At 40.3% G+C, this 120,008-nt stretch overlaps 9 protein-coding genes across 13 annotated transcripts; 6 read left to right on the top strand and 3 right to left on the bottom strand.

The window, feature by feature from the left end:
- The first annotated feature begins 2,326 nt into the window (after positions 1-2,326).
- Positions 2,327-2,701, top strand: LOC138412349 (histone H2B). The gene has a single exon (XM_069536064.1). It carries the CDS (start codon positions 2,327-2,329, stop codon positions 2,699-2,701), a length of 375 nt encoding a protein of 124 aa, XP_069392165.1.
- Positions 2,702-6,734: 4,033 nt separating this feature from the next.
- Positions 6,735-7,591, bottom strand: LOC138412427 (histone H1-like). Its single transcript, XM_069536275.1, has one exon. It carries the CDS (start codon positions 7,412-7,414, stop codon positions 6,791-6,793), a length of 624 nt encoding a protein of 207 aa, XP_069392376.1. The 5' UTR covers positions 7,415-7,591; the 3' UTR covers positions 6,735-6,790.
- A 4,073-nt stretch (positions 7,592-11,664) lies between these two features.
- LOC138412346 (histone H2B) lies at positions 11,665-12,112 on the top strand. The gene has a single exon (XM_069536059.1). The coding sequence runs from the start codon at positions 11,687-11,689 to the stop codon at positions 12,059-12,061; it is 375 nt and encodes a 124-aa protein (XP_069392160.1). The 5' UTR covers positions 11,665-11,686; the 3' UTR covers positions 12,062-12,112.
- Positions 12,113-15,902: 3,790 nt separating this feature from the next.
- On the bottom strand, positions 15,903-16,323 carry LOC138412282 (histone H3). The gene has a single exon (XM_069535818.1). It carries the CDS (start codon positions 16,315-16,317, stop codon positions 15,907-15,909), a length of 411 nt encoding a protein of 136 aa, XP_069391919.1. The 5' UTR covers positions 16,318-16,323; the 3' UTR covers positions 15,903-15,906.
- A 288-nt stretch (positions 16,324-16,611) lies between these two features.
- LOC138412467 (histone H2A) lies at positions 16,612-17,058 on the top strand. Its single transcript, XM_069536406.1, has one exon. The coding sequence runs from the start codon at positions 16,644-16,646 to the stop codon at positions 17,028-17,030; it is 387 nt and encodes a 128-aa protein (XP_069392507.1). The 5' UTR covers positions 16,612-16,643; the 3' UTR covers positions 17,031-17,058.
- Positions 17,059-19,723: 2,665 nt separating this feature from the next.
- On the top strand, positions 19,724-21,472 carry LOC109629331 (tripartite motif-containing protein 16-like). Its single transcript, XM_020087027.2, has one exon. The coding sequence runs from the start codon at positions 19,770-19,772 to the stop codon at positions 21,441-21,443; it is 1,674 nt and encodes a 557-aa protein (XP_019942586.2). The 5' UTR covers positions 19,724-19,769; the 3' UTR covers positions 21,444-21,472.
- A 10,112-nt stretch (positions 21,473-31,584) lies between these two features.
- ccdc88c (coiled-coil domain containing 88C) lies at positions 31,585-75,615 on the top strand. 4 transcript variants are annotated; one of them, XM_020085053.2, is made up of 31 exons: positions 31,585-32,267; positions 34,437-34,549; positions 37,313-37,421; positions 50,086-50,155; positions 50,746-50,804; positions 51,797-51,880; positions 53,658-53,801; positions 54,114-54,331; positions 54,773-54,854; positions 55,525-55,683; positions 55,856-56,002; positions 56,572-56,722; positions 56,834-57,015; positions 57,201-57,338; positions 57,428-57,712; positions 57,820-58,617; positions 59,756-59,883; positions 60,032-60,173; positions 60,521-60,670; positions 60,784-60,945; positions 61,026-61,303; positions 61,497-61,640; positions 62,391-62,577; positions 62,712-62,857; positions 63,286-63,375; positions 64,005-64,315; positions 69,299-69,388; positions 70,821-70,931; positions 71,016-71,147; positions 71,491-71,729; positions 72,821-75,615. In XM_020085053.2, the coding sequence occupies exons 1-31, from the start codon at positions 32,208-32,210 to the stop codon at positions 73,601-73,603; spliced, it is 5,892 nt and encodes a 1,963-aa protein (XP_019940612.2). In that variant the 5' UTR covers positions 31,585-32,207; the 3' UTR covers positions 73,604-75,615. The 4 variants fall into 4 exon arrangements, with proteins under 4 accessions (XP_019940612.2, XP_069392500.1, XP_069392501.1 ...); XM_069536399.1 differs by lacking the exon at positions 72,821-75,615 and adding an exon at positions 71,769-71,894 and having other exon boundaries at positions 71,491-71,738; XM_069536398.1 differs by lacking the exon at positions 37,313-37,421 and having other exon boundaries at positions 31,625-32,267.
- A 3,332-nt stretch (positions 75,616-78,947) lies between these two features.
- LOC109627983 (ovarian cancer G-protein coupled receptor 1) lies at positions 78,948-98,699 on the top strand. Its single transcript, XM_020084825.2, has 7 exons — positions 78,948-79,069; positions 92,573-92,881; positions 93,244-93,393; positions 94,142-94,275; positions 94,572-94,794; positions 94,913-95,093; positions 95,179-98,699. The coding sequence occupies exons 2-7, from the start codon at positions 92,795-92,797 to the stop codon at positions 95,541-95,543; spliced, it is 1,140 nt and encodes a 379-aa protein (XP_019940384.2). The 5' UTR covers positions 78,948-79,069; positions 92,573-92,794; the 3' UTR covers positions 95,544-98,699.
- Positions 98,700-102,029: 3,330 nt separating this feature from the next.
- Positions 102,030-118,665, bottom strand: dglucy (D-glutamate cyclase). 2 transcript variants are annotated; one of them, XM_020085252.2, is made up of 15 exons: positions 118,496-118,665; positions 114,684-114,772; positions 112,187-112,340; positions 111,703-111,786; positions 110,158-110,314; positions 109,186-109,336; positions 108,737-108,859; positions 108,318-108,557; positions 106,513-106,630; positions 106,172-106,314; positions 105,919-106,018; positions 105,110-105,258; positions 104,075-104,194; positions 103,752-103,912; positions 102,030-103,395 (listed from the first exon to the last, which is right to left on the bottom strand). In XM_020085252.2, the coding sequence occupies exons 2-15, from the start codon at positions 114,763-114,765 to the stop codon at positions 103,234-103,236; spliced, it is 1,944 nt and encodes a 647-aa protein (XP_019940811.2). In that variant the 5' UTR covers positions 114,766-114,772; positions 118,496-118,665; the 3' UTR covers positions 102,030-103,233. The 2 variants fall into 2 exon arrangements, with proteins under 2 accessions (XP_019940811.2, XP_019940810.2); XM_020085251.2 differs by lacking the exons at positions 114,684-114,772; positions 118,496-118,665 and adding an exon at positions 113,223-113,490.
- Between the last annotated feature and the right edge of the window lie 1,343 nt (positions 118,666-120,008).

Genomic DNA, 120,008 nt, shown 5'->3' with positions numbered 1-120,008 from the left:
GTCTGATCTACGAGGAGACCCGCGGCGTGTTGAAGGTTTTCCTGGAGAATGTCATCCGCGATGCTGTCACCTACACCGAGCACGCCAAGAGGAAGACCGTGACCGCCATGGACGTGGTGTATGCTCTGAAGAGACAGGGCCGCACTCTGTACGGCTTCGGTGGATAAACTCACTTTCAACAGCTCAACAACACAACGGCTCTTTTAAGAGCCACACACTGAGTCAATGAGAGCTCACATCCTCTGCTCAACACTCATCACTAGTTCTTCCAGAGAACCACAATCAATCAGGGTCTGATCACTGATGGAAACAAAGGGAGAGTGTGTTTAATGTGGAGATTGGAGTAATCAACAGTGTGTAAACAATGAATGTGTAATAACTAACTGTGTAAGCATACCATTGCTCTCAACAAACAGACAGATAAACAACAAAGCAGGACAAGGATCTCTTCTGTCAACATTTATCAAACAGGATAGACAGGATATTGGATATATTGCAAAAGAAAACATATTTAGGTTGACTACATTCTTCTTTTATTTACATGTGCCAGAGCCAGCTGTTTGGCATCTGTTCTAGACTGCCAGTTCATTAATGTTTGGAGTTAGATTATTTGCTGTGGAAACCCTCAAGATGGAGTGAAGGTGTGCATCACGGAGACGACTCCTGTGTGGGTTTTATTTATCTTCATCACAGAGAAAAGCGTGTGGGGGAACTTGACTGTGTACAGACAGCAGCACACAGGCTCTGGCTGTGCACTCCTCCTGGCTCTCTGGCCAGAGTGAGATGGAGAGAGAAAGACAGAAGGAAAAAGAGAGAGAGAGAGTTTCCTGAGAGACACACTGAACTTGATTGGGCAGGCACTGGGATCTCTGCAATGCTGGAAAAATAATATTAGATTAGATTAGATTAGATTTCCTTTATTGTCCCTCAGTGGGGAAATTCACATGTTACAGCAGTAGCACAAGATTTAACTCCAAAGAGAGGACAAGCAAACAAACAAACAAACAAGCAAACAGAAACACACAATATCAGGTAGTATATAATATCACCCAATACGCTGCGAGTGAGTGGAGAGGAGCACTCGCTCTGTGTGCGTCTAGCCTGACATTGTGCACCGACGGGCCAAGATAAGATAGACATATAATATGCCTGAGTTTGACATCTCTGGTGTAGAGGGGGAATAAAAGTGGGAAGAGCACACTGATGCTGATGGTCCAGGTGCTGGATGTGATGTTCACCAGCCTCACCTGCTGCCACCTGCGACGCCATCTTAACAACATCTGAAAATGTACAGAAATATGATCTCAGTGTAACGTGAGTGTTCAATGTAGGATAGTTGAATCTCTTGATGTGAAGGAACAACAGGATGTGTAAACATACACATGTAAACAACGAAACTAGAAATATTGATGTTAATTACCACAGACACATGAATGAGCCTGACTTACATTATTAATCATTGGTATATAAACCCAGCAACTGCATGAAACATATGTTTCCCTTTTAATTTGGTTTGATTAGATTTTTTTCACCAAACATGCACAAACATAACAACTTAATTTGTATAGCATGTATCTAAACAAGGTTACACAATTAAATTATAAAAAAAAACGTCAGGGCAAAAAATAAACTAAAATAACATGTATTCAATTTTGTTCAAACTATTGAATAAAAAGATCAAGACTTTAACAATTAGATAGAAATTCAGCAGATCCCACAATGAGTAGCACTTAGGTGAATGTAGAGAAAACACTCCCTCATTAACCTCTTGCAGGAAAATGGGGGAGAGAGGAGAGGTGGGGGAGAAAGAGAGAGTGATTAGAGACATTAGGGAGACCAGGAATACTTGTGTAACCATCACATTTAAGCTCCGTCAGACTGGTTGTTATAATGAAGACAATAATTATATTCAGTTCAAGCTAAATGAACAGATTAATAAACCTGAAGTTTAACTGACTTGGTGTTTTACTGTGACGATCAAGTGTTCCCTTAATATTTAGAGCAGTGTGTTTATCAGGTCGCTTTAGTTCAGATAGTTTGAAATGATACTAATGTGATACTAACATCAATAATAAGAACATATATAGTTTCAGACATCATGCATTTCTTAACCCCCCAAATGTTCCAGTTCATCTCTACAGTTCAACCTCTGTCAGCAGCAGAATAATGGACTCTGGACATGGAGACACACACACTGCTGTTACACTGACGATCAACATTCAGCCAATCACAGAGAGGGAACAGCCCAGCATCTTTACATGTGTTGTGTTCAAATACAGCCTGTTCACTGACGGCTTCATTCATTTGATCGAGTATTATCGTGACGATGCCTGAACCAGCGAAGTCCGCGCCCAAGAAGGGCTCCAAGAAAGCGGTGACGAAGGCCCCCGGTAAGGGCGGAAAGAAGAGGAGAAAGAGCAGGAAGGAGAGCTACGCCATCTACGTGTACAAGGTGCTGAAGCAGGTCCACCCCGACACTGGGATCTCCTCCAAGGCCATGGGCATCATGAACTCCTTCGTGAGCGACATCTTCGAGCGCATCGCCGGTGAGGCCTCTCGTCTGGCTCATTACAACAAGCGCTCCACCATCACCTCCAGGGAGATTCAGACCGCCGTCCGCCTGCTGCTGCCCGGTGAGCTGGCTAAACACGCCGTGTCTGAGGGCACCAAGGCCGTGACCAAGTACACCAGCTCCAAGTAAACCACTCTGGAGACATCACATCAAACCAACGGCTCTTTTAAGAGCCACACACTTTCTCTATGGAGACAAACTGTCCTGACTCGAACAACATGTGCACCAACACTCAAATAGCCACTTGACACTAATACTGGAACTGTGGTGAATTCAATCATGGTGGAATTTAATACTAATGGTTCATATACAACTGTTTGTGTTGTCCAGTGTTCACATGCTCTGAGTGGTTTAAGTGACAATATGTTACTCACATGATAAATGAGGAAATAAACATCGATCATTTCTTAACAAACTGATGTTATAGCACAAGTTGACCACAAGGCAGCAGTGCATGCAAATGATACAGTATTATGACAGGCTATACAGAAAATTAACATTTGACTAAACAAACAGGCACTAACATAGATGACAAGGTGTAGCATATGAGCTGGGGTACACAACTGCACATTCACTCAGCTCAGGACCTCCTGGGCAAAGCTAATAGCATGCTAATTACCACTGGCTCTCGATAAAGGCCTGCATTACCTATAAACTCCTCCACCTTCCGTGAACTGTGGTGAATTCAATCATGGTTGAATTTAATACTTATGGTTCATTTTGAATTAGTTGTATTGTCCAGTTCTGAATCATTTAAAGGTACACTGTGCAGAATCTAGTGATGACTTTGTATGTTGCAGCTGACCATCCCTCACCCTCTCCTTCCAAACATGAAAGGGAACCTGTGGTAGCTTCATTTGTCATACAAATGCAAAGGTGTTTAATTTGTCGCTCTGAATTATTTAAGATACAAAATGTTCCACACATGAAGGACTAATGTATTTGTACAGTAATACACTGGTGTCATTAACTGTTCTTCAAATCATGAAAAGATTCAGATCAGAAGAATATAAATCACTTTGATATTTGAACATTTACTATTTGTCTTAATGGAACATAACATAAACGTTTCCATTTTGCAGTAATTTCTAACAAACAAGTGCATGCAAATGATACAGCATTATCATAATGTTATAATAGTTTTTAGGTTTTATATCAAAAGTTAACAGGCACTAACATAAATGACAAGGTGTAGCATATGAGCTGGGGTACACACCTGCACATTCACTCAGCTCAGGACCTCCTGGGTGAAGCTAATAGCATGCTAATTATCACACAAGCTTCTAAACAAAGTAGAATATTGACAACCAGTGTCATAATGAAACACAACATCATGTATAAGTGATGATAACTCACAATGTCACTGACACAAACTGTTCAAACAAGGATGTTTTGCAACTTTGCTGAACAGACCTGCCAGAGGAGGAAGTGAACTACTCTCTAGGTAAGTTTGCTACTAAACACGAGCTGTGTGCATGTGCACAAGGTCTCTACAGCAGAACACAAGTGGTGTGCTGTGAGGTCGACCGTGCTCCAGCAGGGAATTTCATACATGAACCATATATGATCACTGCTACGCTGTTTACTTATTTACTGTTTCGAGACCCCCCCCCCTTCATTACAGTAATCATTGAATCAACAGTGTGAGTGAACTTTGATAACGTTCCTGTATTGTACTGACACACAGCTGTGAATGAAATGTCAGAGGAGTTGATTGTTGAAATATGTTTATAGTGTTATCTGATCAACAAAGACAATAATGGAATGTCTGGTCTCTAATTGTAGATTAAATGGTCTGACAGATCTAGAGTCTGATTGAAACAGTGAGTTTATTCACAATATTTGTCAAGTAATGAATTTAATGTTGAACTGTGAGTCATTAGCAACATCAGTTATATTGTTTGATTATTTGGTGATGAAAGCTTCTAGAGCTATGATCAGTCAGTAACTAGTGAGAGCAGCGGAGGAGTTTTGTCTTGAGTGCAGTGAAGTGGCTCTTAAAAGAGCCGTTGTTATCGTGAGTGGAGCAGCAGCAGTAGCAGTTTAAGCTCTCTCTCCGCGGATGCGGCGGGCCAGCTGGATGTCCTTGGGCATGATGGTCACCCTCTTGGCGTGGATGGCGCACAGGTTGGTGTCCTCGAACAGGCCGACCAGGTAAGCCTCGCTGGCCTCCTGCAGAGCCATGACAGTTGGTACTTTGACACACATTATTTCAAGGTGGGGGTTAAAGGATCATAGTGATTGAGTCCTCTATGGGTAAATGATGCAACATTAATAACTGATACAACAATTACACAGAATCTATGTCATCAATTTAAAAAAGGCCAGAACTTACAAAGTAAAATCATGTTTGTTTACTGTTGTTCAACATGTTACCTAAACATTTTGGGGAAGGATTAAACTCTGACCTTTGTGTGTCAGCTACACAAAGAATGTATGTGTACCTGTACTTTTGTGTATGTACGACATGTTTGTGTGACTTCAACTTAACATTGGCTAACAAGGTATCCATTAAATTAGCATTGTGACAAGGTGATCAAACATCAACATGAACATGTGACAGTGACACAGAAAGAGTTTGTGTACGTGTGCATGTCTGTGTGTGTTTGTAACTGCAGTGAGCAATGACTGTCCATTGGATTAATTAACCCCCTCATCACTGGCTCATATCACTCCACAACCACCATTTGGACAAAACTGTTTCACAAAGTAACTCACATCAACATGATCAGTTAAAGTTAAATGACTTGTTTTGTAGCTTACACTGACTTCAATAATCATGTTATCATTTCTAAAACATCTATTTGAATTAAGATACTTGTTGAAAGTGAAATGATGAATTCACCTAGCATGACAATCATCACTTTGTTTTCTCTCTGGTTAGCTTACCACTCTCTCCATGTGCTTGAATCAAAGATGGAATGAGTAATGTTGACTACACATCCTTATTTTGTGGTCACATGATGACTTGTTATGGTTATCTAGCTACAGGGGCTGGCTCATCTTACTCTGTTCTTTCATACGTGTGTTTTTAAATGTGTAGCCTGTTTCCACATAGACTTGAAGTGTAAAGCGGCTGCGCTCTGCTCCACAACATCCATTCAGAGAAACAAACTGTTGAAGTGCAGCACCTAAACACAACTAACTGCTCTGTCCATGGTCCTGAAACAATGTGTCTAATTTAGTAGTTTAAAATTTTATTCTGAAAGTTGTGAACACACCTACACAGGGCTGTTGTCAAGGTGGAGAGAACAAGTCAGGATAGGGTTCGAGAGGTTTAGATACAAAGGTAAAGAGATTATGATTTGAAAGAAACTCTTTTAAATCTGAAAAACTAAATTGCTATTGAGCAATTACATGTGAGCACTGGGTGTAAATGACTATATGTGGACACACCCAAGCAGAGTCATAGTCAAGATTTGAAAAACAATCTTCAGGTGGGAGTTACTTAGATTTACTTCCACACAAGATCTGTTGATATTTACATGAAACAAATTAACTTAGTGTTTGAATCATTAGATGAGAATAAAACAGGAGCAGCTGACCTACTGGAAAACAAAGCTTCTGACAGGACATGTAGGAGACTTCATCATGGTAGTGGACGGTGTTCTGGTTCACATATTGTAGTGCAGCGCCATCTCTTGGAATCCGGATGTTACTACATATTCTCATGCAAAGTGGACATCGACAATTCTAAGCAGCTCAAAGTCAATAACTGACTCATTCTTATGCGTTTAAAAATATAAATATACAGTAAGACAATAAATATGTTTCTACACAACCAAATATGACTAATGAATACTTGTTAAGAAGAAAATCTAAAGTATAAATATATGATGTAAAGCTGAAATCGATGTACATGATGTTGCACAGTGTGTGTGTGTGTGTGTGTGTGTGTGTGTGTGTGTGTGTGTGTGTGTGTGTGTGTGTGTGTGTGTGTGTGTGTCAGTAGTAGTGTGCTTCTCCTTCAGTGTCTAAAGATATTTTAAATGTATTTGATGTATTTGACATTAAATAACTTGACATTGTAACAAATAAATATTGAACATGTTTCTATCTAACTCGACTCTCTTTAGTTAAGAAGTCAGTCTCTACATCTGTGTTGCCAGTGAGTGACAGTGGTGATGTTTGATGAGGAAGCAGCTCTTTGTGGATCGACGTGTGTGGCTCTTAAAAGAGCCTTTTAGCAGGATGAACATGTTTCACAGTGAGGACAGCTCACTTCTTCTTGGCTGCTGTCTTCTTCACTTTGGGTTTGGCAGCCTTCTTCGCGGGGGCTTTCTTGGCTGCAGGAGCCTTTTTCGCCACCTTCTTGGGGCTCTTGACTGCCACCTTCTTAGGGCTCTTCGCCACCTTCTTGGGGCTCTTGGCTGCTTTCTTGGCCGCTGCTGGTTTCGTCACCTTCTTCGGGGACTTTTTAGCGGCTGCTGGCTTCTTGGCTGCCGCTGCTTTGGCCTTTTTAGCCGCTAGGGGTTTCTTGGCGACGGGCTTCTTTACTTTGAGAGCAGCCTTCTTGACCGGCTTCTTCACCTTGGGCTCCACCTTCTTGTTGATCTTGAACGAGCCGGAGGCCCCGGTTCCCTTGGTCTGGACCAGAGTCCCCTTGATCACCAGGCCCTTGATGGCGGTGTTGACGCGGGACTTGTTCTTCTCCACATCGTAGCCTCCGGCAGCCAGAGCCTTCTTGAGGGCGGCCGCTGACACGCCGCTCCGCTCCTTGGACGCGGACACGGCTTCGATGATGATCTCCCTGACGCTGGGGCCGACCTTCTTCGGTTTCACAACCTTCTTCTTGGCCGCTTTGGCCGGGGCGGCGGCTGGAGCTGGAGGGACTTCTGCCATCTTTGTCTCTGAGTTTAAATCAACGAGGAACTATCGGAGTGAGTGACCGAACTGATGAAGAGTCCCGATCGGGAGGCGGTACTTGAACACACCATGAGAACCGTGGAGACTCAATCCAGCCGTGGCTCCTGTGTGCAGTGTGAACGCCGAGACACTTGTGTTTTCTCTTCACTGATAAACGAGTGAAACATCAGTGGGTGAGCGGTGCTGGAGGCTGACAGTGAGGAAGCAGGTAGCGGACTTGTGTGTCTTCATATTGAAGTCATGAAGAGCTCTGATGCTCTCTGCATTTTGTCGGTGGAGCCTCCAAACCTCACCCGTTCACCGCGGTGAGCAGCGCTGCTCGGCGGCTTTTCCCACTCGTTTCTCTCCTAAAATGACTTGAAAAGCACCACAGCTCCACCAACATCCGTCTCCCAGCTGCTCCACATGTTTGTTCAGAGAGACCGAGTCAAAACAAGCACCTGCTGATGATCCTTTGGAAGAAAGTCCGGTTATTGTGTAGGCAGCAAACACACCGCTGATGGCCGAGGCTCATGGTGAAGTGGAGCCAGACTTTCTATCAGAGCCGTGAACGTTTCATGCTGAGGATGCTGGAGAGTCATTCTATCATTAGAGCTACATTTCATGTCCATGGGTTGGATTTGTCAATTTGACAAAATATTAATTTCAAACAATGATCTCATTAATATTGGGCCACATTTCTCTTTCATTTAATACAAACACTCAACAGGTTCCATCATTTATTAGAAAATGTGTATGATATACTGGAATTTGCATTTTTTTTCTGCTGTCCAATTTAATAAAAACCTAATCTTCATTTAAATACTATGTTGCAAGTGTTTGTATAGTATGTTCATCATTATATATGCAAAATAACCATTAAACAATGACAAAGGTTTATCAAAAACGATTTGTCTCATGCATTAAATTATTCCCTTTGTTTGTTTCAGATAAGTTTATGTCAAGCTGTCAATTTGTTACCTATTGATCTATAGATCAAGTTGTCTCAGACTTTTATAGCCAGTAACATATTCATATTACAAATGAAGACCTCAGTCTCAACAAACACTCTGTGTATCCAGAATATACACCCTCAGGGACAATCATGTTGGATGCTCTCACCATTCTTTTTTATTAATTCTGGGAATTGATAGTCATCAACTATATCAGGAATTAGTTGAGGTCTTGTTTAGACATTTAGCTGCTCCAGATTCATGGTCCTGATGTTGTGCATGCTGGATCACTGTCATATTTACTGGAGCACTTTAATACAATACAGGACTTTGTCAATGTTTTTTATTAAAATCTGTGTGACTATTTTGAATCATGTCTATAATCACACATGTGACCGGACACACACAGCACTGCTCTTTTAAAACCTGATTTTAAAAGCATAATGAAAAGTACCTTCAGAGTTATTGTATATGACTACAGTACTTCTACTTTTCTACTCATTGTGTGTATTTCTAACCTGTCATTACTCCTTCCACTGTATTTGTTTCATGACACTATAATCTTATAAATGTGACTCTTGTACTTTACTCTTCCATTAGCAGGAGCCTCAGATGTTAACATTAAAATCAAGTGTAGTGTGCAGTCTGGGTTAAAGTCAAGTTTTGACCAAGGTGTTTACATCATAGTGAGCAACAACTCAAACCTATGACTAACTGGAAGACACAGGAAGAGACTTATGTATCATTTTTGTTGTATATTATTTCCAACCTTAGCAATGGCCCTGCATCGATGTGTTCACACACTTGGAGATACAATCAAAACCACATTTCACAAAGGCTACACATTTTCAGAGTATGATTTTAAACTACTAAATTGGACACATTGTTTCAGGGACATGGAAAAAGACAAACAGTTACATTGTCAATTGGTCCTATTCATTGTGAGATTGTTATGTATTTGTTCTCATTTTAACCCTCCTATTGTCCTTGGGGTCATTTTGACACCATTAAATATTTAACATATCTAAATTATAAAAACAAAATAGTTAACTTAATTTTTTGGCTTCACATTTGATTCATGATTTATGTTCAATGACCTGGATGCATAGTGTACACCCAGGACCCAGGCTGTTTTAGATGTGTAGAAAAAAACATATTTGAAGTATCAATGTTTTACACATATTTATATTGGTTGTTTAGATGATATCGAGGTCACCATAACATCTACTTTTCTAATCATTAAAACTCTTCCCTCTGCTTTGGAGCCTAATCTACCGACCATAACTGTAGTGTGAGAACCACTGATGGTTCATCAGACATGGGGAGACATGCACAGCAGCTTTCTGAACCATTTCCCTCGGTGCTCTATGTGCTTTGTGTTATACTTCTCTAATCAGTCCTAATGTAACTCTGATCTTTAACCAAGCTTGTTACAGACTCTATTCCTACTTGACGGGAACGTGCTACAGTTCTACTGTTCCACAAAACTGGTCAAGTGTCAGACCTTAATATCTACAGTCCTACATCCAACCTCTGCTCCTGTGGGGGCGCTAGTGCACCATAGAGTTTATTATCAGCGGATCCACAGATGAGGAATACGTCCACCTCTGTCTTCTAGCACGTCCTCATGCAGGCTATGAATAGCTGTGATTCCCGCGGATCACACTATTGACTCAATCTCATCTGACTGAAGAGAAATGTCTGGACGAGGAAAGGGAGGAAAAGGTCTCGGTAAAGGAGGCGCAAAGCGTCACCGCAAAGTTCTCCGTGATAACATCCAGGGAATCACCAAGCCCGCCATCCGCCGCCTGGCTCGCCGTGGCGGAGTGAAGCGTATCTCCGGTCTGATCTACGAGGAGACCCGCGGCGTGTTGAAGGTTTTCCTGGAGAATGTCATCCGCGATGCTGTCACCTACACCGAGCACGCCAAGAGGAAGACCGTGACCGCCATGGACGTGGTGTATGCTCTGAAGAGACAGGGCCGCACTCTGTACGGCTTCGGTGGATAAACTCACTTTCAACAGCTCAACAACACAACGGCTCTTTTAAGAGCCACACACTGAGTCAATGAGAGCTCACATCCTCTGCTCAACCCTCATCACTAGTTCTTCCAGAGAACAACAATCAATCAGGGTCTGATCACTGATGGAATTGTGATCTTAGTAATTAACCATATATAAACCATGTTACCACGTGAATGAAACTCATTTTGTTTCAGTTTTTCTCTGTAGTGAGTTTCCACCCAACATGAATAAAAACACTACATTCATATCCACATTTACATCTTAACTCTAATATGGATATTGAACCTTCACTATCTCAGACTGGTAAAGTATCATGTTCTTATGTGACTGTCCAGAAAGAGGATGCAGACTGGACCACAGTCATACAATGGGTGGTGGAGTGGAACTTGATTGTTTTGTTAAAACCCACAGATCCTGCTGTACTACATTAAATAATATATGTTTGTTTTTCTGAATAGAAAATGTTTTATTTTACACCTGTAATCCTCCTTGACTTTTCATGGCTCCTTCCCAGCAGTACTTTTCTATAAGAACACTCTGCACTCAGAGGGCTGTGTTGTTCCTCCCCAACAACAATAGCATGTCTTTCTAACCCAGTTTGAAGTAACAATACTTGAGATATCAATGTCCTGGCATCAACACATTGTTACTGTTCTAAAGAAGCTAAATAGTTACTTGTGGAAACGTACACTAGTAAATAACTCAACAGTCAACATTGTAAACATTTATGTAAATTAGAATAAATACATGAATCAACTTAACTAAGGTGTTGGGGACACAAAGAGAGAGACAGTAGGGAGACCAGGAATACTTGTGTAACCATCACATTTAAGCTCCGTCAGACTGGTTGTTATAATGAAGACAATAATTATATTCAGTTCAATCTAAATGAACAGATTAATAAACCTGGAGTTTAACTGACTTGGTGTTTTACTGTGACGATCAAGTGTTCCCTTAATATTTAGAGCAGTGTGTTTATCAGGTCGCTTTAGTTCAGATAGTTTGAAATGATACTAATGTGATACTAACATCAATAATAAGAACATATATAGTTTCAGACATCATGCTTTTCTTAACCCCCCAAATGTTCCAGTTCATCTCTACAGTTCAACCTCTGTCAGCAGCAGAATAATGGACTCTGGACATGGAGACACGCCCACTGCTGTTACACTGACGATCAACATTTAGCCAATCACAGAGAGGGAACAGCACAGAAACTTTTGAATGTGTTGTGTTCAAATACAGCCTGTTCACTGACGACTTCATTCATTTGATCGAGTAATATCGTGACGATGCCTGAACCAGCGAAGTCCGCGCCCAAGAAGGGCTCCAAGAAAGCGGTGACGAAGGCCCCCGGTAAGGGCGGAAAGAAGAGGAGAAAGAGCAGGAAGGAGAGCTACGCCATCTACGTGTACAAGGTGCTGAAGCAGGTCCACCCCGACACTGGGATCTCCTCCAAGGCCATGGGCATCATGAACTCCTTCGTGAGCGACATCTTCGAGCGCATCGCCGGTGAGGCCTCTCGTCTGGCTCATTACAACAAGCGCTCCACCATCACCTCCAGGGAGATTCAGACCGCCGTCCGCCTGCTGCTGCCCGGTGAGCTGGCTAAACACGCCGTGTCTGAGGGCACCAAGGCCGTGACCAAGTACACCAGCTCCAAGTAAACCACTCTGGAGACATGACATCAAACCAACGGCTCTTTTAAGAGCCACACACTTTCTCTATGGAGACAAACTGTCCTGACTCGAACTACATGTGCACCAACACTCAAATAGACACTTTACAGGAATGTGTTCTTGTTGCAGTATTTTTCCACAAATCACATCACAAGGAGTGAATTCAGTGATTAACTCAGTGTTAATGGACATGACAATAAATATATGATTAGAGACATGAATTTGAAATTGATTATATTTTCCCACTGCTGGAAGTTTGTGTCAAGAAAACGTATTTTGTGATGAGTCTGCTAATGATAATGGATTTATTGGTTCTGTTGATCAGATCATTTGTTGACTTATTTAGATGATTCAATCATTTAAAACTTAAAATGAGTGAAGAAAAACATTAGATATTTCAAACATTGAAAGTCAGGACATCGATATCTCCAGTATTGTGAGCACAGAGTGTTCTTATAGAAAAGTTAATGCTGGGGAGAAGCCATGTAGTCAACGAGGAATACAGGTGTAAAATAAAACATATTTTCTATTAAGAAAAACAAACATATTTTCTTTCACGTAGTACAGCAGGATCTGTGGGTTTTAACAAATGAACCAAGTTCCACTCCACCACCCATCGTATGACTGTAGTCCAGTCTGCATCCTCTTTCTGGACAGTCACATATGAACATGATACTTTACCAATCTGAGATAGTGAAGGTTCAATATCCATATTAGAGTTAAGGTGTAAATGTAGATATGAATGTTGTGTTTTTATACATGTTGGGTGAAGACTCACTACAGAGAGAAACTGAATCTAATTGCTTTCATTCTTGTGCTAACCTGGTTTATATATGGTTGATTATTCATGGTTGATCATGTTTTCATCAATGATCAGACCCTGATTGATTGTTGTTCTCTGGAAGAACTAGTGATGAGTGTTGAGCAGAGGATGTGAGCTCTCATTGACTCAGTGTGTGGCTCTTAAAAGAGCCGTTGTGTTGTTGAGCTGTTGAAAGTGAGTTTATCCACCGAAGCCGTACAGAGTGCGGCCCTGTCTCTTCAGAGCATACACCACGTCCATGGCGGTCACGGTCTTCCTCTTGGCGTGCTCGGTGTAGGTGACAGCATCGCGGATGACATTCTCCAGGAAAACTTTCAACACGCCGCGGGTCTCCTCGTAGATCAGACCGGAGATACGCTTCACTCCGCCACGGCGAGCCAGGCGGCGGATGGCGGGCTTGGTGATTCCCTGGATGTTATCACGGAGAACTTTGCGGTGACGCTTTGCGCCTCCTTTACCGAGACCTTTTCCTCCCTTTCCTCGTCCAGACATTTCTCTTCAGTCAGATGAGATCTAGTCAATAGTGTGATCCGCGGGAATCACAGCTATTCATAGCCTGCATGAGGACGTGCTAGAAGACAGAGGAGTACTAGTTCCGCCTCCATCTTCGCTGATAATAAACTCTTTGGTGCGCTAGCGCCCCCACAGGACTTTGGATGTAGGACGGTAGATATTAAGGTTTCATTTAAACAGTAACAATACGAGAATCAACTGTAGGTTCTGAAGTCATATCAGATGAAAGACCAGAGGAGAGGAAGTGTTGATGACAAGCTTCAACTATTGAGAATCTGTCTGTAATTTCACCAGTTGCTTGTCTGACTTGTGGTGGGGGTGTGATTGGTATGAGTTTTTAAAGAAAGCCATGGTGTTCCAAACGTTAATGTTTGCAGGTACACAATGTTGACTGGTCACCTGTTCCTGAACAATGCAAGATACATGCAACTCCCCCAGAGCCTCAGATCAACACATTCAAGAGCAGCCACATCTGCCCCTGGACACAAGCAACAACCAGCTCCCAGAACAATCACAACCAGTCTGTGTCGAATGCAACAAGCATTATACTGCTACAGAATGATTAGAGAGAGAACTGATAAAACAGAATATGTGAATAACTAGAAATCAAATTGTTTACCATTCACTCAGCTCAGGACCTCCTGGGTGAAGCTAATAGCATGCTAATTATCACACAAGTTTCTAAACAAAGTAGAATATTGACAACCAGTGTCATAATGAAACACAACATCAGGTATAACTGATGATAACTCACATTGTCACTGACGCACACTGTTCAAACAAGGATGTTTTACAACTGTGCTGAACAGACCTGCCAGAGGAGGAAGTGAACTACTCTCTAGGTAAGTTTGCTACTAAACACGAGCTGTGTGCATGTGCACAAGGTCTCTACAGCAGAACACAAGTGGTGTGCTGTGAGGTCGACCGTGCTCCAGCAGGGAATTTTATACATGAACCATATATGATCACTGCTACGCTGTTTACTTATTTACTGTTTCGAGATTCCCCACCCCGCCCCTTCATAAAATTAATTGTAACCATTTTATGCACATGAATGATTGAACCCTTCTCTGTGGACCTGCTGTTTTAGATGCACTGGGAAGTGAGTTAGTGTCATAGATTTGATATAATGATTAAGTTAAATTGAAGCTCATAACCGTGACAATTAAATTGCATGATTAATCATTCATAACAGCTACAATTGAAAATATTTTAAAACCCAATAGCAGTTTGAACTGCTGGACGTCTTTTGTCCCATGTCTCAAGAATCAGTGATGTGTGTTATTCATGGGGAGGAGGTGGTGGATGTTTTCTCTTATGGTTATAATTGTATTTGTAAAGAAGCTCATGAAATTGTTGCTCCTCAGAGTTAGAGTAATAGATGGATCAGTAGAGCTATGACTGTGTGTTCAGTAAACTATGGGAGTAAAGTTTTGATAACTTTCTTGTATTGTACTGGCAGATGGGAGCGAATTTAATGTCTGGGGATTTACTTTGTTTACAGTATTATTAGATGAACATGACTATAATAGAATGTCTGTCCAGGATCAGTGTTGTCAATAGTTTATTTTAATTATAATGGTCGGACAGAAGAGGACTAGTAGGAAATATTGTTTCATTTTTATTGTCATATGTCAGAAGATATAAATGTCGTCATCAGAACGGCTGTAATCGTAGTATTCCTCCATGTTGTCTTCCTGCTCTGACACATCCTCCTTCAAATCACTATCTGCTTCCTCATCTTGGAAGATCAGATCAAGGGCGTCTTGCACAGTTTGTCTTGCTGTTGTAACCTCACTCACTGAAATGGCAGCTCACTTACATTAATAATCTCATTATTAAGACCCCCAACCCCTATTTTTAACTCTGTTAGTTCAGAAACATGGATTTCAATTTATATATTTATTGGATTATTTTGTTCGATAGCTCATGCTTTCAGGTGCAGATCTCTTATCTGTGTCAAGTCACCTTCTGACCTCTGTCCCTTATGTAAACAATATATAATCACTCTTATGCTGTTTTACTCTTTCGCTGTTTCGAGACGCCCCCACCCTTCATTACAGTAATCATGTAATCATTGAATCAACAGTGTGAGTGAGCTTTTGATAATGTTCCTGTATTGTACTGACACATGGCTGTGAATGAAATGTCAGAGGAGCTGATTCTTGACAGTATTATCTGATCAACACAGACAAAAATAGAATGTATGTCCAGAATCAGTGTGGTCTGTAATTGTTAATTTAAAAGCTTGACTGACAGATCTAGACTGATTGAAAGTGAATGGTTTATTCACATATGTAGTCTTTCAATTAATTAAATGTTGAACTGTGACTGTCATTAGCAACATCACGTATATTGGTGATTAATTGGTGATGAAAGCTTCTAGAGCTATGATCAGTCAGTAACTAGTGAGAGCAGCGGAGGAGTTTTGTCTTGAGTGCAGTGAAGTGGCTCTTAAAAGAGCCGTTGTTATCGTGAGTGGAGCAGCAGCAGCTGTTTAAGCTCTCTCTCCGCGGATGCGGCGGGCCAGCTGGATGTCCTTGGGCATGATGGTCACCCTCTTGGCGTGGATGGCGCACAGGTTAGTGTCCTCGAACAGGCCGACCAGGTAAGCCTCGCTGGCCTCCTGCAGAGCCATGACAGCGGAGCTCTGGAAGCGCAGGTCGGTCTTGAAATCCTGAGCGATTTCTCTGACCAGGCGCTGGAAGGGCAGCTTGCGGATCAGCAGCTCCGTAGATTTCTGGTAGCGACGGATCTCTCTCAGAGCCACGGTACCGGGCCTGTAACGGTGAGGCTTCTTCACGCCGCCGGTGGCCGGGGCGCTCTTACGCGCAGCCTTGGTGGCCAGCTGCTTCCTGGGGGCTTTGCCTCCGGTGGATTTACGAGCGGTCTGCTTGGTTCTTGCCATTTTGTCTCTTCTATCTCTGATCGGGAGAAAAAGTGAAGTAGAGCAGCGACACTCTGCTTTTAAACGACGGAGCAAGTCGGAAATGGTGACGCGGCTTCAGATTCGCGGGTCCTGATTGGTGAAAGGCTCCTCCTGGAGCTCAGCTCCGCCCTATAGTGCGACCCACCGCCTGAGTGCCCGCTGCTTATTGGAGAAAAGTGCATAACGACCTCCCCTGCTCCGCTGGAGGCGTCTTGTCTGGTCCCGCGCGATCCGCTGATATATAAGCGAGGGTTCGAGCTACTTGCTGCAGTTTCTCTTGACGTGTTTCAGGAAACGATTTGAAAATGTCCGGAAGAGGCAAAACAGGCGGAAAGGCCAGAGCGAAGGCAAAGACCCGCTCGTCCCGCGCTGGGCTCCAGTTCCCCGTCGGTCGTGTTCACAGGCTGCTGCGTAAAGGCAACTATGCTCAGCGCGTCGGTGCCGGCGCCCCCGTCTACCTGGCGGCTGTGCTGGAGTACCTGACCGCTGAGATCCTGGAGCTGGCTGGAAACGCCGCCCGCGACAACAAGAAGACCCGTATCATCCCCCGCCACCTGCAGCTGGCCGTCCGCAACGACGAGGAGCTCAACAAACTCCTGGGCGGAGTGACCATCGCTCAGGGCGGCGTGCTGCCCAACATCCAGGCTGTTCTGTTGCCCAAGAAGACCGAGAAGGCCGCCAAGTCCAAGTAAAGCGAAGCTGCTGGAAACCACCAACACAAAGGCTCTTTTAAGAGCCACACACTCACCTCTGGTAAAGAGCAAATCTCCTCATGTCCTCCACCAACTTGGAAAATACACATATTATTTTTTCAGAACAATTATACATTAAATAAAATAGTCACAGACACACCCAAGCAGAGCAATAGCCAAGATTTGAGTCTTCCTCAACATTCTCCTTTATCTCAGACATATTCTGTCTAACAACACCTTACTGGTAGAACCTCTTTCTTTGTTGTTACTTTCAAATTGAGAACAAGCAAGAACAGAAAGCACATGGAGCACTCAGGGAATGGCTTAGAAAGCTGCTGTGCATGAGTTTTAATGATTAGAAAAGTAGATGTTATAGTGACCTTGATATCATCTAAACAACCAATATAAATATGTGTAAAACATTGATACTTCAAATATGTTTTTTTTTTCTACAAATTTAAAACAGCCCTGGTCCAACTGACCCCAAAGAACACTGATGCCTTCACTATGCGTCCAGTTCATTGAAAATAAATAATCATGAAAATCTTATTTTTACCCACGTGTCCACATCAAATTAAGTTTTTTATTTTTTTTTATTTACAAATGTTTAACATTTAATGGGGTAGAATTGACCCCAAGGACAATAGACACAGACACAAACAGCCATTTGGTGAATATCTAAATTCACACTAAGCCACTAGATTTGTTGCTGTGAAGAACACACACACAGAAACATGTTTCCTTTACACAAAATCGAAAATACAGAATTAAATTATGCCACCTTTAAAAACCCTTGAAAGTTTATTGGAGATTGACATGACATTCTTCATACAGCATTTAACTTTTAAAACCAGATTTTTTAAAATATCAGAGTTATTGTATATGACTATTACTTTTACTTTTATATTCATTAAATGTATTACTAACTTACCTTTTCACATTAATACTTCCTCCCTAAATATTTGTTTCATTTCTTATCTTGTAATGTATATTGTATTTTGCCAGATTGAGATTCATTTTTGACTTGAAGTAGACCATTAGCAGGAGCTGCAGATGTTTTAACACTTTAATATTTTTTTCAACCATGAGTAATATGTGCAGTCTGGCTTAAAGTCAAATTTTGACAAAGGTGTTTACCTCAGATTGAGCAACAGTTTTATAGGCTGTGTTGTATAGGCAGGCATGAATAGGCTCTGTGTTCTCAGTTCTTCCCTACGTGTGTATTTAAATGTGTAGCCTGTTTCCACAGAGACCTGAATTCTAAAGCGGCTGCGCTCTGCTCCACAACATCCATTCAGAGAAACAAACTGTTGAAGTGCAGCACCTAAACACAAACAAGATTGATTGTTCTCTGCTGTGGTAGGGACGGCCGACACGCCCTTGCGGTTGCCGCGGTGCATGGTCACAGTGATGTACTTCCACTTCTGGTGCAGCGAGGAGCTGATGTGGACCAGCAGTCGGGACAGTAAGATGACACAAGTCATTCATGTTCACATATCATGTCTCCCTGCAGGGGGCGCAGCTTCCCTTGTCAGCTGACACTGAATGAAGATGGCAGATTTGAGATATTTGTTTTTTTATTTCTTATTTCTGGAGGAAGTGAGGGTCTTGTTTAAAGTCTATGATTCACTCTGCTCAGGCATTAAACGCTATTGTTGCTCCTCCTCCTCAGCTGCAGGGCCAGTGTGAGGAGGAGGAACGCCAGTGGTCAGACGCCGTACGACGCAGCGGTGAGCTCCGGCTGCAACAACATGGCGTCTCTGCTGGCTGCTCAGACTGGCCTGGATTTACTGGACAAACTGAGGAAACACAAACTGAACCTGGACGAGAGTTTCTGACTGAAAAAAATAACTGTTTGTTGAGACAAACTCTCTCACGACTTCATGACATGAATATGTTCGGATGGAAATGTAACAGTTGTGAACCCGGATGTTGAGAAAAGATCAGCCGACATTTAACAAATTAAAGGTTCAAATGTTTCAATTTCATAATAAAAGCACGTGATGTATTCGGGTGAACAATCAGTGCAACAGTGTTTTGATGTGTGTGTAGAGAAATGTGTGGAACTTCAGACAGAACAGAACTCTGCTGCCAGGACTTGAACCACAGCAAACAGGTTATTATATATATAACTATATATTATATATTTTAATATTTGAACAAAGGACTAATGGATTCTTAGAGCTGTCTTTCTGTATTTATGTTTGTGCTGATGTGTACGGGTCGTGTGTGACTACTGTCACTGTCCTCGGGGACAGAAAAGACGACCTTAACCTCACTTAACCTTTATTCTCCTGTTGTAGTTTTTTATTCTTCTATCACTGAGTTTTTCTTTATTGGTTGTGAGATGTGCTTTATAAGTAAAGATGTGATGTATTATTATCAAAGCATCTATTTGATTTGACTTTAATTGTTACTACATGTTGTGAATGAAGGATCGACTCCTCTGCCTCTCACTGACAGCTCCTCTTAACACGGGTATGAACGGGCCTCTGTGAAATACAGTCAATCCTGAAGAACCAACAACTTCTTCCTGCTCTCAAACACAACCAGCATCCTCCCAGTCAGGAGGTTTCTCTGTCTCCTCCCGTCACAGACGTGTCAGTGTAAGAATCAGTGAACAAGGCGTGAACTGTGGGAGCTGAGTCACTGCAGGAATGAACAAGAGGGGGAGGAGCAGAGACTCTATTTGTGTTCAGAGAAAGTGAAACTATTCTACAGTCACTGGCACCGGGTGAAATGGCGCAGCAAGAAAATCAACTGGACAGAGAAAGAATCTCTTGTTCGATCTGTCTGGATCTACTGAAGGATCCAGTGACTATTGGCTGTGGACACAGCTACTGTATGAGCTGTATTAAAACCCACTGGGACAATGAGGATCAGAGAGGAATCTACAGCTGTCCTCAGTGTAGAGAGACCATCACACTGAGGCCTGTCCTGGTGAAAAGCACCATGTTAGCTGATTTAGTGGAGGAGCTGAAGAAGACTGGACTCCAAGCTGCTCCTGCTGATCACTGCTATGCTGGACCTGAAGATGTGGCCTGTGACGTCTGCACTGGGAGAAAACTGAAAGCTCTCAAGTCCTGTTTGGTTTGTTTGGCCTCTTATTGTGAAAAACACATCCAGCCTCATTTTCAGTCACCTCCGTTAAAGAAGCACAAGCTGGTGGAGCCCTCCGACAAGCTCCAGGAGAACATCTGCTCTCGTCACGATGAGGTGAAGAAGATGTTCTGCCGCACTGATCAGCAGTGTATCTGTTATCTCTGCTCTGTGGATGAACATAAAGACCACGACACAGTCACAGCTGCAGCAGAAAGGACTGAGAGGCAGAGAGAGCTCGGGCCGAGGAGACAAACGATCCAGCAGAGACTCCAGGACAGAGAGAATGATGTGAAGCTGCTTCAACAGGGGGAGGAGGCCGTCAACCGCTCTGCTGATAAAGCAGTGAAGGACAGTGAGAAGATCTTCACTGAGCTGATCCGTCTGCTGGAGAAAAGAAGCTCTGATGTGAAGCAGCAGATCAGATCCCAGCAGGAAACTGAAGTGAGTCGAGTCAAAGAGCTTCAGGAGAAACTGGAGCAGGAGATCACTGAGCTGAAGAGGAGAGACGATGAACTGAAGCAGCTCTCACACACAGAGGATCACATCCAGTTTCTACTCAACTACCCCCCCTCACTGTCACTCAGTGAATCTACACACTCATCCAGCATCAGGATCCGTCCTCTGAGGTACTTTGAGGACGTGACAGCAGCTGTGTCACAGGTCAGAGGTCGACTACAGGACATTCTGAGTGAGACAGAGACAAAGATTTTACAGATTGTGTCTCAAGTGGATGTTTTACTGCCACAACCAGAGCCCCAGACCAGAGCTGACGTCTTAAAATATCCACAGGAAATCACACTGGATCCAAACACAGCAAACAAATATCTGTTATTATCTGAGGGAAACAGAAAAGTGACAAGAACGAGTGAAGAACAGTTTTATTCTGATCATCCAGACAGATTCACTGATTGGCCTCAGGTCCTGAGTAGAGAGAGTCTGACTGGACGTTGTTACTGGGAGGTGGAGGAGAGAGGAGGAGGAGTTATTGTAGCAGTCACATACAAGAATATCAACAGAGCAGGGGGGTCACATGACTGTAGATTTGGATTCAATGATAAATCTTGGAGGTTATATTGTGATGGAAACAGTTATATCTTTCATCACAACAAGATCAAGACTCGAGTGTCAGGTCCTCTGTCCTCCAGAGTAGGAGTGTACCTGGATCACAGTGCAGGTGTTCTGTCCTTCTACAGCGTCTCTGACATCATGACTCTCCTCCACAGAGTCCAGACCACATTCACTCAGCCTCTCTATGCTGGAGTTGGGGTTTATAATTCTGGATCCTCAGCTGAGTTGTGTAAACTCAAATAGACTGGAGTCATTAAAAGCAGTGATTTATATTCTGTGTTACCTTCTTTTGTCTCCATGTTTGTTGCTCAAAGTTCGTCGTGGTGACGTTTCTGCTCCGCACAGAGATCAGCTGTCAATCAAACACTGGCCCTCCTTCAACACAGATGTTCAGTCTCACTTTGTAAAGACAGAATCTATAATGACACTGACATGAATGTGTTTGAAAGAACTAATGTTGCTGTTGTTTTCTGAATCAATGTAGAAATAAGCTTCCGGGATGTTTTATAACCTGTATTCATCCTGATCATAATCAATGAGCTGATTAGTTGTTGGGTCACATTTGAAATGTGGAACCTGGACAGTTGAAGAAGCTGTTGAAGGGACAATTTGGAAAGAGGGAGGTCCAACATCTACATATTTGCTTATAGGTTTGCAAGGAAAACTAGAAAATATCTCCTGCCGAGACATTTTGAATGGGTGCCTTGTGCTTGTTGACGACGCTCGCACACAGAGACATTTCCTTTAAGAAGAAGGACAGAGACCCTGAGAGAGAAAGACATGTATAAAAGCTGCATTTTGATGGCAACATGGGGACTGTACCAATTTCAGAGAGAGAGAAATCATGTTATAAGGTCTGATCACCATCCATGGGATTTCATTTTAATAATTCAGCCTCCTTATGATTGTTGTTCTCTGGAAGAACTAGTGATGAGTGTTGAGCAGAGGATGTGAGCTCTCATTGACTCAGTGTGTGGCTCTTAAAAGAGCCGTTGTGTTGTTGAGCTGTTGAAAGTGAGTTTATCCACCGAAGCCGTACAGAGTGCGGCCCTGTCTCTTCAGAGCATACACCACGTCCATGGCGGTCACGGTCTTCCTCTTGGCGTGCTCGGTGTAGGTGACAGCATCGCGGATGACATTCTCCAGGAAAACCTTCAACACGCCGCGGGTCTCCTCGTAGATCAGACCGGAGATACGCTTCACTCCGCCACGGCGAGCCAGGCGGCGGATGGCGGGCTTGGTGATTCCCTGGATGTTATCACGGAGAACTTTGCGGTGACGCTTTGCGCCTCCTTTACCGAGACCTTTTCCTCCCTTTCCTCGTCCAGACATTTCTCTTCAGTCAGATGAGATCTAGTCAATAGTGTGATCCGCGAGAATCACAGCTATTCATAGCTAGCATGAGGACGTGCTAGAAGACAGAGGCGGCCGTATTCCTCCTCTGTGGATCCGCTGATAATAAACTCTTTGGTACGCTAGCGCCCCCTCAGGACTTTGGATGTAGGACGGTAGATATTAAGGTTTCATTTAAACAGTAACAATACGAGAATCAACTGTAGGTTCTGAAGTCATATCAGATGAAAGACCAGAGGAGAGGAAGTGTTGATGACAAGCTTCCACTATTGAGAATCTGTCTGTAATTTCACCAGGTGCTTGTCTGACTTGTGGTGGGGGTGTGATTGGTATGAGTTTTTAAAGAAAGCCATGGTGTTCCAAACGTTAATGTTTGCAGGTACACAATGTTGACTGGTCACCTGTTCCTGAACAATGCAAGATACATGCAACTCCCCCAGAGCCTCAGATCAACACATTCAAGAGCGGCCACATCTGCCCCTGGACACAAGCAACAACCAGCTCCCAGAACAATCACAACCAGTCTGTGTCGAATGCAACAATCATTATACTGCTACAGAATGATTACAGAGAAAACAGTTTCAGAATATGTGAATAACTAGTTTTATAAATGACGCCCCTGGTGGTTCACTGTGTCAAATGCAGCAGAAGGGTCTTGAAGGATGAGGACAGAGGAGAGAGAGGGAGCAGTGTGAAGTTGCTCAGAGACAGCAAGGAGGGCAGTCTCAGTTGAGTGGTCTGCCTTGAAGCCACACTGTTGAAGATCAAGAAGGTTGTTCTGGTGAAGATAGGAGGAGAGTTGATGAAAGATAGCAGGCTCAAGTGCTCTGGAAAGAAAAGGAAGAAGAGAGTCAGGTCTGTAGTTGTTTACTCCACATGGGTTGAGGGTGGGTTTCTTCAGGAGAGAGGTTTACTCTAGAGAGTTAGGGAAACAGCCAGTTAGCAGGGAAGTGTTCATGAGATGGGTGAGAAAAGGAAGAAGTAGGGGAGCAATAGACTGGAGAAAGTGAGAGGTTATGGGGTCAAGGGGGCAGGTGGTTGGATGGGCTGAGGTTACCAGGGTAAGAACCTGATTGGGAGACAGGGGGGTGAAAGAGTTAAGAGAAGGGGATGAAGATGAAGATGACGTTTATGGAAATGTTTCAGAGGGTGACTTTAAAAATGAGGACGATGTCTTCTGTCTTTTTCGTGAAGTAGTTGACAAAGTGGCTTGGTAGAAGGGTGGAAGGAGGAGGGGGCAGGGGGCAGTTTTTTGGGGTTGGAAAATGAGGATTGAATTATGTCTGATAAAAAAAGCTTGTAGAAATAGTGGCAGAGAAGAAAGAGAGAAGACAAGAGATTGATAACTGAAAAACTTGCGTGCTACATATTCTATTTTAGAAATAAGATATTCTAGCTGAGTTTATGAGTATACTTATAAAACATACAGACAATGCAGAAATTAATTTGTTTTCTTAGAATTTATCAATTGTTATAATTCTCAAATCAATCTACTAGCCCAACAGCTTTTGATTATTTGAAAAAACTGAATGTCCCATCTATAGATCTGGTAATAATGGTTGTCCTGGAAGGGCCATTAAAAGGTTTGAGAGATAGTGTCTGCAATTAGCAGTATAAGAGCAGAAAATCGAGCCTAGACAGACGGATTTTTAAAAATAATTTCCACTCAAGCTCTCCCCATTAATTCTAGTGGGTCAGATCAAATCTCTTAAAGCACATACAGCTCACATATTGAGATCCATTAATGGTTTGGTCTGAGGTAGACCGACAGAGCTCTGTGAATATAATATGGTTTCACCACAAGAGGGCAGTGAAGACTTTATAATGGTCTCTTCCTCAACAGCTGCGAAGCCAAACTGATGAAAGTGCAGTTTTTACCTGCAACCAATTTAGTCAAAACCTTTTTCATGTCTGTATTTGAATCTATTAAATAACCCTGTTGTTTCAATGACATGTACAAAAATTCAAAGACTGAAATTACCATGAAGTAGTTGTTTGTTTGTCCTTTTTATTGAGTGCTACATGTTGTTACATGAAGTAATTGCTTTTACAACCCTGTTCCTCGCTGTTTCTCTTAGAGACTTGGTTTATTGACCATCACTGATAGGGAACATGCGGATTACTTTGTAAACATACTTTGACACACCTTTCCATTATGTTACAAACTGTTTCTTCTAATCATGTTGTAAAAACTCTTATTTTGCTGATGTTCTCAGTTACACATAGCATCTATTGCACTCCTGTCCATCTTGGGAGAGGGATTCGTCACATGTGGCTCTCTCTAAAGTATCTACATTTTGTTCACCTGTTTATTTAGTTCGTTAATGTAGTTTTTTGGTAGTTGTCCTTAGGCTGAGGGTTAAGGACAGAAGGTTTGTCACACCTTGTTAAGCCCTATGAGAAATAATTCTGATCTGTGAATATGGGCTATACATATGACATTTGATTCATTGATTCATTGGTCACTTTCCTTTGCAGTTTGGTGCATTGGCTGTATATACATTTGGACACTTTTGGAATATTCTGCTATTGTGTTGCAATGAAGTCAAGTGTTGATTTGTGGAGGAATGCTAACAGATGTTGACATTGCTGATGGCAAACCTAACAAAGTTCATCCACCTTTTAAATAATGCTTCAAATAGGTTGCAATATTTATATTATGGCAAAACTATACATGCATCCTTGATGGCAACTGGATAATATTGCCAGTTGTTTTGGTGTCATTCAACAATGGTCCTTTCAATGCACAATATTTACTGACATGTGATGTTCAGTTAGTAACCTGAGCATAAAATCATCAAGGAAAGGAAAACATTCATCAGGCTTCATAGATATGTACAGCTGGGTGTTGTCTGCATAACAATGGAAGTGTATGTGGTGCTTTCTGATGATGTTGCCTAAGGGGAGCATATATAAGATGAAGAATATCGGTCCAAGGACAGAACCTTGTGGAACTCCATGACTAACTTGCATGTGCATGGAGGGGTCATTGTTGACGTTAACAAATTGAAATCTATCTGATAAATATGATTTAAACCAGTCTAGTGCAGTTCCTCTGATCCCTACATGTTCTAGTCTCTGTAACAGGATCTTATGATCTATGGTGTCAAATGCTGCACTAAGATCCAACAGGAAGAGTACAGAGACAAGTCCATCATCTGAGGCCTTAAAAAGGTCATTTGTGACTCAATAGTGCTGTTTCTGTGCTGTGATGGATTCTAAATCCTGACTGAAAGTTTTCCAATAAACCGTTACTATCTAAGTAACCACACAACTGGTTAGAAACGGCTTTTCCGAGGATTTTTGAAATGAAGGGCAGGTTTGATATGGGTCTATAATTAGCTAAAACCTCTGGATCAAGAGAGGGTTTTTTAAGCAGAGGTTTAATAACAGCTTCCTTAAAAGCTTGTGGTACGTGGCCTGTTAACAAAGACTGATTTAATCTGATTTAATATGGAACTGTCAATTAGGGGGGAAACTTCCTTAAAAAGTCAAGATGGGACAGAGTCTAATTGACAAGTTGTTGGTTTGGATGATGAAACTAATGAGGTCAGTTCAGGAGGATCAATGGAAGAAAAGTGGTCCAAATAAAAATCTGGTGCTACAGGTGGTTCTATGATTTCTGTACTAGACAATGTATATGTGCTATTCATGGGGTCTTCCCCATGGTGGATTTGTTCCCTGATGGTTATAATTTATTTTTGAAGAAGTTAATGAAATCATTGCTCCTCGGAGACAAGGAATAGACGGATCAGTAGAGCTGTGACTCTCTGTCAGCCTGGCTACAGTGCTGAAGAGGAACCTTCAGAATCAGCTTTATTGGCCACATATGCGTATACATACAAAGAATTTGACTCCAGTTTTTCCATTGCTCTCAACGTGCAAATAGACAAATAAACAAAGAAAAAACAAGGACAACAAAGTAGAGTAAAGTTTAGCATAAGCATTTAACGGCTATGTACAGATATGGATATTAATATATATACAAAGCATGGACATAAAAAACATAACAATGACAGTGAAATTGAGAAATAGTGCAATGATGCAGAGTGCAAAGATGTTTGAGTAAATATGGAAAGATTGTCAAAAGATACTTATATATATATAGGTGGAATATATATATGTATAACAGATTATTGCACACAGATTGTTCCTGACACTGTAAGACTGATAAAGTGCACACCAGAGTGACAGCCATAGGAAAGAAGCTGTTCTGGTGTCTGGTAGTTTTGGCTTTCAATGCTCTGTAGCGCCTACCAGAGGGGGGGAGTTGGAACTGGTTGTGTCCAGGGTGTGATGGGTCTGCAGTGATGTGCCCTGTCCATTTCCTGACTCTGGATATGTACGAGTCCTGGATGGAGGGCAGGCTGGCACCAATGTTTTTTTTCTGCAGACCTCACTGTCCGTTATAGTCTGATCCTGTCCTGTTTGGTGGCCGATCCAAACAGTGATGGATGAACAGAGAACAGACTGGATTATGGTAGTGTAGAACTGGATCAGCAGCACCTGAAGCCCTGTTCTCTTTGCAGGCAGATGGTGCCACTATGACTTTATCAGCAGTTACAGATACAGTATACAGGAAGACAGAGTTAAGACGAATTAACAAATGTTTTACATATGTCTGCATCTTTGAATTAGGTTTAACTTTACATTTTACAGCAGGAGTCACATTGGTTAAAATTACGTAAGTAGGCCTGTATTTTCATAATCATCTTAATCAGCTACTCTTTAACAAGTTTGTCTGTCCCAGGAAGTCAGTTCAATATATAAAAGGTATCATCTAGTCCTCTGTACAGAGACCAAAAAACGAAAAATTTAATTGAAGTTGGAGATACAGATATTGGAGAGAGATGTATTATAAATTAAAATAAATCCAAAGGGTAATCTTAATCATGGTAATGTTCTCATTTCTTTTTTTTTCATGGCTTGGAACTAATCACCGATAAACATTTCAAAAACACATTTACATGCTAACAGATTGTGACAGAAACTTTATTCTTTGATGTGTTAAACTTTTTTCTCCAATCTTTTTATTGAGTTTTGCAAATGATCACATAATACAGAGAAATTAAATATTGTTTTGTTCTTTTTTTTTTTCAAACAAACTGAAGCCAGACTCAACAAAAATAACACACAACGTGCCAATCCTGTAGCCTGCATCGAGCTGCTGAGCAATGCTAAGCCTGCCACAAAGATGGGCCTCATTCACAAAATCATACGTACGTACATTTGATGCACAAATCTGGGATTAATCAATATGTTCTTAACTAAATATTTTTGCAGAGTACGAACAAATTTAGAACTTCCTCAGACCATGCATATTCGCTTAAATGAAGGCCCAGCTGTCCTAGAAAATGTAAACACACATAGTATGCATAGTATTGGAAAACTCTATTTATAAAGATAAAAAAGGCTTTAATTGACAACAATAATTTATAGAGTATATCAGAATGCTCATATTAAGAAGTAACAGTTTTGGCTTTCATTAAATTGTTTATTGGCCTATAATTAATCGGCCACTCCAAATAATTTCTAGTGCCATGAAATTATGCATCTGTAGTTGATTTTTAACTGATTAATTGGTAGCAAAAGAAAATCAGATATGAGAGCTTCTTAAATAATATGTATATATATTTAGTACATAGTTCTGCTGGTGCGCTACAATGACATCCAAGCTCGCACACGTGTACATTTCAGCTATGCTAAACTCAACTGGGGAAGTTCTGTGGTGACATATTTTAGTTATTTTTTATCCTGTTCACCTGCAGTGCCAATTGGCCAATGTATTGAAATGTGTGCATTTTAATTAGTTAAAGCCTGATTTGCATATCAAGGTGGCGATTTTTATGACATCATTAGATACAAATCTGACTGTTCACCTGTAGTGTCTCCCCTAAGTACAGTGCATTAGCCTATATGCCCTAACTTATTACATTAGCCAGTACCTCATCACCTGCAATTTATCTTTATCTGCTCAGTCTCCCCATTGTTCTGAGGGAAATGAGGACTGGATGTCACATGACCGAAGGCTAATCCTGTGAAAACTTCCTGAATGGCTCAGATGCAAACTGTGGTCCATTGTCCCAGTGTACCACTTCTTGTATTCCATGACGTGCAAAGATGGACTTAAAGTGTTCAACCACTGCTTCTGATGTTGTGGATGTTCGTTTGGTCACTTCAAAGTATCTGGAAAAATAGTCGACAAGGACCAAGTAATGGTTGTTTTTTTTCTGTCTGAAACAGATCTGCTCCCACAGTGGGCCATGGTCTCCATGCGAACTCTGTAGGCATTAATGTTTCTCTGAAGTTTGTCCTCACGTGATTACATGTATCACAGCTCTCTATCATTTTTGTTAGCTCTTTGCTTTCCAAGCCATCACACTTACCTTTTTGCTCTTTCTGTGCATTTGGCTATTCCCAGCTGGCCCTTGTGCAGCTTGGTCAGTACATCTGCTTTGAGTGATGCTGGGATTACCATTCTGCTACCATAAAGCAGCAGAACATTCTGAACCGTGAGCCCACCTGAGAGTGGCAAATAGGGTTGAAGCATTCTTTCAACCGAGAACTTGTCTTGCCATCCCTCCTCACAGTACTTCTTCAACTGCTGCAGTATAGTGTCATTGTCATGATACATCTGGATTTCTTCAAGCCTCTTCTCTGTAGCTGGCAGGCTTGCTATGATGGCGTCCACATAAAGGTTGATCTCATCCTCAAGCAGCCCTTAAGTTGTGTTGCTGACAGGAGTTCTGGAGAGCACATCAGCGGTTGCAATTTTTTTGCGTGCCACATGTGATAAGGTGTAAGCTAACTTATTAGCCCCATATGGACCACATCTAAGTTCTTAGAGCCCAGCAGAGGAACCAAAGGCTTGTGATCCATCTCAATGTGGAAACTTTTTCCCAATGAGGAACTCTGCAAATCTCTCAGAGGCCGAAGTTGAGGCCAGCGCCTCCTACTCAATTTGCGTGTATCTCTGTTCAGTGCTGCTGAGAGCTCTCGAAGCGTATGCCACCGATTTTCCACTCCGTATGAATGGAAACTGGTGGGATCAGCAGAGATGAGTGTTTCAGCATTTGATCATACAGTCCACGTTGGAGTTGTGATGCATCTAAGAAATGAGAAATGTCCACAACTCTAGAGCTAACCACTGTGCAGGGAACAGTATTCACCATCTCAGTTATTGCAGCCCAGGCTTCTTAACATGTATGTGCCTTTTGTGGCTTCCACCTCCGACACAATTGTTTAAATTTCTGCTGTTGTGAATTTCTTCTGTTTTTTTACCTCCTTCTCTCATAACTTCAACTTCTCTGTACAGCACACCACTCTCTTTGTGACAAACGGAGGTCCTTGTATGGATAAATAGAGGCGTGGCAGTACACTGATTGCAGATAGTGGATTCCGATTCACAAACATACGCAAGATGGTGAGAACAAAATCAGCTGGAGCGCATGTATCATGAATATGGTGGAGATTTTACGCACGCACTTATTTTGAGCAGAGAGTAAGAACATTTCTGGACACATGTTGGTGGATGAGGCCCATGGTCTCTAGGTGACTGTGGCAACTTTCATGCCGTTTGTATTTTTGGAAGAGATGTTTTAGCTCTCGCACCCACGTCGCTATCCACAGTACCTCCGTGCCGACAATTTGAAACAGCAAACAGGTAAGGCAATAAAAGACAAGTAATTTCATCACATTCAGTAAGTCAACTCTGTTTCTGAGAGCAGGAGAAGCCAGGTGTAAGCCCATACTCATCACTTGCTGCTGAATCTGTAAATTGGGTCGATCCTGACCAAGCTCCTTTATCCTCTTTTTTTCTTGATGGCCCGTGGTTGCCAAAACTATAAGGACCCCCATTCACTACCAATTGGCAGGCGGCCCAATACGGAAGTATATGTATTTAGAGTGAAATGAACCAAATACAATTTGAAATCAACCTATATTGAATGATCACATGTGCTTGCAGTCTACCAGGAGCATTTACCAGTAAACAATTATTATATAATTAAATCATGTTCATTGTATTGTATACAAGCTTTTTTGTCTCAGGATGTTGGAGGAAGCGCCCTGTGTTAACCAGCCACCACTGATTTAACATTGTCACGTTTGAAATAAATGATAGTGCTGCTGTCTTTTACTTGGTCCCCAACAAAGGAATGGAATAAGTGTAAGGGCCTTTGCATAATCTGATTTCTTAAAAGTTTTTAAGTGAGCCTTTCAGAGAAAATGTAATCTTCTCTAATTTCATAATATGTCTTTGATTCATGTGCTGTGGGTTGGTGGCAGTACATGTTTCCGTTTAAGAAGTATGTTGTGTAAGAGACGTATATGATTATTTTAAGAAACAGTGGGATGTAAGCATACAACAAACAGGTTTGTAAGAGGATCAGGTGGAATGTCTACACCAGACATGTCGGAAAGGATTATTAAAAAATGTCAGACCAAACATTAGAAAAACAAGGACAAGTCCAAAACATATGGACCAGGTCCGCAGGCGATTGTCCACAATGAATGTGGGTGTCGCTTGTGCCTGGAAATATCTTGGCCAATCTGGCATTTGTGTAATGAGTGCAGTGTAGGATCTCCCCTGGGACATATTGAGGTGGTATAGACTAGTCCCAGCACAGTCTCCCACATCTTGTCTGGCAGTTCCAACTCCAAATCCATAAATGGCTATTGTGGCCTTTTCATTGTATTGATTTTATGCTTAATCTCATCAAATATGATGGTAATAACTTCCAAAGTACCGCCATGGTGTGGTATGGTAATCATAAATATACTATATGGAGCTCAAAGAAGAAAAAAAACGTGTCAAATATGACTGCATTGCCGAACTGAGAAAAACTACCTAGGAAGCCTGTGGAAGGCCGCTCACTATCTTGCACTGTTTGAACGTCTTTGGCTGGTTTGAGTCAATATTAAAGTGACGTCATTTTTTTAAACGAAAGGTCGAAACAAATGGCGACACTGTTATTGGCTGATTCGTCGCAAAGGGCGGGAACTGCGTCTCCTGCGGATTGGTTTGCCTTGCTGTCAATCAACCGTGCCCCGTCTCTGGTCTCAGAGTCCGGTTGATGGAGAGAAGGAGAAGAGAAAGCCGCAGAGACGCGGTGGACATGTAGGAACAACGGAAACAGCAGCTCGAACGCTCCATGTCCACCTCACGTCTTGTTGTTTTTTTGTTTTACTTTTTTCTACTTTGTTGACTTTTCTTTTTTCCACGGTGGTTTCGTCGCTTTACGGCCCGAGTCCTGTATCCCTTGGCAACGCGACCAACTGTCCTGCGAAGTTTGGATCAAGTGTTTTACTGCAGACGGAAAACTGGCTGGATATTAACCCGCTGAACCACCGGAGCTTACCCTGGGGCATGCTAGCGTGTTGGAAAGTTCTCCAAACTCCCCCCCCCCCGTTCTTATCTAACTTCTTTTTTAATTTGAAACTTTGTGTTTAGGGAAACGGCACAGCGCGAGACAATAGTGGTGAGGGGGAGAGGGAGCTCGTGCACGGGTGAGGTAGAGGAGGGAAGGGGGAGTCGGTGCCTCGCGGGGGCTTTGTTCTGCCCAGAGTCGAGGTGCCGGATATCGACCGAGCGGGCGGCGGATTTAATGATTAGTTGCTGATTAGAAAGCGGAGCTGGAAGCCGTGGGAACAACCATGGACGTGACTCTGTCCGAGTTACTGGCCACTTTCATGGAGTCACCGCTGGTGGTGTGGGTGAGTGGGAGCAGCACGCGCACACACACACACACACACACACAGTTGTGATGATGATGCACACGAGCTGCAGTCCTCGGCTTCTGGTTTACTTTCACTCCTCTGTCTCTCACAGGACTAACTAGTACGTGTCCTTCTACAGACCGTGTACTTTTAGTGAATAGTGATTGTGTTCACTGATACTCCCTCAGACGGACTACGTTCACTTCAGTGACAGGGGGGGGGGGGGGTTTCAGAGTAAAAGCCTCAGATTGAGTGGTTCTTCGGGGAATCAGGATGGTGTCTTCGGGACTTTCTAAACTTCTCAGAGTCACAGCAGAAGAACCATCTTCTGTCTCCCGTGCTTCACCGCTCGCAGCGGATGTATCTCACTTCACGTGTCACTGCCGTTTCTTTGTACGCACGGCTTCTGAAGTCTTCTCGTGGTCCAGTTCATTTCAGCTGTCTTTGCTCATGCCCAAGGTGTGAGTGCATTGAATAACACAGTCACTTCCAGCCCAGACTTAAACAACCTGTCGAGCAGTGAACGGGTCATTCACCCCGTGGTACTTCCTGTTTCCCCCCTTCTCGCACATCCTGTTGACCTGTATGGTCAACCAACAATTTGTCCCACATTTGCCAGACCAACACAATTACAATGTACACACAGTAGAACGATCAGGGCTACTTTCAGCTGACAACTTTCACTGTTTTACTCATTGTCAGTTGATCTCTGCATGCACATCCAGGGGTTAAGTACATTTTTGTTTGTGACCAAAACATTGGTACAATCCCCGGAGTGGATTATATCCCTGGACTAGAGTTGAGGATATATCTAGGAGAGGAAAAGGAAAGAGAAGTGACAACTGCTAGCAAGGCCCTTGATTTCCAACTGATCCAGTGGCTAACAGATCAGACTGGTTGTGTCGGGCACAAGTTGTTCTTTGAACTGGTCTTTTCTCAGGAATAGGCCATTACTCTCAGCAATCCTCCTGAAAAAAATGACATGTTGAACGTGTAAACTTAATCTATGTAACATATTAAAGCCAGTACATTTCTGTAATTTTGCTGTACTGCCTGAACCAAGGTTTGACAAAATCGCATTTGGAACCGGAAATTGCATGGGTTAGGTTTAGCATTGCATGGGCTGGCAAGGCTAGTAGACTGATGTTAGTATTTATCAAGTTGTAAAACACCCTTTTTCTTATCAAACATTTTTGTCACCAACCTATTTTATTCTTGCTCTCACCACATTTGTTATGGAGGTCTGGAAACAAAACACAAAGGCCTGTAATCATGATAGTCAATGTTCAATCTAATTAAATGCACATTTAAAGTGGATTATAAACTTGCAACTGTAATTGAATGTCTCACCCTGTTCGTCAAAGAAATGTTTCAATGTCTGATAGAATGAAATCTATATAGCAAGGAGGGACTCACCTGACTTGGTTTCTCTTTAGATGCCATTCTGATACTATATTAGCACTGTTGAAATGATTTGTTTGTTGAACACTCAGCTTTGTAGCTATACCAGCTGCTGGCAGCGATAAGGTCCTCCCTGGCTGACTCACAGTTCAGTTATTTTCAGTTCATTTAAGTTAATACAGGCATATAATAACCAAAATATTTCAGGAATGAGGGTTATTATTCTTCATTGTCCACCACAGTCTCAGCAAAAGAGTTATTATTTGTCAACTTTCACTCTGATCTAATACAGTTGATGTTCATTAAAATAAGTCCAAGAAAAGCACAATTATATAGCATTTACCTTCACCACTTAGTGACATCAGAGATGCAGTCAGAAAAAGTTTAATATGCAACAAGGCCCCCGAGGCAGAACTGAACTGGGATTGTTGCAGTTACATGGCACATGTCCTACCCCTTAGGTAACAACATACTCCCAAACCAGGATAAAACATCTCTTTGACTGGTTATGTTTGTTTTTATGAAAAAAAAAAAAAAAAACTACCGTTGCACACATTTGAAAATGAGGTGTAGCATCTCTAAGCTGCCACATCTTACAGACAACAACAGTAGGCAAGTGACTACTAGAAGTGAGTACTAGAAACATCATTAGGAAAGTTATCATAAAAAAAATAACATGACCAACATATTTACTTGGAAGCATAAATCTTGATAACTGTATATTTAGTATGGTGTCTCTTTTCTTTGTAACCTGTCTGTCTCTAGGTGCGGATGTTGGGCCCGCTGGGTTCATGCGACGATGTGGGCTCAGAGGAGCGAGTCAGCATGTTCATGGAGCTGGTGGACGGTGTTTTCCTGCACAAGATCATGACACACATGTAGGTAGCAGCATATAGATTGAGAGTTTGTCTTTTATTTTCATGAGTTAGTAAGAATTGTTCCTTTAGTGTGTATTTTTGTGTGTCTGGATTGAGTACATGAGCAATGAGTGACTTGATCTAGTGTTTCCTGTATGTGTCTTTGAAAGTTTGTCTGTGTGACCACATCCTGACATGGTGGTATCAGGTTGTAAACGTCACAGCCAGATGGGCTCCTCAAGGCTGCAACCAGAGATGGTGCTTAAGCGAGTTTATGAATTGTATTATTTGTAGTTCTTTTAGAGCTGACAATGTTTTAATTAATCTCTCAAGACTTCTTTACCCTGTCTGTGGCACTCAACCCCACTGTTCCCTATTCGACCTGTAAATCCAATATTTGTCAAAACAACACAGGTTGTTTTTCACAGTACACTTAGACATTACTGAAAGGAAATACAAAACAATATGCTTACTGGTGAAGTGAGTGCAACATCCTGGTATAATCCTATTACATTTTAGTTAGAAACGACATTGAGCACCTCATAAAATACGATTGGTAATAAAATAATTATATTGAATTGATTTGAAGTGGAATTTTCTCATCCACCCCTAGCCATTTGTCAGCGATTCAACTTTAAATGTATTGTCCCAGAGGGGACATTTGTTTTGCAGCCAGATGAAACAAAAAAACAAAAAACTAACAAGAAACACAGGCACACAGTCTCAGGCACAAGAAAGAAAAACACAAATACATCAAATAATAATATAAAACCGAGAGCTTGTAAAACCATTAATAAAACCAAAAATAAGACATCAGTCATTAGGAGTTAACAGGAAATGTCATCATTAGAATTTAATAGTTTGATGGCCTTGGTTGTAAAATTATTTTTCAATGCGATTGTATGCTTAGGGAATATTTTGTTTCGTTTTACATCCATAGAGTCGAGTCCTCCCTCATTCTTATTCCTCCCATAAAAAATATTTTCTGTGACAGTTAATATTTTTAAATTTATTATTTCATTAAAACCTGAAATATATATATTATTCAACATTTTAAGAAGGTTTGTCAATTTCCTAAACTGTTGACCAGTTGTTACTTGAACAGGAGGACACATTTGGCCCTAGTGAGTATTTCTGGAAGCAGGATGAGGGATTTGTGTGTTGATAGTAATGATTGAACATGTCCACCAGTGCAGTTATCTTACTTATCATTTTATATCTTCTGGAGTAGAAAAGCTTCTCAGAAAAGCATGAATACTGTCCACATTAACATCATATACTTTACTTAACCCACATATCTGCTTGTGTGGAATCTCTCTCCCATCCAGACAGCCCCACATCCACCATCAGACCACATGTTCATATTTTAGTTATTGTTTTCAGAAACAATGATAATCAGGCTATTGTTCTCCACACACTGAATGTAGGCTGGGCTGACTGGGGTGGGGGTTACCAGGATTTTATAGGGATTTATAGGAAAGTGGGTTACAGAGGAGGAGGTCAAGAAGAGGACTATTAGAGTAAAGCCACTCATAGACAGTTGGTAAATCAGTCAGTCAGAGAACCAGTCAGCTGTGAAATTAGTCAGCCTGTTAACCTATTATTCTCCCTGACCTGAACTGGGCGACAATAATAATATTTAATCTGGGCATCATCAGTTGACTGAGATTCACTTGTTGACTGGGAACAAAATGAGAAATAAATGTTTAAAAAGTTGGAATGCTTACTTTAGTTGAAACATTTGAAGTTGACTCAAAAATACTACTTCAGAAACAATTAGTGAAAGAGGTTGGACCAGCAATTAAACTGGAAGTACTGAAAGAAGCTGACATGACATCTAAGTGTAAGCACTGAGTAATGTATGAAATTACGTGTCAGCCCAGAGTGAAGACTGAGTTAAAGTGAAAGTGCTGAAAGAATTGGTGCAAAATGGTGCAACTTTAAAAGTACTAAGTTAATGATGTCAGAACTAAGTTCTAGAAGCAGCTAGATTAAATCAAATATGAGAAGTGTGAATGGTAGATGAGCTGCAGGCATGGAAGAAGGTTATGTTTCAGCTGTACGCAGTTTAAAGTTTGCATATGAAGAGTGGAAGTGAAAGAGCCTGTCCTGTTTGAAAATGTAAACTGAAACTTGAGACGCTTTAACCGTCAATTGAAGCATAAGCAATGAAAGGAGCTGAGCTGTTGGCTTTAGTGTCACTGAAGCAGATGAACTCCTGGTTAAAGATTAAAGCAATTTTGTCTCAGACCTTCAAAATCATATACTTAATTCATGTGTGAATCTTAATGGATTTGTTTGCTTCATTGAGTGTGTAAAATAAATGAAAGGAATTAATTCATTTTGTAAATGTTGCCATAGAACAAAGTCTACTGAAGTTAGTTAGTTAGTTAGTTAGTTGTAAAGAGTGGATGAAGTGTGATCCACAACAAGTGTCAGGCACATGGAGCTCAGGCAGTTAAGACCCATAGTAATGCACCCCCAGTACAATGAGTCTGTTTTCTGGCCTCTTTATATTTAAAAAGGTTTCTAACAGAGGTGAATTGGGCTCCAACTTGAAACTTACATCATGACAGTCATCGTAGGTCAGCCAGACTAGTTTACACTCCTCCTGTTCATATGCATATCAGTCTGGCACAAGCTCATGTGTTGATGTCAGTATAAATCCTTCCCTAGCACAATAGCTACCCTGGACCAGTGTGTGTGTGTGTAATGATCTTTGTCTTAAATAGCCTCTAATAACGTCAATCTTCGTGCTCCTGTGGTGCACGTGTGTCTCCATAGTGACCCTAGCCCCAGTAATCAGAGACTGAACAAGAATGTGAACAATGACTTGTCGCTTCGCCTTCACAACCTGAGTGTTCTCACCAAACACATCAGAACGTACTACCAGGTAAACACGCACACACACACACACACACACTGCAAACACTGCAAACAGTGAGCTAACTTACTCTGGCAACATATATGGTTCAGTTTTTATTTGATTTTATACCGATGCAAAAGTGTAAAACATTATTTTCATTATTTTTATTTAATTGTTATATCTTCTGCAGATAGTATATACTATGTTTGAGCTGTCAGCTCTCAGTTTGAATCTCTGTCTTTCTATATGGAGATGCAGCCCATATATTCAACTGGTCATCTTTACTAAAGAGGTGTGGTTCATTTGTCTTTTACCCATCATTCGCGTCTTAAGTACATTAGTGATGTTATCAAAGGGTTGTGTCTGGATTCATAGAAAACACAGTTATCATGGCAACAGTAAGTGGACAACAGCTTATTCAAAAAGTTGACAGTGTGCTATCTTGGGTTCTCACAATGTAATACATTGTACATACATTAGCATGTATGTCTGTCATGTCTGTACTGATGATGGAATGCATCAGTATGGATCAACCTTGAACTTGCTGGCCAGTGGTTTTTAGTGTACTTGCTGTATGACCAATAATCTGCACTGATCAATAGAGGCAGGAAATAACAATATAGATAGATCATCAGAAACAAATCCCATGCAAAAGTCCATAAAAAGCAAGTGACAAACTTGCAGGAAAAAAGAGGCAAGAGGAGCTGCTGTGGCTTAGCTGTAGAGCAGTCGTCCTTGGGCAAGATGCTGAACCCTGAATGGCCCCTCATAGATGTTTCACTGATTGAGGTCGCTTTGGATAAAAGCATTTCTCTTTCTCTCGTGCTAATTCACATGCACTCACACACAAACAGTGTCATTGGACTTGTGTAAACTCAGACTGGGTAAAAACAACATAATTCATAAACTTAGGCAATGTATGGAGATCCGGAGGAGATGACAGAGTGGTCCAGTGGTCTGAACCAGTAGGCAGTGCGCAGCACGAATGACAGAGACACAGAGAGGAGCAGTAAATTACTGAGGGAGTCAGTAAAAACTGTTAAAAAAAAAAAACGGTCCAAACGTCTATGAAAAGACACAATTATGACCCAAATATGTCCAAAGCTTTAATCCATACACCACCCACATCACTATCTGTGATCACCATGTCCGGTTTCCATTGTAATGTTGTCCCGTGAAAACAAGTACTACAATTTTGTCAGGAGGCAGCACGGAATTGTCTGTCCCTGCTGCTCATGTTGTAGTATTACATTTCACACAGAAATAGCAAAAACTGCCTCAAGGCCGATGCCAAATCAAGTGATGTGATGTGACCATCCGCTCAAAGCTAATCACAGTGGATGGTCAGAGGCATAAATTATGCGTGCATGTGTGTGCATGTCCACAGTGTGTTTTTTGTATAAATCAGAGATAAAGAGATCAGATGCAGTTGATTTGGCTGAGCTGCAGTCATGTAATGATTACTCTAAGCTCTTACCTCACACGGCAATGGCAGTGTGTCGCTTGCGCGTAGTAGCAGGTTTCTTAAATCCAAATAGTTTGGCAGATAAAGATGTACACAGTGAGTTGCTCAATGTGGTCAATTTAGGAGTAATTAACTAGTTATTGTAGTTTAGATGTGTTCATTTTTTTAGTGATGTTTTGAAAATCTGATATCCCTGAAGATTTATTTTGTTTATTAGAAATTTGGCCAGTGCACAGTAAATGCTCGATACTCATGTAGTTTTTCGTGTGTGTGTGTGTGTGTGTGTGTGTGTGTGTGTGTGTGTGTGTGTGTGTGTGTGTGTACTCAGTCTGAAGTGGGTCATTCCAGGCAGTATGGGGTTAATCTGTCTGGTTAATCTCTAACCACACACTCAGCCACACATGTGCATGCATACGCCTCATAATGTAACCTCAACTGAATGACTTGCAAGCAAAAAACTTGTGGATTCAGACAGTATGTCCAAAATAGGGGCACTGGAAAATGACAGCCCCCTAAGCACTCACATACCTCAGAATCTTATCCCTGTATATTAGGGTTGAGAGGACATGTAATTTTCTCTCTGGTTGAGCCCTTATTATCAAACATGTGCTCTACTTTGGCCTTCAGGCTTTGAGGTCAGCAGGCACGGGGGCATGGCTAGGTGACGACTGGATGGGAGCCTTTCGACAGCATGGAGAAATACTGGTCATCTGGGATGTTTACTTGTTGCTTAGTTTGAGTTAACAGGGTGGTGATGGATTAGGGGGTGGATTTTCACCCGGGCAAGAGGCTTGTTCTTAGAGGCTGGTGTTAAAATGAGGTATGCCTGCCTGGTGAGAGCTGTATACATGTAGTGTGAATCTACACAGATTAAGTGGCATCGACTGAGTTTATGATGAATCTTGCTTGTCTGCCAAGGACAGTTATAACCTGATGGATGCTTTAATAGGCCACTGACAGAGAGAGAGAGAAGACCATATGCTGCACAACAATAAAATGATGCCACAAAACACTAATCTATCAACATAAAAAAAAAAAAAAAAAATCTAGGTTGGCTGTTCAATCACAGTCTGATCCTTTCTGCATAGCAGGAGTTTTTGGGCGAGATACTGAAACCCAAATTGCCCCTGACTGCTGTGCCGTTTTCATATAAAAAGTGCTGACCAAAGATGCACAGTATAAGTGGGTGAATGGCAAAGAACTGTACTGTAAATTTTATTTGCGTAGTCATCAAGACTAGAAAAGCACAATGTAAATGCAAACCATTATATATATTTTTTTTTTTTCCTTGGCTTGACTTTGTCCCTTTAGACTTAAGCTTCACAATGCAGTCAGATGTATCCTGTTTGGGTTTACTTTTCTTGAGATGTGACAAGAACCTCTATCCAATTTTGGCAAATGGAATGGACATAGTAATCACAATATCTCACACCTGTGTATGTAATGTCTCACAGTTCACACTACATGTCAGGAGAAAGACTGGGCTGTGTAGTCAAAGAAAGACTTGTGAATTGTGTAGAGGAGCAAATTTAAAAAGACAATTCTACAACATTGAGTGTACTCAGGAGGACAGTGGCACCACGAGGTCGTAAAACCTGTGTAACTGAGCAAGACGAAGTTGAAGCTGTAGTCAGTACTGTAAAGCGCTTTGAGTGGTCATCAAGACTAGAAAGGCACTATAAATACAGACCATTTACCATCACCTAGATAATACCATCCCTACAATGAAGCATGGAGGGGGAGCATCATATTATAAGGTAGATTCTCAGACTGGGAAGGGCTGGGAGTCTGGTCATAGTTGATGGAAGAATGAATGAAGCCAAATACAGATATATCCTTTAAGAAAACCTGGGACTGGGATGACATTTCACCTGTCAGCACAAAAATGACCTGAAGCAAACAACAAGTCTCTGACTGTTCTTGAGTGACTGTGCCAAGCTAAAGCCAAAAGCTTAAACCTCAAAGAACATCTCTGGGTTATTGAGTGAAGATTTAAGTGCACAAAGTTATTCGTTTAGAGATTTTGAATTAAATCTACAACATAATACAATGTATAAAAAATGACGGAGTCTCTCTCTCTCACTCACTCTCTCTCTCTCACACACACACACGTATACATCCAGCTGGGGCTAGGCGTTGGCTTTCTTCTAATTAGATGATGTCCCAGCAGACACTGGCTGGTCCAGTGAATCCTCTGTCTCCCCAGCGACGAAGCAATAATTTGTTGTGTGTGTGTGTTGGAGAGAGAGAGAGACAGACAGAGAGAGGAGGGGTGTCTGTCACCCTCCTTCTGTTTGGTCCCTGTTGTACAATGGACAGTAACCTGATATCACAAGGTTTGAATACAAAGCAAAACTGTTTTCCCACGTCTACTGAGGTTTCCATCCAACTACTTCAATGATGTAGCCTACTGGAAGAATGAAATAATTAATTGATCATTTTATCCACTGATAATCAATGGATGAGAATTTAGCCAATAAAATTACCATTTGTTTGTTATAGTTTTGTAAGGATTACCAACTTTTCTGTTTGTCGTTGGTTTGGAATGGGCTGTTTGTTTGGCCCGTGGTATTGCTCTGAAGCTACTTCAGAATGATTCCTTGTCATTACTGAGTCCTTCTCAAACAGTTCTACTATTTGCTGTCACTACAATTTACAGTGCTTTTTATATACAATCTGTCATTCAGAGTGAAGTTAGAAAACAAATCCTACCAGGCTTATTTGCCATGATGATTTTATCGTCAATGTTTTTCATAAAATGAAACAGAATTTGCTACATTACTGTTCATGGGTGTGGCTTATATTTGAATGATTTACTGAACTGCTGTTATTTTTCATACATTGTATGGTGGAAATTTCAGAGGTGTATTAAGCAAGCAACACTGTTTTAGTTTATCCGAGGACGTAGAAGAAGTTAAGTTCAAGTTGGCCCACAGACTAAAGGCCCCGCCCCCCACCGACTGCTAAACAGTGTTGTTTGCTTATCTATTCAAATTTTGTTAAAATTAAATGTATCAGGTGTCTTCATTTGACACTGCACTTCCCTGAGCAATTAACGATACACATGGCAAGAGTAAAGCCAATCAGATGGTTTGTGATATTTGCGTTCCACATACAGACATACAGATAAAGAAAAAGACAGACAGATATTCGTGGAATTAGAAGGAAGATTTATATGTACAAGTTTCAATTCAGCTCAGTGTGAGTCTACTGCATTTCTCTCCTCTGCTCCCTGTTTCACTGTCTGTGTTTAAGCAATGGAGCAGTGAAGCATAGAGAGACAGGTTGACAACTCGTCATGTTAAGTAAAATTAAATCTTTCCAATAAGTGTCATAAATTTGTCTAAAAACAAATATGCAGAGATGTCTACCCCAAATCTCTGAAAGTCAGCCCAAGATTTTAGCATTTTATAAACTATAAAATGTTTACCAATCTGGTGACAGTGGTGTGGATGCTAGCAGCTCTGCTACTGATGCAAGGGAATATAGCCCTGACCAGAGCACTAGTAGCTCACACTAGTGCACACATTGAGCCCATCTGTCACATTGGGACTAGCCATCAGCAGCACTGGGAGGAATCCCACTGCATCAGTGGCCCTTCAAACTATTCATAAAGGCATTATCATGTTTGGCATAGCACTTGCTCTCTCTCCTGCCTCTCCTTTGTGCATGAGAGTGTACTGCTTGCATTTTCAGCGGGCAATCACAATAATACACCCTAATCAATCAGTCAAGTGAAGGAAAACTACCAAAAAAATCAGAAATTGCAACATGTCTACATACTGTTGGGTTAGTCTTATGTGCAGTTTGTTCACTTTGAGGCCTGCAGACAACCAAACAGTTCAGATCGCGTCAGTGTCCCAGGATAATGCCTCACTGAAGAGACCAGCCACAAGAAGCATGACTGATTATATATCAGTGAAACAGTTAACTATGAACATATCTACCCCAAAGGGTAACTTTTGAGAATGCATTCTGACTACCTCACAAGTTACTCTAGAGTTAGTGTAAAGAACTCAGGGCAGACATCACTTTACTCAGTGACATGAAATGTCTGGAGGGACATCAAACATGTTTTACCTTCTAAACATGAAACTGAATCATTGAAGTATCCTGGTCTCCTTCAACATTTAAATGACTGCTGTCTGTTTTGTCTTAGTACGTTTTCACATCAAAAAGTGTCTATGCTTAAAGGTCCAGTGTGTAATATTAACGTGAAAGGGATCAGACGGCAGAAATTAAATGTAAAATAATACAAGTAAAGTTTTCAGTAGTGTGTTTCATCTAAACTGTATGGAATGTTGTTTTCTTTACCCTTGAATGAACCCTTTATATTAACATACTTTATATTTACGCCAGGAGCGGGTCCTCTCTATGGAGGCCACCATGTTTTTTTTCAGTTGTCCAAACTGGACAAACTAAACACCTTATGAGTTTTTATGACAACTGAAAGCTACCACAGGTTCTATTTCATGTTTGGAATGGGAGGGTGAGGTGAGGGGAATTCAGCTCTAACATGCAACTTCAGCACAAGATGTCACTAAATTCTACACACTGAGCCTTTAACATACAATATCCTGTGGCTCCTGTGGAAGTGATTTGAATGTGTACTCTCTGTCTGTCACCCCCTTTCCCCTCTCACTTTACCACTCCTTGGTAACCATGGAAACTGGAGAACAAAGCCCTGAGCCTACATGGGATGTTTTGAACTTCATATCCTCTGGCCTACTTCATACGCACACACATTGTAATATACTGTGTGAAAGTGTGATTGCTTACTCTGGTCAAATTTATTGTAGTTTTACTATTTATTTATTTATTAGGAGTCTGCTGGTATGTGCATACTGAAGGGATGTGATTTTTGTGTTCATGATTAGTTAGCCTTTGATTTGTCTCCCAGAAAATTTGACTTAATGTATGACCTGAGCTCAATGCGACCCACTTCTCTTCTATTTTTGACTTTTATGAGGTCCACTATGCACGGCTCCAGACTTACCTCTATCACCGTTGCTCCATACTGAAAATTTTAGGAGCACCAACACAAAAAGTAGGCGCATTATAACGACATGCAACACAACACATTCATATTTATTTCCCTTCTTAACTGTTTTACTGATAAATGTTTTGGTAATAAATGGAGAAAAAAGAAATGCGTTGTTTTATTTTACAGTCACAAAGTGAATGGTGCTTTAAGTTCTGAGGGGAAAAAAACTAATTAAAGGTCCAGTGTGTAAGATTTAGGTGAAAGGGATTTTTGGCAGAAATTGAATATAAAATAATCCTAGTGATGTTTCACTGGTGTGTTTCATCTAAATTGTTTGATTTGTTGTTTTCTTTACCAAAGTTGGCCCTTTATATCTAAAAACGGTATATTTACATGGAGGGGGTTCCTCTCTGTGGAGGTCGCCATGTCCAAACTGGACAAACTTAAACCTTTTCAGTTTTCATGACAAGTGAAGGTTCTCTTTCATGTTGGGAAGGGGAGGGTGAAATAAGGATATTCAGCTGCAACGTGCAACTTCACCTTTAGATGTCACTATCTCTACACACTGAACCTTTAAGTTAAATGGTGCAAACATTTACACCAAATAGAAAAATTATAAATGTAAACATAAGGTATGTGGTCAAATCCTTACTGTTATTGCAGAACAACCAAGTAAACATGGAACTTCTCTTACAGAAGGCCTCTCCTTCCCCTCCCTTCAGAACACATCCCCTGAGGACCACTAGGGCCTGGCACCTCTGAAGGCCAACCCTTGTATTTGGGACTTCTAGCTCCTTTGCCCTAACTGAACTTCATCTGTACAGCCTCCTTGGCATCAAACTCCTCCAAGCTAGTTCCCTCAAGATATGTTCTAATCAGGTCCTTCACATGCAAGGAGCCTCTGACATCAGATTCAATCCTCTTCTGTGCTGAGAATTTTGTCATATTTTGTTCTGAAATTGGCTATTTAGCAGTTTTACTTTTGTTACCTAAGTACATGAGGATTAGGGCTGGCTACTGCCACTTATTTCCCAAAATGATTCCATTAGGATTCGCATGGTTTTGATTCGATTTCCGATTAGATATTGTTGTCATGATTTTAAAAACAATACACGCAACCAAAACAATGAACATAATGGGCTCTCTGGCTCTATTAACAACAATTGCTCTTGAATAAATATTTAACATTTGGCACAAGGTATATGTAACCAGCTCAGTAAAAAGGATGGGAATATAATTGAAATGACAAACACAACAGGATAATGTATTTAGTTATTAATCAATGGTGTGGGCTCATCCGTGTCGCTATGTTCACTATGTTCAACATTGACGCCTTGCTGTGTGTGTCACGTCTCATGTTGTATTGAGTACGAACAAATTGTTGACAACTCATTTTTCATTATGTTTAAATGCAGCCTCATAAACTCTGGAGTGAAACAAACAAACACTAAGAAAACGTCATGTACTGATCAGGTCCTAATAACTTGTGATAAGTGTTGGTATTTATTAGTTAAAGTGAGTGCAGGTCTGCAGGAGACTGGAGGAGGACAGAGGACATTCCATCATGGATCGACACTCTCTGGTGCATGTGTCTATAGCTATTTTCAGACATCCACTGAGCTGATCTGCAGGGGCTGTATGTGTGAACGCAAATGAAATTCCAGAGAAGCCATTGTGAGAGCACAGCAGGGGATCCTCTGCAGTTCTCACAAGCTAGTGTTGATGCTTGTAAACGGTGCAAAATGAAGACGAGGATGTTGTACTGTAAACAAAGACATGTGACCTTCACAGCAGAATTAATATGTTGCGTACTGCCTCTGCCTGCTGCACCACCCCTTGTCTGAATCCTCTGGTGGATTTGTTGCTGTTGTGAACGTGTCTAAGCGGAGAATCTCCCGCTGAGTTGTTCATGTGTGAAAGGCAACCTCTGGAGAAAGTTCAGACCTCAGTCTTTCTAGCTTTATTTGTTTTGAGTTATGTTTGTGCTTTTAACACGCAAACTATGAGGCACAGAAACAAACCTTTTCATTATTCTTACTAATTGTATCCAGGGCATTTTGACACTAAGAATTGTATATGTTGTATATGCATACAGTAGGAGCCGGCTTTCATTTGTATTTTAAAGCAGTCATAGTCGTGAGAGAGTTAGTGCAACACAGAGCTGAGTCACTCAGAGAAAGTTAGTTCTGCTGTTAGCTGTTAGAAATTGGAGCCCAATGTGTTAGCTGGCCACAGATTTGGGCCAGTGGTGTGTGAGTGCCTGCGTGCATGCGTGTGTGTGTGTGTGTGTGTGTGTGTGTGTGTGTGTGTGCGTGTGTGTGTGTGTGTGTGTGTGTGTGTGTGTGTGTGTGTGTGTGTGTGTGTAAAAGTAAAAATGGGTCAGTGTAGCAAACTGTATAGATCAATATTGTCAATATTAAGTGATATATGCTGCTGGTGATGTTGCTGCAGGACAATATTGATGGATCTCAGCTATCACTAGTACACACACACACTCTAGCATACATGTATAGAATAGAGACATTTCACATTGGTATACACCTAATTCACACTGTCTTGAGTATGTTTTTATTGTAAATAGACAGAGCACTTGTAACTGACAGCTGGGTAGTGTGTTGATGTGTACAGGTAATATTAGCTTGAGAGAATAGTGTAAGTCTACCTTTCTCATCTATAATGGAAAACCAGGTACACTGACCTTAGACGTGACACAAAGCCATAATCTTTTTTTCCGACAGAAGCTCAACTCACATGTTCATATAGCTTTAATGTAGATCCTTTTCCCGGTTATGTGCAGTATAGATTTGTGTTGCTACAATTATTGTGGACAAAATACTGAAACTGAAAAAAACTGAAACCAGACAAAGAGCCTGGTTTGCTAGCCCTCCTGTGAAAGTCATTTCTGCTGTTTGACCGCACTTCCCTTTGAGAATGATAATAATCACAGTGATGACAGTGATAGAAATTGTTGGTGGCATTGTATATTCCACCACAGTGTTGAGTTAAACATATGCGAATGTTGCTGATATGCCATATGTGATACATAAGATATCTATACTTGAACAAATCTATAGTCATTGCATGTGATAAATGATGAAAGATGAAAAAAAATGAAACGGCAAGTTTCATTTTGATTTATTGCGGCCGATACCATGACATGAAACAGTTAATTAAAAGCTTAGAAATGCTCCTGGTGTGTTGTCCAGGGCTTTTTAACTGTGATCACTACAACTCAACTGTTCTGATATATCAGACATGTGGAAGAGCATCGTTGTTTTTGTAGTTGCGGCTGGCATTATAAGATGATCCTTCTTGTCTATTATTTTGCAATTTATAAATGCTCTCCACCACATTTAAGTAACATCCATCAACCTTGTAGCAATGTTCTGATTGGTATGTCATTCCCAGGACAGCAGTCTGGGTTCTCTACTGCCCTCCTGCTGTGTAGCCTCTGCCGACAAAGCTCGCAGAGCCTCCGCTAACTTTAAACCCTACTGTATAATTATGTGCAGTGTTGCATGTGGCCTCACCCTTTTGATTCTTCAGAATGCAACATGACTTTTCCTCTCACCAATGTAATGTTCGGGTCCCTGAGTAGAGCAAAGCTATTTTTCAATCTTTTGTTCAAATTTATTTTTTAACCAACATGCATTATCCGTCAGTTGTTGAGGTGGACCGGATAAGATAAGCAAAATGTCATCTTAGTTTCTTTTTGACAGGATATATAAATATATTTTCTGTTGGTTTCGGGTTGTTATTGACCCTGTCTGTCACAAATCTGAGTGAAATAAAGTAAAACTTTGTGGCAAAGCTTCCAGTCAGTGTGTTTCAGCTGAAGTCCTTAAAGACATCTGGTAGCCAGCCCACATGTTTTATTCAAAGTGTGTGTGTGTGTGTGTGTGTGTGTGTGTGTGTGTGTGTGTGTGTGTGTGTGTGTGTGTGTGTGTGTGTGTGTGTGTGTGTGGAGAGAGAAAGACTGGCATGGTCTCTCATTACATCCTGGTTTATAGGTCAATGTAACAGTATCTGCAGGTATTGCTCTAGTGGAACTGTGGTGTAAACTGATAGTTTTATTTGCCTGGTTAGCAGATGACACTCTAGACCAGAGGACTATATCTCATTAAGTGGTGACTTTGGCTAAATGTCCACACTAGTATAGGTCATATAAAAAGTGTGAAGAAAGGTGAATGTGTTTTTTTCATATAACAGCACAGTCTCACATGTGACCTTTGATATATCTCCTTACGGTGAGAAGCTGAGTGTGAGATTGTGTACAGATGTGTCCTGTGCCAGGCCCTTCCCTCCACCACACAAGCACACACACCCGTGCTAAACCTTATACTTATGTCCTTCTATGTTATTTTCCTGCCTTTTTTGGATGACAGCCCTTTACCCCTGCCTCCCCTGATAGACTGGATTCTGTGATTGCTTTTGACTCATTTGAGTTAAAGAAAATATTTAGTTTATTTCAATTGGTCTGGAATATTCTCGACTGTCAGGTGCGTTTGGGAGACAGGAGAGGATGTCCTGGAATGGAAAGCATTCCCTCCTATGGGGTGTTTCTTTCCTGACTCTCTCTCTCTCCCTCCCTCCCTCTCTCTTTGTCGACAGGAGGGTGTTTCCTGTTGGCTGCTTGCCTATACACACTTGCACACGCAGGCAAACATGTAGCACACAAGTCTGGGTCAGTTAGTCGATGGACTTTGATTTATTTCTACAGAAGGTGTTCTTGTAAAAACTAGACACTTTCAGTTTTGCCTCTACACTCAGTGTTAGTGTCCCTCTCCACCACAATAAACAAGCTGCAGTAAAAGCAGCAACTTTTAAAGCTGCTAAACTATTTAATTTAACTTACAGTATTTTTTGTCTTTGTGCTTACTGGTATGTTGGTGATGAAGACGTTCCTGGTACATGATTGATTTTCTGGTGACAGGATTTTAGTCTCAAGAGGCATTATTCTCCACAAAAAACAATTCACAAAATTACTGCAGGAGGCTATTATGATGATGTTTGTTCATGTACTAATGCAGATTTTTGATGACACAGATATTTAAAGATATAAATGAAGTCAAATAATGTTCACAGATATTTAAAGCCTGTGAAACTTTAGCTGTATCATAGAAATTACACATTACACATTAGTTAAGCTTATATCAGTAAGTTAAATGTGATTAAATACAGCAAGACAGAGGAACAGTATACGTTACTTTTGTCGGACAGATTTTCATTAATATGAATTATATGATAAAACCTAATTATACATTGGTGGTGTAATTACAAACAACAGATTAGTGATTAATTGATATCTAGGTTGATTTTTGTGTTTTTCATTAATTTACCTCCAGTTGTGCGACTAGGAAAAACAATATGCGCTGCCTAGGCTGAGGGGCACTCCTCCCACTGCCCATTTTCAAGTTCATAGCACTGTAGAATCATAGCTAAGATATATTTAGGATTAGCCAATCAAAGGAAGGGTAGGGGCAGGACCTCTCCTGCCCAGTTTGAAGTCATGTGATTGGACGTTTTCAGGAATGTTTAACCTCATTTGTCGTTAAAAATAGTGGGATCATCTGAAACGTTTTAATATCAAGCTTGCACTATATTTTCACAGCACTTTGGTTTTCTAGCAGAGAGTATACTGACAAGTTGACTTTATACGTGTTAAATGTCCCACTTATCCTCGTCAGATTTCTTTAAGAATGAATTAAAGAGACCCTTATCTAAATGTTGATATAATTAAAGTAATATTTACCCATCAACTGTTATTTGATTTATTTATGTTGGAATATGATATCCAGAATCCGCCAAGCTCTTTGTTTAGATTCAGAATTAGATAGAAGTATACTGATATCTAATTTGTAACAAGGAGCCACCTTACTGCTTTGTTACCCCCAGTTGGCTGCTGATTTGACTGAGCTTGTAGTGCCTCACTTTGTCAAGTACATTGGCTGTGGCTGAGAGAGTAGAGCGGCCGTCCTCTAACCAAGTGTCCTTGGGCAAGATAATGAACCCCAAAAATGACCCCTTCTGAAAAGTGGTGCACAGAGATGCACTGTGTGAATGTGTGTGTGAATGGGTGAATGGCAATAACTGTACTGTAATGCACACTGAGTGGCCATTAAGACTGTCTATAGAAATACAGACCATATACATTATCTAATGCACAGTTATCATAGTCCCTGTAAGATTACAATGTATTTTTCTTTGTCGTTGCCCCCTCAACCTCCCCATCTGTGTTGCAGGAGAACTTACAGCAGTTAATAGTCATGCCCCTTCCCAACATCCTCTGCATCGCTAAGGATCCAATATCAGGTAACGCATGTCCTACACATTGTATAATACACCTACTGTTAATCCTGCATTCTTCTCTTACATGTACTGTAATATAGAACTCATTCTCTACAAGATTAATTACAAAAAACTGGCTGGGTTACTTATTACAGTCCTGCCACTCTAAAGAGGGCTGCGGTTTTCAAGATCTGCACTATTTTGGATATTTGTTCATGTTTCTTCTTGTATTGTCTTTGTCCTTGATTCTGCTGCCATGACATCATTGCAAACACTGGTCTCCTGGAGACTTAAAATGATATCTGAGTGGCAAATGTACAATTGCAGAGTTGACAACTGCATCTCATATTGTTTTTTCTTGTGAAATTAAGTATAGTGAGTGTACTAGTGTAGTCAGTCGAAGGTTAGCTGAAGCATTGTTTCCTGTAAAATTGCCTCAGGCATCATCGTCAACCTTGAGATTATTTCTTAATACATTATGTTTAAAGATTTTTTTATGAACACTTTTCTTGTAGTGTTCCTCATATATGAAGCACTTTGTAAACTCTTTTTTTCAAGTGTTGAATATTTATGCCTCTTATAGACAGCATGTATCTGTGTTTTGTTCCCTCTAGCCAAGAGCATGGAAGAACTGAAAAGACTTTTGTTACTGATACTAGGCTGTGCTGTTCAGGTAAAACACACACACACACACACACACACACACACACAAACACACAAACACACCCCAAACACAGCAGGTTACTGTGCCACCCAGAGTCTCCCAGGAAGTTTTTGTGTGTTTAGTTTTGCATGTCCGAGCACAGCCGTTCAGTGTGTGTCCTGATAAGGTGCAGGGTGGGACTGGATGTGGGTGGGACTGCAGGATTCAAAAACACATGGAGTCATATTAATGGTTTCCTGAAAGAACATTCATCATGTTTGTGGAGCTGAAAAATGTTGGATATTTAATAGTCAAATGTTTGGCAGTGTAGCCTTGCTGAAGTTCACCTAAGCACCTAGTTTGAGTTTGTATTAACTTATATTCATATAAGTTATTTAAGGTTATTTAAGCTGAGCAGTTATTTAACTAGTTCGGCAGTATAAAATCAGCTCATTTTTAAATCCATCCTTAGTAATCCTTATTGAAAGTGTAATTGTAAAATACATCCAGAAAGCGTATGGGTTACCTGTAAGTAAAGAGGTGTGGCCAGTCATATGGGAGGTGTTTGCTCATTCAGCTCTTTGTTGTCTCTTGTTTCCTCCTCTCCCATTGGTTTGAACCCACTTTTTGCTTGTTTTTCTTTGCCCACGGCTGCACTGTTTCTCCCCTCCTCGCTCCCTTCTTTCTAATTCCCCTCCCTTTTGTCTCCCTCCCTGTTCTTGTCTTACTGGTTCCATGAAAGAGGAAGGCCATGAGGGAGCAATGAATGGAAAGACAGAGGGATGGAAGGACTGATAAAGTCACATTGAAATGCTGTTCCTGTTGTTCAACTCTAAACAAACAAACATTTTACATTAAACTATATTTGACACCGGTGTAATGGGAACACACAGAAACATTAACAGCCTTGAGTTTTTTTTATCTTAATTTTTAAAAATTACAGTTCTAATAAATATGTTAATTTTTTTCAATTTATCTCCCTCTGTGTCTGTGTGTGTGTGTGCGTGCGCGTGCATGGTCAGTGTGAGCGTAAGGAGGAGATGATAGAGAAGATCAAACTGCTGGACATTGAGACCCAGGCCGCCATTGTCTCTCACATCCAGGAGGTCAGTAGATCAAAATGAGTCTGTTGTCATCCAGTGAGCAGTTTAGGTCAAATATTTTTTTATTTTGTTTTAGTGTTTTTCTTACTCTACAGCATTTAAAATAATCGTTATCAAAACTACACTCACTATATTTTCCAAAGCTGTCATACGCATCTTGTGTTCTCCATCAGCATCTGTTTGGTGACCTTTGACCTCCTCGTCAGTGGTCTAACCAGTTTTGGTATTCAGATAGCAGATGTTGTCTGTCTCTTGTCCAGACTCCTTGCTGTGTCACTGATGAAGTGTTTCTGTCACATGTCAGGTCATGATGGTATTTTAAGGTGGTGGAACAGTGTGTGTCGACTCTGTGTGATGCCTGCAGTGCTCCATTTCTGACATGGTGTTAAGCAAGGGCAAGATTTGCATCATTAGTCTTAAGGATCGAACATACTTTTGGTTTTCCGTGTCTGCTGAGAGTTGCGTTCTTTTTCCCGTCTCATGTACATGCCCATGGTTCCACTTATACTAAAATGAGGTTCAGGGTAAGTCTTGCGTTTATATAGCACTTTTCTAGTCTTGATGCAGCACTCAAAGTGCTTTACAGTACAGTTTTTTGCCATTTGCCCATTCACACACACACACACATTAAGTGCATCTATGGGCATCTTTTTTTTTTCTATAAGAGGCAATGTGGGGTTCAGTATCTTCCCCAAGGACACTTCGGCATCCAGATGGGGAAGACCTGGATCGAACCGCAGACCTTCTGGTAACAAACGACTGCTCTACCCCCTCAGCCACAGTACATGCATACCTGATCCCACATTCTATTCCAGTAGGTGGATACATTGTACCGGGAGCATGTGCAGTTGATGTGCACAGTTACACTGAGTACAGTAACAAATGTTGAGCTGCACACCGATGTCCGCATAGGGGTCCATGCAGACTGGTGGATTTCAAAACTATTATTTTGAATTTGCCTTTAGTATCCACTGGCTCAGAGTATACACCCCAGACCTGCCACTCCTCCCTCTCTTTATCCCCCATCTTCATTTATTTAATCTTTCTTAGCTGTTTAAATTATAAGTTGATTGATATAATATTTAAAAGTTATTTACTTTTATTGATCAAAAACCCACTTATTAGATGTGAATATTTCAAAATGCCAAATGTTTCCTGGTTTTTGCTTCCCAAAAATAGAATTCTTCAGCTTTTGAACTGGTGATTGGACAGTAATTGCAATTTGAATATGTCAACTTTAGTTTTGTTAACTAAATAAGTAAACATTCAAATATTTGGCAAATGTTTGACTGTTTAAATAATAATGGAAACAATTGTTAGATATTGCAATTAGTGCAGCTAACATGTAAAATCGTTGCTCTTTGCAGGAGGTACCTCAACACTAATATATTATGCTAAGATGTATAGAGATATAAATAGTGGTCCATGTGAGCAGGTTTCCTGTACGCTGCAGCTGCTTATCTTCTTCCTGTTCACTCACTAACTTAATGCGTTGGTTGATGTTATTGATATGATTATACTAATGCAGTGCAGCTTGTTTTAAGTGTTATAACGTACTTGTGCCACATGTCAGGTGGGGTAGAAACTGTTGTTACATTGTTCCTTTATTTCTGTTCATTTCAACCTCCAAGAAATGTCCCATGGATGCCTCAGAACATTTGCGTTGTTTCATCTCCATACAACATGAAACATGTCCAACAATAACAGCTTGTCAGTAGCAATCAGTGTAAAGACAGTTAATTTTAAACAGCAATATTGTGTGTGTGTGTGTATTTTGCAGGTTACCCATAACCAACAGAATGTACTCGACCTTTCCTGGCTGGAGGAAGGAGCAGAGCTTGTGCATGAAGAGCTGGAGCCTCTGTCCCGTAACATGGCCACGTCACTACAGCAACTGATTGACCAGAGAGACAAAGCCAGTGAGGTACAGAGACACAAGACCCACTACCAGGCAGATAATGTTATTTAATCAATAATGATAAAAGAAAATGTTAATCTATACATGGTATATTTAAATGGATTAATGTATTAAAGCACAACATATTCATTATTGTTTGCATTCTTATATGATATAAAATGTATATTAAGATTTGTAGTGTCCAGTGATGTTATGCTGTTTCATCATATTTTCCTCTCTAACAATAATGCACACATTTTGTGGTGCGATTAAAGGATGACATTAAAAAGTCTACTCGTAGCATTACTTTAATGGGCAAACAAAAACTCTGCCCTCCAGGTGATTTTGGATTTGAGCCAGGAGAGGGATTACCTGTTCAGTCAGCAGCCCCAGGAAGGATGCAGGAACCTGGGCATGAGCAGCCCACAGCGAGGGCAGAGCACTGGAGGTGTGGGAATGAATGTTGGAGGATCAGCTCTGACCAAAGAAGAGAGACAGCATCTGTCTGTGGAGCTTGCTGATACCAAGGCCAAGCTTCGCAAATACAGACAAGACCTGTAAGTCTTTAGAGTCAAAATCTGAATGTTTGCCTAATGACTTGAACACAAACTATGAATCAATCTGATGTAGTCCTTTTGATACTCATCAGTCCTTTAAAATGGTATTTCATTGTAATATTTTCCAGTTTGCAAAGTTTTAAACATCAGTCATCCAGAGAGTCCATGTATTAGGAGATTAACTACACTACATGCTCTCATTGTGGACAAAGCAACTGGAAGTCATTCTGCAGAAATGACAATCTAGATTATTTCACCAAATAATATCAAGGCTTACATAATAGTTAATAGTTTACAGTGAGTTTTATAATCTCACTACTGTGACGTTTTAATCTCATGAATGACTTTCAACCTATCTGGGTCATCTTGGTGTGAAGCAGTTGACACAGCATAATGATGGATCTATTTTAATTGAAGCTGCTTGTGCATGTGTGTTTGCAGTGAGGAGAAAACAGAGCAACTGATGGATTCAAAACATGAAGTGGAGCGTCTGGATCAGGAGTTACAGAAAGTAAAACAAGAGGTTCGGACCCATTTATATGTAGTAGATGTGTGTGTAACACATATCTGAATGGAGAAAAATGGTTTTAAATGCACTTCACATGCTTTGTTTTGTTGGAGTCGAGACAGGGGGTAGAGTCAATTAGTGGCAGCTTTCTGCTGTTAAATGTGGGGAAAGCGATTCTAAGGAGTTGATATTTGAATTCAAGAACAAAACAAAATCACTCCTCCCTTCACTGGCCCTTCAGAAGCTTCATACCCAGCATGCATACATGTCCCTTTTCAACTCTGTGGTCTCTCCACTGCTGAAAGGGCTCAACGATGTTCACTGGAGTTTTGGCCCTTTCGTTATTTCATCATCTTCTTTGGGTTAGCTGTAGTGATAATGTGATTTCTGTTGGAAATCAACCCAATAATCAAAATCTTTGGTTTTAAAACTTCCTTTACTAATAGTTCAAGGTTGTGTTAAAATACTGTTCAATTTTTAGCTTATACGCTTATGCGTTTATATATATATATATATTTATATTTAATGAAGACTATACAGTACTTTATTATACTATGATACTTTATTCTAGTTATACTATACATTACATTAGTTATCTGGGTTATAGTTATTTTAATTTCTTGATTATTCTGGGAAAAATGCATTTCTTGAAAAATAATAATTATGCGTTGGTGTGCTTGTTCAGAATCAGTCGCTATCTTGTGAGGCTCGCTCAGCCCGAGTGTACCGGGACGAGGTGGACTCTCTGAGGGAGAGAGCATCCAGGGTGGACAGGCTGGAGACTGAACTGACCAGATGTAAAGAAAAGCTCAATGATGTTCACTTCTACAAGACCAGAGTAGAGGTACAGTCACAGTTTCACGCAACACACAAGTGTGCACTCAACCATCATATTACAACAACAGGACTAATATTTGTATATCTTATTAATGGAGACATTTAGTTTGATTTTGTAGATATTTTCATATCTGGTTTGTTTGTTTTTACAATGTGTGATTGTGTGTGTGGTTATGCAGGAGCTTCGTGAGGACAACTTTACTCTGATGGAGACAAAGATGTTGCTGGAAGAGCAGCTGTCAGCCTCTAGGGGGCGCTTTGAAAAACTGCACACACTGGAGAAAGACAACCTTTTACTACGGGCTAAGATACACGACCTGGAAATGGTATTATTCTGTATTTCTATCTATGTACAATTATATATGTTCTTCAATTATATTGAAATATAATGATACAAACATTTTCATATATTATAAAAAACTTTCGAAGCAGCCATTTCTGTCAGCAAAGCAGCTGTATACATGTTGAAGACTTAATTTAATTGAGAGTTTTCTAAAAGTGATAGTTCACCCAAAAATTTAAATGCAGTAATTTTCACACTGCTATGCTGATGGAGGGGTGGGCAAAGTGTTTGAGTCCACACAGAACACTTCTGGAGTTTAAGGGGTAAACTTTGAGGAGTCAAAGGTGATATACACTTCAAATGTAATAAATAACAGAAAAAAACATAACATGCCTCCATACTGCTAGTGCAGTATCACCCAAGTGTCCACAAGCCCCGAAATTCATGAACTATCCCTTTAACCTCTGTTTAGTCCTATCACATTGATGTTAAAATTTAGCTGATAAAGTATGATATAATTCACCAGTTGCAATTATGTGTGTGGAACAAGTTTTCTTCCTCTAGTTTGAATGTTTGAGAATACATTGACACCTTTGTGTGTGTGTTGTGCAGGAGAGGGACAATGAACGTCAGAGGCTGGAGGAGCTTGTGGAGGAGAACATGCTGCTGGAGATCGGACAGAAACAGAGTATGAACGAGTCAGCTCATCTCGGCTGGGAGCTGGAGCAGCTGAGCAAGAACCACGAAAACACTAACACAGAGAGTAAAAGCCCAATTTCCTATTCTATTATTTTGACGTATATGCTCTTCAGTTTGTGTTTCCAGAAATATTCTCTATGTCCTGTCCTAACCAAAGTAATGTTCTCTGCTGCAGCCCGTAAGTCACTGGTCCATGAGCTTAACGAGTGTGTTTCCAGTCGAGTGTTGAAGCTGGAGAAGGAAAACCGGGAGCTTCAGTCCTCTATAGACAGACTGAAAGAAGACAACCACCTCCTGCAGCAGCAGCAGCTCCACACCCAGGAGCTGGACAGGGAGAACCAGAGTCTCAGCAAGAAGGTGGGAGGTCTGGGTTTGGCCGAGCCATTTGTACAGCGAGGAAGTAATAAGAAATACTTCAAAGAAAAGAGATGCAGACAATCTAAATGACACTACAAAATATATTCTGTCACTGTTACAGAGAATAACTGATTTTCTCTGATATTTGTTCCTTATAAGTATGGTATCTTTATCTTTTGTTTTAGTTGGAGCGTCTCCAGGGCTTGCTGGACCAGGAGAGACTGACCAATCAGGACATGGAATCTCTGGGGGAGGAAATTTTGAAGGAAAAGCAGAGTCTGGAGAGAGAAATGCATGTTCTGAGGGCAGAGAAGGATCAGCTGGTAAAATACACACAAACACACTCATTATTAAAATATGAGACTGAAACGTACTCTTTGTTGATGCCCTTGCCCCTTTCTTCTCCAATCAGATCTCAGAGTTGGAGAGTGAGAAGCAGCACCTGTCTGATGCGGTGGTGTCCCTTCAGGAGCGTGCACAGTCCAACAGTGAGGCAAGAGTCCGTGAGGTGGAAGCAGAGAATAGTTTACTTCACCAGAGCATCACTGACACCAGCTCCCGACTGGCCAGCTTGGAAACTCAACTCAAAGTAACAAATGAGGAGGCAGAGCGGCTGAGGGAGAGGGCAGGACGGTGTGTGGAGGCAGAGAGAGAGGCAGCAAGGCTGGAGCGGAGCAGGGACACCCTGAACAGAGAAGTAATAATAATAATACATTTATTTATTTATTCCTGTATTCATAATTGAAAACCAATCTTATTATTCCAACAAAGCCTGTAAAATGTAGTTGCCCCTGTTTTTTCCAGGTGGTGTCTCTGCGTACATGCAGCGAGCGGTCAGAGGCTCTTGAGAAGCAGGTGTCCTCCTTTGAGCAGGAGGTGCACAGACTGAAGAGGGAGGCAGTGGAAGCCCAGCAACAGCTGCAGCAGCTGAACAGGCACGAGGTAGAAAACAGCCTGATGTCAAAGGAGAACCTGGACCTCCGCTGCTCACTGGAAAACTTGCGCTCCTCATCTGCTCGTCTAGCTACCCTGCAGGAGGAGCATACGGAGGTCCAGAGAGAAACACAGGAGCTGAAAAGGAGGCTGGAAGAGGTCAGAGAGGAGACACAAACAGAGAGGAAGAAGGCAGAAAGGCTGGAGGTGAACATGGCAACTCTGAATCAGGAGAAGCATCGATTAGAAGAGGAACTAGAGAGGAGTAAAGAGGAGAGGGAGGAGGTAGAGAGGGAGAGACAGGAGATGCAGAGCAGAGAGGAGGAATGGAGAAGGGAAGTAGAGGACCTGAAGGAGGAGCGTAAAAGGAGGGTGGAAGGAGACAAGGAGAGGAGGAAGCTACAACTGGACCTGGAGCAGTCAGAGAAGGGCAGAAAGCATCTGGAGAAAGAGAGCTTGAAGATCAGAACTCTGCTGGAGGGAAAAAAGACAGAACTTGAGGAGAGGGTCAGGCAATTAGCTACAATTGAAAAGGAAGGCGGGGCTCTGAGTAAGGAAGTGGACAGGCTGAAGGAGGTGGCAGTCAAAGCCAAAGAGCTGGAGCGGGAGAACAAGGAGCTACAGAAACAGGCGACTATTGACAAGAGAACTCTGGCTACACTGAGAGAGGTGAGAGGAAAAGCTTCAAAGTTTCAAATGGTTATTCATTTTGTATCCATGGAGTAAAAATCATGAACATGACAGTGTTGACCTCAGAAATTGATTCTTGTCAGTATTGTAGAGCTGATGCAATGTGTTCCCACCAGAATAGAATGTCACAAAGCAAACCACAGGATCCTTTTAAAGGCTGTTCCTTAACCCATTTTACATATATTATTAGATATTTTGATTTTCTAAGCATTTTAAAGATGTGCTGGTTTACTACCTCCTCATCTTGGAAACTGTCTTTGAACAAATCTCATCACACAGATCATTTAGTGTCTCTGTCAGTGTCAAAACATACCCCTGACAACTGGGAGTTTTTTAGAATGCACATGTGATATGATCCAAACCTCAAATAAAAAAAAAAAACGTGTGATTCTGTTTAATCAATAAATGTTTCCAAGGTCCAGAGTAAGCTCACAATCTCAAGGCTTCCCCTATGCTCAAAATGATTTCAGACACTGCTTCAGGATCATGGCAAGAGTTTATGAGATGTATTTGAAAAAAAAAAGTCCGGCATTTTGCGCACACACAGTTTACCTGCCACACACGAGACGTGACGTGAACTACCAAGACATCAGGGTTAAAGTGACTGGAATGATCCAGATTCATGATCTGACACCTTAAATAAATAACTAAAATGTGATTGTTTTTGTTTGTGTGAAGAGCGACACAGATGAGAATACACAAGCACACGCTCCTGCAGACAGGAGAGAATTCTTCCTACAGATTATGACGCAGCATGGTTGTTTAACTCCATTATCCAGGAACATAAATATGAATTCGGCAGATTTTTATATAGATCAGTTCGACATATCCACCCGGACACTGCAAAAGCTAAAATTTGAGTTTTTCACAATACAGGTCTTAAGTGGATTTATGTGGAGAGTATTTTTTATTTATTTATTACTGGGGCAGGGAACAGTATAGAATTACTCAGCGATATATACACTCACTTATAGTGCACCATATAAAATAAATAACACAGACTGGTTTCTATCTTTTTGTAAATACAAGATACAAGAATATTTAGATTAATCTACACAATACATTGTTCCATGCAAGATAAGAGTGTCATATTTGTGTATCACACACTTCTGTGCAGGAGCTGGTGTCAGAGAAGTTGAGTGTTCAGCAGCAGAGTGTTGAGTTAGAAAGACTCAATGAAGAACTGGAGAAGATTGGACTGAACAGAGAAAAACTACTGCAGCGGGAGCACACCCTGGAGGACAGGTGTCTTTCTTTCATATGTACAGAGTTCAGACTGACTGCAGACCTAAACGATTTAATGAGCACCACTGATTTAGATTAAAGGATTCAAGTTTTGAGTATTGGTAAGTCTTTTATTCACTAATGTTGTGTGTGTGTGTGTGTGTCTCAGCAGGTACAGGCTGCTGGAATCTCGGCTGGAGGAAACTGTCCAACAGACAATGAAGATTAAGGAGGAAAAAATATTCACTCTGGAAAAGAAGCTACAGGAGAGCAACACACGCAACGCTACATTACGAGCTGAGCTAGCCAATGTAAGGACACACTATCCATTAGAGTTTTATTTATTTTTTATTACAGCAAAATACTCCAACTCCAAACTCGTCATCAATTGAAATCTGAGCGTTGTGATTCGGTAAATTAGGTACAGGTTGAGTAGGAACGGGTGCCCAATTAGTACCGGATTGCATAAATGCTGCTGACAAACAAGGAACATTTGTTTATTATTCTGCCACATTAATTGTGAATTATTTATTCTACAATAAGTACTTTTGTTGTGTTGCATTATGTGTGTGTGTGTGTGTGTGTGTGTAAAAATTATATCCTATCATATATGTCATTTATATCCCATCAACATATTTATGTGTGTTTGTGTGTCTAGGGTCAGAAGACAGTGTCTTCCCTGAGTCAGACCCAGGAGGAGGAAGAAAACCACATCTCCCAGCAGCGCTTAGGTGGTGACAAGAGTCAGAGGTCTGCCACTGCGGAGCTTCTACGAATCAAAGATCATCTTATTGATGTAGAAAAGAAGGTGAGTGACACATTATGTTTGGTTTGCCACAGCCACATGAATGACTTTATGTGCTTTTACATTTCTACCTGGATTCAGTTATTAAATGTCTGTGCTGTCATTATTTTCCCCAGAATGCCTCCTTGGAAACAGAGAGCAGTCTGTTGAAGGAGCAGCTTAGACAGCTGGAGAACCAGAACAATTCTCTTAACAACCAGATGTTGGCGCTGCAGCGACATACCACCACCTTGCAGGAACAGAACTCATCCTTACACACACAGACAGCAAAGCTGCAGGTATAAAGTCTATTATTTACACAACAAATTTGTGAAAAATTGTGTTGTTTTTTACTGTTGATTTCTATTGAATCTCTTAGGTGGAGAACTCAACACTTTCCTCTCAGAGTGCATCTCTCATGGCCCAGAATGCTGTGCTGCAAGGCCAAGTCACTGCCTTGGAGACAGAGGTAGAGGCGTGGCAGCGACAGCGTGAGGAGGCGTGGCGGGGTCGGGAAAGTGTGCTAAGCGACCACGAACGCCTTCTGAGCGTCCATGAGAGGCAAGCGCACGAGTATGAGCAGCTGATCAGTCAGCACGCTGCACTGAAATGCAAACAGAGGACGCTAGAGAATGAACAAAGGACTCTGCACAGCAAGTAAGTTTACAGCAAACTCGACTAACGGTATGGAGGTATGGCAGTTATTTGATTTCACAGTCCTCCCCCAGAAAACTATATCACACATGTATCAAAGTTTAATATAAATGGTGTCACCAAAACGACATCTCAAGATCTAATGACAGGTCCCATCAAGTAGAAAAACACCAATGCTTTGTGTGTCCTTGTGCAGGTATTGTGTTTTGCTGCAGCAGAAGGAGAAATGGGATGAACAGGAGGGGCACGGTCAGAAAGATAAGGAGGAACTAAACCAGGAGATCCAGAAGAATCGGCTACTGCAGCAAGAGAATCTGCAGCTAAAAACAGAAGTGGACAGGTACTGTATCATCATCATAGTCACTATCAGACTAGTGGAGAATGTACTTTTGCTTTTAGTACACCCAAGCTGTGGATTGACCTGCCCGAGTAGCTCATATGCAACAAATTATTATTTTTTTCTTAATAATGTCAGACAATTACTAAAGAATTGATTATAAGGTTGCAGAAACTTATTTTTTACAAAGCACTGCAATATATGATGACATACATTGCCATACTACTTCCCTAAATGCCTCATCAATAAACTCAAAAACCCATGTAAAATATTTGTTCAAATGTAGCTGAATCACAGGTTGTTATAGCCCAGAGATTATTAGAAACAATAGACAGTATTAACAACTATTTAAGGATTCTATGTAGTGCGCGAATGTCCTCACTTGCTAAATGTAAAATCAAATGAATGTCTTTCAGAAAACATTTACCAATGGTTAATAGTAGTCGTGTGATTTTTCTTTCAATTTGTATCTGTGAAATTAAAACTTTGGTGAATATTTCAACTTGCATTAATTCTCAACGGCCTCTAATGTGTTGACTTAGAGAACTAACCTTCAGATTGTGGAAACAAAAGACACCCTATGAACTGAGTGTAAACCCTGAAATGACCTGTACAGTGTAGCTCCAGTGTGGTTAAGGTTAGAGAAAGAACCTGGGAGCACAGTTAGCTAATGATTTTTAAAAAAATGCTCGAGTTGACCTCTTTTCATATTGTTGAAATGTTCTCTCCCTTAATTTTGACTTCCCCCTGTAGATTGACAGAGAGCCAATCACAGCACTCAGAGAAGAGTGAAGGACTTCAGCAGAGAGTGAATGAACTCAAGAGCTCATTCAGCTCTGCCCAACTGGAATTAAGTCAATGGATGACAAGATACGATTCACTGATGGAACAACACCAGGGCCTGGATCTTACAATGACCAAACTAGACAACCACTGTGAGGTAAACAGGGCCTTTAATTTACCATGAGGCAGTGGGGCCTGACAAAGACATTTCTAAGACTTCTCGTAGCAGAGCATCATTTGTCTTAAAACCCTGACCTGACTCTTTGTTGGTGTGCACATGTCTGTGTTTAGCTGCTGAGTCGACTGAAAGGGAACCTGGAAGAGGAGAACCACCACCTCCTGAGTCAGATCAACCTGCTGAGTCAGCAGAACCACACTCTGCTGGAGAGGAGCATGGAGAGCAAAGAGCTCTATCACCAGGAGCAGAAATTATACATGTAAGTGAATACAATGCAGGACAAACTGGAGTGGCACATCAGATATAATAATAATAATAATTATAATAACTTAATTTATAGAGCACTATTCAATACAACGTGCTGCATAACAAGAAAATAAATGGTATATATACAGCAGGAGGAACATAAAGAATAATGGTCATAATATTAGAGTTAAAAGAACAATAATAACTTGGCACATCATATAAATTCAGGAATACGCCTTCCAAAAAACGATGTCTCAGACAGACCCATTTTTTCAATAAAACCTGCATAAAATGATTATATTGTACATCACATTAAATAAGTATCAGCCCATCATTATCTAGGCATTCTGTTAGAATCTCTATATATAGATACATAGTTATTGACACTGTTAATGAAAACAGAACAATACTGTAAATTCAATTAATGTTTTTCTGTTTCAGCGACAAGTTGAATTCTCTTCGTCGGCAAAAGGAGAAACTAGAAGAAAAGATCATGGACCAATACAAGTTCTACGACCCAACACCTAAAAAGTGATATTTACATCATTGACTGCACCTTATGTTTAAAATGTGTGCTTGGCAATAGGAGTACTATAGTGTATGTTGAACACTTGACCACACTTTACAGAGGGCATGGTACTGATCATAGATTGTACTTACACAGAAAGCTAAAAATTATAAATCCAAGCTGATGAATGTAATTTAACAACACAAACTTCCTGCATGTAGCAAACCCTTCACACTGCCGGATTTTAAAACACTTATACCGTTAGGATTAAATGTTATTTTTTAATTTTTAAATACAGTGTGTTTCTTTCTTTTAATAGCTTTTTTTTATGTCACTGCATAAGATTTTTCACATTTTACCACTGTGGGACATCATCTTTACAGGAGTCTTCAAAACAAATGTTGACTTTATTTCTGTATGGACTGATATAAAAATACCACACATCCTTTGCATATAATGTGTTACAGTGTAATTTACAAAATAATTCTTGTAAAGAATTAATTATAGCCATAACCACAATTATGCTTATTGGAATCCATAACTCTGGTTACAAATACATATGCTAAAACATGCTCATTTATGGTTACTACAAAGCACATATTCAAGTTCAGTATCCAGTTTAACCGATTGAATTGCTGCTGTGTGTTTTCAGGAGGAGTCAGTGGTCTGGAGCCAAAGCTTTAGTCAAACTGATCAAACCCCGGAAGGAGAGCAGCAGGGATAGAGGGGGAGAACGAGAAAAGGAAGGGGGCAAGGAGAAAGACCGAGCAAAGAGTGCCCCAGATATCCCGCTACCTGCCCCACCCCCACTCCTCCCCCCTGAGTCGCCGCCCCCTCTTCCCCAGCGTACAGGAAGTGACTCCTCGCAAGAGGTTGGCCACGCTCACAGTAACCTCAACAACCACACCAGCAGCCCCCTCCTGGCGTCCCAGAGTCCAGCGCCACTGACACCCATCATCAGAGGTAAACATGATGTACACGCAATGTCAGGAAAAACATAACCATCAAAGAATTATCACCCTCACCTAATGGGTAATTTTATTCTAAGGTCTCCGACAATTTTAACAAAGACATGTTCACAGTCAGAATACATTTGTTTCATCTTGTCATTGGAGGAGAAACTATTGTCTGTGGGGTTCTCCCCATCTTCTATGGCTGATGAGAACTGTACAAGTACAGTTTTTATTATGAAATACATGTAAAGCACATATCAAACAAACTTTTGTTAATAATTTTACCCAAAGCTGATGAGAAACAGTACTTTTGAAGTGCACTTCCTTGGTTTGCCTACAGAGGGCGCTGTTGGCCCTCACGTCACATAATTCGACCCCACTGTTTCTCACAACTATTAACATCCACTTCACCTGTTCTTTACTGTTCAAGCTGTTCTTTTACTGGGGGATATCAGGTTTCTTTGTTTACATGCAGTCCATCCCACAGTTTATTTTTCACTTTAAGCTCTTATATCCATTTTAATAGGTGTGCTTCAGTATGTGTTGAAAGAGAATGACGAAGCAATGTATACAAACAATATTTATTTTTTTCATCACATTTAATTCAAGTCAAACAAAAAGGAAAACATTTTTGAATAAATTATCAATTTAGAATATTTTCCACACCTTTTCTACACCAGTTTTTACACTGTTTACAAAGTTAGCCTCAATCCAAACATGTATGTCTCTATTTAGTGGGAACAAAAATAAGTGCAACATGTGTATGTAAAGCGCTATGAAAAAAATAGGACCACAAAACGGAAACAAAACAAAATTGAAGACCGTCAGCCCGACCTAGTTTGGGCTTTTCTTGGCTCGTCATAATGTATGGACTTTAGTGACTGCCACATTTTTAGCATGAGATGATCAGTCACTGACGACAGAAAGAGAAGGAAGGAATCCTTGCAGCCATGGCAACAAGAATTTCTCCCAGACTGCTTATAGAAATTGTGGTTGTTGCCACCACTACGTTTCAGTGTTTTATGGTAAACGTGGTATAGCTACCATGGCCATTAGTACATATTGCTTTGTATTGAAGGATCACACACACACACGAGAATCACCCCATCACACTGTCGTTACCTAATGCATGCTTTTCCTCTTTCTATTCAATAATAAAATTCGGTTCTAGTGCATGGTTCTAATGTTTTATGGTTTAATTTCCATTAATCTTCTGTTGTATTGCTCTTATCTAATGTGGAATTCTACTCATGGCTGAGCTCAAATCACTCAGTTCAACAATTGACTTTTTTTCAAATCCTACTGGCACGTGAAAGCTATTTAGGTAAACTGAAACATTAACAATAAAGCTTTCAAACTGCTCAGCTATACCACACAGCTACATACACTCAGTTGTCAGTTATGATACATGAAGTTAAAAATTATAACCTATTTTACACCAAAATTAGCAGGTATACACAGGTTGTTTTAAACACAGGTCAACCCAAAATAACAGGCGGTTGCCTCATTTCCCATAGTCAGTATCAAGTTTTCCTTTCTGTTCCTTTTTTTCCCCTGGTGCATCACCTTCAACATCATATACGCACCAAAAACTGAGGCACGCTCTCACCTCACTGTCTTGCCAAATTAGCATGTTTACCAGGGATTCCCGTTTCCATTAGATAAGCTTAGGCTCTCTGTTCGATTTAATACAGTTTGACAGCAGCACAAACTGCATTCTCCTAAAAGATCATCAATCTGAATAAACACGGAACTGATAATTATAATTCAAGATTCAAGATGTTTATTGTCATGTATACAGCATGAAATGAAATTCTTACTTTGTTTTTCAAACTTCCAGTACAGAAATATTATAAAATAAAATAGTATTAAAAGAAATATATAGAAATAGAAAATAATCTTGACTGGAGAACTCCTTTCATGACCAATGACTTCATGAAGTTTTAGTTTTAGCTAGGGGTTCTAATACACTGCCCCAACATTGTGTCTACAGTTGTTATCTGATATGTCCTGTACACTGATCTCTCCACCAGTCACTGTGTTTTGTTTTAATTCAGAGTGAGTTGAGCTCAGTCCTGAGTCAAATGCATGATTTTACTTAACATCAGAATTCTGTGTCCTTGTTTGGTTCTGATTGGTTCTCTTGCATGTCATCTGTCATTTTACATTCTGTCAATCATATACTTCATGACAACTATTTGACTCATTGTCATTGTTTATCATTCTCTCTTCATTTCTCCATATGTCTGTCCATTTCCTCTCCCTCTTAGCTCTTCCTGCCCCAAAACGCTTCCGTTTTCTCCGCAGTAAAAGTCAAGAAAAGATGCTCGCCCCTCCCCCCTCCTCCTCCTCCACCTCCTCTTCTTCCTCTCGTGTCTCCCTCTCTCTCAACAGACGACTCCGATTTTGGTCTTCCTCTGACATCACAGCTGACGTCCTCACTAGCCAGTCAATCTCAGCCAACGGAGTATTCTAATATTTCCCTCCTCATCTTCATTTTCAAGCAACACATCCTCATCATCATCCTCATCATCATCCTCCTCATCATCATCGATGTCACTGTCGAACCCAACACAATAGCTATGACTTTCAGTATGTCACATTTGAAATGCACACATATCACATGGATCCTCTTCATGAACACTAATATATACTACATATACATGCTAACATTGAACAGCACAAAAGAACATGAAAAACACAAACATGTTTGCAGGTGCATGTTTCCGCAGTGAGCTGGCCAGTATTACTAGTAAGTAGTGTGTAGACGTGATTTATATATTTGTGTTTGTGCAGGCTCCTATTTCCAGGCTCGCCAGGCTCGCCACCATATATCTGCATGTGTCTTTGTTTGGGATTCATATCCTTACGTGTCTTTGTGCGTGTTGTCACTTCCCTTAACATTTTCCATTGGACTCTAGTCAGTGAGAATGAAAGGCTGTAATAAAATAATATGTCCTGTCAACCTCTCCCCCTAATGAGTTGCTTAAAGATAGATATGTCTGCTTCACAAAGCTTTGCTGCAGTTTTTCCTCATTAGCTCGGCTATGTAAGGTCACCACAGCAACCAGCGACTGCACACACACCTTTTACCTGCTGCCTCAGAGTTCAGCTCGTCCGTCGGTTGCTGTTACTTTGCGCTCGTCTTTCCTCTTCCTGAAGTGTGACTTTGTCTGGCACAAGAGGCTGGTATGCGTTTTAAAAATTCAACCCTAATATCAGAATTTCTCAAGCTGCTCAAGGTATAACTAAAAAACAGGATTCATATGAACAGGAACGTATGGTAACTAATTTCTGTAAATGGAAGCAATATTGAGTACTACTGTTACATTATGTTTTGATGTGTCATTTATCACAAAATTACAACATAAACTAAATCCAGGAATCATATCTATTTAGTTTTTTGGTTGTGGTTCAGTTCCGCTCACTCTCATGTTTGTTCTGATCTATTCAGGCGTCTCTCAACAATACTCATTGGTCCTTCTGAGCATTGAAACTGTTTTAAGGTTCTGTAGTTGTTCCCTATATGCTCCATTGTGTACACAAACAGATCTTTTCTTATATCAATTTCAGTGCAAGAGATGAGGCACACAGTAGCACAGTCCTTACTCTGTGAAAACACAAATTCAGAAAGAATTTCTTCCTAAAACACTTAGCTTTGAAATGTATCTACTTCTACTCAGATTGATGTTGGCTGTTATTAACATATTTACTGAACTTTAAGAGTATTTTTGGAAGTAACTCAAGGCCATGAAGAACAATTACAGTGATTTAGTCAGTCTCAATGCTCTTTACATGTGAGTATCGTTTCTTGAAACACTTGAATAAAATCTGATCACATTGCTTAAAGGTTCAGTGTGTAGAATTTAGTGATAAAATTGCTCTGTGGTAGCCTTCAATTTTTATGAAAACTCAAAAGGTGTTTATTTTGTCCAGTCTGGACAACTGTAAAAAACATGGCGGCCTCTGTAGAGAGGACCCCCTCCCGATGTAAATGTAGTATTTCAATATAAATGGGCAATTCTAGAGTAAAGAAAAAAACAATTTGTACAATTTAGATGAAACACACTAGTGAGAACATTGCTAGGATTAATTTATATTCAATTTTTGCTAATAGATCACTTTCACCTAAATCCTAGACACTGGGCCTTTAAATTACGGACTCAAGAGAATTTAGTAAGCCACTATCTTGCATTATTCACTTGTGCCTAACTATGAAAACAGACATTTTTATTTTTTCTTAGAATTTTAATTTCTGACACCACAGATTCTCCCAGGTTTCCCAAAAGGTTAGGGCAAAACCCATAAGTGTATTTTTATGAGAGAGCTTCATGTATATACAGAGAATTTAACTGAAAGCTGGTCTGGTGGTTGATAACCACTTTCACCCACTGCTTCCACCCATACTGCACACACATGCATGCACGCACGCACACACACACACACACACACACACACACACACACACACACACACACACTATACTTCACTTCTCTTTAAAGAATACCTGTTATTGCCATCAGCATGTGAAATCAAAAAGTTTTTGATTTTCAGTGTTTCAGCGCTGATATTTTTTTTCTTGGCTTCTGGAAAAACATTAAGACCATCACTTATATCAAATAGCTCTATAGTTGTGATGGCACATACAGTAGTAGTGACTTCTATCCTCTACAGACATCATTTTCACCTTTTACCTGATTTGTTGAAATTATTTGATCATGTTTGGGTGAGATATATATATATATATATATTATATATTTAAAGTAATATTAGAATCAGAGACACAAAATGAGTAATAACAGATGTCGCAGTGTTGTGTAGCCACCAGCGTGTCTGAATGGATTCTGAATGTGCTGCTTTGCATCTACACCCTGCCCCAGTGTTGTATTCCTGCGCCCTTGCAGCACTGTGCTTCCTGTCGTTGTATATCTGATGGTTAGTCTGTGGACAGAATGCCACAATCATTCTTCACCTAATTCTTATTGGTCTGCAGGTTTGACTGACAGGAGCCACAGAGTTTATCGTAGCAGTACACCTGGGGGCAGCAGTGAAAGTGTCAATGGAGATGATGGACACGGACAAGGTAATTAATACATCAACAATTAATAACAATAATATATATTAAAAATGAAACTCATTAATAAAATATTAAACTGAGTACACTCCTGGTTAGTGGGGGAGGACCTTTCTGTCCCTGTTCCTCCTCACGAACAAATGTTGTCCTTTAAACTGCTTTTGATGTTTTTGATGGCGAGGCATTGGCAGCAGTTCTCTTTGTTTCTATTGTTGCTGCAAGGTATTTGAGTACCTGGTTGTGTCTTTACTATACCTACCTTGGGAGAGACTTATTTTATAACCAGTGAGGATGTGCCTGAGAATAGCTGGAGTTGAGAATATTGGGCCGGATGGATCTTTGTTCAGCCACTGCTGTAGGTTTTTTGGGTGAGGGAGGACGTCATTCATTGCTCTAAGCAGGAAACTAATCCTGCTTGCTTCCATTCCCCACATGTCCTTCCAGCTGATCTTTCTTTTCTCTATGATCTCCCATATACCAATATTTGCAGCTCTGAAGGAGTTGCTTTTTTCCACAGGGGTCTACTCTGACCTAGGTCCAAACCTCCTCTTCCTTGTTGAACATGGTCCACAATGTAAGCATGCCGAAGATCTCCTTATATTGAGTTGCTTCTTTTGGTGTCCATTTCTGTCCTGTTGTCGATGATGGTCCAACAGCCTGTATACATTTTTGTCGGGACTCTGAGAGGGGGTCATCTCCAGCTTGGTTTTAGTGCATTTTAACTCCTCTACAAGACATGAGATAGGCAGCTTAGGGATGCCGTGTCCATACAGGCCAATGTTGCTTAGACACCTTGGGACTCCTAACCACTTTCTCACATAGGAGTTGATCGTTCTCTCCATGTTCTCAAATTTTGTGATAGGAACGCCAACTACCGGAAGTGGCCACATCAGTCTGGGTATCAGGCCAAACTGTATGCACCAGAGCTTTAGATTGCCAAGAAGCATGGACTGGTCGATGTTCTTCAGACCTCTGTTAACATCCTGTTTCAGTTGCTGGAAGTGCTCACAGTCTTTGAGGCTTTCATCATGGCATCGTCCAAGCTTTTTTTATAGGTTGGAATGGGTTCTCCATTAATGTAGAACCTATGATCTGATCTCTTACCTTTGCTTATTGAGATGCTTATTGATTTTGATGGATTGATCCTCATTCTGGCCCATGTGATGTTTCCTTCAAGTTTCCCCAGCAACCGTGCTGTTCATGGTGCTGTTGTGGACGGGGTTGTCATGTCGCCCATGTAGGCCTTGATTGGTGTTAATCAGACCCTCGACTTTTGTCACTCACCAGCTACTTCCCATTTTGAAGCTCTAATAATCACCTCCATCGCCATGGTGAACGCTAGTGGGAAGATGTGAGGTGAAATATATACAGACTATAACAATGTGTAACACATTCTGCATGTTTTCCTTCTAGCAGAGTAACCTCTGTACTTTTCTCCTAGGTCAGACCCATAAAACTCTGAGCTCTACTCCGAGCCACCAGTTGTCATCACCAGGCCTAAGCAACAATTCCAGCTCCAGAATGGGAGCAGGCCCCGGCCGCAGACCCAGAGGTGGCTCAGGATATTCATACATAAAACCTCATGCGTATTTGTGAAGGTTTTTTTGAAGGAGTTTGATTTGACCTATATTTTCAGGTATGTTATTTGATGAAGACCACAATACCTCTGACTCTGTGTTTGGTCACCATGGTAACATTGGAGGTCGCCCAGGATCGGCAGACTTCAGCCACAACACCTCCAGCTCCAACTCACCCGTCAATTGCAGAGGTACAAAACAATTGTACTGTACTCCTGAACTGTATACATACTTTATTTCTGAATCTTTGCCCTGAGTTACAAGGTGTAGACTTGACACACACATGACAAAAACACAACAATTAACCAAAAAAACATTCAGTACTTAGTTTCCACAGACATACTGCAGCCTCCTTGGGCAACATTTTGACAGACAGAGCAACAAAAGAGTCAGTCTGTCAAAGGTGGATGTCTCTGAATCTACACACGCAACCTTAAATAAATAATACTATGTGATTGCTATATGTTATAGTAAACTCTGCTGTAATGTCCAGATTCAGTTACTAATAATACTTATATTTTGTGTCTGTTTTAGACTCACTGGATTGTCCGGGGCGCTCAGCCAGCCTGTCAAGTGATGATGTCATGGGTCTCAGCCGATCACAGCAGACTCTGTCGCGTAGCTCCACCCTCCCATACGACCACACGCCCCAGAGGGCCCAACCTCAGCGTGGAGGCGTAGTTAAAATGAAGACACGGTCGTCATCACCTGGAAGTGAGATGGTGACGCTGGAAGAGTTTTTACACGAGAGCAACTTACAGTCACCTCCTATGGTAAGAAATGTGAGTGCATGCGTCAGTCACTCGCGCAAGTGACAGAGTGAATTCACTATCTTCATCTAAGTTACAACACTGAACAAAAATAGTATGTGAACCTCAAGCTAATGACTTCAACCATAACTAATTGGAGTCTGGATTTAGGTTACTTATGAAAGCCAACGACAACAAGGCAAAGTGCAATGCATGTGGGAAGCTCACCAAACATTTAAGGCAGCACGGCGTCAATCTGAAAGACTACAGCTTTTAATTTCCTGCTGTCTCTGAGTCCCGAGTGTGTCATCTTTAGCTAGCACCTCCAGTAGAGCTAGGGAGGGCGAGCTACGATGGCAGCGACACACCGTTCTTGCTGGCATATAAGGAAAAGCTGACTAACACGACTTGTATGATTTATGTCAGTAGGTTTCGTATGAATAAGCAGCTCAAAACATTATTATCCACAAAGGGTTCAACTGCTACTGATTTCCACTTTCTTGTTATGGAATATATGAGAGATTAATATTTGCATGGTCTTTCAGTTTGAGTGCATGACTTGTTAAATGTATTATAATTTCTTTGGGTCAGAATTGGACTAACAGAAGTCCTGTCATGTTCACATCAGACTCAGCTACTGCTATCTTGGAGTCAGGTTCAGACTGAAATATGTGACGTGACCGACCATCTAATTTGAAGAACAGCTCATTTAGTCCAAGTATTTGAGATTTTGTCAGTTAAACTTTGTCTAGGACTTGGGTCATTAGCTATTCAGGGCTGATGTATAGCTGTGAATAGCCTTCCAGGCTCAGCCACCACAGAAGAAAAGCACTCACCTCATATTCTACTCTACCGTTATGTTATATCCTATCACTTCATCACAGTATCTGGTAGTAGAAAGTTGTACTTGTAAGTAAAACACAAGGGGCATTCAAATGTAATTTGTGGCATATACTTGAACAGTAGTGACAGACCATTAGTCACTTTAAAATCTCTGCATTACTCAAGTCATCAGTAGGAGCTACAGCCTAAAAAGCAAAGAAAAAAAGAAATCTGATGAACTATCCTAATTAGTTTTTCCAGGACTCCCAAATTTTCACTCTCTCTTTTTCAAGGTCTCTACAGGAAGCAAGGAGGACTTGATGACTGATTATTTCACCAGAAGTCCCGCCCCCTCAGCTCACACTACCAGAGATCAGGTGACTCCAACCAGCTATGTCTCGCCCACTGTACAAACATCCAACCAGAGGCCAGGCCAGAGCGTGAAGCCTTCACCTCGCCAACCAGTGGGCCAGTCTCCATCCTCAGGCCAGCCTCTCAGCCAGAGAACCACCCCATCATTGAGCCGGGCCTTCAGCTTGGCCTCAGCTGATTTGCTGCGTTCTAGTGGACCAGATAGTTTCCGCGGAAATGATGCTTCTCCTGGCCAATCCGATGTGGTAGTTCGACGGCAAGGAGGAGGAGTAAATGGGAGAGAACGGCCACTCTCTGCCCGTCTGGCTGGTCCAACCAATCAAATTGGAGATAGCAGCTTCCTAAACCTACCCATTCACCACTCATCCTCTCTGAATTTGCAGACAGAGAGATACACAGAGCGAGAAAGAGAGAGAGGGAGGACTCCTGCATCCCGGAACGGCCCGTCCTCGTCCTCTTCCTACCACCACCATGGCGAGGTCGCCATGGTAACCCCCACCAGGGCAGTGCCAGCAAAACGGACTAATGAGGCCTCTGAGCACGGGGAGGTGTTAAGAGAGGGCCAGGCGGATGACTCCTCCCACTTAGAGAAAGAAAGTGAGAGCGCGAGATGTAGCTCTGTTGAACGCCCAAAAAGCACACCAGCATCCCCTGACCCCAACAATGACCCCCAGACAGTGTGGTATGAGTACGGTTGTGTCTAATACCTGGAACCAAATACTCTTAACTGCAGTCTGCATTAGCTAAATGCTAGAGCTGTGTGGACTGAGTCAAAACCCTCAGACACATGTAATCAGTCATTGGACTAAATTCTTTGTCTTGTTGATAAATCTTAGAACTTTGAAGCCTGTGGTCAAATTTTGTTCCAATACAGCAACAATCACAGGAAGTCTGTGGACTGGACTTTGTCACATTTAAAAACATCTCAGCATGAAGGACTAAAGTTTGTATTTTCTGAAACAAACTTGTAGATGAACAACTGAACCTGATCCCATATACCAGCTGCCAATATGAAGGAAGCTTTCTAAAGCTAAGGAACTGCCGGAAATTCTGCTTATCACAAACATCACATCACAGCCCAACTGCTGGATCTGTGGAGTCATTTTTACCATCATCATCATAATTTCGAGCTGACTCCCTTAGAGGCGGATGCAATATAAAGGGATTTAGGGTTGACAATCACACTAAAGTCTCTGACAATACTCATATTCATGAGGCTTTGCTGGTTTATTATCAGCATTTTGAGCTTGATCCAGCAAACTGCCTCAGCCCATATGATGGGCTTTTCTCTGGGGAAACAAAGCCACCAAAGGAGCTGTTTTTTAAAATTGTGTTTCCATTCTTGACTGTATTTGAGGTGAATTGTGGATGTTTTGACCAGATGATTTTCCAGATGTTAATTTTTTAAAGCATTCCAATTTTAATATCTATTGAAATGGAGATGTAAGCTTTTAAGCTGTCTAAAGTCTGAGAATCCATAACACTTAAAGCCCAGTTGTGGAGCACAACACTAAGAATGGGCTTTGTCTATGAGCTGGAACTCTGACTGCCCACCATCTGGCCCTGCAAAAGTTTACCTGGCTGCCAGCACTTCTGCAGAATTGTAGGCAATGATTTAGCCCTCACCAAGAGTCACTAAATTAAAGTAAAGATGACCAGAGCAACTGAATGTATCAGATTTCTCCTCCCTTTTTCTCACCTCTTCCTCTTCTCTGTTATGTAGAACAAACACTGGAAAGAGGAGTTACGGAAACAGAGGGATTCCTGCAAAGAGAAAGGAAGCAAGTGGAATAGAAAAGGGTGTAAAGATAGAGAGAAAGTAGGTTAGAATAAATAGAGGAATGCTGGGATGGACACAGATGAATGGACAGATATAGAGACGGATAGAGTGATGGGAGGATGAACAGATAAACAAGCCAGAGATGGAGGGGCCCCACCCCTTTAAATTACAGTCTTTCTCCCTCCATCTTTAGATTCTGTCCCAGCATGCAACACTGTGACACTTTACTGGAAATGTGCTCTGCCCAAGCCAACACTAGATTCGGAAACACACGCACACACACACACACACATATATACAGTATATGTAATGATGCAGACACACAAATTGTCCTTCAGGGGGTTGGTTGTGGCTTTTCTTACCATTGAACTGGACTTAATTCACATTGGCGTTCATGGACACGCACACATACACACACACACCGCTGAGTAAACTACAGTGTACTGCTGCATGCTAAGTTAGCCCACAGTTTAGGCGCTGCACAACAGACAGTGAGGGAGATGGAGTCTGTGCCTGGACCCACTGTGATCTGGATTTGTAGAGATGTGCCTATAATAAATTTACTGTGGCAGTAGTTTAGAATTTAATGAGAAATAAATGAATACACAGTGTCTAGCAGATTGCTCTGTCTGTAAATGTATCCATTATGTGATAACAGCAAAATCACCCAAGTGTGTCTAGTGAATCTGTGACTTAACAGCACATAGAATAGAATGCTTTATTGTCATTGTACAGGATACAATGAGATTAACACACTTAACTGTAGCACATATGCTATGCTGTTAGCGAATATAGCCATTTAGTAAGCATTTTCTGAAATGGACAAAATCTTCAATAACAGTTTGTGTTTTATATCATAACAATGTTCCGAGCTGAAGTAAGTTCTTGATGGATCAGTTTGTCAGTTGGTAGAAAATGAATCAGTAACTATTCGAATAGTTGATCCTTTGTCTTTGTTATTTCTCAAGCAAAAACTGGCATTTGCTTCCATCTTCTAACTGTGTTTGCTCACACCAGCATTATATGATCAGTGTGTGTGTGTGTGTGTGACCAGCTATATGCTTTTCTATTGTTGTGCTGCTATAGTCGGAGTTTACCTGCTGCCACCTGATAAACAGTGAAACAACATGGGCCATTTATTTGAGGTTCAAGTGAAACACTGAGATCAGATGTAGTTTGAGTGTTTATGCTCTGACATTCCAGATTCCCCAACATTTGCAACACTGATAAAGGTGTCTTCTAAACATTAAATGTTAAAAGTCAACGTCCAAGGTCATACAATGAAAAAGAAAAAAAGTAAAAAATCAGTAGTTAGACAGAATGACCAGATGGAAATGTCTGTCTGACACCACACCTGTCCAAAAATAATATCGTATATTTTAACATTACAACAAAATAGTCCTTATAGCTGATTTTGAACACGTACTGGATCTAATATAACCTTAGACATTAAAGGGACAGCTAGTCAGTGTAATGCATGTGGGAAGCTCACCAAACATTTCAGGCAGCATGGCGTCAATCTGAAAGACAGTACAGCTTTTAATGTCCTGTGGTCTCTAAGTCCCAAGTTTGTCATCTTCAGCTAGTGGGAGTAGCACCTTGCTAGCACTTCTAGTATAGAGCTAGGGAGAGCGAGCTACGATGGGCGACATATAATGGTTCACAATACACTTTATTTATTGTCATATGGCACAGACCTTACATGTAAATTTTAACTGTAAAGTCAGCCCAGCTAATATTCTAAGACCCAGTCTTCTCTCGACCACACCTGAGAGTAATAATCTGTTTATCACATTTAACTAAATTGTTGCACATCATGTTTGTCTCTTAGCTGCACAGTCTCACAAATTAAATACACCTAATTGGATATCACCTTTTCTTAGATTTATCACTTTTATTATTGACTGAATGTCAAACATGAGTCACTACTCTCCTGCAGACACAAGTGATTTTGTTTTTAGTGTTGTCACCACTGGTTGTTTACACATATGTGTTGTATTCTGTGGAGAACAAAGAGAAGAGGAAGATGATGACGAAGAGGTGGGAGAAATTAATTGAAGTGTTCCTTGGAAAAAATGATGCTGGTGAAAAAAAAGGATCTCACAATAGGGACACTGATCCACTGACGTTATGTCTGTTCTGCTTTAAATACACCTCTGTCCTCCCTGCATTAGAGATGACTGACAACAAACATTCCTGAAAGCAGCAGAGTGAGGAGGAGGAGGGGGAAGATGTAACACTGGAGTTGTGAGAATGAAGTCCATCACAAAAAGCACATTAAAGTATGCAACGAGCTAAATTATTTTACCTGTAACATTTGTACATGATGTCAGATTTTATAAACAAGTCAGCTATCAGAAGAACTGGGATACATTTAGTAAAATCTTCTGGAACTTAAAGGTACAGTGTGTAGAATTTTGTGATATCTAGTGGTGAAGTTTCATGTTGCAGCTGAACACCCCTCTCCCCACCCTCCCCTTCCAAACATGAAAAAGAACCAGTCGTAGCTTCAGTTGTCATAAAAACTCAAAAGATGTTTAATGTAAAAAAAACATAGCGGCCTCCGTAGAGAGGGTCCCCTCGATGTAAATATAAAGTATTTAAATATAAAGGGCCTTTTCTGGGGTAAAGAAAACTACAATTGATACAATTTAGAGGAAATGAACTAGTGAAAACATCCTGAGGTTTATTCTACATGACAATAGTTCCCTTTCACCTAAATCGTACACACTGGACCTTTAAATAAAAATTTTGTTGATACCAAAACAAATTCATGTAAACTAGTAAAAACCTTTGATTCCAGTAAAACTTTGATAGATGGAGATTAGTCGTAATACTTTTTTAAAGTTTCTATAATAGTGAGATAAAGTGACACAATGTGAAAACACTGTAGGTTGATCCTGTTGATAGTTTATTTGTTTACCTTTTTCACTTGGTGTGTCTTTGTTCTGTCTGTACTTGGCATCACTGTTATATTTATCAAAGGTGTGTGTGTGTGTGTGTGTGTGTGTGTGTGTGTAGTGGTGGTGGTGGTGTGTGTGTGTGTGTGTGTGGGGGGAGTTCAGTTTTCCAAGGGGAAAAAGAATATTTCACAGAAGCAATTTCCTTGTTATTGAAACACACCATCTCACACACACTTCCTGCAAGTGTGTTTCATAATATTACTGTTATTGGCTTTCTGGAAGATGTGTGTCTGGCCTGTTTGTTTTTGTGTACGTGTCTTTCTGCTTTGCTGACTACCTGTTTATTGACCAGTCCATCTGCCTTACTGTCCTAAAACTGGCATTTTCCTTTTATGACACGTCTGTGATCCCTCGTTCTCGGTCTATGTGTCTTAGCACCATTGTGCTGCCGCTGTGCTAGACAGCTCACATGAGGGAAGTGAAAGCAGAAGGTGAAGTGGAACTGACGTCACAGACTTCTCCTGCTCTAACTGGAATAACTACTACTGTAACTGAGGAGGCTGTTATTACACTCAAAAGCATTTTCTAATAAAGATTTCTAAAATGGAACTGGTGCTTTTGTGACTTGTTGGAAGTATGTGGTGAATGAATGAATTATGGATCTCGATGAAAACAAATCAGGCACATTTAGGGAACAGATTTTGTGACATAGGGATGCTGTGGCTGATGCTGTGGCTGATGCTGTGGCACAGGACGTCGCTCTCTGACCAGAAGGCTGGCGGTTTGATCCCAGTCTTCATCATTCAACAAGTGTCCTTGGGCAAGATACTGAAACCCCAAATTGCCCCTGTGCTGTTCTCATAGAAAAAGCACTGCCCAGTATATAACAGTAAATTCTTGTCAATGACAAAGAGTTTTAATAATCTGCCAAAAAATGCGTTATGATTGCATGATGACTGAGCAAAAATGTCAATTTGATCCTATTCAATTAAATCAAATGATCAAAAAAAGTGAAGGAGTAAATAATATTCCATTTTAAGTTCATACCTTGAGCTTTAGGAAAATTCCCCTTTAACATTTCAGAGACTAAACATTAAAATGACGAATTAAAGCCTACTTTGTAGTTATTAACCCTCAACATTATTACTTGAGAAGGCTTATGGGCCTTCATTTAAGTTGCAGTTAAACAGAGAGACAGACAGAAAGAGAGACAGAGAAACAGCCAGACAGACACCTGCTAAATTACTCCTGCGTAGTTCTCGCTACACTATGTGTTTACACACACACACACACACACACACACACAATAGGTGAAAACAACCCCACTGATGCGGTAACGAGACTTATTGAGAGGCTGCATATTTTAACATGATGCTTCTGTGCGTAAGTCAGGAAGAGAGAGAGAGGGGTAGAGAGAGAGACAGACAGACAGGCAGAAAGAGAGAGAGCAGTCAGTTTGATGCAGATCTCCACAGAGGACAGCTTCGGTAAGACCCGATCGTCTTTATTGCATGAACATGTCAATAATTGTTGGTTGAACTTGAGATTCCACAGCGTGTGTGTGTGTGAGAGTTCCCTTCCAGGTTTAGTATCATATCTGAGAGAGGCATGCTCCGTCTTCACATCCTGTTGAATGTGTCGCGGGTGAGAGGCAAAGTGAACGCTGGTGTAGTCTGATGAGGACAGGGTTTTAAATGTTTGTATAATCCAGATTTATTCACTATTCAGTCCTGTCAGTAGCTGCTACCGCTGAGAGGCAACACTCCCCTGAAGGCGGTTATGTCTGGTGGAGAGCAGAACTCCATGTAATATTCATAGAGTCACCATGCATGCATCACTGACTGATAGAGTGGGGGGGGGGGGGGGTGCAGCCTCACATGTGCTGTAAGCTATAGTCCACTTGCACCCGTTGTGGTCTGTTCATTTCTCTGCACTGACAACATATCAGACAAACATATCTATACAGATGTAGAAAAACAGGAATCTAACATTTGGTTCAATATGAACCTCTGTTGAGCTGAGTGTTAAATTCATACGTCAGTGTCATGGGGATGATGTGATTGTGCTGTTGAGAAGGATATCCCAACTTCTCGACATCACACAAACTTCTGACTTTTAGTGCTGTGGATGTTGTGTGGACTTTGGCAGAGTGTAGTGCCGCTGGGATAACGAGGGGGATGTGAATGCACTGAGGGGGACAGAAAAAGATTGAACAGCCTGGTTCAGAGAGCCAGCTCAGTCCTGGACTTCTCTCTGGATTTCATTGAGAAAGTGGATGAGAGGAGGATGTTAGCGAAGTTGGACTCCGTCGTGGACAACACCTCTCACCCTCTACACGACACTGTGGAGGCCCCGCACAGCTCTTTCAGCAGCAGGCTGCTGCACCCACAGTGTTAAATTGGAACGCTACAGCAGGTCCTTTATTCCCACTGCTGTCTACAACAGCATAACGTCAAATAAATACTGGCTGTTTTTTTTTTTTCTATCATCACAATCTACTAAATTCGTAACTATTTTTACACTGTTTTGCACATCGGTATCCTCCACACACTACTTATGGAGCATAATCATATCATGTAGCATATCAGATCATATTTAACATTCTGAAAATTGTCTTTTTTCACATCAGTATCCTAATACTTTTACATTCTTCTGCAATCATCATGTACTACTGCACTTTACTGAAATACTTTTTTTCTATACAAGCAATATTTTTTTCGGTACTGAAGGGTGTATATAATGTACATATCTTGTATTTTATTCTCTATTATTAAAACTCTGTTGAGTTCTTTTATATTTGTATTCTCTTGTCTACCTCAGTCTGACCTGTCCGGCTAACTCACTGATGTTCAGCAGAGCAGACACACACTTTTATTAACTTAGTGACTGATTAAACGCATGGATACCTGGAGCACTTCTTAAAGGGTCACTTCACTCATACTGCAAAAGCTTAAACTAGCTGCACAAAGAGAGTCGAGGCGTGACATTCAAAAGATTATTGGATTAGTTTTAGTTTTGTTCCAGGAAGCTGTCTACCAACTTGCAGGTTGTTGTTCTCTACCGTACATTACAAGGAGTTGAGACAGCCAGAACAATGTGGTATTTGCCTATAACAAATACAAACTATTTAAGATACATTTGAATCCGTCTTTCTTTCACTGGCTTAGTTCATGTAAGCTGTATTGACATGATCAGAAAGGCAGCAGCATTGCCAAAGTATCTGAGTGCACCGCAAAGCATTAGTGCTCACCATTTACATTAGTAGCATGAGTCGCAGAACAGAGAGTATCAAATTATTACCAGATATTAGAACCAGGAAATGAAGAACAGGATTTAATCACAATAACAAGTACTTATTTTTTGGCTACTTCCTCGGCTCACATCCAGCCTGTATACAGCTGGAAGACTGTCAGACACTACTTCCACAAATGGACCAGTTCTGGTACACACACAATAAATTGGCCATCCTCAGGTTGGGGACACAGGCATCTGTTGCTATCACTGTTGGGTCTCTGCCCAGATATTGGGCACTACTCAAACAGAGACCAGTGGTCCATTATGTACATCAACCCCATTGATCGATCAAAAGTCCACCTTGACACACTGCAGACATAGGCGGAAAGGCAGAAAAAGTAAATGTCTGTATGTATTGTCAGTGGCCTAAAACAGAATCCAGTTGAGATGTCAGTGCAAGGTGTAGAGACAGAGGACTGTCAGAGGCAGGGGGCAGGGGCCCTAATGGAGGTCCCAACAGATTATCAAAGGTTTTCTGGGTGCGTATGGATCTTAAAAGCTTTATCTAGGGACCAGCAAGCCATCTATAGCACACCCAAAGTCCACTTCCAGGTCCAAAGTGGCCGTCAATCAAGCCCACAAGGAAGTTCTGAGTCCTGCTAGAGACTATGCTCTCAGGGATAACATACAAAACCTTCTAAAATCATGTCAGGATGTCCTGCAAATTTTCAAGACAGTTGAAAGTTGACAATTGGCAATGGCACGTTCTAATGCCAGGTGTAAAATAAGAAACTTCGAGCTGACCACTTTTGGTCAGATCCCCTAAAAAGTTTTCAACTCCCTAGAGGGACAATTGATAGCACGGTGCCATAATCAATGAGGTTCCAAGGAAAATGAGGCTACAAGGAGGTTGTGTGGTCTCGCACAGTAAGAGTCCAGGGATAAAAGGAGAGTCATTGCATGACTGGGCTTCTTTGAAGGGGTCCAGCTGGAACCAGCAGTTGTTTCAAATGTACTATAGCTCTGTTTCATCTCCATTATTATTTTGCTTGTACGTCACTCAGGATTCTACACTATTATGACATGACACTGGGCTCTAAGACTCTAAGCTTTTATCTTAATTAGAAGAAAAACTGGATAGACTTTTGATCTTAATAGAATACCACAGATAAGATGGAATTCTAAGATACTGAGAGCTTTGTATCTTATCACATTTACTGCGGCTGTCACTTTAGAAGCAGTTAATTATATTACATTGCATTATAGTTGTGACACTTAACCACAGTTTCAGCTGAAGTTAAAATGACATGGCCCCTTAATGGTTGTCCTAATCAGTCCTTTTACCAGCGGAGCTCCTCTTACAGGGGACTGAGCTCAGCTGTGATTTGCAGAAGTGTCCTTGAACAGTCAGGCATTCATCTACTGTTGTGCTAAATGAATTAACTTTGAATGGTGACTGGACTGCATAGTCAGCAAATTGAACATGGTTGTTTGAAGCAGCTTTTTGAAACTTCCACCTCTGCTTGAGGCTGTGGCTTATTGAAGGGTGCTGTTGGCTTAACTATTTAAGCTAATATTGTGCTGTCATGGTATATACCTTTGAATTTGTCCACCTCATAGTGACAGGGAACAGTGCACTAGTTATCAGACTAGTTATCAGACTGAAATACTACATATTGCTGTTTTATTTATTCTTTCTGACATTGTCTTCGCTGTAACTAGAGAACCCATTTCATGAGACTCTGTTAGTTGTTGACATTTTCAGTTGGCATTGAGCTGTGGTAGTTGTGGTTGGTAAGAACACATTGCGACAGTTGTTACTTATGTAAGTTAACTTAGAAGTTACAACAACCCCTCATGTTATCAAGGTTTATCACCTTTTTTTGTGTTGATATTTTCCATAAATGCTGCCAGGTTGTAATAAAAGGAGATGCAAACTCTATTCTAAATCCTATTCACAAAGCGTGTTTGTTTTTCCCAATGGTGAAAGTTTGTTGACATATGCTTACATAATGGATGCCAGTAACACTAGTATGTGTCACACCTATTTGTGTTGATGCTTATCTAAATCTGGATGAGTGAAGTTAGAGCCCCATGTCATCCATGTCCTCCTCAGCTGGCAGTGTGTCCTACGCCTCCATTGTTGTTTCTTTGGTGAACGCTTTCTCAATGATGGTTTATCTCTTATCTAAACACGACTTCTTGTTGGAACTAAATGCAAACTAAAAATACCATTCTCATAAAGTAAGTTTTAATTTTCTATTTATTCAAATTAAACTCTTTATTCTAATAAAACGTAAGAAGAGCAAAGATAAGCACCTCAGCTGATCAGAGAAAAGAAAAGAGGACATTATATCAATTCACAGGTCAGAGAAAATACAATATGTAATAGTACTGTTTTGAGGGCAGGTGATCTCTGGGAAATGCTGATCCAAAAACACCACAACATTCAGTGCTTGGCTGTAAAGGGTTATGGTTAGAGGGGACAAAAGGCAATAGAGGGTTTCAAATATCCCCACATACTAATTAGACGCAGGGAAGTTTCTTATTATGGTGGACGGTTTGCATAATCATCCCTGCTTTGATGTTTTGTTCCACTTTTACTGCCAGTACATTCAGAGAGAAAACACAAGATATTTAATACTTTTGGGGTAAACAAATGTATTGAACTCTTTGCTTGCCGTCATTAGCTTGAAAAAGTAAAATGGTTAATAATAAATTTAAGAAATGTTATTATATATATGCCAAATAATATATAATGCACCAAAATGTTGTTATTATATTATATTGTATTTCAAGAAAGCTCTTAATACCAGCACCAATGTTTGATGACCACCCTAGTTAGCTGCCATAGTTGCTTGTTGCTATTAATATTAAACAGACTAATCTGACTGGACTGTCAAAATTCATAGTCAGCCCCACAAACAACAAACACTGACTTAGGCCCAATCCCATCTCACCCCTTGGCCTTAGCCTTTAGCCCTTCCACTTTGTTTTGCGTGTTCACATGTAGGGGTAGGCTTTCCCATTACATGTTAGGATGAAGGGGTAGGGCCAAGGGTTAGGGCTGTATGGCCCTCGAAACGACTCTCACTTCAAACTAAGGGCTAGGAGAATTTCCCAGAATGCCTTGAAAATCACTAGCAGGCTGGAAGAGAGAGACACAAATTTCTCCATTAATGCAGATTTAAAAATTACGAAAATGATTGTAATATCTTAATTTAATGTCATTTCAATGTATTATGGTCATTTTTTTCACAACAACCTTAAAAAAAAGATTGCAGCTGCGCTAGCGTTAGTATGCTAGCATTGAACTTAACTGCTCCTCTAATAACAAAGCTTCCTGGCAGGGCTGCATACAGACCCCTGCTAACAAACTGAAGCTGGGTGCTTTTGATTCATACGTGAAATAATACATCCAAGCTATTCAATTTCAAATGTCATTGATTCACCTGCGTTAGCATAGGTGTCATTTGGATATTTTAGTTTGTAACTTTAGTAACTACAAGCAATAGCATTGGTTTATGTAAGATCTCAACAATGTCATTACAATGACATCCCCGCAAAACTTTTTTCGTCTGTTTACATCGACGACTACTGATGATGTGTCAGGTTTTCGCGACGACTAATGATGATGTAATGGCTTCTTGAAGGGCTGTCCCAATTTGTAGGTGATGATTTCAACCACTACCCCTTGTATCTCCATTTCAAGGGGCAAGATAACCCTCAAAAAACAAGTGGTAGGGGTATGGGTGGGTAGAAAGGGTGAAATGGGATTGGGCCTTTGTGCACCCTTGTCTAGATCAAAGAGGCAAAGTGTGAAATACAATGATGTTACTCAGAGTGACAGTTTCACAAGCCTCAGGGGCAGTCATCTGGCTGCGACGGCTGAATGCTCCTCAGTGAACACACTTAGAGTGGAGAGGAGTGTGTGTGCGTGGAGCTTCATGATAACGTAGTACACATCAAATCATATTTTGCGTCATCTCAGAGGTCCAATCTCTGTGAGCTATCAGGGGAAACATCATTTCAGTTTATTCATCTTCACAGTTATTCATGAGAAAAAGGAATCCAGATTCATTAATGGATTTTAATGATTTAGCCTGTGTGATCTAGATCTGAAACTCTGTGATAAAGTAAGTGCTAATCATCTGTTTTAATATGACATGTGCTGAGATGATGTTGGGAAAGAAGAATCTTTAAATCAATGATTAGCCTGTTGATGTTGTAAGGCATTGTAATGAGAGTGGCATTGATGATGATAATTATTCCACAATGCTTTCAGTAAGAAAGTATCATGTCCACATGGGTGTGAATCGAGTGGAACAGAGGAGTGCAGTACTCAGCATCCAGTGTATTACATTCCAAGGTGAACATGAGTTATCAATTTGATGAGACATAAGTTGATGAACAGCTCTGGTAAAATGCACGTCACCCTGTTGTTTAGATGTATAGACAATGAATCATATCTGTTAGAGGCTGAAGCAGACTGTAAATCAACAACAAGACTGGAGGTGGAGGCTGATTTACAACCTGCTGGATGAAATAGAACATCTCTGGGGGAGAAGAAGCAGGAAGCCATTTAGTTATGGACTTAACACATTTTCTTTCCATATTAAATTAAGAATCCAAAATCTGAAAATGAAAAAAATAGTCATTTTCTTATATGTTTATTAACCTGATACCATTTTTTCATACTTTGATTGTATGCTCAAATCAAAATAAGAAATGAAATAATCAGCCATGAGTTGATTTTGATAAATAGTTTCATTTTCATTTTCTGAATTTTGATTCATAATTGAATACCAAAAGAATGAATGATATATGGATTGGTTTCCTTTTTTGGGTCATGAAGGATCATCTACAGATGAAGCATGAATTAGCCCTGAAATAAAGGTTTAACCTAAAATGACTCAACATTTAGCAGATATATACATAATCAAAACAGACACTGCTAATTCTTAACATATTAAAAATACTTATTTTCTCTCATATGATTATTGATATAATGTAATTTAGTCTTTATCCTGCTATTTAAGCAAAACATGCCCCAGTAGCTATCTATAACCCTTAATGTCTTGATAAACAGAATCAGTTATGTCAACTATGTGGTTGGGTTAAGAGTAACAAGAACCAGATGTTTAAATAGGTGATGGAAATGGTCCACCCAACTAAAAAGTCACAACAAGTCACATGCTATTCGGTGACACTGATGTCAACCAACATGCCCCTGGCGACTTGACAAGTTTCTAACAAACGTCTTAATTAATTTAAAGTGCGACACATCTACTTGTTTCACTTCAGCCAGACTCTGGTGTGTTTGCTCTGTTTCTGCATGTTTCTTTTTTTCTGAGTGCATCATAAACCAAACATAGCCACCAGATACTTCAATCCAATAATGGCTTTTACACAGACAGTAGAGAGTCAGACCCCTGCAGCAACAACACCACACCTTATTTGTAGACCCGTAAAAGGCCTGTGCATATATAAAAGCATACCAACATCACAGGCACATGATTCAATATTTTGACATTATTTTTAATCAGGTTTTAGGTCTGGTCTTTATTTATTTTAGTTTATTCACATGTTGTGACACTGTGTTAAGGATACAGCCCCGCTCTGTTTCTCCTGTAGACTTATTCTTGTTTAATATGAATCATGTAACAGTCAGTACAAGGTCAGTGTGACTAAGCTGGGCTGTGGTGCAATTGCATGACACTAAAACCAAAAGAAATTTAGCACCAGCCTGTGTTGTTTCAAACACAATCTCATTCCAGGAACTGAGGTGTAATTGGTGCTGTGTGGTAAACTGAAACAAACACTGGAGAGTGGACTGCTTCCATGTTTACAACTGCAAATGAGAAAAGGTGATGTGATGATGTGGAGTGACAAACAACATCCTGTGATTTGGAAGGAATGTGTTTATATGATAATTATCATGATTTTATTTTGTTCTAATCCACGACAGTTAAGGAAACAGTTGTGGTATCAGTATGTTGGCTGGAGAGGTGACAGGACCCTCTTTTGTGTCTGATTTAGAACCTGCTGCTGTTGCCACAGTTACTGCTGTCAGTGCCATTGATCATGGAGCAGCACTAGTGTTCCAGCATCCTTGGGGAAATAAAGTATTGATCACAGGGTATTGTGGAGTTATTAATCTTGGGGTTCAAAATGAGAATCTTGAATGTTCAGTGAGTGGTTTGTTTACTAGAATAATTGAACCTCTGCACTGGCACCATCCTCTGTGGAAGTCATATGTTCCTGTAGAAAAGGCTTTGACTATTTGTGCCTAACAAAGCTAAGGGGAAGCCTTGTCCAACACCCAGAATGGCCCCATTCTAGCTCTTGCTCTACAATATAAACAATGTTGGGTTCACAGCTTGTGTCCACTGCTACCATGTTGACTAAAAAGGTTTATGTTTCATTATTTGCTCTGGCCCACTTAACACTGTTGTGATATCAGCTAATTACTCGGTTTATATTAATCACGACATGTTGCTCACGACATGTTGCTCACTTCCCTTTTCAAGGAGTCTTTCATATTTGGCTGTTATATGTAGTAGTAGTAGTAGTCTTTTTGCACAACTTGTGTTTTAGTGAAGGATGAATGAACAAAAATCTTTATATCTCTGTACAATATGATACTGTATGCTGTATGGAGTTATTATCATGTGCATGTGAGGGAGACATCTTGGTTTAAACCTTAAAAAAATGCAGATGCCTTCAGGCATATGCTTTCAGCACTGCCAATGTCACATTCTGACATAAAAGATTACGGTTGAAACAAAATCCACTGACTTCATTTAGAGCCACTTCCTACTAAAGAAATAATCCCAATGAAAAATGCATGGACAGTTCAGGTCAGAGTATTTGTATAAATAGTTTCTTCATCAACTTCCAAGTAGTAGAATCTTTCTCAAATGTATCAAACGTGTTTCTAAATAATACACTTTCCTGACATTGACGACTCATGTCAGCCAAAGTAGATTTAAGTTCACAGTATTTTGACCCATGGAATCATACAACTGTCATGAGTTGTCCAGTGATGTGAACAATCACTTATTGTTTCATAACTATGGCAGTGTGTCTCACCAGTCATCCCATATTATGTGAATAAAGTATCACAGAGAGACTCATTCCATAAAGAAAACTTACTGTTTTCAATTTATATTAAGTAAAAGTCCAGTCACCTCCATTGATTTGGGAAGAGGAAGAGGGCCATGGTTAAGGTCAGACATGTAATTATGTATTATTGTATATTCGTGGGACAACTGATGACATTTTGTTTATGTTCTCTGCCTGCGTTGCTGTCTTGAAACATTGCAAGTTGGTGCTGATCAATATTTGCCACTTTCCCTTTGTCGACGCACTTCACATGCTGGAGCTTTGGTTGTAGTTTTATTGAACAAGAATAATTCATTGGAATGATTTACAGTAACAGTTTTATTGGCTGTCATTAGTCTTCCAATCAGAAATTTGGACATTTCGCTTATTTTATTAGATTTTTTTCGAATTAAGTTAGATGAAAAAAAATCCTCATGTTGAATAAGAATAAAGCTTAGAATAAAGATGGAACACTTTGCCTTATCTGCGACCTCAGTGCTGTGCATTACTCTCTCCTAACAGGCAACATGCACCCTAACATGCAAACCTTTGTGGAACAAATGTAATGTTTCCTAACATCATTTGAGGGTGAGAGTTTCCTATAATCTCAGATGTCCCCTTAAAGGCTCAGTGTGTAGAATTTAGTAATATCTAGTGGTGAGATTGAATGTTGCAGCTAAACACCCCCCACCTCACCCTCTCCTTCCAGAATTGAACCAGTGGTAGCCTTCCGTTGTCATAAAAACTCTGAGGATGTTTAGTTTGTCCACTTTGGGCTACATTAAAAAACAATGTAGAAGGTTAGAGGACTCCCTCTAATGTAAATATAAAGTATTTTAATATGAAGTGCCCATTCTAGGGTAAAAAAACACAATTCATACAATTTATATGAAACACACTTTTGAAAACATCACTAGGATTATTTTATATTCAATTTCTGCCAATAGATCCCGTTCACCTATATTTTCACACTGAACCTTTAGATAATTGATTTGATTGTTATTCAATATCAGATACCCTCACCCCAATGCCCAAATTCTGAGGTGTCAGAATTGGTTTTGAGAGAAAACATGCAGTAATTTGATATCTATTGTATGCAGTATTTCTGTCTGTTTATAATACAACTTTAACAATATAATTACTGTGGATAAACCTTCTTAAACAGGTGATTACCCTTTTCATAATAAGGTTTTACTCTGATCAGACTGAGAGTCATAAGCTTGTTGTTGCTCCTCAGTGTCTGAGCTTCCATGTGAAATGTGTTGAATAGTAAAAATGCTTTTTAAAAACTTAATCCAGAGCTGCAGTCTTAATTACTTTGATTGAGCAGCAAGGTGTGGCCACCACATTGAGGCAGTGTGTCAAATGTCTGTTGGAAATGTGTGTTGACTGTTTTTGCACTTCTAGCATCTTGATAAATTCCTGTGACACACACTGTGTTTGTGAACAATAAAGGGCACAGTGTGAGTCTGTCATTGTATCCTGGTCAGATCAGATCCTCTCTGGCAGGATCAGTGGGTGAGAGTGTGCAGAGCAAATACATTTTCTAAAAAGATGGAATGTCCCCATCCAAACATTCAGTATTGCTATAGTCTAATATAGTCCAGTCATCTGGTTGAATGAGGGTTAAGAGATTGGTTTAGCTTGACTCTAAAAGAATGCACACTATATATCCAGCTGTGCCTTAATCTGGAAGTGGTTTGTTTAGGAAGACGAGTCACACAGAATGTCAGACTGAGATGCTGCGTGTGGTTTAAGAGTGTTGTGTCAAAGTGGCTCTAAATGGTTTTATGGTATGTAATTATGGAGCCATTCTAAAAATGCTAGGATGCCAAAGCAAAGAAATATAGTTTATATTCAGAAGCATCATTGTCCATTGACTAGTCTTACACTGGAGTTGGTGTTCAAAGAAAAGGGACATTTACTGGGGCTTCAGAAAAGATTCCAACTCACTAAGAAATAGTAGCAAAGTGAAAATATGGTTCTATAAAAAAATGCACATTTGTGTAAAATTAAAACTGAAATCTCTCATTTACAAAAAGTATCCAGACCCTTCATTCAGTACTTTGCTGAAGCCTCTTTGGCAGCGGATACAGCTTTGGCACATGTACGTCTCTGTAAGCTTGGCACACCTGGATTCTAGGATTTGGTCTTTCTCACTTTATCTCACTGACTGGGATGGGATGGGGAGTGCTTTGTTAACTGCCAACTTCAGTTGTTCTGTGGAGTTTTATTCTGGACTTTGGCTGAGCCACTCATTGACGGTTAGAGACTTGTCCTGAAGCCACTCCAGCATTGTCTTGGCTGTATTCCTCATTCTCTTGAAATACTCACTTGACCTTTAAATCCTTTTTGGCAGAGCCCACACAGCCTGTCTCATGCCTTTACTCAGCTGTGTAACCTCTCTACCATAAAGGTCTGATTGATGCAGTTCTGCTGATATGCTTCTTACAGGGCGGCTCTGGCAGAGGGGTAGAGCGGTCATCCTCCAATAAGAAGGTTTAAAATCAGAGTAGTGGTATGTCTCACCCAGTTTTCATCCCATCAAACCAAACTTATCACACACTTTAACACTGGAACTTACATCAGTGTAATAAGAACTACGTACGGTGACAGAAACCATCTGTAAGAACATTTTTTAGATGTGTACTTTTGATAAATGTCCCATCCACTAGGCGGGCAGGAGGCAGGTTTCATGACTTAAACAGCAGCCAGCCACCAGGGAGTGATCAAGATGTTTTTGGGGAGCTGTCATGACGTCCATCCATACATACAGTCAATAGTGATAACTGATATGTTGAATGCCTGCCTCTGGTGCATTAATATTTGTATTATAACTGTTTCTGTCACTCAATTACTTGACCTGCTCTTTCAGCTCTTTCTCATTTAAGTTTAACTGTTCCATAAAACATATATGCATGTTATGTAGATTAGTGGTGCTACAATCCCAGAGTTGAAGTCTAGTTTAAAGCTTTCATTTCTCCAGTATATTGTATCCATACATGCTGCATTTCACTAATCAAATTATTCATATTTAAGAGTGAACAGGGAACTTGAGTTAATTCAAGGAGCTAGGGGCCCACAGCTCATTACAAACAGGGCAGTAATGCAAATAGACAAATGTAATCGGCCTTGTTTAGTACATTAAAAGGCCTATTAAGGGCTGTGAAAACTGCAGAAAACAAATTAATTGGCATGTGAAATGTTTCTCGTTATGTGATGATTCAAAATCTCCTGAAAAATGCTGCAGTAGTAGCAGTTTTACAGCAGCATCTGCCACAGTGATGCAGTGTAGTTGGAAAGTGGAGGACGGTTGGCCACCACTGATTTAAAGATGGCAAGATAGCTGCATGATGAGGAGCTGTCTCTATTATAATAAAGCCAACTGGTCAAACAGGCTCTCTGTAACACTGGTGCAGGCTTTAGTCAGTTACCAATAACTGGTTTAGTGTAACTGTAAATGTCACATCATATCTGCCCAAAGCTGAACTGAGAAGGCTGCTTTATAAGGGAAATGCTGCACATCTCCTCATCATTAATTCTTCCTCACTCAGCCATTATCACTTTGTAAGTCAAGAAGTGCTTGAGTGCCACTCATTGTAATGTGGTCTTGCAGCCTGTAAGAGTAAATTTGACTTTGCTGTGAATAACACTGTTGTCAAGTCAACACAAGCAGGGTCCAAGGTTACATTTTTTCCAAAAAAAAAAAAATGTTTCAATGTTTTCATCATCCTTATTATGTATTGGCTGATAACATGAACGTCAAAAGCAAAACACTGAATCATTGATAATGGCTGTTGGTAAATGTTAATATTGTTTACACTTCAACACAGTGACACAATGTTCTGAAAAATCTGTATTTGATTATTCTAATATTAGAATATACAGTACATGCAAATGGCCTCAACTGACTCTGTCAGGAAAAACAATGCAAGATGCATGCTTCCGTACCTTCACCAGTTGAATGACATTAGTCATATAAAGACAAAATGGTAATCACTTAAAGGAAGAAGAGGATGTGGTCACAGAATATGGTCACAGTTTCAACAGGAAGTCAGTGTATTTCTTCACTTCAGATTTCCTTTGTCTCAACCACCTCACAGACATTAGTTTAGATTAATGTGAGTACATTTGTCAACATAATTGTTTTTGACTTTATTCTGACATTTTTTTGTTTTTCAGCTATTCTAGTCATTACCAAGAAACTTTGCACAGCCATTCATGTTCAATGATAAACTCTATTAATTATGGTGAATATTTTGTGGCCCCACAATCAGTTTGATCTGAATTGTTTTTCGAAAATTGATTCTCAACAACTTTACAGATATATGGAGTATAGACATGCAAGGTCCCCTTAGGATACACTGAATTGAAGTAAGGTGATTCTTTAACTTTTACTGTCGTGCAAAATTTTAATGACATTTTATTTGTCTAGCCTACGTTTTAATTCGTCCTAATGAATCATGATATTTGTGTTAGCTTCTGTAGTGCTTTGTGTTTAGGGCTGGATTGAAAATGTTGCCAGGATATGAAGATGCAGAGCTAAGATGCTAAACATAGTAGATATCATAGCTGCTTAACATCAGCATATTAGTCATTGTGAGCTTTTTTTTAAATTCATACTAAGCTAAATTATTTTGTGTTTCACAAAGGTCACATAAAACCGGACTACCTAATCAGACCAGACTAATACTCAACCAGAGGACACCAGTTTAAGCCATCGCAGGGGGCTCCAATCAGAATGAAGATTTGTGTGTGTGTTGATACATCTTTTGTAATGAGAACGTAAGAACATGTGTACGAACATTCACGTGAGTGTGTGCATGTGAGAGGTGAATTAGTTTGTGTGATGTGAAGGTGTGAAGGCGGTGACCATGTCTGAGGAGGACATGATGAACTGCACCATCAGCCATGAAATCCACCAGTACCTCTTCCCTTCAGTGTATATCCTTGTACTATTGGTAAGTGTGTGAATATGTTGTATACCTGAAACATTTTTTTAAGATATCTGAATTCCTTATCAAAGTTTGTTTCCAGTAAAGGGTCTCAACAACTCAGAAAGTAACTTTTAAAGTGTAACTTTTAAATGTTTAAAATGGAAATAACTATGTTTGACTAAATGTTATGTGGAGTTTTTTGCATTTCGAATTTCCTAATATGGGGGGTCTCGAATCTCTTTATGTCTCTGTACTGCAATATGCTGGTGTCCCAGGATTTATCCCACCTCTCAGCTGGGATTGGCTGGAGAGGAGGGCAGTGTGACAGAAAACTGTCTGTCACATAGAATGACAATAATTACAATGAATGATCTTAATGATTCCAGGTTGGTGTTCCCTCCAACATATACTCTCTGTACCATGCTGCTGTACAGCTGAAGCAGAAGAATGAACTGGGAGTTTATTTAATGAACCTCACTGTGTCTGATCTGTTGTACCTGGCATCGTTACCGCTGTGGCTCCAGTATTTCTTTCAGGTAAAATAAAAGCACCAATTTGTTATGTTATACTTTTAATTTGCTAAATGCATCACCACTCCCTGAATGCATTGGATAGTGCAAAGTTTTATAATGACATTAACTTTTTTCAATTCTTACTTCACCTAACCTGCTTTACCTATAGACAAAATCTATATAACAAAACCCCATCAGAATACGAACTGAAAATGTCAGGGCTGCTGTTCATTATGTTATAATAGCAGATATACAAATACATACACGATGAGCTGCATCAGTTGTACATTGTCAGTCTGACTGTATTCAACTTTGTAATCTGTGGTTGAATGAAATCATAATAATAACAGCAACAAGAGGAAAATGCCGAACAAAGTTGGTGCAAAAATGCATCCTTGTTTGATGTCGCTCTGAAGTGCTCTGAGTTTCCTCATTGTATTTGACTACACCCTGCTTATCTTGATGAAAGGAGATGATAATGCTGTGCAAATGTGGGGGCAACCAATCTTCTTCAGCAGCTTGAACAGTAGATGTGGTCGGCTCGGACTTAAAGTTGAGTAAGGACCACTTGGGCGGAAGACTTTGGGCCCATTAATATCAATCGATCTTGGTTTGAAAATCACAGTCTATCTGTGAATTGTTGCTGATCATGATCATCTCTTTATGGCCACCATCTTTATCATCGGACTGAAACTAGCAGAGATGGCGTAGTAGTACAATATGTGTCAGTGTGATGTTCCTGATAAAAAACTGTGTATATGTGTTGGTTCAGGACGATGATTGGAGTCACAGGGAATGGTTGTGTCAGTTGTGTGGCTTCCTACTCTATGAAAACATCTACATCAGCATTGGCTTCCTGTGCTGTATCAGTCTGGATCGCTACCTGGCTGTGGTTCATCCTTTAAGGTAAGCTTGATGGTTAGAAGTCCAACTCCTCTCTTCTTTCTCCCCAGTTGGTCGAACCTTTCGCCACTGTTACTCAGTGCTGATTACATTCATCTTGTCAAGAAATCATATATTTTGAGCTGAAAATCAGCTCATGATTGCTATTAATACTGACATTATTGTAATTGAATTCACTGAAACAAGAAATTCACCATTTCTTCCAAACGTTGCTTTACATATAAAACTTCACATTAGTCATCACATTTCTTGAATTGGTATTTAATGCTCTTTTCTTTTCCATTCTTTCAAACCTCCAGATTCACCTCTCTCCGCTCTATGAATGCAGCATGGCTTGTTAGTGCTATTATCTGGCTGAAAGAGATTGCAGTAGGCGTGGTCTTCTTCCGCCACAAAGAACTGAGCAAAGACCGCGAGAACCTGTCTGTGTGCTTCGAGCACTACCCCATGCAGCAGTGGGAGTACCCAATCAACTACTACCGCTTCACAATTGGCTTTGTGTTCCCGTTATCTATTCTATCGGTAGGATACATTTTTTTTTTCTCATTTATTGTTGCAGTGTCATTATTTCAATTGAAATACATTTAAATTGATATGTTTATATTTTAAAACTTGATTAGATCCATTTGTTTCTGTCCAGATCAGCTACCTGTGCGTCCTCCGTGCTGTGGGCCGGAGCGCAGGGACACAGCCGGTTCAGAAGATAAGGATCCGACAGTTAGTCAGCAGCACCATTCTCATCTTCCTTGTCTGTTTCTCCCCATACCACGTCTTCTTGTTAGTACGCACCCTGCTGGAGCGGGACTGCAACTTTATTGCAAGTATGGTTTCATCTCTGGAAATATATTCTGGTGAGTGAGAGTGAAAACATATCTTAACCACATCGCCTGTATTCTTATTTCCAAGGAATATTTAACTACTACCACCTGTCCCTGCTGCTGACCACCCTGAACTGCGTGGCAGATCCTGCTCTCTACTGCTTCGTCAGCGAAAGTGCCCGTCACAGCCTGTACAGAGCCATAATCCGACCCTTTGCCAGGATACTCTGTTGCTGCTGTCGCCGTGGCAAAGCGAGTCCCACCAACCCAGCTACAGATTCCAATGAGATCGCCACTGAAGACAACAATGGCCACCCAACAGTGCAGCTTCTCACTCACACCAGCACAGACAACAGTGTAAAAACAGACCCTGCCATCGAAAACACAATTTTAATTACACAGATGGATGAAAAAACAATCATACCCTCAATTGTACAAAGTAACAGACATTGAAAAAAGTTTATAAGTAAATCCAGCTGTGTGACAGCCATGGAGGAGCTGAGCCAATAATCAGAGAGGACTGACGAGACGGACAAAAACTAATATAATCTGGGGACCAATCACAAACCGTATTATCAAAGGCCTCAGAGCAGCAGGAGTAAAAGGACGAGACAGATTCTAAGATTAATCTGAGGGAAGTAGAGAGTGAGTGAAGAATGCATAAGAGATCACATTTTACTTGCCTGTAACACCCATCCAGCTGTGCATTCATTATTATCATCCAGTGACACTGGCGTGAAATCATTATCTCGTTTCTCTCAAGTGATGGATACAGCAACTGCTGCTATGAGAGATCCACATAAAACTGACTTTTGTGTTGTCATTCTCATTGTGTTTTAATGTATCAGGGGGTTGTACCTGCAATGATTACTGCTCGAAAATGTAACCCTTGGGTGGCAGTATTCCTTTAAAACTGCAGTATTATACATGGCACCCTTTATGAGTGAAGATGTAAGCTATGGCTTTATTAATGGTGAATACAGTTTTACTTATGCTCTAGAAATCAGCTTTAAGCCATTCACAAAAACCAGCCCTGGTGTAGCTTGAAATTATATTGTGTTTGGGCATGGACAAAATCAGGTGAGCCAACTTAATCCACACTCAAGTGCAATGTTTTTACAACAGTTACCATATTACTTACTATACTAGTTCACCAGTGTATAATAAAGACATATTGCCAGCATGAACAAACTTACCACCCAATGGAGGACATGGCACATTGTAATTGAGAGACACAATTTCAGTAAAATCAGTAAAGGAGACATATTATGCTTTAATTCAGGTTGATATTTTTAATTTGTGATATTTTTTCCTCTTATGTTGAGAAAACACATCACTCTCCTCATACTGTCCATTGCTGCAGCCCCTCTTTTAAGCCTCTGTCTGAAACGCTTGGTTTCAGCTCCTGTCTCTTTAAGGCCCCCCTCCCAAAAAAGTCTTCTCTGATTGGCCAGCTAGTCCGAGCTGTTGTGACTGGTCAACTGCTTTCTTTGCGAGTAGGAAAAGGTGGCCTCCAGTTTCACTTTACCTGACCTTAGGAGGCGTGTCAGACTAGCTGCACATTTTGCAAATGTGGGGCAGCGTGATGTCTCATAATGACATACTCTACCATTACTGACGATAATTACTCAATTCATTTGCCTTTCATAATGCTGCAAACTGTTTATTCGAACCAATGCTTTAAACTCTTATTTTTCTGACGTTCTCATTACACATGGCATCTATTGCACTTCGGTCCATCCTGGGAGAGGGGTCCCTCACTTGTGGTTCTCTCTGATGTTTCTACATTATTTTTTCCCTTTTAAAAGGGTTTTTGGTAGTTTTTCCTTACTCTTGTTGAGGGTTAAGGGCAGAGGATGTCACACCTTGTTAAAGCCCTATGAGAAAAATGTGATTTGTGAATATGGGCTATACAAATAAGATTTGATTGATTGATTGATTGGCATCATGATGATGTGGAAGTATGGGCCAGACTACTGATGAGGCATTTTAGGTGCTTCAGTGCTGTCTGTTGGGTAGAGGAGATCCCTTTATTGCAGAATATATAACACACAATAGGAAAGAAAAACTGAACAAGCCTCTTATGTCTCCTTTAAAGTTACAATTTTGCCCATCAAGCTATACTCAATAACCCATCAACCAGCATCAACTTACAGAAGTATTCAGCCGGTCTGCTATGGCTCCAAACTGTGGTTATTTGCGTCCTGATGTTTTTGAAAACAGATTTGGTTGGACACCGTTTAGAGATGCACACAAACACACCTGTGTTAATATGGTCCCACCATTGATGCAGTTCAGATAAAACATAAGCATAATGTCCAAGAAACTGGACTGTGGACCTTGCAACAATTAAAACCATTAAGCTGTGAGTGTTTCCAGGAGGATATAGAAGCCTTAATAATTGTGAAAAGGAAGAAGTGTAGAAACACCAAGACTAAGATAGCACTTGACTTGAGAATTTATGGTAGAATTAATTCAGAAAAGCAATACAATGAAACTTCTGCTAAGCAGCTAATGTCACCATTAATTGATAAGTGATGATGGTAAATGTGAAGAGATCAACAGCAGCTCAAGCATGGAAGAGTCATCATAGCTAACATTAGCCACCATATGCTGCTGGTGCGTTTCAATGCTTACAAATGTAACATTTCCTTTGTCAGATCATTGTTTCTTCCATCAAAAGCCAAGCCGTCTTGCTTTTAACACATTTTAATGATTTGACCAGACTGTATTTCCCTCTTTGCTAACTTCTATGCTAACCTGAACTATTAATGTAAGGTTTGTAATAACTTACATTTCTTTGGTACCTTTTTTTTCTTCCCTTTTGTCCTTTTTAAGAAAGTGATGCTGTTTTGTGAGGGTGTCAGTGAATGCAGATGGGTGTACAGTTTATTTACGTTTACATTTAGGGCATTTAGCAGATGCTTTTGTTCAAAGTGACTTACAATAAGTACATTTGTCACATATATGACGTGTTCTGCTCCTGTGCTTTGAAATGATGAATGTCAGGAGAACAATATCCAGTGTTTACATGTTGCTATGTGCATGGGAATAGTTCTTGTTCAGGTCATACTATGACATTCTTAATTATTGTTTAAGCTATGGTTCTTTCTAACATTATGGTCAAAGTAGTGTCTTATTATGATAAATGTTCAAATAACATATTCACAGATGTATGATGAATGATATTTTTATAAAAGTATGAAACTATGTATACTATATTATATCAGTATGCAAACTAAAGGATAGCTGTTTTTTTTATTGTGTGTGTTTAATGTGTAGAGCCATACTGCTGCATTTTGTGTGTGTGTCTGTACATGACTCTTTGGTCTCTGTGCATACTGGTGTGGTTTTAGTGTGATGTCAGCATTTGCTCTCTGACGCTGGTGGTGTCAACAGCAGGAAGTCTTTCTCTAATTTACGATTGGGGCAGAGTGTGATTTTTCAGTTTGTTTTTTTATTTATATATTTTTTTGGTGGGGGGGGATACAAACTAAAGCCAGACTTAACAAAAACAACACAGCCTGCATCGATTTCTTCTGCCTCACTGTGTCTAGGTGACTGTGGCAACTTGCATGTGAATGTATTAAATGCATTACGTACACCACATTCAGTTAGTCAACCTTGTTTCTCATAACAAGAGCTGGAGAAGCACTGGGTGCAAGCTCGTCCGCATCACTTCCTGCTGAATCTGGGTCGGCGCGGACCATGCGCCTCCTCTCTTTTCTTGCTGGGGTGTTTTTGCCGCAGTTCCTCAGAAGCTGGTCAGCTCGCAGTGGAAGTTACTCAGTGACGTCGGATGTACCTGAGACAGTGTTGAGAGTCGACCAATCACATTAGATAAAAAAATAAAAATAAAATCAAAACATATTGGCTGTAAATAAAAGTGGGCAGAGAGCTGCGTCCCGGGGAAAAACTGCAACAACCAATTAACAGCAGCTTCAGGTGCCATTGTTGCCAAAACTACCAAGACCCCCATTCACTTTCATTTGGCCGGCGCCCCACACCAGGAAATATATGCATTAAGCCGGAAATTAACCATATACAATTTGAAACTAACTTATATTCAATGCTCATTATGTTTAAGAGTTTAACACGGGCAGCTGTGGCTGAGGGTAGAGTGGTCTTCCTCCAACCAGAAGGTCAGCATGCCAAAGTGTCCTTGGGCAAGATGCTGAACCCCAAATAGCCCCTCATAGAAAAAAGTGCTGCCCATGTATGAATGTGTGTGTGAATGCCTGAATGGCAACTGTACTGTAAACTGCTTTGAGTGGTCAAGACTAGAAAAGTGCCATATAAATACAGACCATACATATATGTATATATATATATATATATATATATCGACTTTTTTTGTCTCAGGATGTTGGAGAGGGGGCGCCCCAACAACTTGTATTAACCAGCTGCCACTTCTCACCTCTAATGGATATTTAAGGGGAAAGGGAATATTGTACATTCAATGGTGGAAAGAAACACCACTCCACATGCTGAAAATAAACTATTACTCACATGTCAGCCATTCAAATTAATATGGCAACTGTAGTTAAAAACCTGGGACCGATCATAACAGAGTGGTTCTCTATAATCACAGTAAACTGAATGACAATTGTCAGTGTCGAGTCATATGTTCCATGCTTTCTCTTTTTGAGCTGTGGGTACTTCAGACAACTAGAAGCAATAGACATTCTTTTTGTAAACTATCATTCCATTTTAAGGTGCAGGAAAAATAAAAAGTGTAACAAAGGAAGTCAACTCTGTTGTGCTTTCATGATTATTAACGAACTCCTGCAGGTACATTGCATTTACTTGTTAACATTTTTGATTTCAGAAAATAAACAATATCTATTCATTATTTTTACCACTGATCCACTTGATGGTAGCAGGAGCAGCCAATTCCAGCTGACATTAGGCAAGAGGGGGTCTCAGAGAAAGGTGGCCAGCAAATCATAGGGCAGACATTCACCCTCACATACACACCTACAGTCGATTCAGAGTCCCCAATCAACTTAACCCCAATCTGCATGCCTTTGGACAGTGGGAGGAAGTGAGAGTACCTGGAGAAAGCCAACATCTGGATTCGAACCTTCCTGCTTTGAGCAACAGTGCTAACCACAGTGCCACCCTTATTAATTTGTATAGTCAACAATACAGGTTGCTTGTTAAAGTTTACTTTATCAACATTACTCTACTTATATTCTTGTGAAAAATGTTTATTCAAAATAACTCATACACAAAGAATCACAATGCCTCTGAGATGTTGCATTTCTCAGTTTCTCTTAAGGGAACAGCATTTCTGTCTCTGTATTCCAGTCACTTGCTGGAGTGATATTATGTTTGGCTGGATGTGAGTTAATACTGTTTGTTGGTTTTAGGAGATTAATAAATAAAGTTGTCACCAGGAGCTGAAAGTTAAATTGATAGTATGGGAAAACAAAACTATTCTTTGTGTGTCATTATATTTGTTTTTGTAACTGCATCCTTCCTGTGGAGGTACTGATCCAAGTATTAAGAGTGTGTGTGAGTGATATAAATGCATGTGTGTATTAATCTTGGCAATAGCAGCTGCTCCTGGCTGCTGCTGTCGTCCAGCAGGAAGTTGCATTAAACTTGGGTCACATTAAGGTCAAAGGTCGCTGCTGAAAAGGCGATGAAGCGAGAACAGCAAGAAAAAAAAGCAGAGGGAAAGAGGAGATGAGTACTACAGCTGGCCCTCATTCTTTGGCTCAACCTCGTAAAATATTTACTAGATTTTTTTTTCTTTTCCACTGATCCATTTAACAGAGCAGTAACACATTTGTTTGCAGTGTGGTTTTACTGTGACTCAGCAGAATGGATAGTGAGAGTATTAGACAAAAGCAAAATTTAGATCATTTTGAAATAAATTAGGAATCTTGACATTGGAAGATACCTGTCAGGTTATCAACAGTTGGTAGAGATGAAACTTGAACATATGCTAGTTCTCCCTTTGTCAATATTGCCTTTGTAAAAAACCAGTGGTGAAGAGGAAACTAGTGTCAATGTTTCTTTTCATCAAACTTCTGATGATACACATGAACAGATGAATCACCCCAATGCAACATCTGCTTTTATTAATCAAAAGATGATTCATTTCAAAGCATTATTGTGCAAAATAAAATACGTGTAGAGCTCAAATGATGAATTCATTGGGGAAAATTGTCTGAAAAACATAACACAAGATTTACAGTATTTGCTAAATTTCCTTTGAAGCTTTCTGCCACATCTTGCTGTCTGTCTTGTTTTGCCTGTTATGTGATGAAATGTGGCTGCATTTGGAAACCTGTTAAGTAAGTTCAGGCTGAACTTAAATCTGTCTCAGCCTGGCAGGTTTATTTTTAGCCTGATGTGAAGTTGAACCATTGCAGGTAAATCAGATTTAAGTCAAACTTGCTTAAGCCTCTTCGTGCGGCAGAATTTCTTAAAATTAAACCTGCTAAAGTATAGCACCCCTTATGAGTAGCATTTTATGTTAAGTTGTAGTTTTGCACGAGTAGAGAAGGGCCAAGTCAGCAGACAGTAATGTCAGTGGAGGAGACTTGGTTTAGGTTGATTTATGTATACCTCAGTGGTGATGCAGCAGTGTGTGAACATAGCTCGTGATGGGGAGGGCCAGTGACTGCAAATACGGTCATTCTTCTCAGCCAAAATCTATCACAATCTTATCTAACAATAGATAAATGGATTTAGTTCATTGATAATTAAAAATATTATAGCTTTTGCATATTGTTTTCTTTATTTGCAATAAAAGTTGAACCTTTCTTGGATTCATTTTTGGATGTTATGGCTGCGGGGAAAAGGGAATTACAGGTCAAACTGAGGATGTGTTGCCACTGTAACCACCATCTATGTTTAGTTAGCAAACAATTGCCACCAGCTCTCGTCTGAACAAAGGTTCCACAGTAGCAGAAGCAAATAACACAGTTTCTCACTTCAAGAATGTTTATTTCTTCATTCAAAACCTTTTTACTATAATTAATTAAAGTGCTTAATATATATAAACACACAATATAGAGTACAGGTAAATAAGCTGGTTAAGTATTAGATAAGAATTAATTAATGACTTGTGGAGAAGGGAACAGTGAGATCAAGTAAATGTGTAGATTGAATCATTGTATTTTTTTTAACACTGTAAACAATATTTTATCAGTTTTATTTCCCTCTTATAGGTATATATAGGTGTATAATTACCATTAATTAAATTGTGCAAATTGTAATTTTACACACAATAATAAGTCTCATTTTACATTCTTATCTTTCTTCAGATTAAATCATTTGGGCCAAAAACACAAGCAGCACTGAGATATGGAACTGCCCAGCCAACTTACACTAGCATCTGCTAAGGCCTACATGTCTAAGAATGTCATTCACCCCATTTTAAAATGAAAATATGTATTGCAACAACCACCATCATCACGTGTTCATCAAGTCATCCTTCAGCAACAAGAGTGCATTTTTAAACTTTCATTTCTCTTCCTTCAAGTATCAACATAGAATCAGCATTTTGAATATTGAATTCTAATGATCCAGCCTAACAGAGAGCGAGAAGAGACCTTGTTGTACTTGAATCCACTTTGCTTTACCTCTGGTAGTAAAGGGAGAGGAGAGGACTGAAAGGTAACCAAGGCAGCATCGACAATCACACACACATGCACAGTGCTCTCTTTATTCTCTCTCACTTTCTTTCAGCACTTTGAATAAAAAGGAAACAGAATTTCACCCGTTAGCATATTTATTGTGTGTGTGTGTGTATATGTGTGTTTTTGTGTGGTGTAACCTTCTAAAATAAATCTGACCCAAGTTAGCATTCACATGTAAGATGTTTTTACCATCTGGGTGATTAGTAATGGTATTAGTTGCTGTGTGGAGCACTAAGTGTTAAAAGGAAGTGGTAAAGTTGATTGCAATGCCGCCACATGTTCATAATGTATAATGCAATAAGTATGTATTTGTATTTGTTTGTACAGTGTACCTCTTGGGATGGAAGACAAATTTTGAAAGAGTATTTTGATTATAAAGTGTTATCTTCTCTTATAATATCAAGGTGATTTTGACACACAATGACAATCCTTCACTTTTGAGAACAGTGCCTCTGATAATACTCCTGATAATACACAGGAGGAGCAGATCAGGGGTTTTGAGAGGTGGAGCCTCGTGTGACCTCCAGTAGTCTGGTGATTATGTCAGAGTGTGTGGGGTGAAAGGTCAAACCATCCACCTCCATGGCCAGGTGACCAGTTTTCCCACTTCGTATTCCAAACCGCACCAGCGTGGAGAGGACAGACTCCTCCTGCAGGACATACAGAGAGAGTGTGTGTTTAAACAGAGATGTAGAGAGAGGTGTTGGCTTTTTTTAGTGTGACTCATCTTATGGATCTTAAGAAAAAAAGTTTTAATATCTGTAAAGCTGCAGTTTTTAGCCTATTGGGGGAACCAGAATTTTTTATACAAAACAAATTCACATTTAACATTACAGAGCAGCAATAGTATTAATTTGGAGTGTTTCTTTAAGTCATGTCAACTAGGTACATATGTGTCAGCTGAAGATTATTTACATCTTAAATAATAATTAGCAGGATATGAGAAATCCAGATCTCCTGAAAATGGAGAATCTTAATATGAGTATTTGTCGTCTGCCTCAGTCACCTTGTCCACAGAGGGCAGGTTAGCGATCCAGTCCTGCAGCTGCTCTCGGGGGGGTGGGGTTTCCTCTCCCAGACCTTTTTTTAGGTAGCGCTGGTGTGAAGGGCAAGTGTGGAGCAGGTAGAGCCCACAGGCCACAGCATAGCCCCCCCAGTTAGACACCCCTGGGGGAAGGAGAATGATCATCAGGAATGTACTGTCGCCTAAATGAGTCCAAACCTGTACTTAAACAACTGTCCTAAGTAACCAGGCCTGTATTAATAACTTGGTAAAAAAACAAAAAAAAAACATAATACAAATGTATGTATTTATTTTTTTGTCTGTACCAGCAGTGATGGCGTAATCAGCAGGAACATCACAGGCTATGAGACTCCCATTGGGCATCAGGTTCTTCACCCTCTCCTTCAGGTTACCCATGCCCAGCTCATTACCACCATCTCCAACTCCTACAGAGACAGAGGAAAGAGAGTCTGCTCAGATGGATGAAAAATGATGAGAGATGGTGACAAATAAACTCAACTATCAGACAGATGTTAACAGAAATTTTAGTGGCAGTGTAAAAAGAGACAATGTATCAATATCAAATGCTCCTACAGTGAGATAACAAATGTTTGGTCTTTATTATACATATATTAAGCATGTATTAACTGTTTAAGAAGTGATACTGTCCAGCGAAAAGTGAAGTGACAGGCTTCATACAGCTCCTTCAGGAGCCAAAAAATTTTCTTCTGCACATATGCAAAGAGACTCTCCAACCCCTATACACAGAATGTAGCTTATGTGTGTTTTTGTAGGGATCCCCAGAAGCCATGTCCTAAAGCACAGCTAGTCTTTCCGACACACCTATCTAAAGGTTTTATATCACCTATACATGCAAACATATATGTACATTAAACATTACTGGCCACATAAATAAACACCTTAAAAAAACAGGGTTCTAAGACATATTTAAGCAGCACAATGCAACAGCGCCCTCTGCAGCCGCACATAGTGAATAACTGTGTTGGCTCTATGTTTAAGTGATGAAGTTGTTTTTAGGTTGAAAAAAATAAAACACAGACTATCAGGGTGAGGCCTTGGAATGCTAGCAGCACCAGTCTTCCTCCTCCTAGTCACTGTAACATCAAACTCATTTTGATGCAAATTTAAGGGTAAAAACATTTCTTTACATTAAAATGTATTAACATATGCTGAGTAAACCAGTTTGAAATGTATTTATTTGAGATATATATATATATATAAAGCAGGGGGCATTGTTTCATGATTTGCAAGGTTATTCACGATTATTTTGTGATATAGATATTTGAAAAATTTACTCATCTAATGAACAGAAACATAAGTAAAACAGAAGTTTTACCGACCTGTAGTGGTAATTCCAGGTATATCCTTGGCAGCAATAAACAAGTCATCAATAGGATCCACCAAATGTTTGATGTTTACACCTCTCATGTTGTAGTAATTTCCATCTTCAGCCCTTCCACTGCGCTCTATCGCCACAAGGTGGTCAAACCTGGATTTTAACATAAACATAAACACTGTGTGACTCCATAGTCAAAGGATTTTTTAAGTCTGGTCAGCATTATTCTTCTACTCACTGATTTAAGTATTCTATGTTTGGAATGATGCCTATTGTCCCAATCGCACCCGATGAAAAGGACACATAAGCATAGTGTAATCTCTATGAATTCATAATGAACTTTAAAATGTGATATTGATATTTGATTTCAAAAATATTTTGCTTTGTCTGTGCCTTTTCAATCACTTTATAAATAGACTGTTGTCTTGACTGTCCATATAATGTAAATTTTTTCATGACTGAATAAAAAAAAAAGAGGATTCAAAAAATGATTTTTTAATTCTGTATACCACTACGACGGAGTATTATACTACAGACTATTAGGGCCAAGTTGAAGAAATCAAACTCTGAGATTTTGATACTGTGTGCTATTCAAAGGGGTTTCATAGTTACATAGCTGTTTATTTCCTAAAAAATAATGTTCTTCTTTATTCTATACTATTGCAAATTTATTTTCAGAATATCACGAAGCTATCCTCAAAATATCAAAGTTTCTTCAGAATTATGACGTTATTCTCAAAATCTGAGGTTGGAAATGGTTAAGACTACTTTGTCCTCAGTCTTACTGCAAACACATGTCACAGTTCAGATAACCTGGGCTTGCTGGGGTCTCCATTGTGACACAGGAAATGCAGTGCAGCATCCGGGCCACCGTCTTCAAAAGTGACCAATGGGATTGCAGTTTTCAGCACACCTGAGGGTGGAATTGGAGACGTATTAGAGCAAGCTGAGGCTTTCTCTTAAAAAAGTAACAATTGCTTAAATTTCAAGAGAACTTGTGTTGGTACAACCCTGGTGACAGATTGATGTATTTGTTCCACCGATTTTCATTAAAACTCTCTCCCACCTGTTTTCACAGCCTCATCAATAATGGCCTGGTTTATCTCCAGGGCTCTCCTGTCTGTTACCAGCGTCACCTGTTTCCCTAGAGACAACAGCATGGTTGCCATGGCAATAGCTCCGGGTGGCCCGTCTGTCTCATCAGCAGGGCTGCGGGGAAAACACAAACAAACAACAATTCGGATCAACAGGTTTTGAAGCAATAATTCACTGGAGCTCCTGAACTGTGTATGTGCAATTTTATGAACTGCACTCGCTCCACATGATTGGCTTATTAAACTGAATGAATAAGCAGGTCATCCTAACAAAGTGAACTTTGTGAAATGTGTGTACTGAATGTGCAGGTACCTGTGCATGTAGTGTGTAGGGAAGCCAGTTGTTATGGCAACAGAGAAAGAGTGGGAGAGGGCCAGACTGGAGCGCAAAAGTTCATCCTGGGTGAATAAAACTTGGATCCCACGTTGACCTGGTGACAGACAATATCCAGACAACTTGATGTCCATCTTCTGCAACTGCTTGTTACTGGAAGAGCTGCTTTAGTGACTACTTAAAACTAACAGGACCACTGATCCATCATCCCTCTCTTAGTGGTAAAAGACCCTCAGAATGTTTCACCAAGTATTATGATTGAACTCCTCTATACCTGAACACTGATAAGCTAAACATTTGCAAAGGAGGTTATGTTGTCGTCTGAATGTGTTTGTTACTCAGCAGGAATCACACACAAACTACTCAACCAATTTCCATGAAGGAGGGGTGGGACATGAATCCATTAAATGTAGGTGTGGATCTGAATAAGGGGGTAATGATGTCAGAACAGCAAACCTCGAATCCATCACTGAAACAAGGCAAGGGGCTTGTGTTATAGCAACTCTGACTTACAAAGAAACACATTTGGAGTTTGTGACAAGAAGAATAAGCTGATGTGAGCCATGCATCGTAGAGAGGGAGATCTACGCTCAGTCCGAGTTTAGAAGTACATTTCATGAAGATGCCTTGAAGAGCTTTTTGTTGCCAAAGGAGGTTCAAACACTTATTCGAATTCAAGGGTTAACTAACTTTTTCCAAACAGGATTTTGTATCTTCAATAAAGACACATAGCTTTAGAATAGTTTGTCTGTTATATGTGTTGTTGTTTATACTTGATCAGATCCCATTTGATAAGCAATTACTGCAGAAAGTCAAGTCATTACAAAGGGTTGTACTTGTCATTGTGAGAGAGTTAAACCAATCTAATAAAGTCACATGTCCGCCTGAATGTTATCACCAAACATTAATATTGACACAATGTGAACTTGTTTGGTAAGTGCCTGGTGTGTGTTAGCTGCCAGATTATTCATTACTCCTGTAATAGCTCATTAACAATTTTCTTCTCACTCCTGTTCATTCATTGTAACAGTTTCTATTATCAATTTTTTTCTCTGTAATAACGATCTTAAACATTCTGCAATAATCCAAGTTTTTTATATATTAATGGAACAATGGACAATGTGTAAATTAAAAAAGGTGAACTCCACAAGTCCCCTCTGTGGAGCATCCTCTGGGTTTGATTGTGGTGGTTTAACAGTCAGCATCCTCACTGTTTAGGTTCAGTCTCACTGCTCTTATCAACCTCGCTTATTCAGGGTCTACAGCTGAGTAAAAACTAAAAAACTCAATGTACGCTGCCTGCTCAGCACCAAACAGCAGACAAACACACTCAGAGATTAGCTGGGAAACATAGTGGAGCATTTATCAGCTAAAGAGCCCGAGTGAATCTTCGATTTGCATTCAAGAGGTGAACGCAAAAAATGTCCCTAATGATATGATCATGTTTATCTGATGGATGGCAACTGTTGCTGACACAGTCGCCCCCTAACAACCACATATGAACATTCTACGCCCATCTGTCACAACATTAACACGTATATATGCATGATATCAAAGATCAATCTTAACATTTCCCTATTTAACCTTATTTTTGTTTGTTTTCATTAACTGAATCCTCACTTGGTGATTAACAGAATTACAACAGACAGCCAGATGACAGTTTTCATAACAGTGATGAGTCAAGTCAACTACTGTTGTGTAATATTTCAACATATTTCACTGTATGATTATACCCAGCGCGTACATATCTTTACTAACGAGCACAAATGTTTGTGTATATTTACCTGGGTCCTCTCCAATAATCCTCTCCAGCTCTCTGATCCTTGACACTGCCCTCCGAGATGCCAGGCTGTACAGCAAGGGCTTGTGGGATACCAGGATGCAGAGGGGGATCAGCTCAGGGTCGGGTTCGGTGTATGCAGTGTTCCTGCTGTCAGAGGGAGGGGCTATGGTGGAAGAAGAGGAGTCTGGGATGTCGGTCAGGAACATGGAGCCTGGTGAGTGACTGAATGCCAGCGAAGGCTCTGAAGGATAGAAAACATGTTGTCAGTTCATTCTGTTAGATATTTTGAACTTCAGTCTCAGTATCTCAAGTGGAAAGATCAGCTAACGCTAACATCATGATCATTTACCACAATCTCTTAAATTGTATAGCTGGTGAGTAACTGAAGCAGATACAGCTCTAGCCAATTAAACTGCTCACTGCTGCTGTGTATTGCCTCTATAGCAGTCACTCCACAGGCCCAGAAGACAGGGACATCACCAGGCTGCAGTTCGAGTCTGTCCCCATAGTCTGGTCTGTACAAGTCCTGTATGCCAATAAGAGCTAAACACACACACAGAAACAGACAGACAGACAGAAAGACAGAGAGAGAGAATGTACAAACACACATTTAAGAACCGTAAACAATGTTTTTCAGGTACTGGTGAATTAACGGCTGTTTGAAGGTTAAGACTTTTAGGGTTTAGGTAGAATTAGGATTATTTTAGGGTAAAGATTATAGCTAGACATTTAATTATGATGGTTAAGATTGAGGTAAGGGGCGAGGGAATACATTATGTCAATTAGAGTCCTCTCAAAGATAGAAGTACTAGAATGAGGGTGTGTGTTTGTTTTTGTGTGTGTGTGTGTGTGTGTGTGTGTATGTGTACCTGGTTCTCCTATGTGTACAGGTGCTCCATGTGCTAGTGGGCTGAGATGAGTCACCTCTACTGCTGCATCCAACTTTTCAGCTGGAACAGGACGCATGCTGACAACTACAGGGCAGCTGAACACTCCACCAGGGATACAGGGAATTGCAGTCTTTACACACACACAAACACGTACAACAAAGATGTTGCAGATGAATTTAGAGTAAAACCATTTCAGTGAGAATCAGAAAAGACAAAGAATAAAGCTAATGACAGTTCTAATGGTTCACAGAACACTATCAGATCAAACTGTATGGTGTATATTGAGTTTTTGTTCCCTGGCTCAGGTTAAATCCATTAAGCGAACACTGTTTTGTCTTCATAGTTGTCATACTATTAGCATAAACATTATAACCCTGTCTTTGACACAAATCTGTAGCTGTCACTTTGGGGTTTGGGAGATTATGATTAGAATCATCATCAATTAGAATTATAGAACAAAGGCTAAATTGGCCGTTTTCATGGCAGATATTTTGAACATGTAAAAGTAAGATCTTAATTACAAATGGTTGAATTTGAGTTAGCTGCTTCAATTTGCGGGTCCTGATGTCCTTCCTGTCAGTTCAAGGTAATAAACAGTCATGACTTACCTGGGAAATTGAACTGATCAACACTTTTTGTATTTTTCTATAATACTAATGACAATAATACACATAATTGGGTGTGGTAGTGGTGTGATGAACTTTAACAATGACTTAAATGCTTGATGATCGATCGACATAACTTTGATATGTGAAAAGAGAGTACTTTCAAAAGGCCACATCCACAACATTATTACACATATCATCTTTTAACAGAGAAGTAAATCGGAAAAAGGTGCACAAATCTTGACATTTGATGTCTTCTTAATTCTTTTCATTTCAGTCACACATCTGCTGTCTTATTGTATTCACACAATGCTGTTACATATACAGGTAGATATTTGTACCACACCCTGTACATGCTGACGTTCCTGCCCTGCTCCACGTTCCTAATTGGGACTCCTGCTGTCTTCAGTCTGCCCTCAAAGCCAAAGCTGCAGCCCAGATAGAAACACACCATGTCTGACCACTGATGGCTATCATGCACAGCCTGCTGTTCTGATGCATTCCTGGGAGCACAAAAAAAAAAAGAAGCAAAGTTAGACTCGTAATGAGCAATAACCACTAAATAAAGCCTTCCAGCTTAAGTAAGGCTTACAATATGACCATGACAGGCCAGACATTTAGGCTAAAAACATGGTGTAAATGATTTGACGTTTTGAGACAAATTTGAATGTCGGGGCCTACAGACACTTGGATGATACCACAGGAGCAGTATGGAGGCATTGTAGGTGTTGTTTTACATTTTAAATAGGAGTCACCAGGATTTTTTTTTTTTTTATTGGATTTGGCCGGTGTGCCACAACTATTACTTACTTACTGTGCAATGTGGACAGTTTGATGTGAGAGGTAGAAAAAACCAGAGGAACAGAAGGCAAGTTGACATATGTAAGAAGATCAGACAACAGTGATGTAGTGGAAGGACGGACACTAGGGGGAGAGCGGAGTTATATTTCTAACTTATGTTAGATTATTTTCTATTAAATAGGGATAGGACAAGACAAGCTTGTTGCTTCTTCCTACTCCTTTTCTGACATAAAATGAAATATGAATCTATGTTACTGAATATTTATGTTATGGTGGTTTTGTTGTTTTGTTATTTTATTTTCATTTTATTTTTTGGGGGGGTGTTTACTACTTATGTACCTAATATCTATTTCATGATTTATTTTCTTTTTGTCTAGTCCCAATGTATCACTGCATTATTCATTATTGTCCTTAAGTCTAAGAGGTGATATTGTTTTGTTGCTGTCAGTTATGTGCCTCAGTGACCCAAGTTTACCCTGTTACACATTAAATAAAGAGCTATGGGCATTCAGTGTCTAAAGTGTTTGGACTTTATCGTTTTGTAGATTTTATTCTAAATCAATAAAATGTACATTGTTGTCCATTAATCTACAGTCAATAAGCCATTATGACAAAGTGAAAACATTTCTTTAGAGTACAAATCTCATTCACAATTCACCTTATTATTCATACTGCATGTCAGAACAAAAACCAAGCCATGAAACCAAACAAACTCTCTGTTTGCCTTTATGATAAGATTTTATGGTGAGGTGTGGATCAGGGCCAGGGTTTTAAAACATTTGTCAAAGAACATCCGTGGTGAGACCTGAAGACTGCAGTTCATGTATGTTAACCATTCACTCTCATGGAGTTTGAGACCAAATCGAGGTTTGTAATGCTGCCAAAGGGGCCTCGACACAGTTCTGAAAAAATTGTAAACTTGTAGATTGATGAGTATAATAGCATATTACCAATTTATAATTAACAACAACACTATATTGATTTAAAAGTGAAGGGTTCTGAATACCTTATGGAGCCACAGTATATCTCCATTCTTTGAGTTATCCTGATAATGCATTTTGTTCGGCACTGTTTGTGTTCGTTAAATTACCTTGCTTGATCGTAACTCTGCAGACTGGAGACTGTTTTCACCAGTTGACCCTTCTCATACACACAGTACTGAGAAATATCTGTCCTGAAACAAACAAACAGAGTCTAGGTTTCTGACATAACTTCACCAACCTCTAAGGTGCATGCAGTCAAAGTTTGAAAAATTACTTTCTTTGCTTTTTTCAATCCTGTCTATGAACTAAAACACAGCCAATTACAATCTATTCAATAACTTGCATGAATAAACCTAAACATTTCTGTCCCACTTAATTTTAATGGGACAATTTTTTTTCATTCTCCTGTTTTATACATTGCCTAATATATTTTTAAATTTCACATTTTTAAATGTTTTTACAGACGTTCCAATCACTACAGAAAGTCACTAACCACAAGAATCAACAGAAACAAAACAAACATCTTAAATAAAGAAATACAATGTAGGAGACACTTGCTCAGTGTTTGGAGTATGTGCAGTATATAAATACCTTATGTCTGCATGTCTAGCTAGAGGCGGACAGGAAGTCTCTCCTGATTGGCTGCGATAAAGGAGCGGTAAGGAGGCGGGATTACGGTGACAGAAGGCTTCAAAGTCATCGGCCAGATGATTGGGCAGGATGACCACATTGGCCTGCATATATCCTGACAAAAAGTAAACACAAACACACATTTATTGTGATAATAATACTTCAATGTAACTTTAGAGACCTTCTCAAGCTCTGCAAGTCTTTTGCTTCTTCATTTGCAATTGTTCGAGCATAGAGATATCTGCTGTGACAGATATATAAGGTGCTGCTAAATCAGCTGCTTCTTAGGTTAAAAAGGAAAATAAACTGTGTAGCTTTATAGAACAGATGCACAATAATGAATGGAAAGCTGGCTAAAGAGGTTTTCAAATCTCCTTGATCCATGGATCAGAGCTACCATGGACCATGTGCAGCCTATATACATACCGCTTAAAACAATAAAGGGAACACTTAAATGTCCAGTGTGTAAGATTTAGGTGAAAGGGATCGATTGGAATACATTTTATATAAAAAAATCCTAGGGATGTTTACATCTAAATTTAATTGAAAGTTAGATATTATATGTCAATACCTTCCTCATATCACTTCAAGAAACTTAGTCCAGCCTGCTGGAAATCAGAGCTGATATCAATTGTATTTATTTATTTGAATGATATGATAATGTTGTGATTATTTATAACTTTATAAAGTAAAGTCAATAACATCAATTATGGACTATCATGTCAGCTGATTTGCAAATTTTTTCCATAGTAAACTTGTTTACTTAGAAAGTTACTTTTCTCTTACTTACTGGATAAAAACCTCAGAAACTCAACAAGTAACTCCCATGTCTATAATATTGATGCCTCCAAAGTTGAAAGAAAATATTAAACATTTTAATTTATTTCATTTAAGCCCTATTTTTTACATGGCTGGAGGTCTCACAAGTAAGTCAGTCATTGCAAGTACATGGTTCCAGTGTCACATGCAGCAATATAAGTGACACACTGGCTCTTACCTTCAGCTAATCCAGTTGTTTTGCTTATTCTGGAATCGTTCTGCCTGATAAACAGCCTCAATTCAGCCGGACTCAGACATTTTAAATCACCCAAGAGCTCCATCTCAGACCACACACTTTTGTAACTCACTCAGACCACTGCTATTATAACGCCTTCTCACTTAAACTGGTTTTTCCCCTTTCGCAAGAGTTCCATTCCATCCAGTAAGAGAAACTGGTAAATGCAGTGGCCCAAGGGCTCAACAGACACATTTTAACAGGAATACAGTCCAGTAAATATGAAACGTCAAGGTTTAGGTATAACCTTGTATTGTGAAGGCATTGTAATGATTAACAATAACTCTTTCTGCTCATGCAAACTGCAGTTAATGGGAAACTACTATTCAGAAGTCTTCGCAGTCTTTCTCCTGCAGGGCAGATACAGAAAACAATAAATATCAGAGTTAGGGTTATGTCTCGGCTCTGGTTACTTGCAACTATTTATGCAGAATAAGGAGGAGAACTGTCTTATGTAGTATCAGTTACGGCTGCACTGTATTAGGAAAATATGTGATATGTGATAACGTCTAATATTGCAATGACGATGTGACTTGGGATAAATAAACATAAAGAGTTCCTGTCTACTGACGGAGAGACCATGCACAGCTCCACTAAGTCCACTAACAGTGTTAATTTAGAGTCTTTTCATACATGTTTGGACCGTGAAATGTTATTTATTAACATTTTTTAGAGGCTCTGTCAGTAATTAACTGCTCCTGTCTGTGTCTCTATCATTCCCGCTGTGCGTTGCACCAACCACGTCAAGCGGTCACTCAGTTTCAGGGATCATAAATAAGCTACATAATTGTTTTATATAATAATAATAATCAACCGCTCATAGTGATGAATCTGACCCGGGACAAACGTGATCACTCAAGGTTTCCACTGTAGAATTTGGTTTGAGGAAACGGGGTGAGACTTGATGGTTGAATCTGTTTTCAAATTCTTTGTTTTCTCTCTATTCTCTTCTTACGACAATGATTCACTGAGGGAAAAACCTGTCAATGATCTGAATAGCTTTAATTTATCAGCAGAGCAGCAGGGCTCCATCTGATCGGCCGGATATATTGACATGCAGAGCCTGAACGTGTGGCTCATGGAACACTAGTTATTGTTTTTGCCATCTTTTGTGGAATGTATATCGTGCACGTTGATATCGCAATGACGATAGATTCTTGTTTGTGGATCAGACTCAGTATGTGTGTGTTCTCTTATGAAAGACTACATCTGCAGGATTTCTAAAATATCACAGCAGAGATTGGCCAATACACAAAATCAAACAATGGATGAAAGAAAACAAGAGAAAGTGAGGAAATGCTATGAAACCCAAACTAAAGGCTTTGGTCTATGTTCATCATACATTGTGCATTCATCTACGTGTGTGTGTGGGTGTGGGTGTGTGTGTGTGTGTGTGTGTTTTACCTGACATGGCATCCATTGCTGAGGTCGAGAAACCCACGAGGTAACTGAGAGAACATCTTGTAGATCTGATAGCAGTCAGCATGTTTCACCTACACAACACATACACAAAAGAGTTGTTTTTTTTCCAAAATTTGAAATTCTTCATTGCTCTAAAATCGAATTCACCCTATTGTGGCAGATTTATATTTGGGATATTTGGGATGATAAAAGATAATATACATAATAGGAGAGCTTACTTTGCATGGACACATACAATGTCCACTAGGAGGGCAACATCCTATCAACAGATGTAACAAACTACTGAGCTTAGAACAGTGCTCTCTGTCACTGCTTCTATCTGTCATGGTAGCATGAGGTATGAAGTATGAAGTGGGTGTGATCACACTCAAAAGCATGTTACTCAAAAAAACTGTCACAGTACACAGTGAAGAAGTTGAAACACAGTATATTGAAGTTTTGGCATTTTAGACCCCTATATGTCCTCAGGATTAGGTCAAGAGGGCTCACCCTCTTGACCAACAACTCCACTTCCTCCACAAACTACGAGGAGCTGGAGCCCCGCCCCCATCATGTGCACCTTCTACAGGGGGACGATGGAGAGCATCCTATCAAGCTGCAGCACGGTGTGATATGGAGCCTGCACCGCATCCAGCTGCAGGTCCCTCCAGCGCATCGTGAGAGCAGCAAGAGTTGTACAACGCCCGCCTTATTCGCAGAGCCATCCGTATCGGGGGAGATCCCACCCTTCACGGAGCCTCTTCGGCCTGCTGCCGTCAGGGAGGAGACTGCAGAGTCTCCGGGCCAGGACCAGCCAACTGAGAGACAGCTTCTACCACCAGGCTGTCAGGGCACTCAACTCCCTTCCTGCTCTGCCCCCATTTCCCCTGCTGCCCCCCTCACACACAAACTCTGGACCTTACCCCCCCCCCCCCCCCCCCCCCCCCCCCACTCAACTCCTGCCCTGAACCCCCCCAAAAGACTCTGACACCAAAAACTCAACCGCCCCCCACCTCGCTCTCCAAGGACTGTTTTATGCATCATGCACTTTTTAACCAGTTATAAGCTTGTTACATACTGCTAAATTGTTTACATAGTGTTTACATACTGTTAAATATTTACAGCATTCTACAACTGCAAGTACCTCATGCACTGTTTTTTGTTATTTGTATTTATATTTTATTTTATATTTTATACTTAAAGTTTACTGTTTACTGTTTTTGCTACTTTTTTTGCACACAATAGTATATATTTTATACCTTTTCCCCTTATACTTCTTTTAATATTTTTCTAAAATGTTCTTATATTAAGACTTAATATAATGGGATGAATTTTGATTTTTTAATATATTTTTATTCAGTGTTTACTGTTTTTTACTTAAATCTGTGTTGATGGGGAGACCGAGAGTCTGAGAAATTTCAATTCCTCAATATGTCTGTGTATATATTGCAGAAATAGACAATAAAGCTTTGAGTCTCAGTTGAGTGGCCTGCCTTGAAACAAGACTGTTGAGGATCAAGAAGGTTGTTCTGGAGAAGATAAGAGAGTTGATGAAAGATAGCAGGCTCAAGTGCTTTGGAAAGAAAAGGAAGAAGAGAGACAGGTCTGTAGTTGTTTGGATCAGACGGGTTACAGCTAGGGTCTCTTGAGGAGAGGGTTCACTCTTGCCTTTTTAAGAGAGTTAGGGAAACAGCCCATTGACAAGGAAGTGTTAATAAAATAAGAAAAGGAAGAAGGCCAGGAGCAATAGACTGGAGAATGTGAGAAGGAATGTGGTCAAGGAGGAATATGGTATGGCAGGGGGAGGTAACCAGGGTAAGAACTTGATTGGGAGACGAGGTTGAAAGAGGATAGAGTAGGGGATGCAGAAGTGGTTGATAGAAGTGAGGTTGGAGAATGAAGTGCATATGTAATCTATCTTTTTTAGTAGTAGTTGACAAAGTGCCTTGAGAGAGGAAGGAGGTGGGAGACTGGGGGGTCAAGGAGATTGAGAAATGAATTTTGTCTGATAAAAAGAGCCTTTGCCTGTAGAAATAGAGGCAGAGAAGGAGGAGAGAAGAGATTTCCTTCCTGCTTCCTGCATTGTGGCTCTGTCAGCACGTCAGACAACCAGAGAGCTAGGAAGGACTTGCGCACCTGCCGTGAAGTAAGAGGACAGATTGGAGAGGAGAGTATCTGGGGCAGAGTTAGGATGCATGGCTGAGTCAGATGAAGTGAGGGCTGATAAAACAGATGAGGCCAGAGAGGAGATGAGGAGCCTATAATCAAAATGCAGTTACCTGTTTAAGGCAGGACACTACAGGCAAACACTGTTTTTTCATGTACTCATCAATGTTGAGATTTTAGTCTATTTTGCATCCATGTCTTCTTTCAATCTAATGGAAAGAAAACTTCCAAAAACAAACATTTGGATGGTGTTTGTTTTACCCTCGGTCTGTCTGCATATGTATACAGACCTAGGCTAAATTCACCAAACAAACTTCAAAAATAACATTACAGGGGAAAATACTTGATGTCTTGATGGAAGTCTTGATGTAGGTTATTAACTGGGGAAGTTATATGGTGATGTGTATCATGTTCACCTTCAGTGCCAATTGACACATTTTAATAAGTTAAAGCCCAATTTGCATATCGAGGTGGCGATTGTGATGACATCATTAGATACAAGTTTTCACCTGTAGTGTCTCCCCTCAAGCACAGAACATTAGCCTGTATGCCCTAACTTATTACATTAGCTCATGCGTGTAAATTAGCAATACACAAGTATAAATATTTGTTTTTGTTGTTTGGCTAATTAGCTGTAAACTGAAAGCACTGGTAGCTTAGTCCACAAGAGAAGAAAAAACAGCCGGGAGCAGTGCTGGGAGCTGCTTACTGCCTGACGGGACTGTTGATGACTGTGTGCTCACTGGAGTTGCACATCTTCACTAGCCTCACAAGTCGATTACGACTCAGGAGTCAACGATTCAAATGCACAATGACGCTTCTTGATGCTTTTCAATGTATCACATCCACAATTTCCTATACTAGAGCAGTGCACCAATGCTTTTTCATCAGTTAATACAATCAGTGAAATATGAACTCCCTTTTATTTATAAAGTGCTTTAAAAAGTGTCATAGTCTGTAACTGTTATAACAAGTGCTGTAATTTACAAAATAAGGTTTTCAAGTCAAACATCAGACTATAGTCTATGACAGTGGTCAGTGCTCTCCACACTGTTTTGACAGAACATAGAACTGATCTTTATAAAAAACCTGCTGAATTCATATTCATGTTCCTGGATAAACAGAGAGTCACTTCTTCTGCAACAATGAAGTTAAAACCCTGCGTTGAGTCATAATCTGCCAGAAGAACTTCTATCTATAGGAGTGTGTGTGTGTGTGTGTGTGTGTGTGTGTGTGTGTGTGTTCGTCTCTGCCTCTCATTACACACACAATGGTTAATCACTATTCATCATATAGTCAACCTGATTTTTAGATTTTTTTATGGGATCAACATATTTGTTAGATCTGTTGGATAATAGGAACATCCATCACTTCCTAAAATCATTAAATCAAGTCTGCCAACTTTAACAAGAAACACGTGTAGAGAAAACGGGACAGTTTAACAATCCCAGTAAAAGCAGGTTCGCTTTCTTCGCCCCCAATGACGCCAAATCAGCCTTCACCGTGTGGATGTGTGTGAGTGAGGGTTTGTTTCATTTTCGTTTTTCATTTCTCCATTTTTTCGGGTCATGAACCTTGTACCCAACTAATCACAAACTCTCTCTGTTTCTATCCTCTGATCTGTTTCACCCAGAGACTGCAGGTTTTACCTTGGTGATGAGTGGAGGTGGCGTCAGGCGGCCTTGCATCACGGGCGTCCCGTTAGTTTGTCTGTTTTAATTGTCACGGGACGTAACGGCGAGCACTGTGAGCGCTCTGCAGAACCGGAGTGTCCGTTATGACTTTTCTCTTCCTTGTTGGTATGTGAACGGCGCTAAGCATCTTGGTGCGCTTTCGCCACCTAGCGCCTTGCCCATCTTCTTCATCTTCTTGTTTAACGGCGGTTGGCCTCCAGCTTGTGGCTCATTACCGCCACCTACTGCACCGAAGTGTGGACCAGACAAAACACTTACAGACTATATCCTCTTGAAACAGATCAATAAATAAGTTAAAAAATAAAGAAGGCAAGCTTTTGATTAGTACGCATGTTGTGAATGATTGTTACTAAATAAATAAAAAAAATAATAAATAAATACTAAACAGAAGTACAAAAATACACTTTCCACTCTTTCATGAGTTATGATGTGAAGACTGTGTATATAAAACGGACGAAGCTTCCGGCTCCAAAAGAAGAAGCCTATGCGGAAGTGCTTAAAAGTGTAATGCCGCGGACATCCAGCAGGGGACGGCTCCAAAAAAATCTCTGGCTCTATACACTGCCATTCAAAAAACTTTTTCAACAATTTCTCCCATGAAATACTTTGCATTGGTCTCATTGGCTAGATACTCTCCTTATTATCACATATCTTTCAGTCTCTGTGCATTCATATCCAGCAATATCCCAGTTCTTTTCTCGTTCTCGTTCGCGTCCTTGTCCGTCTTCTAGAATCACCGCCTACTCCTCATGTGTCATATGGAGGAACCATGATGAGCAGGCCTATTTCAAAGCATCGTATTGCCCATTCGATAGTGAATCTGATTACCTTGGCTTTATGTGTGCCTTGAGGCTGGCTAAGTATCCTCATCAACCATCACCAGGTGAAATTATTTGTTTTAACACCTAATTTATAACACAGTGCCTTACTGTCCAGGGAGAGAGCTACTGTAGCTACTGACTTGCAGTGGTGAAAACATTTACTTAAATAGTTTTAAATGTTTCAGTAGATCTCAGAGGCATATATTGTACTTTAAACACTTCATTTGTCAGATTGTTCTACTTACTTTATACCCTTCCTGTCAAGTGAAAATCATGTATCTCCAAATGTGTTGGCTTTTAATGTATGTGACAAACTGAAGGATTTATTGTTCCTTTATGAGTTGAGGAGATTCCCCTGCTTCTAAAAATAGATATAGTTTTTACAAACCCTCTTTGACTGGCTAAAAAATGTCTAATCCCACACTGAACACAGGCTGTTTTAAGAGACATGGTTTTCACACAACAACAATTCTACAGCTACTGTTTACGAAGACCCTGTAGAATATGATTTACTGTGGTACATAAACTAGTTAAACAGCTACAGCAGTAAAATGCAACATACACAATAACGAGGCAGTAATATTAATCCAAATATATAATAGTGAAACACAGTTAGGGGCCATTTCACTGCACAGTGAGTACCAATG

The sequence above is a fragment of the Paralichthys olivaceus genome, chromosome 12 (genome assembly GCF_024713975.1).
Source record: "Paralichthys olivaceus isolate ysfri-2021 chromosome 12, ASM2471397v2, whole genome shotgun sequence".
In the NCBI taxonomy this organism is placed as follows: domain Eukaryota; kingdom Metazoa; phylum Chordata; class Actinopteri; order Pleuronectiformes; family Paralichthyidae; genus Paralichthys; species Paralichthys olivaceus.
Note: the sequence above shows the minus strand (reverse complement) of the source record. Positions and strands in the feature narration are given on the sequence as shown.

Excerpts from the sequence above, each read along its gene's own strand:
- LOC138412349 (XM_069536064.1), top strand. The coding sequence starts at position 2,327 with ATGCCTGAACCAGCGAAGTCCGCGCCCAAGAAGGGCTCCAAGAAAGCG.
- LOC138412427 (XM_069536275.1), bottom strand. The coding sequence starts at position 7,414 with ATGGCAGAAGTCCCTCCAGCTCCAGCCGCCGCCCCGGCCAAAGCGGCC.
- LOC138412346 (XM_069536059.1), top strand. The coding sequence starts at position 11,687 with ATGCCTGAACCAGCGAAGTCCGCGCCCAAGAAGGGCTCCAAGAAAGCG.
- LOC138412282 (XM_069535818.1), bottom strand. The coding sequence starts at position 16,317 with ATGGCAAGAACCAAGCAGACCGCTCGTAAATCCACCGGAGGCAAAGCC.
- LOC138412467 (XM_069536406.1), top strand. The coding sequence starts at position 16,644 with ATGTCCGGAAGAGGCAAAACAGGCGGAAAGGCCAGAGCGAAGGCAAAG.
- LOC109629331 (XM_020087027.2), top strand. The coding sequence starts at position 19,770 with ATGGCGCAGCAAGAAAATCAACTGGACAGAGAAAGAATCTCTTGTTCG.
- ccdc88c (XM_020085053.2), top strand. The coding sequence starts at position 32,208 with ATGGACGTGACTCTGTCCGAGTTACTGGCCACTTTCATGGAGTCACCG. Across the intron at positions 56,723-56,833 it reads CGAAAACACTAACACAGAGA|CCCGTAAGTCACTGGTCCAT; the intron begins GTAAAAGCCCAA and ends TCTCTGCTGCAG. Across the intron at positions 71,148-71,490 it reads CTCACCCGTCAATTGCAGAG|ACTCACTGGATTGTCCGGGG; the intron begins GTACAAAACAAT and ends TGTCTGTTTTAG.
- LOC109627983 (XM_020084825.2), top strand. The coding sequence starts at position 92,795 with ATGTCTGAGGAGGACATGATGAACTGCACCATCAGCCATGAAATCCAC. Across the intron at positions 94,795-94,912 it reads TCCCGTTATCTATTCTATCG|ATCAGCTACCTGTGCGTCCT; the intron begins GTAGGATACATT and ends GTTTCTGTCCAG. Across the intron at positions 95,094-95,178 it reads GGACTGCAACTTTATTGCAA|GAATATTTAACTACTACCAC; the intron begins GTATGGTTTCAT and ends CTTATTTCCAAG.
- dglucy (XM_020085251.2), bottom strand. The coding sequence starts at position 113,325 with ATGGAGCTCTTGGGTGATTTAAAATGTCTGAGTCCGGCTGAATTGAGG. Across the intron at positions 110,315-111,702 it reads CAGAGTTACGATCAAGCAAG|GAATGCATCAGAACAGCAGG; the intron begins GTAATTTAACGA and ends TTGTGCTCCCAG. Across the intron at positions 108,860-109,185 it reads TGTACACATAGGAGAACCAG|CTCTTATTGGCATACAGGAC; the intron begins GTACACATACAC and ends GTGTGTGTTTAG.